The sequence below is a fragment of the Urocitellus parryii genome, chromosome X (genome assembly GCF_045843805.1).
Source record: "Urocitellus parryii isolate mUroPar1 chromosome X, mUroPar1.hap1, whole genome shotgun sequence".
Taxonomy (NCBI): Eukaryota; Metazoa; Chordata; class Mammalia; order Rodentia; family Sciuridae; genus Urocitellus; species Urocitellus parryii.
Genome location: NC_135547.1, coordinates 22,150,940 through 22,289,258, shown reverse-complemented (window position 1 = coordinate 22,289,258; position 138,319 = coordinate 22,150,940). Strand labels below are relative to the sequence as shown.

Below are 138,319 nucleotides of genomic sequence, written 5' to 3'. Positions count from 1 at the left end.
TTATTTGGGATCCCTGAAACAAATCTCAGTCTACTGTACAACATGTCCATTTTAGCAGATTGTGAACATTGTAGAGGTTGTCCAATAATTATTTTCACATAGCCAAATTTGTTTAGTTGCTACCGGAATGAGTTTCAACTGGTGGCATTAAATAGTCTTGAACATTAAAAAGTTCTTTAAGGGCAAGGTCCAAGACTTGGTGTTCCTTGTCTTATCGTATATCTGAAACTTGTCATTGAAACCACAATATGACTTAAAACCACATTGTTATCCCAGTTGATCAATGTTCTTTCGAAACTGGTACTTAAGACTCTGGTTGCAGTATCTTGCTTACAACTATAAAACCATTCTACTCATATAAGTAAGCTGTTTCACCACTTTTCTGAGAGGCATTTATAATAGTAGCATTTTGAAAATGATTTTTTCTTGGTGCTCTCTATGTTAAGTAAAAAGTAATGGTAATAACTGGTATATTCTATCATTTCTGAAGCACCTACCATGTTAACAGGTACTGATATGACATCGCTAATCCTCCAAATAATTCCATGAAATAAATATTAATTTCCTATTTTACAGATGAGAAAATGGAAACAAGCTAAATAACTCATTTGAGATTCCATAGCTAGGAAATTACAGAAGCCAGATTCAAATCCCAGAACTTGCTAAAAACCTCATCTTTCCACTACATTTTTATTGAGTTCCTTGTTCTTCACAAGGCCTCCTCCTTGACAGTAGAAATCATATCAAAAATGACTGAGAAATATTTCTGCCATCTGTCTTCATGGTGTTCCATCTAATGTAAGTTCTCAGCCAGGCATCGTGGTGCATGCCTGTTCTCCCAGCTACTTGGAAGGCTGAGGCAGCAGGATAGCAAGTTTGAGACCATCCCTGGCAATTTAGCAAGACCCTATCTCAAATTGTTAAAAAAAAAAAAAAAAAAAAAAAAAAAAGGTTAGGGATGTAGTTCTATAGTAGAACACCCCTGGTTTCATTCCCAACTACTGAGCAAAAAAAAAAAAAGTACATTCTCAGAAAAGTAATGGTTCTTAGGATAGCTAGTGCAAAGAGAGGAGACCATATGGAAAACACTTAGATGTCCAAGAAGAAGGGATTGGCAACACATTTTATAATACATTTATAAATGGAATATTATACAAGCACCAAGAATGATTATTTTAAATAGACCTCTGTTGACATGGAAATATGCTCCTAAAATATTGTCGAATGAAAAAGGGCAGGGAAAATAAATAAATAAAATGATTCTATTTTTTGCCAAAGGAAAAAGCCTTATTACATAAATACATTCCCACAAAGGAATAAGCCTTAGAAGGTCTACTCAAAATGTTATCAGTAGTTACAATATGGTAGAATCATGGATGAGTTCTTATTTTCCCTATCACTTCCTGTTTTCTCAGTGGATGTGTTTCTTTACATAATTAACAAACAAATAACCTTTTTTTAATTTTTAAAAATATTTATTTTTAGTTGTAGTTGGACACAATACCTTTATTTATTTTTATGTGATACTGAGGATCAAACCCAGGGCCTCACACATGCTAGATGAGCATTCTACCACTGAGCCACAACCCCAGCCCAAACAGATAACATTTTTAAAAGGTGAATGGCAAAACATTGTTCAAAGTTTGACAAGTTGAAGTAATCCCTAACAGATGAATGAGCTAGAAGATAGGGTGAATCTAAAAAAGGAAAAGAACTATTTTAGACTGAGGGGATCATATAGTAGTAATATGTAATATGTAATATAATGGAAATAATATGATGTATTTTACTGTTTACAATAAGGTTATATAGTAGAGGAATTGCTTTTTTTATTTATTTTTTTTCCGTTTTAGATGGATACAATACCTTCCTACCTTCCTTCCTTCCTTCCTTCCTTCCTTCCTTCCTTCTTCCTTCCTTCCTTCCTTCCTTCCTTCCTTTCTTTCTTTCTTTCTTTCTTTCTTTCTTTCTTTCTTGATTTATTTATTTTTATGTGGTGCTGAGGATTGAACCCAGGGCCTCACACATGCTAGGCAAGTGCTCTACCACTGAGCCACAACCCCGGCCCCTTGAGGAATTGCTTTTAACCATTGTCATTTTATGTTGTATATATGAGGATTATTTTTACTTTTAAAAACTACCAGAGCTGGGTGCAGTAGCACATGCCTGTAATCCCAGTGGCTCAGGAGGCTGAGGCAAAAATGGCAAATTCAAAGCCTGCCTCACCAACTTAGAGAGTATCTATTTCAAAAGGAAAACAAGGCTGGGGATGTGAGTCAGTGGTTAAGCACCGCCGGGTTCAATTCCTGGTACCAAAAACATAATTAATTACAAACCAAAAACATAATTAATTAAAAACCATCACACAAAACCTAGCTCAGGAAAAAGATGTAGCAGATTTTTAAAAGTGGTCCTATCCTCAAAATTCTATGTGTCTGTGATACTCTAGAACATGAAACACATGTGGACTGGGGTTGCGGCTCAGTAGTAGAGCACTTGCCTAGCACATGTGAGGCACTGGGTTCAATCCCCAACACCACATAAAAATAAATAAATAAAATAAAGCTATTGTGTCCAACTACAACTAAAATATTTTTAAAAAACATGAAACACATGCTAAATAATCTGAACTGGATTTGCTAAAGGCACAATATCATCCATGATAAAAATCATTAGAAGACAAATAGTGGGTATTACCAACTTTGGCTCTGTAGCCAAAAAGACTTGGAGTTCAAATTCTACCAACTTATTCTACCTCTCTTACCTCAGATTTGCATCTCCAAAGTGGGTACAAAAATACCTAATTCAAAGTGGTTTTATGAAGATTTAACGTAAAATATGTGTAAAAATTTTAGCATGGTCTAGGAATGTAATGTAAACTCAGTGGATGTTAGTTAACAAATAGGAGAGGGGAAAGGGTGATGCATTGAGCTTTAGACTGAGCCAAGGAAAAAGTCAAGATATGAGAAAGTTCCCAGTGACTCAGGAGGCTGAGGCAGGAGGAACATAAGTCTGAGGTGAGCCTCAACAACTTAGGGAGACCCTGTCTCAAAATAACAATAAAATAAAATAAAAAGAACTGGAGATGTAACTCAGTGGTAAAGTACCCCTGAATATAATCCTCAGTACCATAAAAAAGTTAGAAGAACATAATTACTGAAAGTCAGTCCTTCTAAAATAGGAAGAAGGCAAAACTGTGTTTGCCAAATTAATTTACCCTGTTCATTGTTGCTTGTTAGAATCAGCAGTTGGGTGTAATCACACTTTCCCAAAGGTAGGTTCTGAAGTAAATGAATGAGAAGAGGGTTAGGAAACTTACCTGCTTAGACTGTGACCTCTTTTAGGATAGGGACCATATCTGATTCATCTTTGTTATATGTTGTCCTCTTGTGGTTTCTCCCATTTTTCCTCCTTCAGGAAAAAAAAAAAAAACGTTTTTGCCAGATTTCACATGCATACCAGTTTTTAAAAACACTTTGGGTCTCATTTCTAAATATTTTCCATTATTTATAGTCAGTTTTGAAATACAGTTTTAGCTCAAATAAAATGTTTTTCCTCACTGAACCCTCTTCTCAGATAATGTCGGGTTATCATGATCACAAGTTGCCAGGAATGTCAGTCTTGATTTTCCTGGTTCTTCTCTTTCATTTTCTAGACATCTGGGATGCTCTGGTTTGATGGGGATAGTCTTCATCCATCCATGGGTCTGCTCTTGGCTCCAATTTGAAGATCACTTCAGGTTTGGTAATTTTGTAACCAAATGATTCCAGGCTGCTGGAGGTCGCTAGCATCATGTCCCTGTGGAAAGTACTCCTTCCACTCTTCCTAGGTGAATCCACAGCCACATCCTCAAACACCAACCCCATACATGTGTTCATTCCCTTTGCCCTTGGAAACACAGAGGAATCTGGAATTTTAGCTTCAGGAACACAGACTCTAAACCTAGAGCCTAGTAGCAGCAAAGCGAGAGCCAAAGGATCTGTCATTTCCACACTTACATAATATTTTTCAGGACTCCTTTGCAGTTAACCCATTGGAACAAGATTCCAAAGACTATGATGACTTGCCAAAAAATGGATACTTGTATATCAGTATCACCTGGAGGTCTTGTTAAAACACAGATGGCTGGCCCCACTCCCAGAGTATCTGAATTGGTAAGTTTGGAGTGGGACCAAGAATTTGCCTTTCTAACAAGTTCTGAGGTTATGTTGATGCTGCTGGTCCAGGGACCACAGTTTAAGAACCAGTAACCTAGAAGAGGGACCAGCAGGTTTTTCTATAAAGGACCAGAGAGTGAATATTTGAGGCTGTTTACAGAGTATAATGACTTTGTCTCAGTGACAAGGCTCTGCTGTTGTAGCATGAAGGGTGTCATAGACCATAGGTAAACACATGAGCATGCCTGTGTTCCAATAAAACTGAATCTTACCTAGCATGTATGAGTTCCTGGGTTTGATCCCCAGCACTTAAAAAGCAAAAAAAAAAAAAAAAACCCACATATAGTGAAATATTATTCTTTTGACTTTTCCAACAATTTAAAAAAGTAAAAACCAATATTAGGTCAATGACCACACAAAAATGTGCTCTGAACTGAGTTTGCAGGCCCCTGCCTAAAAGATATTGATCTAAGGAAGACAAAACAGCTAGCTGTGGTGGCACATCCATGTAATCCTTATGGCTTGGGAGGCTGAGGCAGGAGGATTATGAGTTCAAAGCCAGCCTCAGCAATTTAGCGAGGTCCTGAGCAACTCAGTGAAACCCTGTCTCTAAGTAAAATATTAAAAAGGACTACGGATGTGGCCCAGTGGTTAAGTGCCCCTAGATTCACTCCCCAGTACCAAAAACAAAAAAAGAAGACAAAGCAAACAAAAGTTGACAATGAAGAAATAACAAAGCAATATGAAAAGGTGTTTAACCTTAGCAGTCATCTGGAAAATGCAAATTAAAACTATAATGAGATTTGAATTGAATACTTTCAAAAAATGGAATAGTATACATCAATGAAATTTAATAGCATCTATGTGCAACCACATGCATGACACATAATATTGAGTGAAATAATGTGGGGACAAGTGCATGGAGTACTGTATGCATGGCATACGTTAACGGTGTCTGAATAGCAGGCCACTCCCCTTGTGCTATGTTGGGGAATGGCAGGCCGCTTACCCCATTGGCACAGCCCTGGGTGTGAGGCCTTGTGTTACAGTTCCTGCACTGGCTTTACAGCCCCACTCCGATTGGTCTCTGCAAGTACAGTTGGCAGAAATTGCATTGGTGGCTGCCTGTAATCTGCTTAGCTACTGCCTGAGTATATATACATGGTAACTGCGCAGTAAAATCAGACGTGTTTCCTGCTTGGTCCCGGAGGTCTTTTTTTTTTTTTCCTACCATGAACATTTATTTTGTTAGAGCAGATTATAAATTCTCATCAGTACAAATATATATACTTACATTTATTTGTAAGGTCAAAATTCAAAAGTAAAAATGACATGGGATCTCAGTTGTTACCCGAGGTCAAGTGGCTGCAACTGGCAATGGGGTGATCTGCTCACCATAAAGGAGGTGAGGAGGAGTGAGCGCATACACAAAGCTAATAAAACCAGAATTCCCATCCCCGCAAAACTCATGGGAACAAAATTTAAAGGGCAAAACCCACCATGACCCACATCACAAACCAACACAGTAACCTGTGCTCCCTTTGTAGATGAATATGTCATTGTCACCTTAGTGTTAAAACAGTAAAGAATTAACATAAGGAAACTGCAACAATATATAAAATAAATATTTTCTAGAACATATTTAGATTGATTCTATTCAAATAATGACATTAGAATTTCAACAGAGGTTTAAAACCAGGACAATACTACTTTCATTTTCTTTTAACTACAGTCTAGTGAATGTATTGATCATAAGCATAATTGTTGTTGCAATGTGCTACTTACAATGAATGATAGCGAACAAGCTAGGGATCCTGTCTGCAACTTCCATCCCTTTCTTTTTTTACTTCAATAGGCATCAATGATAATTCAATCTTATGTGCAATTTCTTACAACTAATCCTTTTTACTTTTGGCAAGATTACTTAAAACTCATACAATTTTTTTAATATTGAGAACTCTTTAAAAATATTTTAAATGCATAAAAATAAAGATTTTGGCTTTTTTGATATATATTTATAATATTTATTCTGTTACTCAAACTGGAAGCTCAACTTTACCCCCAAAATATAGCTCTTCTGGGCAGTTGCTGATGATGTGCCATCCCAGGAATTCTGGCAGCACCCTCTGCCTTTCTTCCCAGCCTGAGCACAGACCACTCTTCTTGATCTTTAAGACAGGTCAGTACTGACTGGGAGGAGGCAGAGGAATGGCCTGAAAAGTAAAGGGAGATTATTTTGCTTTTATTCCAGTAAATGTGCTTTGAATACAGATTCCTGTTCAGATACTCTGCCTTTCTATTGTCAGAGATTTGGAAGGGGACAAAGGAAGGGGGTTTAGAGAGCACAACATTTTCTTGATTTCTTTAGCTTAGCTGCAAGACAGTCTTTGCTAGGAATGGCTTTCTTCACTTCTTTCAAAATCACCCCTCCCTGCCTGGACTTGTTCTTTGGGACCTTTAGGATTAGTGAAAAGTATACTGATCAGGAATACAAAGTCTCTTTGCTCCTTTGACCTCCACCCCCTGCTTTTACCTAAGTACAGACAAGACACATAAGCCAGAGAGATTGCTTAAAGTTCAATTTCAGGGCTGGGGATGTGGCTCAAGCGGTAGCGCGCTCGCCTGGCATGCGTGCGGCCCGGGTTCGATCCTCAGCACCACATACAAACAAAGATGTTGTGTCCGCCGAGAACTAAAAAATAAATATTAAAAAATTCTCTCTCTCTCTCTCTCTCCTCTCTCACTCTCTCTCTAAAAAAAAAAAAAAAAAAAAAAAAAAAAAAAAAAAAAAAAAAAAAAAAAAAAAAAGTTCAATTTCAAATGTCTTCTGTAAATCACTGGAAAATGCATTGGTAGGGGAGGGATTAGTATACTGCTTGGATTTGCTTTCTAATGCAGCCCACTGTGCTTCAAAAGGATCCACTGGGCAGGTGCCTGCAGGAACCTCTGTGTGCTTGTCTCCTGAGACCAACGATGGCAGGTTGGCCTCCAGAGGTCTTGATTAGGGACTCCGCGGCCACACTCTCCTCTACCCTGTTCTGTGGACCTCCTTGCTGGACGAGAGAGAGACCAAGCAAAATAAACTAGATATAAAAGAATATGTACTATATAATGTCAAATAGGCAAACATTTAGGCTATATTCATAAGTGATAAAACTAAAAAGAAAAAAATAAAGGAAATTATTATCACAAAGGCCAAGATAGTGGTTATATCTTGAGGTGATTTTTTAAAATTGTTTTTTCAGTGCTGGGGATGGAATTCAGTGTCTTGCACATGTTAAGCAAGTGCTCTCCCACTAAGCTACACTCCCAACCCAATCTTCAAAAATTTAATGAGCAGTATAGCACAAACCTTGACTAAACCAACAGACAAAAGCTTTTATACTTCTCCAGAGAATGGTGGCTCAATAGTAGTTCTAGTTTAATTCTGGGTAGGAAGAAGGAGTGATTAGAGAGAGGTGCCTGGTTTGGGGGTATATTTCCAAAGTGTTAACAATGTTCAATTGTTTAACTCAGGTAGAGGTTACATGTACATTCATCTTATAATTGTTTGTTAAACTATGCATGTATATTTTATGCACATTAAAAGTAAAGTAAGTAAAATAGACATGCCATATGAAAATATAAACAAATGTTTTATAAACATTCACTTTAAAATATGTAACTATAGGGCTTGGGATATAACTCAGTGGTAGAGCACTTGACTAGCATGCCTGGGTTCAATAGCCCACGCTGCCAAAAAAAAAAAAAAAGTGATGAGATGGTAGGGCAAGTGGAGATAAGAATAAACAGAGTGCATCATGTGCTTTTTCATTCTGTAACAATATGAAACAAAACAGACCTTGAGAAGTTTCAGAAAATTCTATAAGAGGTACAAACAGACACTATTGTTCAGAAGTTAGAGCATTCCTTTCCAGCTGAGAGGTGACAGGAGAAAAACTTCAAAGAAGAAGAACCAACTGAGGTGAGCATTGAAGAAAAGACTATTCCACAAGTACAGTCACAGAGGAGATTGGGGGAAAGGTATAGCATTATAGCATTAGCACCATAATGAAACTGAGAATAAGTAGCATGTGGTCAAACAATTAAATAGTCAAATTGATTAGAGCAGCATTTCCCAATTTGGTTTGATGCTTAAAATCTTCAGGAAGATTCAAATCATAATTCTGCAAAATCAGTGTTTTCTGCAAGAAAATATATCTTTATGTTCCACAGATACCTATCAAAATGTTACTTGCTAGGTGCTAAGCAATTGCTTGTTATCCAGTCATAACCAAGCAGACAAGTTTCTGGACTTTACGCTGGCTAGAAATGGGCTTCATTTTTTTCTTTTGGCAAGGTTGTTCCTGAGAGAAACAATCCAGTCTCATGTATGTAAAATTCAGGCAATTCAATGTTTGGGGTTCTTTTAATAATTTCATATTTAAACTTAACCAGATTTAGGATTCATCTCCTCCCTCCTTCATGATCCTTATGTTGATTTTGAACTCCAGAGTTTATGTAAGACTGAAATAACGGTGGTGGGTAGAAGGGGCCCACTTCTTGGGCTCTTGATGTAGTCTGCACTGGCTCTTCAGTAATCCATCTATGTGGCCATCCATGTAATGTGGCTAACTCCCTAACAGACCTCTAATGGCATGGTCCTTATAGCTCCCCAGCACAGCTCCATTTTGTCATGACCACAACATTTCAGCTTTTAAATTCCCTTTTTCTACTTGCCTCTTACCACTTCTGAGGCTCTTGTGTGTTGGAGGCGGAGGGATGATGTAAAGAACATAATGTCTTTATCAGCAGAGACTCTTCCCAAATCTTTCTGTCTTACACCCTGGACTGAGATTAAACCAATAACCTAAACACAAAAACTATGTCCTCCTTCTCCCTTTATGAAACCTGCATTGGAGATGAGACCAGCATCACTCACTGCCTACACTGAGAAGGGTCACAAGGGTGAGGGTAGAGAGGCATTCAGATATTTCATAGATCATCCCCTTATATCCATCACCATGTAGACCTCATAGAACTCACAAATAGACAAAAACTGCTCTCAAGGCCTGATGTTTGGAATTCTTGAATTTAGTGCTTTAAAAAATATCAAATTGCTTACTTTAATAATTCTTGTGCTTTGTTTCTAAGTGATGAGATTGAAGACATCATCCATTTTACTTTATAGATGTGGGATTTTTTTCCAATAAGTGAGAAAGCAAAATGAATTTAACCATAACCCTATTTTCTCCTTCAGGATTTCCAAAATACTTGAGAAATGTAATGTGCTATATGAGAATTATAAGATAAATGCAGCTTATGGGACTGATGAGTGTCATCTTGAAAATTTGTAGAAATTTTACCACTTTTTAAATGTTTTTTTATTTCATCATCATCTCTCTAATTATTTGTGGATATATATTGAACAGCTTATGACCTTTTTTAATATTTATTTTTTAGTTACAGATGGACACAGTATCTTTAATTTATTTTTATATGGTGCTGAGGATCGAACCCAGTGCCTCACACATGGTAGGCAAACGCTCTACCACTGAGCTACAGCCCCAGCCCATGACCTTTTTTTGTAATATAACACTATATAAAGGTCAGGACCAAGATGGCAAGCTAGCAGTGTTCTGCTGGATGATCAAGTGAGTACTTGAGTCATAAGTACACATATCTGATTGCCACTAAATGCTGCACATGTGCAGTTCCAAAAGGTATTGACAAGGGTCACAAGGGTGAGGGTGAGTATAACATAAAGTTTGTATAGAGTAGTCTTAGGTGATAACTCTGGAAAGACATATTCAGGAAAGATCCTTGGAGTATTAAAGGTCAGACTGACTCCATATTCTTTCAGTTTGGCATCTTCAGTTTCTGAGAGGAGGAAGCAAGCAGGCCTGGGCAATGCCAGACATGGTTATGGGATTCATTAAGTAGAAAGGAGAGCCTAGCAAAAGAGAATGACCTAGGAGTAAAGGATGAAGGAAATTAAGAAACTAGCCAGAGTATTAAAAAAGTAGCAAAGGGAAGGTGAGACTCACAGGGTCTGGAAGGCATCACATATACAAGGAGGCCAGTTTCTCCTGCCTGCTGGGCCTGTGATAGACTGTGGCCCCAGGAAATGAGCCTTTCTCACCCCAAATTCTACAAGGAATTAAATAAAAACACATTGATGAAATTTAAAATAGAAATATGTGAATAAAGTATGCTTTTCTGGATGGAAAACAATATCGATGTTGGATTTGTGTTCATGTAAAGCATGACTTTTCAACTGGTGGTGATTTAAAAATCAATAAATCATTTATGCCTCTGTTAAGCCTGCCTTCCAGTCTCTGGCTGCTGACTCACCTACTTGAAATCTTCCCTCCCAGCCTCATCTGTGTCAGGCAGGCCTGTTTTTGCCTTCACAAGCCCTAAACAATTTGACTTGTGGAGGCTTCAGCCAGTGTCATATTAAACATATTAAAAGGCATCTGCATTCTGCATTAAACATTCATATTTTTGCCATAAATTTTTGAAAGGGCTTTTGTAAGCTTGCCTTTGAAATTATTTGTCTGCATGTTAACTAATTTGATTTATAATGGCTGTGATTTATCCATAATAATTATGCAGATTTGAGAAGTGAGAAGTTCCAACCTAACCTAAAATATGTTTTCAAATATAATGAGTTTTAGGACTAGGGATGTAGCTCAGTGGTAGAGTCTTGCTTAGCATGTATGAGGTCCTGGGTTTAATGCCCAGCACCACAACAATCAATCAAACAAATATAGTGGGTTTTGAAATAAATTTAACGATTAATGAATATGGTGCACTATCTTATTTTGTGGCCATTTAAACAGTAATTACTTTTAAGTTTGTTAATTTCTTTTAGTTTATAGCCTTGTTATCTTAAAGATACCAATTTTTTCTTGTGATACTGGGGATTGAATCCAGGACCTTGAACATGCTAAGGAAAGCATTCTACACATTCTACTACTGAGCCACATCCACAAACCCAAGGTCTTAATTTTTATTTTGTCTCTGAAATCTTAGTTTCTAGACACTTAGTGATTATGGCCTAATGGATAAGAGACAGGCATTGAACACTCACTTAATCCCATGTGGGGGTGACAAAGATAATGAGATTTCTGTTTTCTTGAAGCTAAAGTTTCATTTATTTGCATTGTGTTTAGTGATCATTTAACTCTTTGCATTGGATTTTTGTTTGGGGGGATACCAGAAATTGAACCCAAGACACTTAACCACTTAAACCAGCTCACCAGCCCTTTTTATTTTATTATTATTTTTTTTATTTTGAGACAGGGTCTCACTAAGTTGGGTTGGCTTTGAACTTGCAATCCTCTTGTCACAGCCTCCCGAGGGACTACAGGTGTGTGCCACCATGCCTGGCTAGATGTCTCTTATATACAATCATCATTTCCTCTGGTAAAGACCTCAATTTTTAGCATCCTTACCTCAATATATTTCAGTTTCTACATAATCTCTTACTCTTCATTCAAGAAATATTTATTGAGTATCCACTGTATGCCAGGAATTATTTTAAGTTCTGACACTTGGAGGAAGACATATCTTGCCTTTTCTCTAAGCCAATTCCTCCATCCTCAGTTTGCATCCTTGCTTTTCTCAATTACTGGGAATGGGATTTTGCTTGAAACCTCTCACTTCTAGCATCTTAAAAGACCCTCTCTTTGCTGGCTCTTTTGCATTTGCTTTAAAGTGGCTTCAGGCTTTGTCAAGAACCTTTGTTTGACCCTTCTCACTAATTTACTTAAAACTGTATTTTGCAAACAAATAACTCAATCAATAAATGGGCCTAGGAACTGAACACACTTTTCAGATGATGATATGCAATTAATCAAGAAATATATGAAAAATGTTCAACATCTCTAGCAATTAGAGATATGCAAATCAAAATTACTCCAAGATTTCATCTCACTCTAGTCAGAATGGCAGCTATTATGAAAACAAACATCAATAAGTGATGGCAAGGATGTGGGGGAAAAGGGCACACTCATACATTGCTGGTGGGACTGCAAATTGTTGCAGCCCATATGGAAATCAGTATAGAGATTCCTTGGAAAACTGGGAATGGAATCACCATTTGATCCAGCTATTCCACTTCTCAGTTTATACCAGAGAACTTAAAAACAGCAGACTACAGGGACACAGCCACATCGATGTTTATAGCAGCACAATTCACAATAGCTAAACTCTAGAGCCAACCCAGATATGTTTCAGTAGATGAATAGATAAAGAAAATGTGGTATATATACACAATGGAATATTACTCAGCATTAAAAAAGAATAAAATCATGGCATTTGCAAGTAAATGGATGGAGTTAGAGAATATAATGCTAAGTAAGCCAATCCCAAAAAAACAAATACTGAGTGTTTTCTGTGGTGTAAGGTGGCTGATTCATAATGGGGATGGGGGCCGTGGGAGGAATAGACTAACTTTAGATAGGGCAGAAGGGAAGGGAGCAGGAATGGGGGTAGGAAAGGCAGTGGAGTGAGACATCATTACCCTAACTACGTATATGAAAACATGAATGGTATGACTCTACTTTGTATTCAATCAGAGACATGGAAAATTGTGCTCTATTTGTGTAATATGAGTTGAATTGCATTCTGTGGCCATATAAAACAAATTAGAATACATTAAAAAACAAAAAAGTATATTTTGCTTCTTTTTTAATTTCTAAACTTCTTCAATATGTGGTCTCCTATTTCCATTTTCTCATGACACAGCCCCTCCCCACCCACTTCCCTTTATTCTTGCTTCTATCCTCATGGCTTATTATTATTATTTTTTAAAATTTTTAGTTGTAGTTATACACCTACAACTAAAATATCTTTATTAAACTGAAATATCTTTATTTCATTTTTATGTGGTGCTGAGGATCAAACCCAGTGCCTCACATGTGCTAGGTGAGCACTCTACCACTGAGCCACAACCCCAGCCTGTGGCTTATTATTTAAAAAAAAAAATTAGTTGTAGATGAACACTATACCTTTATTTTATTTATTTATTTATCTGTGGTGCTGAGGATCGAACCCAGTGCTTCACACGTGCTAGACAAGTGCTCTATCACTGAGCCACAACCCCAAGCCCCTCATGGCATATTGATAATACACATTGAACAGTCTCCAGTAAACTCCCTGACTCATCCAAAAAAGTTTCTTGAGCCCCATTTTCCTTGGCCTATTGTCAGCATTTGACACTACTAACCCTCTCCCATAGATATATTCTTTATTTTTTTTATTTCATCAATTACAAACAATTCTAATTCAGGAAAGCACACAGAATAACATAACCTATAAACATACCTACCACCAAGTTTTAGCAAATCTTGCAACATCAACTTTCAGATTGTTGCAAGAAATAAATATTACAGATGTAGTTCATATTCCCTGTATAATCTTCAATCTCAGTCTTCTAACCCTTCCTTAAATTTGGTCGTTGTGCCCTTCATGTTTTAAATTTGGTCATTATATATCTATGTAGCCACTGGCAACCGATGATATTTTCAAACTTATAAATATTATATAGTATATGTTTTGCAATTTGCTTTCTGCTCATTGTTATATTTTTGAGATTTAACTGTTACTACATTACCTCAAACTCATTCATTTTAATTTCAAAATAATATTTAACTTCATCAATACCATGGTTTATTTATCCATTCATATGCCAATAAGTATTTAATTTGCTTCCTTTTTTGAGATTACAAATAATATAGCAATGAACATTATTTTGTCATTTTGTGCACAGAGATTAGAGTTTTCCCAGGGTCTATACCTAGAAATGGAATTTGTGAGTTGAAGGGTATTAAATTCTCAACTTTATTAGACATTTTTATATTGCTGTTCACAGCAATTCTACCAACTTATACTCCTTCTAGCATCATATTAGAGATCTATCTGTTCAACATCCTCAGAAACACTTGATGTTATCTAACTTTAAACGTTTTTGCCAAATCAATGGTTGTGGAATGATCTCATGATTTAATTTTTAAATTTCCCTGAATAGTAATATAGTTAATTATCCTATCATGTCTTTATTAACCATTTGGGTTTCATTGACTATGAATTGCTTATTCATACATTTAGTCAATGTTCCTACTAGTTTTCTTTCCTTTTCTAACTTATTTATCAGAGTTCTTATATAACCTGAATACTAATTCATTCTTTTTTTTTTTAAAGAAAGAGTGAGAGAGAGGGACAGAGAGAGAGAGAGAATTTTAACATTTATTTATTTTTTCCTAGTTCTCTGCGGACACAACATCTTTGTTTGTATGTGGTGCTGAGGATCGAACCCGGGCAGCACGCATGCCAGGCGAGCGCGCTACCGCTTGAGCCACATCCCCAGCCCACTAATTCATTCTTTTTATCAATATTTTTCTAGCATCTACTTTACTCTAGGAATGGTTCTAGGCACTGATAACAAAACAGACAAAACTATTTACCCTCATGGAACTAATGTCCTAGTGGAGGAAGTTAAATGACCAACAAGACTGATAAAAGAATTAGAATAGTGGATAGTGATAAATCCTTTGAATAAAAATAAACAGGGAAGAAGGATAGGGAATGTGTTTATGGAACTAGAAAGAGGGGATTGTTGATTTGTTATTTTAAGTAAAGTGGTCTAGGAAGACCTCACTGACAAAAGTGACATGTCAGCAAAGAGCTGAAGGAGATGAGAGTGCAGCCAGAGTAAACAGAAAGTTCAAAGGCCCTGAGGCAAGAGTGTGCCTGACAAGTCCTAGGAAAAGCAAGGAGCCAGTATGATTAAGCACAGCAAGTTGGAAGGAGTGGAGGGAGAGCAAGTCAGAAGGTGATGACAGATATATAGGACCTCATAGATTACCCTTTGTTGAAAAATATCTTCTCCCACTCTGTGGCTTGTCTCTTGTTTATATTGTCACGAAACACATCCATTTTGAAATTTAATATAACTGAAGGTATCATTCTCACTCTCTATTTCAAGATCATAAAAATATTCTATTTTCTTTTTCTTTGTTGGGCAGTGGGATTACAGGGCCTTGTGTATGCTGTCACCAAGCCCCCTACCATTTTCTTCTGAAAGTGGTAAAGTTTTGCTTTTAACATTTAGATCTTTTAAACTACCTGGAATTAATTTTCCCTCTATGATTTGAGTTAGGGATCTAATTTCATTACTTTCCATATGAAAAATCTGTAGTCTCTTGCTGGGTGCAGTGGTGCATCCCTGAAATCCCGGTGACTCAAGAGGCTGAGACAGGAGGATCGGATCATGAGTTCAAAGCTAGCTTCAGCAAAAAGCAAAGCACTAAGCAACTCAGTGATACCCTGTCTCTAATAAAATACAAAATAGGGCTGGGGATATGACTCGGTGGTTGAGGGCCCCTGAGTTCAATCTCCAGTATGCCTTCCCCCCAAAAAATCAATAGTCTCACTACCATTTAGTGAATAATCCATCCTCTCCCCACTGATCTGAAATGCTACATATTTTGAATATCAATTTTCCATATATGTGCAGATCTGTCTTGAGGCTCTGGATTCAGTTCTATTGGTCTATTTCCATATTACATTTTTAATTATATAGGTTTAAAGTCAGTTTTGATATCTAGTTAAGTATAGATTCTGGAGCAAGTGTATAAAACAATTGAAGCATTGTTTTGGGAAGAATATTTTTGTGGCTGTCAACAAAGTAAAAAAGTCAAAGGGGAGATTAAAGCCAATAGAATTTATTCAGGAAAAATGCAGCAACCCAGATAGGACATCAAGGGCTTACAATTAAGTGATAGCAGTGTGAAAGGAGAGAAAAAGGATCAAAAAGACATTCCAAAGAAAATATTAACAAGGCTTCTTTATGGTTTGGATACAGAGATTAGGAGAGGGAAGAAAGCATGTGGTTTTGAGGTTTCAGGGCTGGGTGGCTGTCTGAAATGATGAACTTGTTTTGTCACACAGTGTTCTTTTGACAAAGTGATATATTAGGTAAGAGGTCTAGGTCAGGGATATATACTGGAACTTTGCTTGCTTAGAGATGACCCAGAGGGAATGCAAAGAAGGAGCAAAGGTCTGAGGTTTGAGAAATATTTCAATTTAGGAGTTGGAAAAAAGAAGAGGAAGGGTAGAACACCTGATAAGTGAGAAAACCAACACAGTACATCATAACTTTTAATAAGAGTGTTTTTTCTTTTGTTTTTGGCTGTATGATGCGGATTATATTGGTCCAACATGTTTGAGTTCCCTCATAGGTATGGCCGTGTTCTCTTTCTATAGAATTTTCAAAGTCCTCTGGTGCATTTGAAATATATTCCTTGCTGGATGTGGTCAAGAAGCCCCCAATCCCTTGGGTCACTGGCTGTAGTTCCCCATGTTGGCCGCAGGGGGCGGAATCTGCGGCGGCCTGGAAAACTGGCTGGGGCGATAGGCGCCGCTCTCTCTCTGGTCAAGCTCTCGCCTCCCGGCTCCCAGCTCCGACGCGGAGCTGTTTCTCAAACAACGCGCAGCAGAGGCGGGTTGGTGTCAGGACGCTGGAGGCAGTGTCGTTGGAGCCACCCGCAGTCCGCAGCCCCACTAACTCTGCAGGCCTCCGGGATGGAGCCGCCGCTCCCAGTCGGAGCCCAGCCCCTTGCTGTATCCGCCTAAGAGAAAGGGGGAGGGGAGGCCGCAATGGGCCGGGGGTGGGGGTCTGGGGGACTGCGGAACACCGCAGGGCGGGGGCGCTACGAGGCCCTGAGGCTGAACCTAGAAGGGGAGAGGGCCAGCACCGGAGGCGACGTTTGCGGGGGATGGGGAAGGACGGTCAGGGGGGCGGGAGACTCCCACCGCCCCACAACACGTTTCCCCTGCACAGCTGCCCTTCTGAAAAGAAGACCCTTGACTAGCGCCTGCATACTATCGAGGGTTTGGAGATGAAGGGTCCTCTCCGGGAGCCCTGCGCCCTGACCCTAGCCCAGAGGAACGGGCAATATGAGTAAGTAACCACCTGATTCCCACAGAATGGAGCCTTCCATTACCTCCCAAGCTTTACCCGCGACGGGCCACCCACCGCCCTCCCACTGAGGCCACGCGGGCAACAGGTTCATGCCCCAGGTGTGAAGTGTGAGTGCTCTCTAACCGCGAGGCTTTGTCCCCAAGTTGCAAGCCAGTAGATTGCTCCCGGCAGTATGGTTCAGTGGAAAGACTCAGTGGGCGGGGTAGCAGGAAGCCTGGGTTCTTAGTTCCTGCCCCTGCAACTGATGTATGTTGTGTAACCTTGGGCAAGTCGATAGGCTTTTTTTCTGCGCCCCAGTTTTCTCATCAGTTGAATAAAAAAAATCAGCTGCCTTGCTTTATAGCCTTTGGAGGTATATCTGGGGAATAATAAATGCAAACGTTTACAAAAGTAAAGGTCTATGGAAATGCTGCATTGTAAATGTTACAGACTTGTCTTAATCCCATTCAACTGGTTCCTCCAGTCCCCCCACCCTTTTATTCCACTTGTTTGAAGGCATATTCATTAATTCAGAAGTGGGTTAGTGTAGTCCAGTAACTGCCTTACTTGACTGTTGGGAAGAAAAGGTAATGAAACATGTAGAAATATAAATTATATTTGGCATTCTGTCAGTGAGTGCTACTTCCCATTTGCCCTGAACATAGGAGTTCAGTATATACTGTTGACTTATTGAGCAAATGATCATTTTGATGAACTATCACCATAGTTATTCATCTTACTCCCTTGCCGCTAACTCTTCATCTTTAAACTATCCATGATGACCATTACATTGTCATAGGGCCCTATCCCTGTATGCTCCCAGTCCACTTCCCTTGGTTGTTCACTGGTTTCTTAAAATCACATATTTTCATGGTTTAAAAATGGATAATCAGTTAAATCTTCATGTCTCCTAATATTGAATTCTTCATAAAAACTATTTTCTCAATCCCTACTTTTTAATCCTCTATTTATGCAAATTTATGTAGAAGAAATTCCCTCTAGCCTAGCCTGCACTTAGCTAAAACTATTGGTGCCACTATAATTGGACTTCAACTGGTTCTATGAAGTAGCTATTTCCTAGGTTTTGCTTGGTCAATTCTGTTGATGTGAGAAATTCATGCTGTTTTTCCCAGATTTTGTCAAATCCTTGAAGACCGACCAGTGTAATAAAACTAAATTCAACAGGAAAGTGAATTGAAGAGTGAAATACCACTTCCACCTCTAGAGTTTAGAATGGAGTGGAAAGATGTGACCTGTGGGCAAACCAGTAAATTTTTTTGTGTCTTCTGTAAAAACAAAATTGCAAGTGATGAATAGAATAGCTACATTGTTGAAATGATCATAACCAAATATGTAGTCTCTTGGTGTAGTAGGTTTGGAACTCCATTCAGCCAATAAAGAGTGAGCAGCTGGCCTGGACATAAGTGCCTTATCCTATCTGGGCTCTTGTACTAAAAGAATATCTCAACTTGGAGGGGTAGTTCTCCTGACTATTTGTGTCCTCCCCACAGAGTAATTGAATTCTTGAGTTCTAATTTTGTTAACTTATGAGAATGTAGCAACAATTGACAGTTGCTTTCTTCATATGGGCAAGATACTGTTTAAGGCACTTTGTATTAGTTAATTTAACTCATAATTTTATCATCATCACTCCCCCCTTTTTTACAGATACAGGAATTGAGGCACAGAGAGGTTATCACTTGTTCACAAGAAGTATCATAGCTGAGATCTGAACCTGTGCAACATATTTCAGAATTACATTGAGAAATAATTTACTGGTGACACCTAATGCCATAATACCATCTATAATCCTCAAATTATTTCATCTTAAGTGCCTTCTCTAGCTTGGGTGTCCAAAACTTTTGCTTTTTTTCCATTTTATTCTGGGACTTGAAACCTGTCTTAATCTTTAGATCTGTGGTTCCTACTATCAATGATAGAATAAATTTACTTAGAGACCAATTACGAATAATTTTTTTAACTAATCACACACCAAGATTCATTTTTTCAAGGCTAATAGATTATGAGAGAACCTGTTATTTGACCTTTATTGAACAAATCTTAGGGATAATGCTGGGTTGGCATTCATAATTTGCCACTTTTTTCTGTTTGAGAACTCCTAAGTTTCTATTTCTATTGTTTTGCCATATGCCTATGTATGTATTTTTTGTGGTACTGGGAATTGAACCCAGGGATGCTCTACCACTGAGCTAAATGACCAGAACTTTTTATTTTTAATTTTGAGATAGGATCTCACTAAGTTTCCCAAACTGGCCTTGAACTCTTGATCCTCCTGCCTCAGCTTCCTGTCACTGGGATTATAGGCATGTAACCCTCATCCACCTATGTCTATTATTTTGAATCACTCTGTTTGTAAATTAATAATTATGTTTCAATAGATTTGTATGCTTCTCCCTTGCCTTATTCTTTTGCTACAATTTATTTAGTGGTTAACATACAGTGTATATTCAATAAATGTTTGTGGAATTCACTTAAATTCTCAGCTTATCTTTGTTTGTGGTGTTTTTAAATAATAATAAAGCTTAACTGTGGAGAGTTAACCTTTACTACTGATGATCACCACCTTTTCTAATTTTCATATTTTGAGATTCTAGTGGTTTGTATTCATCTTCCTCAAAATAAGCTCTTCTTCCTTGACCCATGTTTCTTCTCAGCCTTTTATCTAGTTTTGGGTTTCTCTCTGGGTTTATAGGACTCTGTTCAAACCACAGACTTTCTAAGTTGAAAGAAGCCAGCCCCAAATTCCTGCAATCACTTTAAAATATAAACTCTTATAAATTAGGTAGACAGTATCAAAGCAGAAAAACATCATTAATACTTGTATTTCCCTTAGTTCTATTTAAGCAATTTCCCTGTGTTATCCCCTTCAGAGTTGACACATCTGAAAAAAATCCCCAAACAAGAATAAATCCCTCATAAAGTCAAATAAATAGAAAATAAGGCCTTCAAAACAATGACATTTTTAATGTTGGAAGTTGAAGAGTTATATTTAGAAATTCGCCTCTGTTTATATCTTAATTAAACTAGTTCACTTACTCAGCCAGTATTTATTGAGCATCTGTTAGGCTGCAAACAAAATAAAATATGATAGGTTCCTTGCTTTCGAGGAGCTCAAATCTTTGAGTAAGTGCTCAATTAGAAGGGCAAGTAAGTTGGGCATGGTGGCACATACAGATAATCCCAGCCGCTAGGGAGGTTAAGGCAGGAGGATCACAAGTTCAAGACCAGCCTCAGCAACTTTAGCAAGGCTAAGCAACTTATTGAGACCATGTCTCAAAATAAAACATAAAAAGGGCTGAGGATGTAGCTCAGTGGTTAAGTGCCCCTGGGTTCAATCCCTAGCACAAAAAAGGGCAAGAAAAGTGGATAAGGCCACTTATTCTACTTGTGCTTGTCAAATCTTCACAGAGGAGGTGATATTTGAGCTGGGTCTCAGGAAAAAAAAAAAGAGTGTTCCAGGTAAAAAGAATGCCTGAAGAGTGCTTGACTTTGGAGAAGCTAGTTAATATTCAGAATGGCTATTTACTCAGTAGTTTATACCTTTATTCTTGGCCACTAATGATAAGTAATAAGTGAAAATTAGTATTTTAGGAATACAGGTGGACTTAGAAGTCTTTCATTTCACCTGGGGAGCCAAGTTCAATCATGTTTACATAGAAATACCAGCATGAAACTGGAAACCAGAGTAGAAACACTGGGGATGTGAAGGCAATCTGGTTTTGACATCTGGTATGTTGGTCACTGGAGTTATTTTGACTGATCCAGCTGCTTGGGTACCCCTTCATATTCCTCTGTGAACCTGCATGTTTGTTTGAAGAGAGAACCATTCTTTGGTATAAAAAAAAAAACATAGGGATGAAATTTGAAAGCTAATGTACCACTTTTGAAATTTATTAATTTAACACATGTAAGTGTCTTTAATGTGCCAGACTCTGTGTTAGATGCTAGAAATACTGTGATGAAAAGACAGCTGTAGCCACCACCATTGTGTAGTTTACATCTAGCTATCCATTCTTCACTGGTATGCACACTCTGAAGGTATATACTTTGTACTTCATGCTCTTAAGACTGTGCACCATTTTTAGGACATAGAATATTATATGTTCTTTATGGCATATAGGACTCTATGGGTGTTTAGATATTGATCACCATAACATCCTTTAACCCCAGAGAAGTATCTAGCTGTTATGTTGCTCAGATCCAGGGAACTAGATGCGGAAAATCTAATAAATGCAGATTAGATTTGTATACCAAGTCCAAACAATATTTTGTTGTTAAACATTTGGATTTTTCAGTAGCTATTCATTGATGCATTTTTCTGTTTCCTAGGTTAATAATCCAGTTGCATGAGAAGGAACAGCATGTCCAAGATATCATTCCTATAAATAGCCACTTCAGATGTGTTCAAGGTACTAGCTTTAATTGCTTAGCTAGTTTTATGTTTTTCCTTCATTATTATTACATTGTATATGCCATACAAATTTAAATTTGTCACTGCAAGTAAAATGAAATATATTACTCATTGCATAACAAGTTTACCTTACTAATTTACCACTGAGAAGATAAGTGATTTGTTTAAGAGTGCTGAAGGGTTAATATTGAAACATGTATAGATACCTACACCTGTTTCCCTAGCTGGGATTAGAAATGTATGTTGTCTATTACCTGTGTAGGTAGTCTTTTGTGTTTACTGACCTATATGTAGATTTAAAATGAAATACTTGGCTTAATGAACACTCAGCTCATTATAAAGTATCAAGGTCATTTGGAGTCACAAATATTCAGTACTTTGTTCCCAATTTGAAATTAAGACATTTGGCAATATGCCTTGCCAAACTGTAATACCTTACACTCCTATGCTGATTCCCAAAACTTAACGTTGGTAAATCAGAAGAAAATCAACTCTGGAGAAGAAGTATTTGGCTTTCCGCCCTCAAATATGGGGACTGAGCACAGAAAATCTGTTGTTTCATCTATTATAATGAAACTCCAAAATTGGGAGATTTGTGTAGGATGTGTTGCTTCTGTCATCTCACGTTGCTTTAGAAAGGGAATTGATTACTTGAGAAGAAATGCATTATGTTTCCATCATGTCCAGTGGTTTTATCAGGCAGAAGTATTCTGTATCAATTGTAGCTTCTTGGAAAGCTTTAATCCTACCTTGCATAGATTCTTTATATTGACTTTTTAAAAATCAAAACAGTAATATATGGGTATATACATAGATATATACACATATACTGTTTAAATATAATATATATGGTACACACACAAACACACACTCTCTGAAGTTTGGAAAGAACAGAACAACATAAAGAAAATGAGTCACATAAATTTCCATCCTTGAGACAAATGCCTAGTATTTTCCTTTTTTTACACATATAACCTTCAGGGTAAGTGGGACTTATCTTTTAAATATTTTTGTCTGTTCATGTGCAATTATTATTATGAGTGCTTTCCATGCTATTAATGGCTATATACTATTGTTTTTAAAAATGTAATTAATCTCCTGTGATTGACATTTGGATTATTTTTCACTAATATATATGGTAATGTGATGAAAATCTTTTTATATAAATTTTCATGCACACCTTATTTTCTCAAGATTTATTCTTCTGGGCTGGGGATATGGCTCAAGCGGTAGCATGCTCACCTGGCATGTGTGCGGCCCGGGTTCGATCCTCAGCACCACATACAAACAAAGATGTTGTATCCACCGAAATCTAAAAAATAATTATTAAAAAAAACTCTCTCACTCTCTCTTTTTTTAAAGAAAAGATTTATTCTTCTAACAGAAAATAGCAGGTGTGACTTTTAAAATTATTATTTTTTTAATTTGGTCTAATTAGTCATACATGACAGAATGCATGTTTACACATCATACATAAGTGGAGTATAACTTCTCATTCTTCTGGTTGTACATGATGTAGAATTATACTGGTTGTGTAATCATATATGCACATAGGGTAATAATGTCCTATTCATTCTACTATCCTTCCTACCCACATACCCCTTCCCTTCACTCCCCTCTGTCTACTCTCAAGTATCTCTATTCTTACCTAGCCCTCCCCTTATTGTGAATTAGCATCTGCATATTAGAAAACATTCTAACTTTGACTATTTGGATTGGCTTATTTCCTGTAGCATGATATCCTCCAGCTCCATCCATTCACCAGCAAATGCCATAGTTTCATTCTTCTTTAAGGCTGATTAATATTCCATTGTGTATACATACCACATTTTCTTTATCCATTCATCTACTGAAGGGTATCTAGGTTGGTTCCACAATTTAGCTATTGCGAATTGTGCTGCTATAAACATTGATGTGGCTGTGTCCCTATAGTATGCTGTTTTTTTAAGTCCTTTGGGTATAAACCGAGGAGTGGGATAACTGGGTCAAATGGTGGTTCCATTCCCAATTTTCCAAGGAATCTCCATACTGCTTTCCAGATTGGTTGCACCAATTTGCAGTCCCACCAGCAATGTAAGAGCATGCCCTTTTCCCCACATCCTTGCCAACACTTATTGATGTTTGTATTCTTAATAGCTGCCATTCTGGCTGGAGAGAGATGAAATCTCAGTGTAGTTTTGATTGCCATTCCTCTAATTGCAAGAGATGTTAAACATTTTTTCATATATTTCTTGATCGATTGTATATCATCTTCTGTGAAGTGCGTTCAGTTCCTTAGCACATTTATTTGTTTTATGGTGTTACGATTTTTGAGTTCTTTATGTATCCTGGAGATTAATATCTATCTGAGATGCATTTGGTAAAGATTTTCTCCCATTCTGTAGGCTTTCTCTTCACGTTATTAATTATTTTCTTTGCTGTGAAGAAGATTTTTAGTTTAATTCCATCCCGTTTATTGAGTCTTGATTTTACTTCTTGCACTTTAGGAGTCTTGTTAAGGGAGTCAGTTCCTAAGCTGACATCTTGGAGATTTGGACCTACTTTTTCCTTCTGTTAGGTGCAGGGTCTCTGTTCTAGTGCCTAAGTCTTTGATCCACTTTGAGTTGAGATTTGTGTAGTGTGAAAGATAGGGGTTTAATTTCATTTTGTTACGTATGGATTTCCAGTTTTCCCAGCAGTGCCTTTGTCTAGTATGAGATAACTGTTATTCATGTGAGTTTGTCTCTGTGCTTCTATTCTGCACCATTAGTCTACATGTCTGTTTTGATGTCAGTACAATGCTGTTTTGTTACTATAGCTCTGTAGTGTAATTTAAGGTCTGGTATTGTGATGCCTTGTGCTTTACTTTTTTTTTTTTGCTAAGGATTGCTGTGGTTATTCTGGGTCTCTTATTTTTCCAAATGAATTTCATGATTACTTTTTCTGTTTCTATGAAGAATGTCATTGGGGTTTTTTTTTAATAGGAATTGTATTAAATCTGTATAACACTTTTGGTAGTATGGCCATTTTGATAATGTTAATTCTGCCTATCTGAGAGCATGAGAAATCTTTTCATCTTCTAAGGTCTTCAATTTTTTTCTTTAGGGTTCTGTAGTTTTCATTGTAGAGGTCTTTCACCTCTTTTCTTAGGTTGATTCCCAAATATTTTTTTTTGAGGCTATTGTGAATGGGGTCATTTTCCTAGTTTCTCTTTCAGTGGAACACATTTGATTTATGGCTTGTTAATTTTATATCCTGCTACTTTGCTGAATTAATTTTTAAAATATTTTTATTTGTAGTTGGACACAATATTTTAATTTTATTTATTCATTTTTATGTGGTGCTGAGGATCAAACCCAGCACCTTGCACATCCTAGGCAAGTGCTCTACCACTGAGCCACAACCCCAGCCTCTGAATTCACTTATTCTACAAGTTTTCTAGTGGAATTTTTTGAGTCTTCTAAATATAGAATCATGTTGTCAGCAAATAGTGATAATAGCAGGTGTGACTTTTAAGATGGTATTTTGAAAAGAAAAGACAGTATTAAGAATTAAAAATTCCTTTAATAGTTTCTACATTGTCTAGAAGAGTGAAGTCATAGCTATTGAGCCTGCCCTGTGTGAGTGAGACATATTAAGCAAGGTACCTGCATACCATAGTAAGTTGCTGTGGTTGCCTCACTTTTCAAGTTGTATCTCTGCACAGAAAAGTAAAAGAACTTGACTTCACAATGTATCCTATTTGTTTTTTACCTTTTTTACTGCTTCTAGGAACTCGTTTAGCCTGTTTCTCTTAGTATTGTTTTTAATAAGAAGCAGACGGCCAGATTGTAGTGATGCTTCTTGGGATCTGGAAAATATGAGCAAGCATACACCATAGTTCCCCATGGAAAAAATGTTTTGTTCTTAAGTTTTTACTTCCTATTTATTTGGAAAGCTGTAAATGCTCAGGTTTTACAGAACTAAAAGTTACCAAAGAATAGCCATGAACATGTAATACCTATGTCCTGATGTCCAATTTGCTTCATCATTGTAGTAATAGTGTTGAAACTTCATTGTAATACTAAACAACTTGGCTCTTTCACAGTTACTTCTATTGTACCTGAACAATGAAGCTAAATATAAATTGAGTCTTGTGAAGAAGCTAGAAAAGTCTGAGGCTACTCCATCTTATCAGCAGAGAACCAGGCTAATCCCAAGGAGCTAGTACCCAAGGTTCAATTAGCTAGGAGATTCTGGTAGGGACTGTTGGTCAAATCCAGAGAAGTCAAAGAGGAAGTAATAAGTTGTATGTAGACACTAGAGGCAAGGAAAGCATTTGAGAGCAAAGAGAACTCTGAAATTTCAAACTGCTTTGTGCTAGTTTTTTTCTTCATTGACACATAATAATTGTATATATTTATGGGATACTGTGTGACAATTTGACACACGTATACAATGAGTAATAATCAAATCAGTAATTAGTATTTCCTTGTGTTAGAAACCTTCCAACTCCTCTCTTCTAGTTATAATAAATTGTTACATTATGTAGTCATAGAGCACTAGAACTTACTCTTCCTTTCTTACTGTACTTTAGGACCTGTTATCCAGCCTCTCTATCCCTCCTCTCCCTATCCTTTCTAGCTTCTCATGACCACTATTCTACTCCACATTTATAGGAGATCAACTTTTTTGGCTTCCACATATAAATGAGAACATTCAGTATTTGTACTTCTGTGCCTGTTTTATTTAACAAAATGCCTTCTGATTTCATTCATATTGCCATGAATGAGAGAATTTCATATATTTTATGGCTGAAAAATATTACATTGTGTATATATACTACATTTCCTTTATCCATTCTTCACTCCATGGATACCTCAGTTGATTCCATACCTTGGCTATTGTGAATAGTACTCAATAAACATAGGAATGCAAGTGTTTTATACTTCTTGTTAGGCGTGGTAGGCATTGGAGCCACAAGTGTGAACTTTAGATATTCTCTGCTACTCTACTTTTATATAGGGTGGGAGCAGAAGTAATGAAATCACTGGGAAATTTTCAAAGACTGTATCTGAGTTGAGAAAATAATTCAGCTTGAGGCCTGCAGGGTCGGTCACTCCTTGGCTTTTTATAATAAGTATCTAAAGGACACACATTATATTAAATCAGTATGTTATAGTTGAGGGGAATTAAACTTGTCTTCATTTGAATTAACATTGTGTTATATTCCCTATTATTAATTTGTCACTCTTAATTTGCTTTGAGGAGCTTCATTTAGTACTTATTCATTTCATTTTTCTCTTAGTTAAATTGCTCAAGTCGTTAGAACCTAGTGCTACTAATATTCTTTTTGAAAAAAAATGCTCAACAAAAAAGGAATTTTTAATGTGTTCTAAAACTGAGGAGTAGTGACTGAGAGAAGCAGTTATTTAGTTAGGCATATACTTCCTTTGATTGTGATGAATGATTTTATCTTCCCTTATCCTGTTCTTTTTTCCCCCCTCTCAGAAGCAGAAGAAACTCTTTTGATTGACATCGCTTCAAACAGTGAGTATCTTTCTGAATGAAGTTGACTTTCATTCAATAAATATTTATTTGAATGCTCACTGTATTTAAGATATCTTTTTTGGGTACATTTTTTATTTTACCATCTTATCCTGTAGTTTACATTTTCTTAAGACAACCATAACAATTAGCAATTGTCTTCCACAAACATTTAGGCTGAGTCTGAAGAAAAGCATGTGACTGATAAGAATCTTTACAGAAATTGAAAGTATGGTTTGCTTTTCTAATGCTGAACTTCTTTGAGCTACCAGTATTATTGCTGTTAGTTTAATCATTGCTGTGGAAACTGATAATTGTAGGAAGGGCTAGTAAAATATTTTTTAAAGCACTTAAGGTTTATGGATGTTTTTTGGTTACTTAAACTGCTTTATGTTTTAAGGTTTTCTCCTGCTCTCGTTATTTTTTACGTTAAATGATAGTGTTTTCATTTATCTGTTATATTATTTTGGGAGGCTACAGAATCCCTTCAATTGCTTCTCTAGGCATTCTTTTTATTTCTTAAAATAATTTTGGTCTTTTATTTAAGCCTCAGCCCCTCAAGGCATCCCTTTATCAGAGGGAACATGGTCTTCCTTTCCACTGTTTCTGTTCTCTCCTTTTTATCTGTTTGAAGCAAGTCATCATCGACTTTCTGTGCAAGCTGTTCTTTGTTTATCATCTAATTGTACTGTGTTATGGAGAGGAGAAAATGAGCACTTGACTGCTACTGTGACTGCTGTGTGGTTGCTATGGAAAAAGAATATCTGACCACATGAATCTAAATCAAATGGTTGTCTTATCTCTTGGTTGAGTCCTTGGATGAGTGGGACTTGGCACTTAGCTTAGGGCTACAGGTTATACATAATTTTGTTTAGATGCAGTTACTCCCCTGGGCACTATTAATTTGTACTGAATGATTTAGGTAGGCTTTTTCTAGTTTGGGTTTTATTATTCTTTCCTTTAATCATGGATTTTGGAAATCTTAAAGACTGATCCTGAAATTCTAAGTAAACCCAGCTGCTGGCTTTTGTCACAGGATTTAAAAAGAAAACTCAATATCTGTGTTTTATTGTTCTTAGGCAGGAGAAGACAAAACTAAGAATAAAAAATCGAAAATTCAGAGGAAAGGCATTTATACAGGGACTGATATTGCTGTTGAAATAAGATATTAAAATATCCTGTTCTTGATGTAGAAAGGTATTTGATCCCAAACTGAGACATTAAAATGAGCTGTACCTTTTCTCTTATAAATACTGAATTTATGGCATTGGTTTTGTTGTAACTTCTTCTACATAGAAATTGGTCATTCATTTCTGTGTAGAGTTCAAGTTACTGGATCATAGCAGTAATATAATTAAGTGACTAATTATAAAGTCTTTTGGTATCTCTTCCTATTTAGTAATGGGCTTCATACATAAACGCTTAGAGCATTCAGTGTATTATAGAAGGAGGACCCTGAGTTTATCAGATAGGTTTGATTTTAGTGTAAATATGAATTTCCCCATTGTCTGGTTATTGGAATTAAACACCTTTTTCCATATTTTTATTGGTGCATTATAATTACACGTAATGGTAGGATTTGTTATGTATTCATACTTGCACACATTAGAAACTTTACAAGTTTTTTCTGATTATAGAGTTAATGTATCTTCATTATGTATAATTTATAAAATCAGAAAAGTTTAAAGTATCAAATTAAAATTATTGCCTGCAATCTAGAGATAATCATTGTAGTTAACGTTTTTTATATATTTTATTCTGGTATTTTATTTATATTTTTGCATAATTGGAATCCTTGAATATAGTTTTTTTTGTTGTTTTGTGAGGGTTTTTTCACGATGGGAACTGAACCCAGGGCTTTTTGCATACTAAGTATATGCTCTACTACTAAGCTATACCCCCAGCATTTTACATACAATTTTTATCTTGCATTTTAATTGAATATTATATTGTGACACTTCCCATGTCATTTAAGCTTATTTTAAGACATCATTTTAATGACCAGAATTTCACCATATATATGTCAAATATATGTATTTATAAAGATGTTATTAAATTAACATATTTATAAAATAAAGTTACTGTCAGGAAACATGGTACATCTCTCTATTTGGTCCTGTTTTATATTTTTCAGTAGAATTTTGTAGTTTCTTCAATATCACATTTTTAGGTTAAATTTTTATGGTAGATTTTGTTTGCTGCTTTTATGAATCAATTTTTTTCTGTTTTCTTCCAGTTGTGTGTTATTAGTGTACAGAACAAGTAATGAGTTGTAGATACTTAGCTTTTATCTGTCCATTTCACTGTTGATTTAGTCAGTTTTTTCACATCTGTAACCAAAAGATCTGACAAGAACAATTATAGAGGAGGAAAAGTTTATTTGTGCTCACTGTTTCAGAGATCTCAGTCTATAGATGGACAACTCCATTCTCTAGGCCAGAGGTGAGGCAGAACATCATGGCAGAAGGCATGGCAAAACAAAGAAGTTCAGGACATTATCAGGAAGCAGAGAGAGAGAGAGAAAAAGGCATCCACTCATCACATATAAAAGGCACACCCCAGTGACCCACCTTCATCTGCAACCTACATGCCTACAGTTGCCACCCAGTTGATCCCTATCAAGGGATTAATGCACCGATTAGGTTAAGTCCATAAGGCATCATTTTACCTCTAAGCTTTCTTGCATAGGCCCACATGTGAGCTTTTGGGGGACAACTCATATCTAAACCAAAACAACTGTATTTTTACTACACTTGGTGGTTTTTTTTTTTTTTCATTTTGGTAAATAGCCTTAATCATCTGTAAATTATAATTAAGTCTCCTTTCTATTAGCTATAACTGAGTTTTGGTTCATGTCTCAATACATCAGTGGCATTTTAGGGGACCAGTATTAAATCCTTATAAATACACCCCAAATTCCATGAGAATTGCTTCGGTGGTGCTTCACAGTTAGGGACATTTTTGCCTGTTGATTTGGCAGTTGTTTTTTTTTTTTTTTAAACAAAGCCTATATTAAGAAATTCCATTTATTTCAAGTTTGTGTGTTCTTTATTTTTTGTTAGAGAAAATAACTTTTATTATTGAATAAGCATTAAAACAGAATGTGATGCACATTACAGAGGATTAGCTAAGAAACTACAAACACAGAAATAAATCTTACTCATTTTTATATCCAAACAGATACAACCCATGATGCACATATTTGCAAGATAAACAATAACTAATTTTCAAGAAAGAGAACTTGATGGTATCACATATGACACACAGTTCATGCTAATTTTACCTGGTAGTTTGAGTGACTATCTGCATTATTTGACTGACTTTATCCAGAGGAAAAATAAATTTCCCATATTTTTATTGGAGGGGCTAGCTTTGCAATTTGGAGCAAAGTTCCCACAAAAGTTAGACTCAAAGACATGGCTCCTTCTTGGTCATATTGTGTGTTCTTTAAAAATCATGTAAGTATACTGAATTTTATTAAATTTGTTTTCATTATTTTATGGAGATGGTTATATTTTCCTTGTTTTTCTTACCTATTAATGGACTGTATTGTACTAACAATGTTTTTTGTTTGTGTGTTTGTTTGCCATCCTGGGGATTGAACCTAGGGGACTCTACCACTGTGCTATACCCACAGTTCTTTTTATTTTATTTTGAGAGATTGTCTCATTAAATTGCTCTGGCTGGCCTTAAACTTGTGATCCTCCTGTCTCAACCTCCTGAGTAGCTGGGATTACAAGTGTCCAACACTTTGCCTGGCTACTCTACTAATTATTAGTATTACCCTTCCTAATTTATTATTTAACAAATATTGTTGAGTACCTTCTATTTGCCAGGCATGGTTGTAAGAGCTTCAGAATCATCAGAGCACAATATAGATAAGGTTAGTTCTTCTGCTTTGGTGGTTCTTGTGTGATATTTGGTATGACAGCCACATAGATGCCTATAATTCATTAATCCCTTCCATAAAAGTATGAATACATTTTATGGCCAGGCACTGTACTAGCTCTAGTGATTTAGCAGAAAACAAGAAAATCTTGATAAATTGTGGATTTAATACAGGAAACAGACTTTAAACTGATAAGGTACAGACATTAACAAGATTGCAGTTTTGATAAATACTGTTAAAAAAAGGTATAAAGAGTATGTAAGAGGGATAACTAGATTAGGAAGGGTAGCTAGGGAAGGACTCTTTGAAGAAGACATTTAAAGTGAGAGCAGGGGGGCCAATAACAGACAAATGCATACAGGAGAGAAAAAAGTATTCCAGGTAAACCAAGGTGGGAAGTAGATTCACAGTTTATTTGAAGTAAAAGATGACCAGTATGCCTAGGCTTCAGCACCAAGGCAAAACAGGCTAGAGCCAGATGCAGCTGAATCTTATAAGCCATACTGTTGAATCAGCATTTTTAGGTTTTAAGAAATGAGAAGACAGCAACTTGGGAGGTCAAGACAGGAGGATTGCAAGTTTGAGACCAACCTCAGTAACTTAGCAAGACTCCTTCTCAAAATTTTTTTTTGTGTGTGAACACTTGTTTTCATTTAGTTAGGTAAATACTTACATGGAGATAACTTTATAAGAAACTCTTGAACTGTTTTTCCAAAGAAGTTGCACCATATTGAATCCCACATTGATTTCTAAGAATTCTATTTACTCTGAATTTTTAAAATTTTTTTAATATTTATTTTTTAATTGTAGTTGGACACAATATCTTTATTTTATTTTTATGTGGTGCTGAGGATGGAACCCAGGGCCTCACATGTGCTAGGCGAGCACGCTACTGCTGAGCCACAACCCCAGCCCCTTTACTCTGAATATTTACCAGCATTAATAATAGTTGGATTTTTTGACATTTAGCTCTCTCTTCTAATTTTGCAGTAGTATTTAATTGTTGTTTTAATTTTCATTTTCCTAATGATAAATGATGATGAGTATATAACATGCTAATCTGCTCTCCCTATATCTTCTTTTTAAAAAATTTGTTCTAATCAGTTATACATGACAGCAGAATGCTCTTCAATTCATTGTACCCAAATGGAGCACAATATTTCACTTCTCTGGTTCTTTTTTTTAATATTTTATTTTTTAGTTGTAGATGGACACAGTATCTTTATTTTATTTTTATGTGGTGCTGAGGATCAAACCCAGGGCCTTGCATGTGCTAGGCGAGCACGCTACCGCTGAGCCACAACCCCAGCCCCACTTCTCTGGTTCTAAGACCCCTTTTTTTAATTAAAAAAATCCCAGCAGCTTGAGAGGCTGAGGCAGAGGATCATGAGTTCAAAGCCAGCCTCAGCAACTTAGTGAGGCCCTCAGCAACTTAGCATGACCCTGTTTCTAAATAAAATACAAAAAGGAATGGGGATGTGGCTCAGTGGTTAAGTGCCCATGGGATCAATCCTCAGTACCCCCCCCCAAAAAAAAAGAAAGAAAGAAATGATAAGAAAGTGACGGATTTTATGCTGAGGTGTCATAATTTTCATAGAAACAGAAAGACAAGCTAGTTGGGAGACTTTTTCAGTAGTATAAAGTGGAAGTATAGTGGCAATAGATATGGAGAGAAATAGAGCTGATAGATGTATATGGAGGTAAAATCAATAGAAATTGGTTTGGGCATAGGAGTGACAGGAAGAGAAATGTCAAAGATGAATTCCAGGTTTCTGGCATGAATGTGGATGATGGTACCCATCATTTGCATAAACAGGTTCCAGAAAGAATGAGTTTTCCTTTGAGAGAGTGTCATGAATTCAGATTTAGCTGGGTTTAGTTGAGACAGTTGACTGTAGATGATAAACTGGCAGCTAAATGTATGCATCTGAAGCTCAGAAGAAAGATTTGAGCCACTAGCACATAGATAATATTCAAAATCATGCGATGGCTGGGTACCATGGTGCATGCCTGTAATCCCAGTGGCTCAGGAGGCTGAGGCAGGAGGATCTCGAGTTCAAAGCCAGCCTCAGCAACTTGGTGAGGTCCTAAACAACTCTGTGGGATCCTGTCTCTAAACTGAATACAGGAAAGGACTGGGAATGTGACTCGATGGTTAAGTGACCCTGGATTTAATCCCCGGTACCAACAAAAAGAAATGAGAGGGCTGAGGATGTAACTTAGTGGTACACTGTTTGCTTAGTACTGGTTCTATCCCCATACTGGAATTCCAAACAAAGGTGGTCTTGGTAGGAAGAAGTTTCTTTCTTGTCAGAAAGGAAAGGAGTACAATATATAGTTTTCCAGGTGATGGCTTCTTTTTTCTGAAAAATGAGGTGAAACAATCTGCTTAGAATGAGAGGGCATGAGAAGAGAAGATAAATGAGAAGGTGAAATAATTATTCCAGGTAGTAGTGGAAGACTAGTGACTGTGGAAACAGATTGCCTCCTAGGATAGAGGGCCTCGTTAAGGTTGGCAATTAAGAATTTATAATGATAGCGTGTGAGTTTATACACATTTGTGTTTACTATCTGTGGTTGCTCAGTTATAAGAATAGAGAAGGCAATTAGTTGGGTTTCTGAGAGTTGGAATTTGGTCAGGTGGTGCCTTGGGTGACCATGGGTAAGGCAATTGTGGGTTTTTGGACAGTGAGAAAGTGGAAGAATCAATGGGCTGGAGGTTCCCATGAGGGTAAAGAACAATTACAGTGGGGATGGGGATAATGAGCAAGTAAACCAGAAGGATTAAGAGGTTGGCTTAGGATATTTGTCATTGTGGGTTGTTTTTTTTTTGGGGGGGGGCGGGGGGTGGTGGTACTGGGGAATAAATCCAGATGAACCCAGGGATGCTTTGCCACTGAGCTGCATCCCCAGCTCATTATTATTGTTGTTGTTGTTGTTATTATTTTGAGACAAGCTCTCACTGAGTTGCTTAAATCCTCACTAGGTTGCTGAGGCTGGCCTCAAACTTGCAATCCTCCTGTCTTAGCCTCCCAAATCTCTGGGATTATAGGCATGCACCACCAAGTCCAGCTGGCATGGGATATTTGAATTAGAGATTTATGAAATGGTGATGTTTCTATGATTAAAAAAAATCCAGGGTATAACTGATGGAGTCCCAGTAGGGACTGAGGGAGTGGTGGCTGAGGTAGAGAGGGAAGGCCATTGGATGAAGAAGTTGAAAGTGTCCACAGGGTTTTTGTGGTAATTTTAAAGAGACCCAAAATAATGGCAGGAGTCTGAGAAAGGAAAAGATCTTACATATTGAGTATTAAATTCTAGATTCCGAGGTTTTTAAGAGGTGGTGGATAGTCTTATAGAGGAGGAAAGGCAAGAAGATGATTCAATCCAATGGGTAAGCACCAAAGGAGAAAGGGTTTTTCCTGAGGAAGGAGAAGATGAAATGGTTTGGAGGTGGTATTGCAACAAATAAGGACACCAACTTTAAATTCCAGCCAGTGTAAGCCCAACAAGGTGATACGTGCCTATAATCTGTGTGTGTTTGTGTTCGTTCCATCAGGTGTGAAAGAATATAAACAGCCTCCCCTAAGAGAACCACAGTTTGCAGTTGACTCTGATTTTCAATCTGGATACACAGTAGAATCACCTGGGGAGTGTTTTTAAAAACTGCCAGTGCCTGGGATTTATGACCAGAGATTGTTTTAATTGTGTGGGGTGAGGTCCAGGTGTCAATATTTTCTAAAATGCCTCTGATTATTGTAATACATCCATGATTGACAGGTACAGGGAATGTTTAGATGAAATTGAAGATATAATAGGGTTGTTTGCTGTTCACAGAGGGCCTGAAGAGCTTTGGAAAGGGAAGAGAGTAAAGGCCAGGTTATGGGATAATTTGTGCTCTTTTCCAAGAAACATGGTGAGAGAGTATCCAGTGATATTTTATAAGCAATTTCTGGCTATTAAGTAGGTCAGTTTTATATTTTCTAAAATACATCTTTCAAGATTTGTGGGAGAAAGAAAATGTGTTTTCTTGTTCTAAATTTCTATCTGGTAGAAGCTGCTCCTTTTAAACTATTTTGAGCTGACGTTGTGGCTCAGCGGTAGAGCACTCGCCTAGCACATGCGAGGTCCTGGGTTCGATCCCCAGCATCACATAAAAATTAATTTATTTTTGGGGCTGGGGATGTGGCTCAAGCGGTAGCGCGCTCGCCTAGTGTGCGTGCGGCCCGGGTTTGATCCTCAGCACCACATACAAACGAAGATGTTGTGTCCGCCGAGAACTAAGAAAAAATAAATATTAAAATTCTCTCTCTGTCTCCCTCTCTCTCTCACTCTCTCTTTAAAAAAAATAAAAATAAAATAAAAAATAAAAAATAAACTATTTTGAATAAAAAATTATCTGAGAAAGGGAGGACTTAGTATGCCCTAAAGGAGTTTTCCTCTGTATCTTCAAGGCTGCTCCTAATTGACACTCTATTCATTCTCCTTCCTTTGTTTTCCTCCTTACAGGCACCCTCATTAATTTTCTTGTCTCTGTCTGGTCCATTTGGATGCCTTCTTTCACATTTTTCTTTATTTTTTCCTTTTTTTTTTCTTCTTCTGATCAGTAATTTAATTTTCCTTTTAAAAACACATTATATGAAAATAGAAACAACAACAAAAAAAATTAGAGGACAAAAGAGAACCAAAGGTTCAGAAGTGAATTTCCAAAACACACACACACACACACAAAAAAAAAAAAAAACAAAAAACTAGGATTTTCTTTTCATTTCATTTCCTTTGCAATTTACAAGTGTGGAAGAGTCCAGTTCAATACTTATTTATTTATTAAATGCCTTTTGTCTATGAAATCTGACATCACTGTCACCAGCAGAATAGTTTGCCTGGGGTTTTCTCAGTTTTAACCTTGAAATGTTGAATTGTAGGATGTTGCTTAGTCCCAGACAATCCTGAGACAGTTGGTCACAGTAGACCATGGAAAGTATTGGGTAACCTGTATATGCAGCCTGCCCTTTGTCCTTAAGGAGCTCATAGTTTGGGGGGGGGGAAGGAGGGGCAGGAATCAGCATACCTAGTCAATTTGTTAGAATAAGAATGTAGCAGGGCGTGGTAGCTCACTCCAGTAATCCTAGTGGCTCCAGAGTCTGAGGCAGGAAGATGGAGAGATCAAAGCCAGCCTCAGCAATTTACTGAGGCCCTAAGCACTTCAGTGAGACCCTTTTCTCTAAATAAAGTACAAAAAAGGGCTGGGGATGTGACTCAGTGGTTGAATGCCCCTGAGTTCAATACCCAGTACCAAAAAAAAAAAAAAAAAAAAGAATGTAAACCAGTAAGTATATAGTTTTCCTGACTCATTATATCCAAATAGTTAACTTAAATAATAACCATGGGTCATCAGAAAAAGGAAGATGTTATACCCATAAAACATTAAAACCCAAAGTAAATTTGTGTCTAGTTGGCTATATTTGGACCAAACCTTTCCTGGACATAGATCATTATATTGCTTTTGTAAGTTCATGCAAAGCGTACATTTTTCAGTTGAGAATGAGATGTAGATGCTTCTTTTCCACATACTTCAGGCCAATTCCACTATTTTTAATAAGTTCATAAATTTAATTTACCCTGAACCTATAAACATCCATTCTATTTCCTTTATCCTCTTCATGCTTCAGATACTCTTACTCTATTATCTGCATTTGAAATGGTAGGAATTTTCTCTTGTGAATAAGAGGAGAGTGATTGAGGAATTTATCTTTTCCTAGAATTTGGACATTTCTGCATTGTCATCTGAGAGAGAGATCAGGTTTTAGTGCTTCTATCTCTAGATCTGGCTGATCTTTTTTTTTTTTTTTTTTTTTCCTGGCTGATCTTTAACACAGTTGTCATCCCTGAGAGTACTGTCTTCTTCCCTTAGGCTTCCCTTCTTGATTCATCCCCCACCACCACACCAAATCCCTTGTATATGTGCTTCCTATGTTAGAGGTCTGGAATCTTTTGATCTGGACTTTCTGATAACCTGGTAAGTTGAGAATATGATCTCAACACAGTATTGTATCCTATGACTGTATGTGTTTGGATTTCAATTCTTTTTAGGTGGCTGCAAAATTCGGGTTCAGGGGGACTGGACCAGAGAGCGCCGCTTTGAAATCCCTGATGAGGAACATTGTTTAAAGTTTCTCTCAGAGGTCCTTGCTGCTCAGGAAGGTAACACAAGACTCAGTAATTTTCTTTCTATTATTTTAATGGGAGTGAAATACTGACATGTTGGTTCAGAGGCAAGTGGCCTTTAGCAAAGTGCCTCACCCTTGAGCCTTTATAGTTAATTGTTTTCTTCAGGAATGAACCCAGGAATAAGTTAGGGAACTTGTCTATTTAGCTATAAGGGCACTGAGCCAATTTCTAGAACCTTCAGTGTATGTCATGCAGTTTACCACACAATGCAATCTTCCTTCTGCCCCCAGATGACCTTAGAGCTGCCCTTGTTTCCTTAGTCTCTTCTATTACTTTAAGAAATTGTGCTGGCCCTTGCATTTGAGGAGTGTTGAGTGAATTGCTTTTGCTTATGATAAATTTCATTCAGAGCCTGGCTCTCCAGTTTCTGACAATGACCCTTATCTTTCCAGCTCAGTCACAGCTTCTTGCTCCAGAGCAAAAAGACTCATCTAGCTGGTACCAGAAATTAGACACTAAGGACAAACCTTCTGTTTTTTCAGGTACTGAAAGGATTCTTTTCTCCCTGGTTGATGTGATCATTTCAGATCATTTAGATTTTATTAGGCCAGATGAGATGATATGGATTAAAGCCAATGTCAGACACAGATTCCTGTGGAGTGGTTTTATTGAGTTTGTGGCCACTGACTAATGTTCACTCCTAATCCTTTATGTGGTTTAGTAGTTCTTCAGGAGCCAGCATAGTGGTAACAAGTACAGACTCCAGAGCCAGACAGCCTGGGTTTGAATCTCAAGTCTGACACTTATTAGTTATATGATCTTGGTCAAATTACTCAACAACTCTGAGCTTCTGTTTCCTTTTCTATAACATGGGGAAATTCTTAACAGTGCCTACCTTGTGAGGTTTTGTGATGATTAAGTGAGATACTGATATAATCACTGTCAAACAGTGCTAACTCTTTAATAAATGTTAGCTGTTATTATGCAGGTTCCAAATTAATGTAAACATCTGTTGTTCTAGTTAATGTGTCAGTGCTTCAGGGTTGATGTCCTTCTTCCCCCAACCTAAATAGTTATGAACCTTCTGGTATCTTTCTGTTTAGTAGTACTGCTGCAAATCAAAGCTGTGTCTAGGGGCTGGGGATGTGGCTCAAGCGGTAGCGTGCCTCTCTGGCATGCGTGCGGCCTGGGTTCGATCCTCAGCACCACATACAAACAAAGATGTTGTGTCTGCCGAAAACTAAGAAATAAAATATTAAAATTCTCCCCTCCCCTCCCCTCCCCTCCCCTCCCCTCCCCTCCCCTCCCCTCCCCTCCCTCTCTCTCTCTCTCTCTCTCTCTCTCTCTCTCTCTCTCTCTCTCTCTCTCTCGCCTCACTCTCTCTTTAAAAAAAAAAAAAAAAAAAAAAAAAAAAAAAAAGCTGTGTCTACCCTGGCTATATGTTAGCTTTTTTTCCCCATTTGACTTTGGGTTCTGTGTCCTCAGGGCTTCTTGGATTTGAGGATAATTTTTCATCTATGAACTTGGACAAGAAAATAAATTCACAAAATCAGCCTATGGGGATTCATCGGGAACCCCCACCTCCACCTCCTTCATTGAATAGAATGTAAGTTTTACATTGAAGCATTTCCCCAGTAGGAGACTTATATTTTAGGAAATTTTACTTTGAATTCCTCATTTATTTTCTAGGCTTCCACGTGAAAAAGAAGCTTCTAACAAAGAGCAGCCCAAAGTGACCAACACCATGCGGAAGCTCTTTGTACCAAATACCCAGTCTGGCCAGCGGGAGGGTCTCATCAAACATATCCTGGCAAAACGAGAAAAAGAATATGTCAACATTCATACTTTCAAGTTAGTCTCTTTTCTACTTATTGAGTCTAAAATGTTAGGTATAACATGGTCATTTAATTCAAGCCCCTGCCTCGATGCTGGTCAATAGCATGATATCCAAAATAATGTAGAGGCTACAGTTTCCCTTGGTTTTTCTACCTGTTAATAATGTCACATCTACTAATGTTTCTATCCACTCTTAGGGAACAAAATCAAGCTCTCATATACTAGTGAATTGTTCCCTAGAACATTTCATAAGCAAGTATGTATATTTATCTGGCTTGCTGAATTTTTTTCCAGTCAATATTGGAAAATTAAAGTTCACCATTACTTCTTAACTTACTTTGTTAAATTAAAGAAAGTTACTCCCAGTCTTCTTGGTTAAAAGGTCTATCAATGGGATTCTTTCCTCTGTATTATTTTTCATTTCACCTTTACTTGTTAATATCCTCTTCTCTGGACCTGATATAGGTGGTGTATGGCATCTATCCCTAGTATGTGAAGCAACAACACCTCTCTTTGTTATTCATGAAGAGAATGTCCATGTAGTCAAAGACTCCAGTTCCATCTGCTGTCCTATTATGCCTTATTTATTCTAATTCAATCATAACTATATCCCTATGAAAACTTTCAGTTCCTCATATTCCACACGGTGCTTTATGTTTGTATGTAAACACTTAAGACAGCCCTTCTGCTTTCCTCCCTTAATACTATATCTGCCTCATCAGAATTTCCTACGCAGATGTCCTTGTAATCCTTTGGGAAGTGAGTTTTTGGATGCAACTACAGCTCCTTACAGAACAGTTATCCATATTAGAATAGCTTGCAACATGAAGATATCCCTTTGCCATCCATAAGCCCTCCATTCAAGTAAGACTTTGGATGGGTTTAACTGAAAGAAAATGTGGTAGAGCAATTAACTTTGTGTTTTTAAATTAGAGACTTGGCTCCTGTTGTAGATTCTTTCAATGTAAAATTTAGGGAAAATAAACCTACTGCCTTTGTACTCTACATGCAAGAGCTTTTTCTCGTGTGTGTGTGGCAAAACACTTTGAGGAATTATGTTGGCTTATTGTGAATATACCCTTGTGTAGAAATGCCAAGAGAAGATATCTGTTTGTTCATACTTGACCCTTGTTTTCAAATTATTTTTGGTATTATGTATTAGATTTTTTGTTGGAACTTGGAATGTGAATGGCCAGTCTCCAGATAGCGCGTTAGAACCCTGGCTGAACTGTGATCCGAATCCTCCTGATATCTACTGCATTGGGTAAAGAACACTTCTAGAACTCCCTTTTGGCTATGTTTGATGTTAGTTTACATAATGTTTACCTTCTTTTAAAACATATTTTGTAAAAACCTACTGTGACCATATAGATGAGAGTTACTGTGGATATTTGTGAAATCAGAATGAAACAGATACCTAACATGGTGTAAAGAAGAACCTGGTTCTCTTGAAATCCATAGAAAACTATATTCTAGATAGAAAACAAAACTTGAAGTCAATTCTAATAATGACTTTTCCTTTGTTATAAGAGCAAAGCTCTGCCATTATCCCTTGAGGGAGGTTTGATTTGTTTTCTGTATACCCTATAAATAACAATAGTGGAGATTCATTCTTTAGGGAAAAAAGCAACTTACTTACTTACTGATAATCTTACTTGTTTAAATTACTGATAATCTAGGTCAACAGAGCAGTTCTATAAAATTTCTCTTCCTCATTCTTTATTGGTACAGTGTCTCTCAGCAAAGAAACAGAACAGGTAGCCAGAGATAATTCGGAAAAGGTATAGATCTCATTTCTTCTTTCTCTCAGATTCCAGGAGCTGGATTTGAGCACAGAGGCCTTTTTCTACTTTGAATCTGTGAAGGAACAAGAGTGGTCCATGGCTGTGGAAAGGGGTTTGCATTCCAAAGCCAAGTATAAGAAAGTAAGCTGCATTTAATAATCTTTTTTAGTATATGACTAAATAGAACTCACTGAGAGTTATTCCATTATCTGTAACTTCTTCTAAAGAATGGTTTAATTGAATTCTTTCCTGTGTGATACTAAGATAGGGCAGACTAATTATTCACACTTATTTCCTAAGAAAAAAGATTTAATTTTCTGACCCAATATTTTCATTGCTTAGATAGGCTTAAGGAGAAAACAGTTTTATTTTTCTCATATTGATAATTAAAAACAAATACACATTAACACAGTGTTGTCATTCCTGAGCTCTTTAAAAGGAGTAATCTGAGTAATTACCTATCTTTTAACAGTTTATATAGGAAACATAACTCCTAAAGATATTATTCTCATATAGGTTTTTGATTAGTACATCTCAAGGGCTAGGAATGTGACTTAGTGGTAGAGCATTTGTCTAGCATGTGCAAGGCCCTGTATTCCATCCCCAGCACCACCAAAAACTAACAAATAAACATCTTACACATATTTCCAACTCTTGTTCACAGGTTAAAAATAATCAAAGGAGGGCTGGGGTTATAGCTCAGTGGTAGAGCACTTGCTGAGCATGTGTGAGGCACTGGGTTCTATTCTCAGCACCACATATAAATAAATAAAATAAATGTCCATCAACAACTAAATTTTTTTTAAAAAATCAAAGGAAAAAGAATTATTGTTTATAGATTTAAATTTAATAGAAAATTAGAAATCAGAAACAAAGAAGGAAAAGTGAAAGGAAGAAACTGGGATAGCAGCCTTGTCTTTGTTATTTCATTTTTTTAATACTTATTTTTTAGTTGTAGGTGTACACAATGCCTTTATTTTATTTTTATGTGGTGCTGACAATCGAACCCAGTGCCTCATGCATGTTAGTCAAGCACTTCACCACTGAGCCACAACCCCAGTCCCTGTTATTTCAATTTTTAATGGACTCTTGGTAGGCTAAACAGTGATTAATAGATCTAGAGTTGAATGTACTTGTTGTCACTCAAGGTTTTGGGTGTGTGTGGGGAGGAGATACTGGGGATTGAACTCTACCACTGAGCTATATCCCCATCCCTTTTTATTTTATTATTTTGAGCCGGTCTTGCTTAGTTGTCAAGGTGGACTTTGAACTTGCCATCTTCTTGCTTCTGCCACCAAGTCTCTGGGATCACAGGTGTACACCACTACACCTGTTAAGGCTTTTAACTCTTATTAGCCAGCCATATTAGAGCTTCCCCAGAGAATTTTGTTTTCTAATTTATGGGATCTGGTGAGAAATTAGAGGATTTGGATTCAGATTTAGGGATTAGTATATCATTTTGGTGAAAATATTTATTTTGGAAAGTTAAATATGCAGTAAAAAGTGGTATTACAAACCCTTTTAACTTCCGGGCATTCATAGGTTCAATTAGTTCGCCTTGTTGGGATGATGCTCCTTATATTTGCCAGAAAGGATCAATATCGGTACATCCGTGATGTTGCTACAGAAACAGTTGGAACTGGAATCATGGGGAAAATGGTGAGTAACTTTGGAAATGAAATTGACTATTGTTTATGTCCACAATAAATTCAATTTCTAGTTGTTGTGCTAACTGAATAATTACTTTTGCTAACAGGGAAACAAAGGTGGGGTAGCTGTGAGATTTGTGTTTCACAACACTACTTTCTGCATTGTTAATTCCCACCTGGCTGCCCATGTGGAAGACTTTGAGAGAAGGAATCAAGATTATAAGGACATCTGTGCAAGAATGAGTTTTGTGGTCCCCAATCAGACCCTTCCACAACTGAACATTATGAAACATGAGTGAGTGGCAAATCTCCCATGGCCTTTGAATATAGGCATAAGAAGAGATTAAATGTGGGGAGAAATTATAGAGCTATGAAGAATGAGGAATTTCCATTTAGGAATTGGGGTCACAAAGAATAGAGGATCTTTTTTAGGAATAGCAGACTCATTGAGGTAGAGAAATTAGAATTGCCATCAAAAGAAAGGGTAGGGGAATTAGTGGAGCATCTAGAATAATGCTGAAGGGATCTGTTGATTCAGTCAATTTTTGTTTTTGTTATAAAATAGAAGTGTTCATTGTGAATGTAATAAAAGTTTAACAGTAACAACCCCTCATTTCTCATCCTTTACTCTCCCCAGCAATCCCAATCTCCAAAGGAAACATTCTTAACCGTTGGGTGTATATCCATGTACATCTACATTGTCCAATATGATAGCCAATAGCCATATGTGGCTGTTGCACACTTGAAAATGGCTCTCCGAGTTTGAGATATGCTGGAAGCATGAACTGTACACTGGATTTTGAAAACTTAGTAGGGAAAAATGTATCCCATCTCAACAATTTAAATATTAATCACATGTCAAAATAAAAAATTGGATATGTTGGGTTAAGGGAATTTTTTTTTCATTTGTTTATTTTACTTTTTAAATGCAGCTACTAGAAAATTTAAAATTTTATTGTGACATGCATTATAATTAATTCCATTCAACAGTGCTATCCTAGACTTTGTACATATACAAACACACACATGCTTATTGTATGTGACCATATCATCCTGTTTATTATGGATTTCTCTCCAAGTCAGTGCATACAAATCCACATTACTATTTTTAGTGGCTGTGATTATTAATAGGGATGGCAGAAAGAGGTTAGTGAAGAATGGGACTTAATAGGGATAGAAGCATAAATTCTTTGAGGAATTTATGGGGTGATAGTGGAAAATGATTAGTTAATACTGGTCATTAAATTTCTGAGAGTGTGATTTGGGATAAGTTTGAGATGGAAATTAGGAAAACAAAGGATGATTTACGGGTATTAGAATCAGTAGAGAGTAGAATAATTGAGGAAAGATTAGGGAAGGGTAGTGGTATTAGAATATTTCCATATTGTTTCAACTGTTAGGATCATATGTAATTCTGTTTCAAAGTGGTAAAGTCAAGGCCTTGAAATTTATGCTCATGAAGTTGCCCCACAATTACATAAATTTATTTCCTCATTATCTCAAAATTTTCACATTGAATTTGGAATTGGTAGCATTACTCATTGGGAACTTGATAGCTCACAAGAGAATCCGTTTTGATTTGATAATTTTAGGGTCTCCCTTTCAGCACATCTCAAAGGCTTAACACTGTGATTGGGAGCTAAGTATCCCATGGGATTCCAGTCTCCTTCTTAACTGCAATTTGGCCCTCAAATCTTGGGCAGGTGTAGATAGGTTGGCTATACTGGAGAGCCCTGGACCTAATTTTCCTACTGGGTCATCTCAGAGAGCTGTCCTGATCATGCAGACCTTAGCAGAGTCTGAAGAATCTCAGAGCTCTGAGAGTCAAAAAAAAAAAAAAAAAAGTTCAGTTCTCTTCCCCTAAATACCTGGCAAGCAACCAGGCAAAACTTTGAAGCTAGTCCAGCAAATAAACCGTATTCTTCTCAGTCCATTAACTCCTTGGCTGCTGAATCCTGTATGTATACTATATTTCCCAGTTTTGTTCTTCATTTACAGAGTATCTGTTTTCCCACCCCCTATTTTATAATCCTTTCTCTCTCAGGTGTTGATAGTACTTACCCCCAAAGGGTTAATGATAGTTTTAAACCTTTATAATGATGAATGAATCCTTGTAAATAATCTACTCATTTTCTTTTCTTCATTCTACTCTGATTTTTATGCTGATTCTACTTCTGTTCAAATATTTCTTGGTCCTCAGTGTTGTAATTTGGTTGGGAGATTTGAACTACAGACTTTGCATGCCTGATGCCAGTGAAGTGAAAAGTCTTATTAGTAAGAATGATCTTCAGAGACTCTTAAAATTCGATCAGGTAAGTAAAGTTTCAATGGTAGAGATTACTAGGAGTATGAAATAAACACATGACAGGCTTGTGTTACTCTAAGAAGAGATGGAAAAGTCATACTGTCTTGCAAAAAGTGTGACTAGTGATGAATTGAGTACATACTGTATTTATAGTGCTTTGATTAAGTGTTTGGATGGGAAGAGGGGAAATAACATTGGTGATAAAAAGTAAATATAACATTAGCAAGCAGAGATTTGTATAAATGAGTTGGAGAATGGGTGGGGTTAATTGGAGAACACTTCCTGGAGGAAGTGGGCCTTCAGTTCTGTTGCTGTGGTTTGGCAGATGGAACAGGGAAAACTGTTCTATGATTACTTGGCAGACTGAGCAACAGCTTGGAGGTTGTTTTAAAAAAAAATAGGATGTCCCATGAGGGAGATTGGGAAGCACCAAAAAGAGATTTGTTTGCTGGGGCTGGGGTTGTGGCTCAGAGGTAGAGTGCTTGCCTAATGTTTGTGAGGCCCTGGGTTTGATTCTCAGCAACTCATGTAAATACAAAAAGTAAAGGTCCATTGACAACTAAAAAATGTTTTAAAAAGAAAGATTTGTTTGGGAAGAATAGCATAAGCTATAATCTAATTTGAACTGATTGACAAGTTGGGCCTTAGCTGGTATATAGCTGTTTGTGTTAAAACCTGTGGAAAAGGCACTAATTCTGTAACATTCAGGTAAAACCTGATATTCAGGAATCCTGTTCCCATATATGTGAGACAGTAAGTATATTTTCTGCTAGACCCAGCATGTGACTTAAATTTTAACTTCAGTATATAGATACTGGCTATTACAAGTTAGTGATTTTTTTTATGGTGGAGTCCAGTTTATTCCATAAAACACATTTAGATTCTGGTAAAATAATTCTAGTTAGAATCAGTGTCAAGTAGAAAGAATGAACACATTTTCCTTTGTCTTGAAATTTTCCTTTTTGAAAAATCTAATTCACCCAAGGAAAGGATGATTGGTTACCTAAACATCATTGAAGAATGAAATCCTTTCCAAGATTGTTTTTATTGGTTTATCCAAATGAATTATACAGAATGGTGGGTTTCATTGTGGGATATTTGCACATACATAAAAACACAATTTGATGAAGCTTTTTAATTTTTTGATTAACATGCATTTATTATATATTAATAATGTTCAATGTGATATATCAACACATACATGCAGCATGTACTAATCAAATCTACCCTCCCCTCCACCCTCCCCAGCCTTTAGTATCATATTTTATATTGAGGTTGCCTTTTTTTTAACTTCCACATATGAGAGACAACATTTAGTATTGTCTGTGTCTGGCTTACTTCCCTTAACCACATAACGACCTCTAGTTCCATCCAGTTTGTTGCAAATGACATGATTTATTTCATTCTTCGTTATGGCTAAATAATACTCCATTGTGCATATATATCACATTGTCTTTATTCATTCATCCATGTTGGACACCTAGATTGATTTTGTATCTGGTATTGAGAACAGAGCTGCAATAAACATGGGTATGCAAGTATCACTTTGATATATTGATTTTATTTCCCTTGAATAAATACACAGAATATCACGATACTAGCATAAGAATGAATGCTTCTTATTGAGGAAAGAAAATGTTTTCACTTAATTCACATGTCTTTAAATCTTTATGGAGAACCATTTTGGCCTTTAGACATGGTCAAAGTTCAGATGTTTTACTGTAGTATGGTTTTTGTAGGGAACCTTTCTTGACTGTTTACCTTTGTATTGAGTTTGGCTAATTTCTTTGCATTTCTTCCTCTTTCCTGCCTCCAAAAGGAGTACAGTTGGAGTAAATTCTGAATCTTATGTAACTCTGGTAAAATAATTGAGTGAGGATAACTTTCAAAACAATTTGTAACTATTCCTGAATTCAATTTTTTGAATTATCCATTTAACAATTGTTTGTTTATATTTAATTATAATTTTGCTGGATTGTTCTTGCCCAGCTCCAAGGAACTTATGATTATTCAAATTTCGTGTTTCCATTTTACCTCTAGCCACTATTAGTAATAAAAAAATTAGTGATGTGCAAATAATGTGTATCCTATATGAGGGTGAATTTAGATGCTGTGGGAATGCCAATATTTAAATCATAAGATACAGAAATTTTATTTATGTAGTCCCCCACAGTTGTAAAAGCTGTGGAATTGGATACTTAGGAAGGGAAGCAGTAGCCAGGCATGGTGATATATGCCTGTAATCCCAGCTGCTGGGGAGTGAGTCTGAGGCAGGAAGATCTTTGAGGCCAGCCTCAGCAGCTTAGCAAGACCCTGTCTCAAATTAGGAGAGAGGAGGGATGGGAAAGGAGAGGAAATACAGAATGAATTTGACAAATCTATAAAGCGCCCATTAAAAACAAATAAATAAATGGAAGGTAGACAGTAGAGAAAGAGGGAATAGGAGATAGGAGGAGGGGAAAAGTTGGGGAACCCAGGCAGACTGTAATGGAATAAATTAAATTCCATGCATGTATGATTATGTAAAAATTAACACAATTATTATGTACATCTTTAATACACTAATAAAAGGGGTGGAAAATATTGGGGATATAGCTGAGTGGTAGAACCACCCTGGGTTCAATCCCTACTTCCAAGAATAAAAAAGAAAAAAGAAATGGGAGTAGTGACTAATCAACCTGATTATCACTTACATTAAGAGAGTATTATGCTTATGTGAAATTATTCCTATCTTTAGCTAAATATCCAGCGCACACAGAAAAAAGCTTTTGTCGACTTCAATGAAGGGGAAATCAAATTTATCCCCACTTACAAGTATGACTCGAAAACAGACCGATGGGATTCCAGGTAAAGTAATGAGAACCTCCTCACCGAATAAATTAAGTCTTAATCTTATATTTGTCTCTCCTATGTAAGTAAGAGACTAGGGATTTTTTAGTCCATACCGTGAGAAGAGATAAAAACCTAATGGCTCAGTGCTGTTACCAGGGTGTTTTTAATTTCTGTGTACTCAAAAGTGATCTTATCTTAGGAAAGTATTACTTTATGTCAGGGCTGAAGTTTTATGGGTTGCCTGTAGTATGTATTTTTATCACCTCAACATACTTACTTAGATTTTTTAAATATTTTTTAGCTGTAGATGGACACAGTACCTTTATTTTATTTGTGTATTTTTTTATGTGGTGCTGGGATCAAACCCACTGCTTCACACATGTTAGGCAAAGTACTCTACCACTGAACCCCAACACCGGCCCTTGCTTAGATTTCTGACTTCTGATCTTGCCCCTGTTTCTCGCCTTTTGCCCTCTTCTGGCCCTTTGTTCCCAAAGTGCTTCTCAGCTGTTTAATGCAAGATACCAAAAGGTAAAAACATAGAGCCATGAAAGGTTGTTCTAGCACAGTAGTTCTTAACCCTGAGAACATGTTAGAATCTCTTAGAGAGCTGTTTAAAATACTGATGCCTGGACTCCATATCTGCCACTATTGGAGAAAATTAAGAATGATCTAGGAGACCCTTTGATTGCCTAATCACCCCAGTGAAGTGCTCCTGTCAGTAAGTTCTTGGTAATTATTTTTCTTCTCCCTACAATCTTTGTTTCTTATAGTTTACTAGCTGGTTGAACACAGAAGTTTGAAAGAGAAAGCATCCCTGGGCATACTCAGCTGTTTCCTTCTCTGAGAACTCTGGGGCAGCATGGGGTGGGAGGAGTCTGTATTCCTATGTTCCAATGGAGCTGGTCACCAAAAGAAAAGTGACACTAATGGATGATGTATATTTTACCTTGTTTCTTCCACTCACCTCACTTGAGATCTAGCTGTAGAGCTACTGATAAGAAATATTCATGTCATCTTCTAGATCAGGTGTACAAGGTGTTGCTTATTTTACTAGAATGATGAATAGGTTTCTTACTACTCTTAGTTGTCTATGGATTGTTACATGCTCAGTCTTAAATGCTTTGAAGTTAGTTCATCTCTTTCAGAAGAAGCTACATTTGTCCATAAAAGTTCAGGTTTAAGGAGAAATCTCTTATTAATCCTCTCTAGAGATTAAACCTAGTTTAGGAATAGAGGCTTGGATTTTTAAACTTTATTAGCTATCTGTATGTTGCAACATAGAGCAAAGAAAGAGGAAGTGTTCAGAATAGAATCCTGACCATTTGAGGCTATTTTAAGAAAATTGTTGAAGATGTAATCCTAATCTTAGAAGAACCATTTATTCATTCATTAGATAACTATTCATTGAGCAGCCACTTTTACACCAGATACTATGCTTACATGCCAGGAGTTCCATGGCAGACAAGCAGACACAGTCTCTTAACAGAGCTTGCAATGTAGTCAGGTAGATGATAGAGGTCCTTTGGAAAGGAATACATGGCTATTTGGGAACATATAACAAAAGGGCCTAATGCAGGTCTTAAACCAGTGTGGTAGGTAGTATGTTCTTCTGTGATATGTTCTCACTCTATCTCATTTTTTTTTTTTTTATTTACAGTGGAAAATGTCGGGTTCCAGCTTGGTGTGACAGAATTCTTTGGAGAGGAACAAATGTTAATCAGCTTAATTACCGGAGTCACATGGAACTGAAAACCAGTGACCACAAGCCTGTTAGCGCCCTCTTCCATATTGGGGTGAACACTTGTTTGTTCATTCATTTCTGTGTTAAGTATTTCTAGAGCATTATTTAGACTCAGAACAGATTAGTATTTTAGTGAGCATTAATGTTCCATAACCAAATAATAATTTGCAGGTGTTGAAAAGTTAATACCCTCAGTCCTCCCAATTGCTGTCCTTATAGTCTTCATGTGCCAGACCTTTGTGTGACACAGAATTTTCTCATGGTACCTAATGATTGGGTGGTGACCTGAACCTCCTAAAGTCAGTACCATAAAGAAAAGTTGGAAGCTACGTATTAAAGTATGACTGGCTTTTCATCAGATAGTAAGGAAGGGAAGTACCAGGAGAGAGATTTGGGGTGGTGGGGGTTGACAGCAGGAGAAAAGGCAGAGATGATCAGAATGTGACCAAATCTGCATATTAGCTTAAGAGGTATATGTGGTGCCATCCCTGCTACAGTAAAGTCTTCCTGTCTAGGAGCATAGGTTTTAAGTTATTCTTTAATGTTGTTGCATCTTGGGCTGAGTTAATGGCCATTTGTTTAATTTTTTTAGAATCTTTTTGTGAGTAAAGTTTTCTTTTCCCATTGTATGTTTTAGCTGTATGTTATTAATATACAGATTACATCTTGTAATCTTGCTGATTTAATTTATTATAGCCAGTATGTTTACAGTATTTCTTGTGGATTTTCCACACTTGTGGACATGTAATCTGTTGATTTATTTAGTACAGGACTCGGTAGGATGAACTTTATAGTAGCCTACTTGAATTTGCATTTCAGCTCAGCCATTTTCTAATTGTGTGGTCATAGAATGTAATGTCCCAGTGTCTCAGTCTCCTCCTCTATAAAATGTGGATAACAATGGTACCTGCTTATGCAGGTTAATTAATTCAAACTTGTAAAGAGTATAATAGGGTAGATTTCATTCCTCTATGTTTATATCAATTTTTTTTTTTTTTGCTTCTGAGATAGCTATCACTAGCATTGCTTATCCCACTCCTTTTTTTAAAAGAATGACCTTAGGACTTTCCCTGGAGGAACAAAATTAATTAATTTTTAATAAAATGTTTGTTTAGCTGTAGATGGACACAATATCTTTATTTTTATTTTTATTTGTTTATTTTTATGTGGTGCTGAGGATCGAACCCACTGTTTCATATGTGCAAGGCAAGCACTCTACCACTGAGTTACAACCACAGCCCAGTTCCTTTTTATACAAAATTTATTTATTTATTTTAATTAGGTATATATGTCAGCAGAATGCATTTTGATTAATTGTACACAATTGTAGCACAACTTTTCATTTCTCTGGTCTAACACAATGTAGTGTCACACCATAGGTGCAGTCATACATGTACCTAGGGTAATAATGTCCATCTTGTTCACTGTCTTTCATGCCCAGCCCAATTCTTGTTCCTTGAATATATTTTAAATTTTATCAGGACAGTTATCGTTTTGGTTTTTGTCTATTAGAAAATTGTATTGTGGGATTGTTTTTGTTTGTTTTGTTTTTGTTAGTTATATTAAAAAAATGAACCCACTATTCTATAGTTATATAGAATAGTGGGTTCATTTTTTTTAAGTTTTTGATATTTTATTACTTTAAGTAGCAGTCGGTCCAGACATCACACAAATAAAAAGGAAAGTTATAGCATTTCTTTGCAGCAGAAGCAACTATTTCACATGATTTTTTTCACCTCTATACTAATTTATTAGTAGTATGTTTCTCCCAATAGCTTTTCCTTGATTTTTAATGAGTTTTGGTAGTTGGGTTCATTTTGACAAACTCATACATATGTGGAATTTAATTTACTCCATGTCAGTCCCTGGTGCCTCCTTGCTTTCCTTCCCCTTTCTCTGCTCTACTGGTCTTCCTTTCACTTATTTATTTGTCTATTTTTTTAAAATATTTTTTTAGTTGTTGATGGCCCTTTATTTTATTTGCTTATTTATATGCGGTGTTGGGAATCGAATGCAGTGCCTCACATGTACAAGGCAAGCGCTCTACCACTGAGCTACAACTCCAGCCCCTATTTGTCCATTTTTAATTGGCACTTTATAGATATACATAAAGGTGGAATTCACTGTGGAATATTTGTACGTGCATATAGCCTGATTTTTGTCAAATTCATTCTGTATTTCCTCCCCATTCCTGTTCCTCCCAATCATCTTCTTCTACTACAGTGATCTTCTTTGTATCTTTATTATACCTGATCCCCCACTCCTTTTGCTCTAGCTTCCGCATATGAGAGAAAACACTGGACACTTGATTTTCTGAGTTTGGCTTGTTTTACTTCCATCTATTTGCCATAAATGCCATAATTTCATTCTTTTTTATTTATTTATTTATTGGTACCAGGGAATGACTCCAGAGTCTCTTTAATACTGAGCCACATCCTCAGCCCTTTTTAATTTTTATTTTGAGACAAAGTCTCACTAATTGCTTAGAGCCTTGCTAAATTGCTGAGGCTGGCCTCAAACTTGTTATCTTCCTACCTCTGTCTCCCAAGCTGCTGGGATTACAGGCATGCACCACCTGTCTATATTTTGTTCTTTATGGCTGAGTAAAACTCTATTAGGTGTATATACCACATTTTCTTAAACCATTGATCTATTGATGGGAAGTTCTGCTGGTTCTATAATTTGGCTATTGTGAATTGTGCTGCTGTAAACACCTATGACTGTATCACTATGGTATGCTGATTTTTTTTTCCTTTGGGATAAATACCAAGGAGTGGAATGGTTGGGTTACATGCATGGTTCAATTCCTAGGGGGTTTTTTGTGGGATATCCATATACTTTTCAGAGTGGTTGTGCTAATTTGCAGTCCTACCAACAATGTATAAGTGTTCTTTCCCTCCAACGTCCTCACCAGCATTTATTATTATTTGTTTCTTTGATAACTGTCATTTCGACTGGATTGGGTGAAATCTTAGTGTAGTTTTAATTTGTGTTTCCCTGGTTGCTAGGGGTGTCTGTGTGTGTGTGTGTGTGTGTGTGTGTGTGTGTGTATGTGTGTGGTGCTGGGCTTTGTGCATGCTAAGCACATACTATACAACTGAGTTATACTCCCAATCCCCATTTGGAAATCATTAAAAAAATAATGATCAATAATAGTAAGTTAGTAGCTATGTGCCAGGAACTGTGCTAGGCAATTTTTACATATCTCACTTACTTCCCACAACAATGCTTTGAATTAAATATTTTCCACTTAGCAGATGAGCAAATGGAAAACTTGCAAATTAAGATAAATTCTTTGAGAGTATTCAGCTAGAAGGAGAACTGAGATTCAAATCTTAAGTCTGTTTAACTCCCTAACCTATGGTCTTTCCACTACCCCACAATTCCCATATTCTGAAGTACTTTTTAACTAAATCTGCCTTCAGATCTTACTTTTAGCCTATCAAATTCCATATTGTAATTGGAGGCATACCTCTTTTCTTCGTTTGAATTCTCTTAATCCATTTTATGAAGATATTGTTCCTCAAACACTAACCTCCTTGGTTTAATCAGTTATGCTTGGCTTTTTGTGGGTGTTCACTTTCAGAACCTTGAAATATTGTTTTCCAGTTGTTGAGAATTGAACCCAGGATGCTCTAATACTGAATTCCATCCCTAGCTCGCTCTTTTCTTTCCTTTTTGAGACAGGATCTTACTAAGCTGCCAAGAGTGGCCTCAAATTTGCAATCCTCCTGTCTCAGCCTCCCAAGTCACTGGGATTACAGGTGTGCACCACCATGTCCAGCAGAACCTTGAAATATTTTTAATGCTTTATTACACATTAATCCAGAGCTTTCAGTAGGATATTTTTTTAAATTTACAGGCTTTTTGAGTATTTTTGTGTGTCTTTAACAAAAGACTACCTTTCTACTTGGTAATGATTTTAAAAATTATATACCATTTTAAAATAAATTTTAAAAAATAAAAAAGAATGACTTTAAAAAAAATAAAAGTGCTTTTCCTTTAAAATAATAATCTAAGCAGAACTTACAAATATGGCTGAAGTTCTTCAATCCCTGTCCTCATCTCCTACTCCCAACTTTACATAAACCCCCTTTCCAGCCAGTCCAATACCCCTTATAAGTTTATATCTTCCTAGGCCAGAATTGTCCACTAGAGCTTTCTGTGATGATGGAAATATCCTATGTCTGTGCTGTCCAGTCCAGTTGCTTCTAGGCATAGGTGACTATTGAGTACTTGAAGTGTGGCCATTGTGACTGAGAACTGAATTTTTAACTGGGCTCAATTTGTAGCAATTTAAATTTATATGTCCCCCACATGTCTAGTGGCTATTTATTGGACAATGCAATTCTAGACCTTTGCATGTGCTTTTTTGTTTACCCATAGACAAAATACTGTTTTGTGTATAACTTTGCGTATATTGTAAGTAGTCTCATGCCATATGTGATGGTCTGTGACTTGTTTTTTTTTTTTTACATTTAATAGCATGTCTTCAAAAGCTCTCTATAATATATTACATAAAGATCTAGCTCATTGTACTTTTTTCTAATTCCTAATTTTGTTGGTAATTTGTTTTTCTGAAATGAATATATCAGATGGTGAATTCTTTGGTTTTCCCAACCTCATTATCCTTAATGTGCCATTAATTCATGTTAACCCACTGAGGAAGGGTTTTCTTTTATTGAGTAACCACTCCATATTTTGGACTCTTGGGCATGCTATGATTAGAGGCTTTAAAAACCACATTATATTTTCACCACCATTGGCACCAATGACTTGTTAGCAAAGAAGCCAAATGCTCTTTGGCCATTTAATTTCAAAACACTTGCTGTGGGCTGACTGAGATTAAGGTGAGATAGGGTTCCACCCCTGGGCTTGGTACTGTGATCTGTTGATTGATTCTCAGACTTCCAGGGACAGAATTGTCTATAGAGAGCTTTAAAATGTATGGATGCATGGGTACCCCTGGAGATTGTGATTGGTAGGCCCAGGCACCTGTGATATTTAAGACTTAACCGAGTTAATTCTTTCCAATATTTAGTAATTTAGAAAGAGTCCAGCTAGAAGTCCAGCCATCACCTCTGGTATACTCTGGCAGTGAGCAAGTTTTGTATCTTGATGTTCTTAACTATCAGAATATTCCTTGCTTTGAAAACCTTGCAGGTTATTGTCATAAAAAGACATGTAAAATACTTTCTTGAAATAAAAAGTTCACAAAATTTCATGAAAGTATAAAATTCATCTTAACACTGTGTATAATATGGAACCTGGTGACATTAAAGTGATTGATCCTCAGTTCCCTAAGAGTTCTGGTTCAAATATGTAAAAAAAACTTCTCCAGTCTGAGATCTTTGGCTCAGCTTTGATGTTCAGTTTTCCACATCTGTTTTAGAACTTTTTCTGTATACATGAATCTTTTTTAAAAACATGGAATATTGTGCAATTTTTTCTTCTAAGAAAGAATCTGATGTCTCAGTAAGTTAAAATGCTGTTATTTATATTAACTTTTACCATTGGTTTGTATGAAGTTGTAACATTTTTTTAAAAAAGAAATACGGCTACATCAGGAAGTTAAAGTGCTGTATCAGGTGGGAAATATTTTGATTAGTCCAGATGGTTTGTTTGTTGCCATGGTTTTACTCCAGGACATTATGTGTTGGCCATTTTCTAAAATGGCCACAGTTTCCATTTACTAACATACCTTTGCTATTATATAATCTGAGCAGTGTTATTATGATTCTTGGCATTGTGCATAAACAGCTAATGGAGTTAAATGCTTTAATCATGTTTTCTGCTGTTTCACTACTTTATGATGATTGTGAAAAACAGTAATGGGTATATTTTGGCACTGTCATTATGTACAATGTAGAAAATCGTTTTTTACCACAATCATCACATTTTCTCAAGTACAAAATAAATTAACAATGGAGCAAGAAAATTTTCTTCCCAAATATTTATTATTACCAAGCTTTTTAACTTAGAAATTTAACTTTTCTAGAAAGTTAGACAATTAACCTTACCTTTACTTTAAAGTGTATGCTTCTGTAATACTTACTAGATTAATTTATGTTTACTTTAGTAACATTTTTTAACTTTTTTTAGCTGTAGATAGAGACAATACCTTTATATTATTTATTTATTTATTTATTTTAGAGAACCTTTGGAGATACAGAAGTTGAGAATACATAAGACTAAAATAAAGATCTGTTTTCTTTCAGAGGAAAGTCGTGGATGAAGCAAGATGTCAAATTTTTAGGATGTTATTCATATCACAGTTTATTTTAAATGATCGCTTTAATAACCGATTGAATTGTTAAATAATCTCAAAGGAAGATGAACTGGGAGCATGTAAGACTGAAAAGAGGGTTTGTTTTCTTTTAGGTGAAGGTAGTGGATGAACGGAGGTATCGGAAAGTCTTTGAAGATATTGTACGCATCATGGACAGAATGGAAAATGACTTCCTTCCTTCCTTAGAACTCAGCAGGAGGGAGGTGAGCAAAATACACAGACTCCCTGTCTACTGCCCATTGTGATTAGCACAAAGGAGACTATAATACTTAGAAAAGGCATCAAGGAGCCAGGCAAAGGTAAAGGCCTATAGTCCCAGCTATTCCAGAGGCTGAGGCACGAAGGTTGAAAGTTCAAAGCCAGGGCTGGGGCTGTAGCTCAGTGGCAGAGCACTTGCCTAGCATGTGTGAGGCACTGGGTTCAATCCTCAGCACCACATAAAAACAAATAAATAAAATAAAGGCATTCTATCCATCTACAACTACCAAAAAAAATTTTTTAAAAAGGAAGTTCAAAGCCAGCCTGGGAAATTTAGCAAGACCCTGTCTCAAAATAAAACAGAAAGGACTGAGGCTAGAGTTCAGTGATTGAGTGCTTGCCTAGCATGCAGGAATACCTGAGTTCCATCCCCATACTAAAAGAAAAGAAAAGAAGGGAAAAGAAAAGGCAACAAGGCAAAGTGGTTAAGAGCATGTGTGCTGGAGTTAGAGTGCTTCCATTCAAGTCCCAGTACTGCTGTTTATTAGGTGTATGATTACAAGCAAGTGTCTTTCACTCAGTTTCCTTCACTAGATTAAGGGTTAATTGTAAGATGAGTTTTTAATACATGGAATAGCACCTGGCACCTAATAAGGCTTTATATTAGCCACTCTTATTTAATATTTCAGTTTATGGTTCATATCTTAGAAACTAAGCTTTGGTCATAGAATAAATGCACTGGACCAAGATGGGTTACCCTCTTAGGATCCCAGAACCAATCAGAGTAGCCTAGAGAAGCAGTAAAAGCCACTTAACTCCTTCCCTGCTGTTGTGAGTTTAATAATGTATGATAGTGTATGATGTGAAGTCGGCTCAGTTGGTGAATGCATATGGAAATTACCTGGTTAATAATTGCCTTATTCTTTATTCATATTCTCTATGGAATAATCCAACTGACTTACTTCCCCTACTAGTGATGCATGTTTGTGTCTGTCTGTTATTCCCCAGTTTGTGTTTGAGAATGTGAAGTTTCGGCAGCTACAAAAGGAGAAGTTCCAGATCAGCAACAATGGACAGGTTCCCTGCCATTTTTCTTTCATCCCTAAACTTAATGACAGCCAGTACTGCAAGCCATGGCTTCGGGCTGAACCTTTTGAGGGCTACTTGGAGCCAAGTGAGTGTTCCCTTTACCATTGTCTCTGCTTGTCATGAACAGTCTCCTCAATGCTTCAATACCCTTGGTTTAACTTCTTGTTTTCTAACCACATGTCTCTTACCGTCCCTGTCATTATATTGGTTATGCCTCCTTTGTGCGTCCAATTTCTTCGTTTTTGTTGCTTGGTGATTTTTTTTTTAGAGGACATTTATTCTGTTGGCGTCATACCCTTTTACTTTTCCTTTTGAAGTTTCTATGTTATCATGTATCATCTGTTATATTTCAGATGAGACAGTGGACATTTCTCTTGATGTGTATGTCAGCAAAGACTCTGTGACCATCCTGAACTCAGGGGAAGATAAGATTGAAGATATTCTTGTCCTTCACCTGGATCGAGGCAAAGATTACTTTTTGACCATCAGTGGAAATTACCTCCCAAGTTGTTTTGGTACATCCTTAGAAGCTTTGTGCCGAATGAAAAGACCAATCCGAGAAGTTCCAGTTACCAAACTCATAGACTTGGTAAGAAACACCCAAAGACAAGCCTTCTGTACATACACTCTTCGTGATACTTAAGTGATGTCCTTATCTCTGTGCTTTTTGTTTTTAGTCAGGGGACTGTCAAGTGCTACAGAAGAGTGTCACTTTAGCACTTCTTAAGCCTAAGAAAGGAGAGACTTAATCTTTAGTTAGCTCTTAATGGGAATATAATAGATAATATTAAGCTCACCAAATAAAATTAAAGGCTCCCTTTTCAAAGATACAATGCATATTTGTTAAGGTTTTCATGTGCTCAAGTCACTTTTGTCTCAGTCGGCATGTATGCGAGGCATAATAAGTGAAGCAAGTGGTTATTGTCCTTATGAAGCATATGAGAAAACTGAGGCACAGACATCAACTTGCCCAAAGTCAGATAAGTTAGTGACAAATTTTTCACCTGGGTTTTTCTCACTCCTGCTCCAGTATTCTTCCCTATTCTACATTATTTTCAAACACAGTAAAACTTCACTGCTAATAGAAGCCTATAGTAGAACCTTGGAAAACCTGCATCAGAATCCCTGGCAGTTCTTATTATAATAGAAGTTCCTCCCACTGCTCACTTCTGGCAGCAGAATCAGAATTTCAGGTTGTGGGGCCTCGAATTATATATTTTATCATCATCCCATTGAGGTTTGATACTTAATGTGACTCAAGAATAAGAAAGGAGGATAGTTCTTGCCCCTAGTCAAGTTATAATATCAGTGTCCTTATGAGGGAAATGCCCATTGTTTTAGTAACATAAATCACCTTAATAACAAGTTCATCCTATTGAGAACTTTTCTTCTAAATGAAAAAAAAATTATTGGATTTGTGGGCAGACTTCTTTGGGCTACAAAAGTATATTCTTGATCTTTACCCAAGAAAGTAAAGTCACTTGACAGCCAAACCATTAGTATTCAAATTGATTCTTTTGGCATAGCCAGACCAAGTGATCACATCATTTAGTGGGGAGGGCCAGACCAGTGAACCAGGCTGCTGGCTTGTCAGAGTGTGATCTGTTCTGTTGCCATGGAGTTGTTTTAGCTGTGACTCTGATAGCAGATTAAAGCACTTGAATCCAGTCACAGCATTCTTTCTTGGAATTATACTTGTTTCCCTAGAGTCCTCATGACTGTTTTATCTCTGAGAGAGAACCATTTTCTCCAGAAATTCATATCCTGTCATTCTGCTGTTTCTCATGATAATTGTTTTTTTCCTCTACACCATATTCCTGCCTTTTAAATTCAGTGTTTCATCTTTTAGAATACATTTGGATTGATTTTTTTTCCTGCCCTCTTCCCTTCATATCCGATACCCTTTACCAGTTTTCTTTGTCCCAGCTTTTTATTGTGAAGATTGTCAAGCATGCTGAAAATTTGAAAGAACAATGCAACAAACCCCCACATGCCTTATACATATATGTGCACATACTTTTTTGCTGTACTATTTGATTTTAAGTAATAATATCATGACAGTTTACCACTAAAGACTTCAGCCCATATCTCTTAAGAAAAACGAAAAACTTCTATTTATATGTAATATCATTATTACACCTTAGAAAACAAATGGTAATCCACAAAATCATTAAGCATCTAGTCCATAATCAGATTTTTCCAGTTGTGCCAAGAATTTATTTTATAGCTTTTTGTAGCCCAAATGCAATCTGAGTTCATTAGTACATCTGGTAAAGTATTTGTAGTCTCTTTAAGAGTAGAACAGTTCTCCACTCCTTCCTTTAATAATACTGACTTTTTTTTTCAGCTCTGGGATTGAACCCCTGGGCACTTTACAACTGAACTATACCCCCAGCCCTTTTATTTTTTTAAATTTTGAGACAGGTTCTCAATAAGTTGCCAAGGCTAACCTTGAACTTGCAATCTTCCTGCCTCAGCCCCCCAAGTTGCTGGAATTACAGGTGTACATCACCAAGCCCAATCTGTTGACTTCTTTTTAATATTTATTTTTTAGTTGTAGTTGGACACAATACCTTTATTTTATTTACTTAGTTTTATGTAGTGCTGAGGATTGAACCCAGGGCCTCACACATGCGAGGTGAGTGCTCTGCCGCTGAGCCACAGCCTCAGCCCAACCTTTTGACTTTTTAAGAATCCAGTACAGTTGCCCAGTCAAAGTTCTGCCATTTTCTAAATGTGTCTGATTATTTCTTCTTGGCATTTGTTAAATTATCCTTGTATGCTCTCTTTTCCCCTTTTATTTCCTATAAACTGAAACCTAGCTTATTTTTGGTCAGAATTTGTAGAGGCATTATTATGGCCTTTGTAATAATTTTTCCTTATTAATTCTGGAAATGGCTGGAAGGATGCTCAACCAGCATTAAAAAAAAGTTTATGTAGAATTATTATCAGGTAATTCTGCCACATTTGCTCATAAACAGCCAAAATCATTAGAGAATTAATGATTCTGTAGGAAGCCCTCTTTTTGTGTATCAGTTATTCAGTGTTGAAAATAGAAATCTAATCACTTTTAATTACAGAACTTCTCAGTTTTTATTAAATTGGTGTGGTCACCATTTATTCTTTTAACACTTTTATTTTGTAGATTTGGTGTTCTTATCCTTTTAAAGTCTGTTGCATTTCAGTGTTATTAAATTTCTGTGTCTCATTGGTGAGGAAATTACCCATATTAGCATGGGGCAATAAGCAAGTAATCTAAAATAATCAGTACTCCATTCTTAATTCCTTTGTACTCTGTTTTGTCTTAATTAATGATCTAAAATGCTTCTTTAGGTTTAATGTTTGTATTTTTTCCAAGACCCAAGATGATATTTCAAATCCCATGAGATCATGCCGTTTAGAGTGGTACCCATCCTTTATTTTGTTATGTACTTTTAAAATTATAATTATAAAACTAAAGAAACACATCAGTCCAGTGCATGTGTTTTCTCTGCATGTACTGTTACAGAAAGATTCTTGTGCCATATCTTTCTCCTAAGAATGAAATAACTGGCATAAATACTTTTCATTTTTCTTTCCCTTCTCAATAACAGTCACTCTGCCACTCCTAGAGTAGTTTGGATTAGCATAAATAGGAAAAAGATGACAATCATCTGTTTGTAATTTTCTTTATTCTTTTCCAGAATTGATAGATTTTTCTGCTTATTAACTAGCATATAAGTAGCAAATAGTAATCAAAATTTATTTGGTACACACTGGATATAAAGTAGGATGAATTTTATGTGGGTTCCATAATTTAGTGGTTATGAAAGTATACTTGGATATACAGTATGGCTAACTTGTGAATCATGGTTAGTAGTTTGGTTAGAAATAACCTGAACATTAACTGTTTTTACTGTCCAATGTCCACTGTATTTAGTAAATCAATGTTTTGGAAAATCATTTGAAGTGAATGTTATAGAGTTTTTGGTTTGTATTAACAATAGACTCCTTTCCTGTGCTGCTTACTCAAGCCCTTATATACTATAAGGGCATATTGATTGACTAGTTAATCTCTGTAAAATCAATCTCAGAAACAGCCTATTTGGGTCTTAATGGATATTTGATACATGTGACATTAACCTGACCTAGAAATAAGTTCAGTACATGTGAATAAAGTAAATTAGGAAAGTGATTTGGTGTTAGTCATAGAAGTATTTTCAATCCAATTCAAGTACTTAAGAAGCATATATTCATATATTGGATGAACAAGCTCTTCCAGGAGCAAGGGACATCTTGAATAAAGGATAAAAGGTGAAAGTGAAAAGACCACATATGAAAAATTATAAAATTTTCTAGGAGCCAGGTGTAGTGACCCATTCCTGTAATCCCAGTGACTCAGGAGGCTGAGGCAGGAAAATCACAAGTTCAAAACCAGTCTTAGCAACTTAGCAAGGCCCTAAGCAACTTAGCAAACCCTGTCTTAAAATAAAAAAGGGCTGGGGATGCCAGATTACAGGCACACACCTGTAATCCCAGTGGCTTGGGAGGTGAGGCAGGAGGATTGTGAGTTCAAAGTAAATCTCAGCAAAAGCAAGGAACTAAGCAACTCAGTGAGACCCTGTCTCTAAGTAAAATACAAAATAGGGCTGGGATGTGGCTCAGTGGTTAATCGCCCCTGGGTTCAATTCCCTGTTTAAGAAAAAAACTTTCTAGGAAAGAATGATGGTTAAGGATAAAGAACTTGTAAAACTGGTTCTTTAGGATAGGGGCAAGTGATAAAAAGCCACAAAGTCAGCAGATGAGCTTCTGCTTGAGCCAGAGGGCATCCAGAACCTTCAGAAGGCTTTGAGGACTAGCATGTTATAAATCAACATGTTGGGAGAAATATTCTGGTATTGGTTATAGAATAATCTAATAGAAAAGAGTATAGCCTTGAACTGTCAAATCTGGTTAAAATGGAAAAAAAAACTGAGGAATGAGTGGGGAAATAACATTTATTTGGGAAATGTCTATTAGGAGAAGAATATAAAAAATTTCAAATAACAGGAATAACAACTTAGTGATTAATTTGTCTCTGGTGATCTCTTCACTAGATGTTTACTTTATCCTACTAATGTACCCACTCATTTTTATCTGTTAGGTGTCTATTTTGTTCTCTATATTTCATATGGACTAATCATTTTGAGAACTTCAATTTTCATTCAGTTTTCTGCTTTTTAAGTTTGTATCTTCTACCTCTATATAACTCTTTTTATATTATTTTAGCTGCATGTACTACTTTGGAACATTCTCCTAAGGGTAAATGTTGGGGTAAAGAATGATTTGTATTGCATTTGCTATTTGCCAATATTGCCCCACTGGGGAAATCCTGATCTAGGTTCCTTCTTTTATTTTTTTAATATTTATTTTTTAGTTGTAGTTGGACACAATACCTTTATTTTGTTTATTTATTTTTATGTGGTGCTAAGGATCAAACCCAGGGCCTCAAATGTACTAGGGGAGCACTCTACCACTGAGCCACAACCCCAACCCTTAGGTTCCTTCTTTTTAGATTTTTTTAAAGTTGTAGATGGACACAATATTTTTATTTTTATTTATTTATTTTTTATGTGGTGCTAAGGATCAAACCCAGGGCCTCATGCATGCGAGGCAAGTGCTTTATCACTGAGCTACAACCCTAGCCCTAGGTTCCCTTTTTAAATGTCATCAAAACAGACTGTTGCGAAGAGTGGGCATCTACCCTTTAAAGTTCATTGAATTAAGTATATTAGTAACCTTCAGACCACCTTTGAAGTAGGCTGTTTATCAGTAGAGGTTAAATGATGTTTCTGTTTTCAACATTGAAACTAATGTTGGTTTAAGTGTTTTCTTTTATGCTTCATCTATTTTCTTTAATCTTATACCCAGAGAAGTAAACACTCAATGTAAATTTCCTGCCCCTCCATCAGTATATAATCGAAGTCCTTTTGAGTCTATTCTTTTAGAGTTTTGTCTTTCATCCATTTTTTTTCCTAGTGCTGGGGATGGAACACAGAACCTCACACATGGTAGTCAGGTGCTCTATGATTGAGCTACATCCATTGCCTGTCCATTGATCATTTTTTAAAATTATTTTCCCATTATTAATTTTAAGATTTGACTCTCTCCTGCTTGCCTTTAGTGTTCTCTTTACCTCTTTCTCTGCCCTTCATTTTTTCCTTTTCAGAGCTATCAGATTGATCTTTATAATACTTGCTTTGTGGTCTATCACTTCCTTGCTTAAATGTAGTTCCCACATGCCTGCTGAATACAATCCAAATTCCTTAACCTCTTATTCAAGGTCAGATTTATTTCCCACTATTTTTCTCAATGTTCTCTAGTCACCTCAGCTTATGGTTCCCATAAGCTAGATGACTAACTTCTTCCAAATCTCACCTTGTGATTTATCTTTCTGTGCCTTTCTTTTTTTTAACAGAGAATAATCATAACTCATTTTATTACTACTAATAAGTTTACTGTGGACAAACAGAAATAGTAAAAATTGCATAAATATAAAGACATAATTTTTCAAGATAATTCTGTGCCTTTCTTTATTTCTGCTTTTCCACATATTTTTAAGTCTGGATAAGTTACCCTGGCAGGCCCTGAACTCCTGGGTTGAAGTGATCCTCCCACCTCAGCCTTTGGAATAGTTGGACTACAGTTATTGCCACCAGTACCTCACTTTCCTCTTCTACTTGTGATATTCCCTCCCCATGTCTACTCCTTAAAATCCTGTGAATCAGGGCTGGAGTGTAGCTCAGTGGTAGAACATTTGCCTAACATGTGCAAGGCCTCAAGTTTCATCCCCAACACCATACACACAAAAAAATCCTGTGACTTTTAAAGATTAGTGGCCATCAAACTTTTACATGTGAATTAGAATGGCATCAGGCCATAAATTCTGAGACTCCTTACCCCAACTCAATGGCAAACCAGGATTAGGAACCAACCACATCTTTCTACTTTATGTATCCTCATTTCTCATTGCCCTCCCTGCAAAGGTATTGAGCACAGTACCTTGTACTAGTAGATGGTCACCACTCAAAGATCTTTTAAGACCTGGTTTGACAGGTTAGTGCACCAAATTTCTGCAAAAATCTATTAGGAATATTCTCTCTTTGTTAATAGGTACACCTAAATTTTATAAAATGTTGTCTAGAATTATATTAAATTAGATGTTTGACACTCAGAATTTTACATTAAAAACTATTACAATACTATAAATAATGTGTACTTTATAAAGCACAGTTGCTCTGATTATTTCATGTGGTATTTAAGAGTCTGTATAAACCCACAAAAGCATGTTTAATTTGTAATGTGTCTAACAATACTAAAAAACCTAATGGCCATATACAACAACAGTTTAGGGGAAATGCATTCAACATTACCACTTACAATGTCAGGGAATACATACTTGCCACCACTCCCAGCCCTTATGCATCTCAGTAAGATTGGATTTCTCCTTTTACCTACCAGATGTTGTTCATGTGATTTATACTTGAATTCTTAGAGACCCACTGCAAGATCATGAGGAAATCAGTAGGGAGGTGCTGGGAGTATGCCCCATCACCCCTTGAATTTAGGCTGCTTTCACTGTACTCTGCGATGAATGCTGTTATCCCTGCTTAGACATGAAGAAACTGAGGCAATATGAAGTTTGATAACTTGCTAAGGTCTCTACAAAACTAAGGAGCAGAAGGAAGATTTGTACCCAGGATCATCTAACATCAACACCTATACTCTTTCTATTAATAATGTGGCCTTGCAAGTAAGGGTATCTCACTATCCTTAGCCTGTAAACTGAGAACTGCATTCTCACTTTGCTCCTTCCTCTCCATCCAGGAAGCAGTTACCTTGCCGTCTTTGAGTTGTCTGAGGGAGCATGGTGATAATGACCATGGAGTTACTCGGGCCTTGAGTTCTAATCCCAGTTCTGCCACTTACTATATAAGTGTGACCTTGGGCAAATAATTTAAACTCTCAGAGTCTCAGTTTATTCATCTGTAAAATGGGAATAATACCTGCTTTACATTCGTGTGCAGATTAAATGACATCACTTAAAAATCACTTTGCATTGCTCCTGGTACATTGCAGATGTTCCTTAAGTGGTGGTGGTGGTGATGGTGGTGGTGGTGGTTATTGCTGCTCTTACTATAATTGAATTGTAATAATTCAATTGTAATAATCATAATAATTGGATTGTAATAATAGCATAAAATACAGGAATGATATAAAAGCTACTTTTTTCCCTCTCTTCTGCTTCTCTTTTTGTTCTTATATCCTCTAAGAAAACAAAAAGAGGATAATGATCCACAAAGGTCTGAAATGAAATTCATTTACATTTCAGAGGAACCTTCAAATCTGAGGCCTCTAGGGGCCTTTGAGAAGAAGAGGTATGAGGAGATTGAAAGGAATTTGGGACACTGTTCAGGAGGCTAGCTAGAGTGAGTTGTATGGCAGTGGAAAAGAATGTACTTTATCATTTGCTTCTGAATGGTCACTGTTGGGCCCACACCAAACTCAACTCTTCCATTGCAGTTGCATTATGGTGAGGTAAGAAGCTGCATAGGGTAGCAGTTGAACAGGAAGAGACATCAGTGGGTATTTGGTTGGGCCAGACTTTGGCACAAAAGTCTAGTCCTGCACAAATATGTTTCTCCAGGGATATTCTCAGTAAATGCACAAAAATTTAATATGCATAATAGAGAAGTTTGCATATGGAGAATGTGTTCCATTTTCAACAGTCATAATTTATTTGAAGAATTCAAAGGTTTTAAAAGAAGATGAATTTAGTTAAGCTAGTGAGTTCTAATACTGATCTGTTTCCAATTCTGTAATAAAATTCTAATCATTTTCTATCTGTCAATGACTTTTTTCCTGCTCTGCTCTCAGGAAGAAGACAGCTTCCTAGAAAAGGTAATTCAATCCATTGGTGGTTATGAGAGTTTCCCTGTGCTTGATTAACACTTAACTGTGGTCCCTGGAATTTGTCCCTAGGTGTTCCCATATCAGAGACCTCTGACTCGGTGAGAATCCCCTAAAGTCCTGTTAGCTGTATGTAAATGTATTTGAAGTATAGGAAAGATGTTACTGTATCAACCACATTATTAAGACATAATATATAAAAGCAATACAACTCAAGATTCCAGATTTGGAGTGGGGGTGTTTGTGAGTTTTGTGATGCTGGGGCTCAAATCCAGAGTCTTGCACGTATGAGGCAAACACTATCACTGAACTAGGTCCATCCTAGAGCTGTCTTGATGTATCTGCTCATGAGTTGAAGGAGGAAGGTACCACTTAGCTGTCCTATTTCCAAAGATAGTAAAGCCAAACAAATACATTTCTGTTGCATTGAGTGGTTTTGGGTTAATGGTAATAGTGATTAATTACTAAAAGAATACACAGTTATGGATAAGAAATAAAGCAGGGACTAGAATTGTGGAGCTGAACAAGGTCATAAGAGATCTCTGATGTGGGGCAGTAGGCACTAGAACCCAGGTTTCCTGCAGTCCCAGTAAAGTGCTCCTTCTTCAGTGCCTCACAGCCTCTCCATCTTCAATGGACAGTGGCCAGCTCTACAGAGGGCTGTCAAGTAGAGGAGCATGGGCTTGGTGAACAGTCTCCAGCACTTTCATATAGTATCTAATGGGACACCTCCCTATTTGGTGGCATCAAATGAGTTTTGACAGTGGGGATGCTGTATTGTTTTGTCCTTTAATTGTTAGCACTAAGGTTATAAAAAATGGACTTAATAGACACCAAATGTGTCTGTTGAAAGAAGGCAAAGTCCCTTCGTTTCCCTTCAAAACTCAGAATAAAAGATAATTTGTAGAATTTTTTTAAATTATTGTTTCTTTCTCCATTTTCTTACTGTGTCTTTCTCTAGACTTCAGAGATGCAAGTATGACATTTTGTATTATCTCACATGAATTTGAGAATGGATAGTGGATGGGACATATAACCTACTGACATTCTTTAAAAATATTTTTATTTTTTGTTGTAGTTGAACACAATATCTATTATTTATTAATTTATTTTTATGGGGTGCTGAGGATCAAACCCAGGGCCTCACATGTGCTAGGCAAGCACTCTACTGCTGAGCCACAACCCCAGCTTCTAACCTACTGACATTATTATTAACCTTTTTAAACCATTAAGATTTGAGACAGCTCTGCTTCCCAATCCTTCCCTGTTAAGAGTAGTCTAAACTCTGTCTGTTCCTCTTGGTCAGTGTCCTGTGTTTGCCTCAGGATCTTAGTACATTTTCATAATAAGGCATTGGATGCTAGGTGTTTTAATATTAAAATACATGAATCAGTGTTGAATAATTCATATATTATGAGTTCAGAGGCATCTGCTAAACAATATGTACATGTGTTGCATTTGGTCCAGAAAGAAGAGTACATTATGGACAGTGCTTTGGCTCAGACACCATGTGGATACCTGCACTTAATACTTGCAACCAGAAAGAAGTCAATGGTTGAGCCACTGATGGAAGTTCTGGCAACTATAGGGAACATTAATATCAAGTGATAGAATCCCAAGGGAAAGAAAGAAAGGAAACAAAATATATATATATATATACTTTAAATGGTAACCAACTGTCATGCTTCCTTCTCTTTCTTATTACCTTACAAAGGCACAGTGGCCTTAGAAGATCATCAGTGCTTATTAAAGAACACGGTGTTAAGAAGAGACCTCAGTGCTGCTATAATATACATGGTCTCTGTGAGAATAGTAAAATGTTTATTTTTTTTTCCCTTAAAGATACATGGATAGGGGTTGTGGATGGAATTTACAGGTTACACAATGTTGGGCAAGGGTTTCCTAAAGTTGAATATATATAATGAGCTAAACATATGGGAGAAAGGAGGATGCCAAAGATTCATCAGGATTTCTTCACCAGGATTTTTCTGAAGGCTGCCTTCAGAAGCCTTTTAACCTATTTCAGACATCTTTTTCATATAATTTCTATTTTGCTACATACATAGAAGGTTTTTCCTTTTGGGGGGTTTTTGTGTTTTGAGTGCTAGGGGATAACTAAGTTTATTTCCTGGCCATTTTCAAGCTCAAATTTATTGATCTAATTGAAATAACACTTCTGGATTTTTTTTCTCTTACATTCTTTCAAAAGAATCAAAAAGATAGTAGAAAGGTAGGTGAAAGGAGTAAAATCTCCTAGAAATCTTTAATGAGTTATGAGTATGAACAACAACTTCTGTACTTAGACCCTAGACTTTTCGTGATATTTCTGATTATTCACTTGCTGTATTTAATTTACTATTTTTCGTTCTTAAGGTTTATGAGTTTATTGCCTTAAGATTAAAACTTGTATTAAACCTGAAGTATTTATGCCTGTGGGTCTAATGTGGACAATCGTCTTTAATTCCTGAGAACCAAAGAACCTCCTTTAAAGCATCAATGTTAAAATTTGTGGTAAAACTGAAGGAAGAATAAGTTAAAAGTAAACAGAAACCTACCTGTAGTCATGGTTTCTTAAAAGTACTTACTGATGATTGTAACAATGTTCACAAGTCAAGGGTGGACCCTATCATGACTGTTTTGCTAAAGTATTGATTCTCAGTGTCACCCTTGAAAGGATTTATAACACAGAATGCATCCATGTATTAAAATCTAAACCCAAGTGAAACACTTGATGACTGAATGAAGCATTTAGGAAAGGAGATCCTTTAACTGTGGGAATCTGTGTCAAGGGGTGTCCCCAGTGAGGAAAAAAGTGAAACATCCTAAGATATACAGATCACATTGTACCCAGCATGAATAAAATTCAAAAGAGATTAAGTCTTTATTCTGAGACCCTTTTAATTCTCATCCTTTTGCATCTATTAGGAGAAATCTCTTCTGCAGATGGTTCCCTTGGATGAAGGTACCAGTGAAAGACCCCTTCAGGTACCCAAGGAGATCTGGCTTCTAGTAGATCACTTATTCAAATATGCCTGTCACCAGGTAAGTAAGAGTAGGCCTTCCTTTCAATTTCAGGTTTATGTGCAAGTCTCATAGGAAGTTCTAAGACCTCACATCACCATAGTGGTTTTTTTAATATTTCAAAATACTTTTATTTATTTATTTTTATGTGGTGCTGAGGATTGAACCCAGCACCTTACACATGCTAGGCAAGCATTCTACTGCTGAGCCACAACCCCAGCCCTATCATAGTGTTTTTAAACTTCCCCAGGCCACCTCCACACAGCAGCACTGTCAGATTGCCTGCATGGGTGGAAGCATCCCTATTAACAGATGTGACAGCTAAAGTATCTGAGCTAAGTGGTTTACCTAAGACCATGGTCTAAGTACAGTGGCAGAGCCAGGACTAGAACTGAGAATGCCTGTCTCCTGGCTCTGCACATTTTTCTGAGTACCTTAGTTTGTAATGCCCACTTTAGCTGTCAAATAGCCTTATCGACTTTAAACTCCAAAGCAAACTTTAAGCCCATTTCTTTAACTCGGTCCTGATATTTCTTTTAAATCTTTTACATCAGATCTAAAACACTAGCCACCCTGACACATTACTCCCAAAAGGAGAATTCTTTTGGACTGAATTGGAGGGTAATGTTCTCTTATCTACTGAAGAGTAATATAACATGAAATCAAGGTTAACACAGATATGGCATTTACTCCTTCCCAGCATTTAGTAGTGTCAGTATTTGAACATGGTTATGCTGCATGCACTCTGCCTTGTCCAGAGGCTGTCAGTGGGACACCTAGTTTCCTGATCTGGCCACTATTCTTTTGCCCTGTCAGGAATAGACTAAAACCACTGAAGATCTTTTTCTTGTTTGAAATAAAATTTTACATGGATTGTAGAGATGATTTAGAGGAAAAGTGCTATTTTTAAACTTCCATTCCTAATTATTAATATACATACCACCCTCCCTTTTGCTTTCTGCTGTGATCTTCAGAACCTAGGGGATGATTATCTTGCCTTGTTCCCTTCATTCTGACTTCTTTGGTAGGAGGACCTGTTCCAAACTCCTGGAATGCAGGAAGAGTTACAGCAGATAATTGATTGTCTGGATACCAGCATTCCTGAGAAAATTCGTATCCTTTCTACCCAAGCAAGGCTTAAGAAGCTGGATACCCATCCAGCTTAGCCAAACTCTTCTTCCCACCTACATTTGATTTTCGTATTTCTATATTTATTTTCCTTGTAGTTGTCTTTTATTATAAGATAATCACTAACTATCCAGTTGTTTCTCAATTTCTTTCAGTAAATTTTGACCTCTCTATGTGTCATGATATTAATAAGGGGAATCAAGGGTAGGTAACAATGAATTTTAATAAGCATACAACATAAGAACCACAGCCCCATGACTGTTTTCCTTAAGCCTATCTTTCACTCCTGCCTCCACATGTACTGTCATTAGGAGAGGAAGAAGAATGGGAAACACTGGCAGTTAGTTTATAGGATTGTTCCAGTGGGAACTCCCATTCTGTTGTCTCTAAATTCCCCTGAGTCTGAAATTGGGCCAAGTCTCCCAGAGTCTTTGACCAATTCTGTAACAGCTCAGTTGGAGGGTACCTGGACCAATAACATATCAAACCCAAGTTAGGTTTGGTGTGACCTGAATTCAAGGAGGAAAATGTCCCTTCAAGAGCTTGCTGAAGGGAGCCAGCTGGGACTCTGAATGGCCTTTTTCCTGGAGCCCCTTTCCCTTGACTTAAGGTGATTCAGCGGGCAGTAATCACTCTGTGGCTGAAGCACTGCTCATTTTCCTGGAAGCCCTGCCAGAGCCAGTTATCTGTTATGAGCTATATCAGCGATGTCTTGACTCTGCTCATGATCCTCGAATCTGCCGACAGGTGAGTTTTATTGATCTGAGGATATGTTTGGGACAGGTTCCCCCACAGAGAAATCATCAATTTTACAAAGCCTGAGAGTCATCCAGCTGCATGGTAGGATGGGTCTGGGTCTGTTATTCAAGACAGGACACCAGCATTCAGAGTTGATAAATTTTAGGTTATTTCTGATTATATTTGCCACTTTTTTTCCCAGTTGGCCTATTTCTATTCACAGAAAACATAGTGAAGTGGAAGCCTCTACTCTGAGTTAAGATTGGTGAAGTTGATTTTACATGGCATTCTGATGGTTATTACCAAAAAGGGTGGGTGATATTTGGAAGGAAGTCTTGAGTCTTCTTGGTGTGTTTTTAATCTTAAAATGACCTTGATGCACAGTAGCTGATACTATCTATACATCAAACTAGTGAGTGTTGGGGGGGAAGTCCTCAGTGATGCTATTGTAGAGAATAGCATTCAGTTTGACTACCTGTCTGGAGAATGGGAAAAGAACGGATTAACACCTACCTTCTTTTGCGGGGAGGGTTTTATTTAATTTTTTAATTATTATTTTTTTAATTTGCTCTTTTTAGATACACACAACTATCAAATGTACTCTGACATATTATACATACATGGAGTATAACTTATTCTAATTAGGATTCCATTTGTGATTGTACATGATGTGGAGTTTCATTGGTCATGTACTCATATATGAACACAGGAAAGTTCTGTCCAGTTCATTATACTGTCTTTTCAGTTGTCATCCCCCCCTCTCTTCCTTCCTTCCTCTTTGGCTACTCCAATGAACTTCTACCTTCTTTTTTTAATTCAAATTCTTTTTTTCTAAAAAATTGTACATATTTATAGGGTATAGTATGTTAATTCCATATAGATAGAGAATGCATAGTGATTAAATCAGTATAATTAACATTGTCATTTCCTTAAGCATTTATCATGTCTTTGTATCGAAAATATTTGAGTTCCTCTCCTCTGGTCCTTTAGAAAATGTGTAATAAGTTGTAAACTCCAGCCACCTTACCATGGTATAGAAAGCTAGTACCTACTCTTCCTATTTAACTGTATCTGGTCAGATGACCTCCCTCTGTGGCCCCACCCCCACCTCCTTCCTGGCCCCTGCTGACCACTATTCTGCTCTTCCCTTCTACGAAATTAACTTTTTAAGTTTCCACATATGATCTTTTTTTTCCTTTTTTTATTTTATAGGTACTTTTTAGTTATACATGATAATAGAATCAATTTGATATAATTATACAAGCATAGAATATATCTTATTCCAATTAGGACCCCAGTCTTATTGATGTACATGATGGTAAGATTCACTGTAATACCTACCTCCTTATGTAGAACTGCGTGCATATAAATCTGTGATGACTGTATAGCCTGGTCATTGAGTGAGGGACCAAACAATATGACCATTCTTACTTAGAAGATACAGTTTGGAAGGTATTATGTTGGTCATGAGTAATTAACGGAAGGCAGTGACAAACAAGGTCTACAAGGATTGGATTATAAACTACTTTTATTGAACCTATAAATTCTTTTTACTCCCTTCTTCCACCTGTTTTCCTCACTGCCCACCCCCTTTTTAAAAACAGGTAATTTCTCAACTGCCAAGATGCCATAGAAATGTTTTCCGTTACTTGATGGCATTCCTTCGAGAACTCTTGAAATTCTCTGAGTACAACAATGTCAGCGCCAACATGATCGGTAAGGGTACTTCATAAGAATGGTTACATGAGGGTGTTTGTGGACAATAATCTGTGTATCATTTATATTTTATACCTTATGGATGTTCAAGCACATGACAGTCATTTCATTCCTACTGTCTTTGTCCCCTGGCCTGCCATCCCTGAGGTTTTGCTAACATCATATCTGACAAAGCTTTTCCCCTTTTCTTTCTCTTGCCCTCTAGCCACTCTCTTCACTAGTCTTCTCCTAAGGCCTCCACCCAACCTTTTGGCAAGACAGACTCCAAGTGACCGCCAGCGTGCCATCCAGTTCCTTCTGGGCTTTCTGCTTGGGAGTGATGAAGACTAAGTCTTTTCTTCTCCAAAATTCTAGAGAAGAAAGATCTTGGGTTCCAAGTATTTCAGAATGATTTGAGAAGGCGTGCCACAGGAAGGGTCTATTGCAGGATCTCAGGTTCTGTTAATAGTGCAAAAGAAAGAGAGTTTCTTAATCCCTTCTTTACCATATTCTACACAGCAAAATACTTTTAGACTTATATTGCCAAGCCAAAGTTACCATATTTTGGTGTTTTTGTGTTTTCTCTTTATAAGGCAAAGAAGTCTGTATTTACACTCCTTTACCTAGGGATATATTTGTTGCCCTTCAACCCAATTGTCATGATTGTCCTTAGTCATAGGCCTAGACTCTGAGGTGTTTCCGTTCTAGGCCTATAAGCACTACTTCCTATATCTCAGACTTGTCTGTAGTCCTTCATATAATGCACTTTTGACCCACTCCTCCCCATGTCACTCCTTTGCACTCCCCTTCACTCATTCTATGGCTTCAAAGGAAGCCTGGGTGAGGCTAATGACTCCTTGGATGTCCTTAACAGTGAGTTCAATGTTTGTAAGTGGTCACTACATGCATTTGTGCATTTCTACTACAATGGCATCTGTATGTCACTGTTATTGGCCTTTTTGTGGATCCGCACTGGGTGGAACCATTTTTCTTGTCTCAGATCACATTTAGTAACATAACTTTAGGAGTTATAGAGGTGGCATCACATTGATATAAGAGAATCACAGTCAGAGTGGAAACACTTTGAATATTTCAGGAGTGAGAGTATTCACATTTGATAAGTCCTGTTTCCTACTCTCCCTTTCCTAGTATTATTTACATTTTATATGAGGATCAATCCTGGGTACTAGGCGACCCATCTCCCACTTAGAAATCCACCTCTAATGGTGGGCACAGTGGTACATGCCTGTAAATCCCAGCAACTTGGGAAACTGAGGCTGGAGGATCGCAAGTTTGAGGCCAATCTCAGCAACTTAGCGAGACCCTGTCTCAAAATTTAAAAAAATACTGGGAATGTAGCTCAGTGGTAAAGCACCACTAGGTTCAATCCCCAGTGCCAAAAGAAAAGAAAGAAAAAAATCACCTCCAGAGCAACACTTGCCATTTTCACTACATTGTAAGAGGGAGTCTGTGTGTCTCTAGCAGGCCCCTCTGGAGCTATTGCTCCACCCACAGCAAGGATATTGAGGATAACCCTTAGAACCCTTCTTCTATCTTCTGAAGTACCAAGGGACATGTGTTACCCCACCCCAGCGGGGCTGACTTTGAGCTCCATATCTGGCTCCTTCAAGTAAAGGATGTAGAAGACTCCCTTTGGCTCCTAGTCACTGTATCCAGTACTGTGTAAGAGAGATTGATCAGTGAGACCAACCATAAACCTTGCCTTGCTCACCCAAGATAACCCTCTGAATGTTTCATTCATTCAAGTTTTATGGGACAGCCTTTTAAAAAATGAATCTGTTGATTGACAAACAAGCCACCAGCCACTGACTGCAAAACTCCCTGATGCAATTGACTTCCTCCTGGTTTTCTTTCATTAAAACCACTCCAAGCTGATTTACTCTTCCCTGTTAACATTAGATTCCAGGAGCATAATATATAGACTGTGCAATCTTGGGCTTTGATTCCTTGACTCTTCTAGAGCATCCAATGAGAGGGCCAGGGGAAACTCTACCACTGAATGGTTCTTCGATTCTCCAATCTCTTGAAAGTTGAGTTCTTTGGGGGAAGAAAAGGTATGTATACTGTGATATACTGGTTAAACCCTTTCCTGATTGGGACTGAGAGAAATTAGAGTCAAACTACTGGTGCCAGATAGCTTAAGGTCTAATAGGTCAGGGCTGGGTGGTGAACTTAGTTAATGGAAGACTGAGAGCAGAACAGTTTTGTCATCTCCAGTAGTCCACAAAGTGATCACAGAAAGAGGCAGGTAATAGGAGCTAGATAATAGGAGCTGAGACAGAGTCCTAACACAGGGAAGTGGTTTTGGGGGGCCTGTTTTCTAATGTGTTTCCAACTTGAGGTCTTTGGGTGACCAAGTGTATGGTGAGTAGGAGCTCTGTGCAGCACATATATAGCTCTCTTTCTTAATCAGGTCAAAGCACTAAGTGGTTTACTGCCTCAACCTTTTTTCCAGCTCATCCTGGGATATATACAGGGTTGAGGGTTTTAGACAATCTCTAGGTAGAGGAGAGAAGACAGACCAGACATAAGAAATCTGTTTCCCTCCCATGCCTGTCCCAGCATCCCACCCTCTAATTCCTAAGTCCACCAAGGTACTATTTCGTAGTCTCTCCAAATTAAGGATTTCAGATTCAACTGGTAGGGAGGAACTCTGCACCTGTTGTTTTAAGATGAAATGGTTCAAACCCCTGAGGTGACATTGCATTAGCCTCCCTTTCACTGTTTTCTGATTCTTATTCTGTAATTGTTTGTTATATTTCCCCAAAAAACGTCTTAATCACTAAGCAAAGCTGCTAGTGGGATTCTGTATTTTGTGTCATCTTTTTTATTATAATTTATTGCAAATTCTTTTCTGAATAAATATATGTTGTGTGAAAAATCAAAATGTGATATTGGTGAAAAAGAACTGAGGAGGGAAGCTTATATCACTGGGTCTCACTTGATTTTGCTGTAGTCTGCATCAGATATGCCTTTGCTGTGATCATCTATCTTACAGGGAAGTATCGTTTATAGGAATTCTCAGGCTGAGACTGTAGCTCAGTGATGAAGCATTTGCCTAGCATATGCACAGCCTTGAATTTGATCCCTAGCACTGAAACAAACAAACAAAAATTCTTTTCAGTGTATTTGCTCACAGAGATGAGAAGCCATGTATTTTTAGAAGCCAATAAAGAAGTAACACTGGCCAGGGGTATAGCTCAATGGTAGAGCCCTTGCCTGGCATGCTCCAGGCCCTGGGTTTCATCCCCAGCATTGCAAAACACATTTTAAAAAGTCATATGCTTTCACTGGCCAACCAGATACCCTTATTTTAATCCTAAGCACTCAGGCAACAAAAGGAAAGGATGTAGATCATTTTGTTAGATTGGGGCTGGCTATGTTGCCCAGACTGGCCTTGAATTCCTGGGCTGAAAGGATCCTTCCTCAGCCTCCTTTGTAACTGGGACTACAGGTACATGCCACTGCACCCAGCTGTATGTTGAAGTTTAATGCACATAAATTTCACACTAGGTCAGATCCATGATCCTTCCAGCCTCAGAAGTTTGACAAACTCTTAGCATACATATTTGGAGAAAACCCAGTTGTCCTTGTTGACATAACTTCAGTAGGTTAACCATGACTCCAAAAGAGCTTGTTTTCACATAATTCATTTTGCAGCTTTTGAAAGCCAGCTTTGAATTTTTATTATCTTTTGGAATGATGAAGTACATAAATTTAGTACTTTGGGAGTCTCTAATCTAAGCTAACACTTAGAGAGGATACCCTGGATCTGAGCAGGGTGCCATTGTTTCCCAGCAAATCTCCATTATGAATTTGTAGTTCTGATTTCATTCCCTTTGAGACTGAAGAGGCCTCAGTTGGAGGCTTCTTCTCAACCAGGGCACTCTTCCAGTTCCCTCCAACTGTGAGCTTGACCCTGATGAATGTGCTGACTCAGTGTTATCAGGAATAGTTTTTCTAACCCCACCCAAATGCTTGGCAGAAGAAGGTATTTCATTTTGAGAGTGACCTCCCCCTCAGCAGCATTTTTCCCCAGTACTGGGGGGTTGAGCCCAGGGGTACTTTACCACTGAGGTACATCCCTAGTCCTTTTCTATTTTGAGACAGGTTCTCTCTAAATTGTCAATGCTGTTCTCAAACCTGCAACTCTCCTGCCTCAGCCTCCCAGGTCACCGGGATTACAAGGTGTGCACCACTGCACCTGGCAATGCCCAGCCGTTTTTACACAGTGACTGGCAATGTGGAATAGGAGGCATGATAAACATCCTTTCCTGAGGTTGCAGGAAACTACATCCTGAATATTGGGTTTCTGTTACAGGAGATCCATTAGGGCCTGTCTGATAGCAAGGCAAGTTGAAGAATTGGCTCTTAGTGTTCCCTAATAATCCAAAGCTGCACACTGTAACTGTGAAATCACAAAATGTCTGGGAGAGAAATTTAGTGCTGACCTAATTCAATCTCATTGTTTAAATGGGGAAAGTCTTGGGACAATGATTGACCTAAAGTCACTTAGGTTAGTGACACGGTACAGCAGAGTGGGAAAAAAAAAGCTTGAGCTTTGAAGTTAAATCTGGTTCAATGAACACTCTTAACCTAAACTCCCCACTTAACATTTTGTCATAATTGCTTTATCTCAAAGGGGTCTGGTTTATTGCATGTGACTTTGGACTAGCTAACCTCTTGTTTTCTTGCCTATAAAATGGAATAGGCATAATATTGATCTTATATGACTTAATTATGTGAGTCTCTTCATTTCCTTGTTAAAAACCTTTCAGGGGCTTCCCAGTGCATTTAGAATAATATCAAAACTTTCCCATGGCCTACAAGACCCTGCATTAAGTGAGAAATAATTAAAGTTCCCAGCATAGTACCTTGCACATAGAAGATGCTAAATAGATTCCCACTTCCCCAGCTTTCTCCTCTGTTATATTGACTGAACTTAATGCTTTACATCTCCCTTTTGATGATAACCTTGTCAGGTAGGTAAGATCAGGCCAATGGTCAGCCTGTTCAACTCCCCCCCACACACCAGACATGCCATCACACACTTTTTATAGTTCTGTATTTTAGAATTTTCCCATAAACCTTTTTGTTAATGAGGGTGAGGTATAAGTCAAAGAATGAATAACAGTTTACTATTGCCAACATGTGACACCTGGTTACTGTCCAGCTTCAGGAGCCACACCAGCTGCTCTGCCCGTTCTTCCCTGCTGGCCTTTTGTTCTTTCCTGTGGAGCTTTGCCTTTTCCTGGGTGCCTAGCTTCTGACTTGCCTTGTGTGTAAATCCCTCTTTCATTATGACCTTTGCTATTTGGGCCTTGTCTAACTTCTCACCTGAATTGACTTTTTACCTAGCAGTGCTACCTTCTCTCTCATCTCCTGGTGATGAGATCAACCCCTCCAGATCCCAGAGCAAAGAAGAGGGGCTTGCTTGTTCCTTGATGCTTTGAAACTGTGGTTTTGTGTTGTTCACTTCCCCTATCTTCAATTTAAGTGAGTGGTTCTTGATCCTGGCCACTCATTACAGTCATATGGGGCTGTGATTGTCTCTGATCCCCAAACTGGCAGCATCAGCATTACCTGGAAACTGTCTAAGTCAGTGGTTCTTATCATTGGCTGCACAACAGAATTTCCTGGGATACTTAAAAAATAAGGAATAAAGTTTTATTTTGATTCAGTTCTGGAGGCTGAGAAGCTCAGGAGCATGACACTGGCATCCTCTTGGCTTCTAGTGAGGGCCTCCTGCTCCTTCAACTCATGGCAGAAAGTGGAAGGACAAGAGAGCATGTGCACAAGTGAGAAAAGGGGGCTGAACTCCAATGATAGCTAATCCATTTCCAAGAGAAGGGCATTAATGTATTCACAAGGGCTTCATTACCATGACTCAAACACCTTCCACAAGACCCCATCTCCAAACAGAGCTATACTGTGGATCAAGCCTCATCTTGAGTTTTGCTGAGGACAAACCATATGGGGAGTGGCAAGAGTTCGCATTTCTAACAAGTTCCAAGGTAATGTTGAGGCTACAGGTATAGGGACTATAGATTTTGCCAATTCGGTTACTGACTTCCACAACACAGTTGTCATTACCTAGTTCCCAGTTGTCCTCTCTATCTCAATACCCCTGCCATCATCCTTGGTGACTTCAGTGTCTACATTAATACCATTTGTTTCAGAGGCCCTGAGACCTTCACTTCCACTCTTTTAGCTATCAACCTAGTACATAGCTTTTCTGCAAGCCTAGCCACATATTACCCTAAAAGGGCCAGAGCTCTTAAATCAGCCACTTCTACTTTTTCATGCTCTTTAAGCGTCTTCTTCGTCCTAACTAGGAAGTCCATTTTTTCAAACAATTTCACTCTGCTTGTCCATTAATTATTTTCATGGCATCTTATCACTTACAATGGCTTTAAATGCCAGCTCTAATGTCCCTGAGTCCTAATATGTATTTCCAACTGAAAGCTCTCTTCTGAGTTTCTGTCCAGTATGTCCAATTAGCTAGGTGACATCTCCCCTTAGATAAGTCATAGGTATCTCAAGCTTTAAATATACATAATAGATTTCTTTTATTTTGAATTCTTCTAACTTCACTGAACTCAGATCCTCTATCAGTCATCCCTCATCTCAGAGAATGTCAGTGTCATCTACCCAGTTGCTTATTCTAAGCATCTAGGAGTTAGCCTTGGTTTCTCCTTGTCCCATCAACTCCACCTTGATGACAATGCCTGACATTCATCACCTCCACTGCTAATACACTGATCCAGGTCACCATCATTCCTCACGTGGACAGTTGTAATAGCCTTCTACCTTGTTGTCTACCTTTGCTGTCCTTCAATTCATTCTACAGCAGGCAGCATGACTTGAGAGCATCAATATCACCATTCCTCTCTTGATAACCCTTCAGTAACTTCTCAGTCACTGAATTCCTAATGAACATAAATGTCATAGTAGGTCAGATTTACAATTAAACCTAAATTTTCCCATGGTCCTCTAGGCCCTGCACTGGTGGGTGCCAAATCTCTGAATTAGAACAAGATATATTTCATGCTTGCATAATTATGTCAAAATGGATTCCACTGCCATATATAACTAAAAAGAACCAATATTTTTTTTTTTTAAAAAAGAATCACCTGGAGACATTGTTAAGTGGGTCCCATGCCCCATGTTTCAGTCAGCTTTGTTCTGATGTGACCAAAAGATCTGACAAGAATATTCTAGAGAAAGAAAAGTTTATTTTGGCTCATGGTTCAGACATTCAGTCCATGGTTGGTGGACTCTATAGCTCTGGGCCAAAGGTGAGACAGGACATTATGGCATAAGGGTGTGGCAGAGGAAAGCAACTCAAGACATACTAACCAAGAAGAGAGAGCTCTGCTCACCAGAAACAAAATATAAACCCCAAAGGCACACCCCCAGTGACCTACTTCCTCTAGTCACACCCTACTTGCCTACACTTACCACCCACCCAATTGGATTAGCAGTGAATTAATCCACTGATTAGATTACATTTCTCTATTCATTTCACCTCTTGAAATTCTTGCATTGTCACACATGAGCTTTTAGGGGATACCACATATCTAAATCATAATACACCACTCTCTGAAATTCTGATTAAGTAGGTTTGAAATGAGGCACAGGAGTCCACATTCTGAATAAATACCTAAGAGCTTCTTGATGCAGGATTGCTTGGACCACACTTTGAGGAATATTACCCTGAAGGATCCTGTCCCTGTGTACTAGTAACCTTTCCCCAGCCCTGTCAATATGACACTCTTGTACCCCTTCCAGTGAGCTGAGAGCTCTTTCCCAGTTCGGAGCCTTTGTACATACTGTTTTCTCTACCAAAAAATTAATTCCCTACCCACTCACCTTTCAGGATGCCTCAGCCCCCATCTTTGCTATACATAATCGTATCACCCACCCTGTGCCATTCACTTTTTTCTGCTCCCATTCCTGAGCCTTTTTTCATGGCTATCTGGCTAAGTGCCCCTGGGCCTACCATATGTGGTTGCACAATTCTCCTTTTCATCTCTTGCTGAATGTTCACCTACTTGCTCCACTGGGACTAGGGAGGCAGGAAACTGTAGTGGTTCTTCACACAGGCTCCAGGACCTAGAATGAAATCAAATTCCAGCTCTGCCACTTCCCAGATGTATGATATTGAGCAAAAATTAATTGACCTCTCTATGCCTTGATTTACACATCTTTTTTCTCTAGCTTTATTGAGGTATAATCGACAGATGAAAAATGTGTATATTTATCCATGTCTTAGTCTCTTTCGCATTGCTATTAACAAAATACTGGTGGCCAAGTACTTTATATTAGAAAAGAGGTCCATTAGCACAGTTTTGGACATCTAGTGCCAGCATGTGGGCAACTCTGGTGAGCGCCTTTTGGTTACATCACAACAGGGTGAATGGCATCATGGCAGGAGCACTCCAAAAGAAAGAGATCACATAGCAATGCAGGAAACGAGAGATTCAGGGGCCACTTTTTATAAAAAACAACCCACTGTTATAATCCAAGTTCCTCAAGAACCACATCAATCTCCAAATCGCTTAAATCACCTTCTACTTTGTTCCACCTCTTTGAGGTCGCTACCACCTCAACACTGCCACACTGAGAATCAGGCTTCCAGTTCATGAACCTTTAGGGTACACACTCAAACCATAACAATCCACACCTTAGAATAAAAGTAATAGTATCTTTCTTCAGGATTGTCATATGATGAAATCAGTTAATATGTTTAAAGAGCTTGGAATAGTGCCTGGTGAATAAATAGTAAATGGCAGCTAGTATATGTAGCCCAAAACCCTCTATTGGCCTCCTGGCTCAGACCCCTCTCCTACTGCCCTTCAAATCTCTATGGGTGACTACATTCTTTAATTTGTGAAAATATCAAAGCAGTCCAACAGAAGTAGCCCTCTCCAAGCACTGCCCTGCACATCAGAATGTCTCTAGCTTCACCTTTTTTGCCAAGGCCAGCACTTTCATATTTGAACCCTTTTCCCACCCTTGCCAAACTTTCCCTTTTCAACCATCACCCCCTCCTCATGAATCTTATTAACTATTTATGGAGTACCTCCTATATATGCCCAAGCTGTTCAAAGTGTGGGGATACAGAAGTAAACAGGACAGAATCACTGCTCTCATGGTGCTTTCATTAGGGTGGGACAGGAGTGGAGGTAGAGATGCGCAAAAAGCAGTACAGGAGAAAACCACAAGTCAAAACACAAGTATTATGAAGTGAACAAAGCAAGGTGAGTATGAGACGGTACAGCGGATGGACTTGGTCAGGCAAGATTGCGATGAGGAGGTAATATTTAAGCTAAGACCTAAATCTCAGGAAGCCAAAACATATGATATCTTGATTTGAATGGTGGTTACACATTATATACCAAAACTCAAAAAAGCCAGTAAAGATCCAGCAAAGAACATTCCAATCAAAGGAAAGATCAAATGCAAAGGCCCTAAGGGAGCAAAACAGTTTGTCATGTTCCAGGGACAGCCAGGCAGAACACAGTGAGGGGGAGGATGTGCTGGACAAAAGGTGAGTGGGAACAGGATCACAGAGGGCCTGAGGGGACAAGGGCAGCATTTTGCTTGACATGCAACAGGTAGCCATGAGTGCCTTTTCTCAGAGGAACGATGTGAACTGATAGGTTTTTTTCCCCTATATCCTCTTCCTAACTTTAACAAAATAACTAATAATTTTAGCTATCATTTATTTCAGGTTCTGTAATAATACATTTACTATCATTTTTAGCCTTCAAAACAACCCTAAAAAGTACTGCTCTGGGGCAGGGGTTGTGGCTCAGTGGTAGAGCACTTGTGTATCGTGTGTGAGGCACTGGGTTTGATTCTCAGCACCACATATAAATAAATAAAATAAAGGTCTATTGACAACTAAAAATATTTTTTAAAAAAAGTACTGCTCTATCCTCAATTTTATAGGTGAGGATATTGAGGCTCAAAGAGTCTATGTAACTTGCTACTCAGCTAGTACTATAATATGATCCCAGAGCCCAAACTGTGCTCTTAAACACAACCATTACATCCCCAGCTGTACTGAGGGAGAAGGTGGGTATGTTTCTTTATGTTACTATAATTAAGTGTTTAAAATAGTTAACTTAGAAAGGGTTGGTTTAGCTCATGGTTATAGAGATTCAGTTTGTGATTGCGTTTCCCCATTGTTTGGGGTTTTGGGTGGGGATACCGGATGGCTGTGGTAGGGAGTGTGTGGTGCAGCAAAACTGCTGAGCCAGAACCCAAAAAGGAAGAAGAGATCAGGGTCCCTTCAAGAGCATACCCTCATGAACTAACTTACTCCCACTAGGCCCCACCTCCTAAAGATTCCACCACCTCCCATAGCACCACCCTGAGGAGCAAGCACTTAACACATGAGCCTTTGGGGAACATTTAACATCCAAACCAAAGCAGTGAGGATGCTCTTTAAAATCCCTATCCCTTCTAGCTGTACCCAAAGTTGTCATGTCTACTAGATAACCTGTTCACAGCTCAAATTCAACCTGTCTTAGACCCTGACAAGCTTCTCCTGGCATCTTCCTCTCTCCTTTCACACAGACCTGAATCTTTGCCTATTTTTGGCCCTGCTCCACTTCTAATCATTTACCAGTTGCAATTCAACAAATATTTATGAAGCACCCGCTAACTGTGGGCCACTGTGCAAGGTTCTGAAGGAAAGAAAAATGGGTAAGATTGGAAATAAGTATATGGTATTTTTTTAAGAAGAAAAAAAGATTGCTGGAAGAAAAGGGTTTGAGGGAGGAAGGGTAGGGAAAAGAAAAGAGGACAGACAGAGGGAGAGAAGGAAGAATTAATGGGAGGGTGGAGAGGAGAGGGGGAAAGATATGATAAGATGTCCAAGGAAAAGGGAAAGGATCAGGACCTTTCACTCCATCTGGCCCCTCCCTATCCCTACTCACTTTCCATGCCTCACAGAATTCAAACCCTCATTACATCAGGCCTGGGGTAATAAACCTAAGGTAATTTAACCCTTTTCTAATGAATTCCCCAGCTGCCAGTTTCTCTGCATTTTAGTCTATCCTACACATTACTGCACTCTTTCATGTCACTCCCCTACTCAGAATCCCTCTGTGCCCCCATTCCCCACTTACCACAGAAGTTCCAGTTTTTCAGTCTGGCATTCAAAGCTCTCATTAGTCTCTACCAGCCATTTCTCTGGCTGAGTCTCTCCCTCTCTACTTTCTCATGCCCACTCCTTCCCTAAACTCGGGCACACTCTTCTCTGGCTCAGTCTGCAGCACCACTTAGAACCCTCTAGTCCTTCCCTCTCTACCTATACAAACCCTATCAAACCCAAATGTGACATCTAAGAAGCCTTTCCTCATGACTCCTGCCTCCTGTGAACCCCTAAAACTATTCCTTTGTACGACTATTTTAACATACCACACACTAAATAGTATTGTTGCTTCTTTGGGACTGGAAGCTTCAAGATAGTAGAAAAACTAAGCATATTTGGGGTTTCCCTATGATGCTTTGCAGACAGCAAGTGCTCAATGATGTTTGGTTGGCAAATAAAGATTGTCCCTCAAAGCACTTAAAGATATAAGTGTATGCAATAGTTATTCCTAAAATGTGTATGCGATTAATTATTCATTCTGAGCTCTTTTAACTTGAGAAGAGTTTGTGTATGTGTGTGTGTGTGAGAGAGAGAGAGAGAAAACTTCGTGAATTATATTAATGTAGTCCAAGAAGATAATTTTTAGTAGCCATACAGTACTGCTATTTGCTGTTTTTTTTAAGCAACAAAACCAGCCTTGCTGAATTTGTCTTTTTAAAGTAATTCTCAAGATTCCTCAAAACACTAAAGATAGAACTACTATATGATCTAGCAGTCATATCTCAGGATATACATCCAAAAGAATTGAAAACAAAGTCCTGAAGATATGTTTACACTCTCCTGCTCATAGCATGATTATTCACAATAGCCAAAAAGGGGCAATGAAATAAGCCAGTCACAAAGAGACAAATACTCTGGGGCTGGGGTTGTGGCTCAGTGGTAGAGCACTTGCCTAGCATGTTTTAGGCACTGGGTTCAATCCTCAGCACCACGTATAAATAAATGAATAAAATAAAGGTGCATCAATGTCTTAAATTTTTTTAAATGTTTTAAAAAAAAAGAAATACTCTATGATTCCACTAATGAGAGGTAGTCAAATTGATAGAAAGTAGAATGGGGTTCTTAGGAGGTGAGAACAGGAAATAGGCAGTTATTTAGTGGATATCTAGTTTCAGTGTTGCAAGATGAAAAAGTTTTGGGATCTCTTGAACAACAATGTGAATATACTTAACACTATTGAACTCTATGCTTTAAAATGACTGAGATGGTACCTTTTATGTTATGTGGTTTTTACCACAATTAAACTTTTTTAAAAATGTGTAGTAATTCTCAGAAAGCAAATCCAACCATATCACCCCTGTTTTAAACCATCCAGTGGTTTCCTAAAATTATCATGGGGATCCACAGGTCCAGTTAGCCTGATTGTCATGAACTAAGACTCCTTTCACACGGTACCACCTGCCATGCTTTTGGCTTCAGCCAACTTGTCCTGAACTGGTCTCTGCGCCCTCTCACCACAGAGCCAACTCCTCCCAAGACCTCAATCTCAGCAGAAACATCACTTTCTCTGAGGATCCTTCTGTTGCCACTGCCCAGCCCCAACTAGATCCCAACCTTGTCACATACTCTCCTCACACCCTTTCCTCTCCTTCAGCTTGTAATTACATATTTATTATTTTATCAAAGTCACTCTCTCCCACCAAGTTAGAAACTCTGGAGGCAGAGACATATTTTCTGAATTTTTCCTTAATATCATATCCCTATTACCTAACTTAATACCTGGTGTCCAATAATCTTTGTCATCCATTATTTCAGTGTTGGCAAAGGCCGGGGAAATGTGGCAATGTGTTAAGAACCTAAAAACATTGACTAGGGTTATGGCTCAGTGGTAGAGCTTTTGCCTAGCAGGTACAAGGCCCTGGGTTTGATCCTCAGCACCACATAAAAATCAATACATAAATAAAAAAGTATTGTGTCCAACTACAACTAAAAAATATTTTTTAAAAAACATTGACACTAGTCATTCTGCATCTAGGAGATGATCCTAGAGGAGCACAAGGCATAAGTCTGTGGATGCTCATCCCAGCATTATTCATTAGAGCAAAAATCTGAAAAAAATATTTACATAGTCTTCATAACCAAAAGATTAATGAACACATAATGGATTTTTATAGATAGAATATTATGGGGCCTTTACAAATAGTATATTTGTAAAGGCCCCATAATATTGTTTGTGATGATGAGGATCAAACCCAGGGCCTCATGCGTGCTAGGCAAGTACTCTACCACTGAGCTATGTCCCCAACCCCAAATAATGTTCTTTTTTTTTTTTAATTAGAGCAGTATAGTTATACATAGTAGTTGTGTTCATTTCAACAAAGTCATACATGCATGATATTTGTTTTGCTCCCTTTCAGTCCCTGTTCCCCCACTCCCTGCCTTCCCCCACTTTTCCTCCCCTCCTCTCTCCCCTTATTCTTCTTTCTCTACTGATCTATGTTTTGCTCACTTATTTATTTATTTTTGATTGATACCTTTTACATATAAATAAAGGAGGGATTCCCTGTGGTATATTTACATATGTGCATAACATAGATTTGTTAAATTCATTCTGATTTCCTTCTATTTCCTATCCCTCCTCCTGCCTGATCTTCTATCCCACTGATCTTCCATATGTCTTTTTAAAATATTTACTAGTTGTAGATGGACACAATACCTTTATTTCATTTATTTTTTCATGTGGTGCTAGGGATCAAACCCAATGCCTCATACATGTGAGGCAAGCACTCTGCCACTAAGCCACAATCCCAGCCCTCTTCCATATATCTTTTTTTTTGAGAGAGAGAGAGAGAGAGAAAATTTTAATGTTTATTTTTTAGTTTTTGGCAGACACAACATCTTTGTTTGTATGTGGTGCTGAGGATCAAACCCGGGCCGCACGCATGCCAGGCAAGCGCGCTACCACTTGAGCCACATCCCCAGCCCTCTTCCATATACCTTTATGATATCCAATCAACCCCACCCTGCACTTTTTTCCCCTTATTTTTCTCTAACTTCCACTTATGAGAGAAAATGTTCAATCCTTTATTTAATCTATCTGGCTTAATTTACTTAGCATGATGTTTTCTATTTCTCTATTTTTTGTACTTTTTAGATATATATGACAGTAGAGTATATTCTGACATATTAAACATACATGGAGTGTATCTTATTCTAATTAGGACCCCATTCTTGTGCTTGTACATGATGTAGAGATTTACTCCAAATGTTTTTGAGAAATTATGACATGAAAACAATGTTAGGATATTACATTCAGTAGAAAAGGTAGGATATAAGTAGGTAGGTACTAAATATTCCTAAAGTCAAATGATCAAATGTAAAGATAATACAGAGGCAGAAAGATAGTGGAAGTTCATGCTCCAAGTCATTGATAGCAGTCACCCTTAGATGGTGGCATTATGAGCCATGGTGGCTCTGGAATGCCATATAAGAATGCTTAGAAGCCATTAAAAGGTAAGCTGAGGGGCTGGGGATGTAGCTCAGTGGTAGAGTGCTTACCTAGCATTCTTGAGGCCCTGAGTTCAGTCCCCAGTAGTGCAAAAACAAAAACAAACAAAAAGGTAGGCTAGGTAATTTTGTCTTCAGGCTGCAAGCTGCCTTTGCATAGCAAACAGTTCTACCTTAAACTGCATGTGTATTCAGAATGAGTTTGGGGTGCTCATGGAGGTTATGGCAAAGCATCTTCAAGCCACTCTTTGGTGCCAACTGCAATGATTTTTTTCACTTGTATATTTTTCTCATTTTGTAAATATTTTACAATGAACATGTATTACTTTTCATAATCAGAAAAAGATCAAGGAAAACATTATTTCATGAAAGAAAGAAATATTTGTGTGTTGGAATGAATGAACACAGTATCCTGGTCAGCATGGAGGTGGTTGGAGAGGGCCTTGCCAGCCCAGAGCTGGCCACTCACCACTGCTCCCTCACATTGCAGCCTTGTCCTTTATCTCACATCCATGGGCAGTTTCCCTCCCGCTCTTACAGAGCAACTCAGCAAAAGTTCTTTTTCTTTTCTTCTTTTTTTTTTTTTTTTTTTTTTTAGTTGTAGGTGGACACAATACCTTTACTTTATTTGTTTTATTTCTATGTGGTGCCAGGGATCAAACCCAGTGCCTCATGCATGGTAGGCAAGCGCTCCGCCACTGAGTCACAACCTCAGCCCCCAAAGTTCTATCTTTTATGTAGTTGTTTAGTTTTGGTTTTGTTTCTTCTGCACTGGGGTGAACCTAGGGGTGCTTTTCCAATGAGCTACATCCCTAGCCCTTTTCATTTTTTATTTGGAGACAGTCTTGCTAAATTGTCCAGACTGGCCTTAGATTTGCGATCCTACTGCCTCAGCCTCCTGAGTAGCTGGGATTACAGGTGTGTGCCATTGCACATATCAAGGTCCTTTCTTGACTGTGCCCTTCAGAGGGAGCTCCAAGGCACATTACCCCCCCCCCACACACACACACACCATGCGCACCTCCCACCAAGGGCCTTTTTGCAACCATGGGCCACTCCTCTACCTGTAAGAGTGGCCCTGGCTTCAATAAGCAAGGATCAGTTACTGATTGTAGCTATGACCAGTAGATGGCAGAGGAGAATGACTATTCTCAGTTGTAAAACTGGCATTTAAAATGCACTTTTCTTATTTCATGATCATTTCTTTCTATTTGGGGGAGTACGATAGACTATTTTCCTTACAGTCTCCTACCTATGACCCTAAAAGTCAACAAAAGCAAAACATTTTCTCAGGACTAGATATAACCTGTCTAAAGCCTATGGAGTTTTCAGTCTTATCTTTCACTGAACACCAAACTGAATTAAATAATGTTTTTCCCTGCCATTCTCCCTCAATATTTCAAGTTATTTATAAAGTGTCAACAAAGCTTGAGAAGTAATATTGCTGCTGAAAGCTAATGGCTTAGATCTTCTCTGGAGAGGGGTCAGCTGGGCAGGAAGGATAGAAGTGACTGGGACAGAAAGAACAGAATACCCCTGGCCAGATGATAGGAGGAGGAAGTGAAAAGAAAGGAAAAGAAAAAAGGGCATGAGGACTCGGGGCTGAGGCTGTGGCTCAGTGGTAGAGTGCTTGCCTTGCAAGCATGAGACACTGGGTTCGATCCTCAGCACCCATAAAAGTAAGTAAAGTTATTTTTTAAAAGGAAATGAAGATTGTTATGGGTTGGACTATATCCTCCCAAGTTCATATGTTCAAGTCCTAACCCCCAGTACCTGAGAATGTAGCAAGGTAAATGAGATGATATTGGACAAGGGTGGGCCCTATTCCATAATTATCACAGATATCCTTGTAAAGGAGGGCACTTTGGGACACACACACACATGGGGAGTGCCATATGAAAAGGAAAGCAGAGATCAAGATGATGTATCTGTAAGACAAGGAACACCAAGCAAACCACCAGAAGCCAGGAGAGAGAAGTGGAACAGATTCTCCTCACAGCTCTCAGAAGGAACCAATCCTGCTGATTTCAGACTTCAAGCCTGCAGAACTGTGAGACAGTAATCTAGTATTTAAGCCTCTCATTTTGTACAGTAGATCTAGGCTCTTTGGGTTTATGTAATAATAGCAGAAAGGGAATGAAATTCTTTCACTCACACCCAGGACTGTTTGATCTGAATGAAAGGAATAATGGTTGAAGGACCTACTCCACAATCATACTTCTTAGAAGAGTTGTCTCCACTTTCTCTTTTTTTTTAAAGAGAGAGAGAGAAAGAGAGAGAGAGTTTTTTAATATTCATTTATTTATTTTAGTTTTCGGCGGACACAACATCTTTGTTTGTATGTGGTGCTGAGGATCAAACCCGGGCCACACGCATGCCAGGCGAGCGCGCTACCGCTTGAGCCACATCCCCAGCCCCTCTCCATTTTCTTTTAATTATTTTTTTTAGTTGTAGATGGACACAATATATTTATTTATTTTTATGTGGTGCTGAGGATAGAACCCAGTGCCTCACATGTGCAAAGCAAGCACTCTACCACTGAGCCACAACCCCAGCCCCATGTTGTCTCCACTTTCTATTCCCATTTGTTCACCTTTCACTCACCCTCAACCTCCTCTAGCCCAGCCCTCTGACATGACTCTCACCAAGATCACCAGCAGCCTCCATTCTGCCAAAGGCCATTTGTCAGTCTTCATCTTATCCGACCTCTTAGCAGCATGTCATCCTTCTGGAACACTCCCTTTACTGGGTTGTCAGGATTCCATACTCCTGGTTTTCCTCCTACCTCACTGACTGCTCCATCTCAGTCTCTTTTGCATGCTCCCTTTCCTTGTTGGCCCTACCACTAACTGATGCCCTGTGCTGAGGTTGGAGCTTAGGTCACTTCTTATTTGACATTCTCTTCCCATCAACCCTACTCACTCATCTGTCTGTAGTCACCAACTGTGTGCTAATGAATCCTCAAACTCTGTCTGAAGCAGTGTTCATCCTTGCTACCTCCACTTCAGACTCATTTGCTGTGGTGTCATATCTTACTCATGTTTATGTTCTGAAGTCAATTAGTTAAGGCAGAAATTGAATATGCCCAGAAAAAAATCCCTTAAATACCCCCTAAGTGAAATAATGCCTCCAGGAGGCCTCTCTCTTGCTCTGCTCCCCCCCACACTGTCATCTTTAGAATGTCTTCAGTCCAGAGAGATGATCATACCTCAAAAGTTATATTCAAACTGAGAGCCACTGAAGGAAGAGCAGAGCTACTTTCTTCCATCTCATACTCATTCTAGAGCACATGCTCACTTGGCCAAAAGGCAGTTGGAACTGTAAGAATATTTTTCACTGTGATTTTTCTCTTTCCTTGAAAGCATGAGCAGAGTTGAATATAGATAAATTGAATGCTGTGTGCCACTATCTGCTGGACATCTCCACTTAGATGTCCCATAGACATCTTAAACTCAACCTATCCCAAACTGAATTCATTGAACCTCCTGGATTTTCATTGAAGGGCAGCACCACCCAACCCTGGCAGTCCTCATACCCCTTCTCTCTTTTGATGGGCACCAGGATTTGCTGGTGATATGCTTGGAATTGACCAGTGAACTAACACAAAGAGTTTGGTGAAGGCAGAGGGAGACATCTCTCTGGAATGATCCTAATTGAGGTTTAAACTTAATTTAGGGACACCCCTAGGAGATCCGGAATAACATCAAGGCCTGCTCTATGAGAGTAGACACAGGACATACTATTGAGGGAACACCTGCCAGAAGCCCTGACCATCTACCTAGACAAAAAGGCCCACTTAAGATGTCCAGAAGGACTCTCAATGACCCTATATTTTATGACATTTTCCTGACTAATATATAATTAACCTCTGGACAAGTCCTCTAGAATTATATCTCAGTTGCTCTTAGGGATTGGCAAACACAGGTCCATTGACCAAATCTAACCCTTTGTCTTTGCAAATAGGGTTTTTTTTTTTTTTTTTTTTTGCAACACAGCTATGATCGTTTGTTTTCATGTAATCTATGGCTGCTTTTATACTAAAATAGAATTGATTGGTTGCCTCAGAGACTATATGACAAGTCTAAAATATTTACTATCATCAGATCCTTTCCAAAAGATTGCCAATTATTGATCCTGTCTGTGGTTCTCTGAGCCCCTATCAGGTCAGGACCCCTTTATATAGCACCTATAAGCCTAGAAATTGATCTTCATAGTAAGTGCATATCTTTATTTTAATATGTCTTTTAGTTGTAGATGGACACAATATCTTTATTTTTTATGTGGTGCTGAAAATTGAACCTAGTATCTCATGCATGCTAGGCAAATGCTCAACCACTGAGCTACAACCCCAGCCCAGTAAGTGCGTATCTTATAGCATTAAACTCACAAAATTCACAATAAGTACCCAGAACAAAAAATAAAGGAGATGAAAACAGTTTACCCCCCACACCACTTATTCAGTGAGCTCATACCTAGAGTGATCATGAGATCAATGGGAATTGTGAATGTACTCATCCTTTAATCTACATGCTTCTTACTGTACAAGCATCTCACCATGCTTAATTAATTCTAATGTTTACTATTTATAGGTGGCATTGGGACAATTGGGTAACCATCTAGAAGAATGTAAAGTAGGATCCATACCATATACCTAAACCCAGATGAATTCCCACAGTTGAAGACTGAGAAACTTCCACTGCCTGAGATCATTGGCAGGATAGTCAGGTTAAGAACATGGAAGATGGCTTGTGGGACTCGGTGACTGCGGGAAGGTAGGATTGATGGAGCTGGTCTACAGCAGGCAGACCTTTTGGTTAGGCACTTCACCTTGATCTTCCCACTGTGTACCTCTGAAAGCTACCCAGGAAGTAGGGCTAAAGCAAACAGTCTAGAAGGGAAAAGGAGAGGCCAGTGGCTCATATTAGGAGTGTATTTTGATGACACAGGCAGACCAAAATTCCTCAGCCAAGAGGTTGGCAAGCTGTTCGGATGTTGCACAACCCAGTGAACATGATTATGGTGCTCCTTGATCCACAGAACCCTTAGAGAGTTTTGCATTCTGGAAGACTCACAGCTGAGGAAGTTGGTCCAGGAGCTGAGGTAATCCTGGAAAAAAACAGACTGATCCCTGTTTTATTTTTCAAGTAGACAACTGAAGACCTTGTGGGAAAGGGAGAAAGATACAGGAACTTCAGACCCAAGCCAGTATATAGACCTTTGCAGAGAGTAAATCTCAGACTCTTAGAGGTATTAGAAATAATTAAACTAATAACAAAATAAGCATTTGACATGTTTTAACTCATTTTGCTTGTATGACCACCTTGTGAGGTATTATTCTCATTTTATAGATAAGGCACATGGTAAATTTTCTCTCTAGTGTTTAGGCTCAAAAAATAGAGGTCAGGGCCCCAAGGGTACATTGTAAAGACAAATGGCCAAAACCTGATAGACAGGAGAGTGCATGTCATTCCTCTCAGCCAGACACAGAAGGAAGACACTAGCAGAGGGTCAGTGATAACCTCAGCCTCTGCACCACAGCCTGGGTGTCCCCTGCCCCCTGGAGTCTGAGGGAAAGGGAAGAGCTCCGTTTTCTGAGCCAGGGACCTTTAGAATTCTTATTTAGTTGCTCCAGAGAAGCCTTGAGTACCAGCCCACAAAGTCATCTGAGACTTGATTGTCTTAGCTTCTGCTCCTTGGGGCATAGTCCCTTGCCTCTTGCCATATGCTTTCAGGCTCCAGTGTGGAGGGGATATAGGGTGGGAAAATTTGATGTTTATTTTTTCTGACTGGCTATGACCCCAGAGAGAGAGAGAGGTGGTATGTTATAGAGTTTGGCAGCCACCATCCTGGCTCTCTGGCGTAGTGACATGCCCACCATGGGGAACCTAATTATGAGATTTCCCTCCCAACACCACCCCAGTTTTCTGGGTGGAGGTATTCACAACTAGGTGTGGGTGGGTCCTCAAAAACATCTAGATTTCTTTGTAGGCTGGTATCTATGAAATCCAGAAGGTGGAAATTTGAAAGACTGAACAGTTCAGCCTGGAGCATCTTCCTGGGTCCTGCCAAGAATGAAGACCTCACAGCCTGATTGATTCTTTGTATGTCATCTTAGGCCACTTCTTTACCAGCAGGTCCACTGAACAAATGTGTGACTCATATCCTTAAAAGCCAAGGAGTGCCAAGGGCACTATTGATGTGTGGCCAACTGCAGGGGCAAGACCCCTGATTCTTCAATGTGAAGCTTTCTTAGTGGTCAACAAACGGGTCTCCTGTCTCACCTTGAGCTGCAGTGTGCTGTATGACCACTGGGAGGCACTGTTGGGACACAAGAAGCCTGAAGAGTCCAGACTGCCTTTTCAGTCCCAGCTTTCTGGAGGTAAGAAAGCCCCTAGGGAAACTTATAGGGATCTGGGACTCTCGGATTTCCCTCCTTGGCAGGAAGAATCTGTCTTAGTCAGCAGTGGGGCCTGAGCTGCATGCCTCATGTGCACTATTGTTAAGAGTGGTGCAAAGAGGCAAGGAACAGAGACCTAGAGGAGCCCCAGCTTCATTGTGGTCCCCAGACCCTGACAGATGACCTGGGCCAAGCAAGGGACGACCATAGTGTAGAACCAAGCACAAGATGGAGCTGGGCAGAGGAGGCTGAGCTTGAGTGTGTCTTGGCTCCTGCCTTCAGTATTTTTCTTGGATATTTTAGGAAGGACCTGGTTAGTGTAAGGGTAGAGTTGGAGGACCTAACCCAGAGCAAACAGCCCAAACTGGAGATTGGATGTCATATTTGACACTTCCCTCTCTTTCATGGTGCCACATCTATGTCATCCCAAGTCCTTTTTATCTCTATAATATCCCTTGACTTTTTCTACTTCTATCAAAACTCTAATACCTTCACCTTAAGCTGTTGTCATCTCTCCTTGATGACTGTAAGATAGGGATGCCAGATAAAATAAATGATATCCTGTTAAATTTGAATTTCAGATGAACAGAATAATTTTTAGGATAAGATCTTGTGAAACATTTGGGATATTCTTATACCAAAAAAAATTTCTCTATCTGAAGTTCAAATTTAACAATATGGGCTTCACATTGTTTCTTTAATTTTGTTTCTCAACATAGCAACAGAACCAATCTCTCCAGCCCTGTGCCTTTACAAAGCAGCCAGAATGAACTTACAGGAGTTCAGATCTAACCATGTCACTGTCCTGCTCAAAGGCCATTGATGATTCCCAGTCACTCAGGGATCATATCCAATCCCTTTGCATGGCACACAAGACCCACCACTCCCTGACCTCCCAGCTCTCACCTTCTTTTCCTACTGTTACCTGAAACTTGCACTATGCTCCCATCATACCAAACACTCTACACTCCCATAAATGTGCCTTTACAGTACCCCCTTCTGTACATCCACCCAAATAATTCAAATTTAGTCATCAAACAACCACCACCTCTTCTTTCCAAGCTCTTCCTGACATGTCCTCTGCTTCCCCCAACTTTAGCACACCCTCTTTGCCCTGCCTCATGGCCCTTTACAGAACATTTCTTTGTATCAAACCAATCTGCTTATGTGTGTCTTCTCCACTGGACTGTGATCTCCTTCAGTGAAGGGTCCCAGTGCTGTTCATCTTTGTAAACTCCGTGTAAAGTACAGCACCTGGCCCAGAGTTGGGCAGTAAATACAAGTTTGAGGCATGTTGGGTGCTTGGCACATACCTGTAATCCTAGCAGCCTGGGAGGCTGAGGCAGGAGAATCAAGACTTTAAAGCCAGCCTCAGCAACGGTAAGGCTTGCTAAGCAACTCAATGAGACCCTGTCTCTAAATAAAATATAAAAAAGGACTGGGGATGTGGCTCAGTAGTTAAATGTGCCTGGGTTCAATCCTCTGTACCAAAAAAAGTTTAGGCCATGAATGAATGGGTGAATGGATGAAGCCAAGTTATTGATTTTTAAATATGAAAACTAGATGAGCCACAGGAAGTAACTGCAGTGACAGTAGGGAACACCAGGGGGCAGAATAGCCTTAGTTTTCTTTTCGTGGGCAGGATTGGGGTAGGGGTAAGATGGGGAATGGTACATTCTAAACTCCCTTTATTTTGAAGCAGAGGCATTTTTGATGATTTGTTTTGTTTTGTTTTAAAATCAAGGAAACAGGAAACAGGAAAAAGACCTTAAGAAAACCTTTGGACCAAGTGTCTGCTTTCATATAGTTTGAAAAAGTATTTCCATTTCTATTTAACTACCAGCTTTCAGGTAGTTTAAAACATTCTTTGGAGGTGGGCACCATGGAACATGCCCAAGAGGCTGAGGGAGGAAGATTGTAAGTTTGAGGCTAGCTTCAGCCACTTAGTAAGGCCCTGTCTCAAAAAATGGGGGGGGGGAGGCTGGAGATGAAGCTCATTGGTACAGTGATTACCTAGCATGTGCAAGGCCCTGGGTTCAATTTCCAGTACTGCAAAAAATAATCATGTTATAGATAAATCACAGAGATTAGGGAACTTACGTCATGTTACACAGAGAGTGAGCCTAGACCTTTGCAGACATGACCCCATATCCTTCCTGCCAAAGTCCTATGAAGATGGTGCTATCATTATCTTGCAGATAGAGGACAGGCAGAGAGAGGTTGTTACCTGGCTGGATCACATAGCAGTAGAGCACAGGAGTCTTGGGTTCAAGTCTCCACTCTTCCATTTTCATGTCCTTAACTCCCTCACACAGAACTTCTTGGATTTGGGATGGAGAGATGAGGGGTACTGCTTCCAGGTGGTTTTGCTGCAGGAATCCCCTTGACATCCTTTGTGGGAAGCCTGTGTATTCTGGGTCTGCCCATCTGAGTCAAAGGTGGCTGCTGGGCCAGCCCCAGATCCCTAGATCCTCAGCACCCAGAATATCCTTATGGACCTGAAAAGTTCCATGAATCCCAGGGGAACCAGAACCAGTGAGCTATGGCCCAGGACCTGTGGTAGGTATATTAGGGTCTGGACAAGGGTGAGGGAAATGAGGCCCCTGGGGTGCACAATTAAGGGAGGTGCTCACTCACAGGGCTGTGCAAGTGGAGGGTGGGCGTGGGGCCTCTCTTGCCTCTCTCTAGTCCTGGCCTGAGACCCTGTTCTCCCTTCCTCCAATTGCTAGACCAGCCTACACTTGAAAGGCCACCAGGAGGCAGGGTGCTGCTTGAGCTCCTTGAAGGAAGGTAGGAAGGATCACGGGTAATCAAGGACTGGGTTTCAACTGTGTAATTGGTTCATCGTAGAGTCTCAACACACACTGTGAGTTGCTTCTACAGTAATTACCCCCATCTTTGAAGGGTCAGGAAGCCTTTCCATTTCAGAGTTTTCTGATGTGGAAGATGTTATTCCCCTACTTCCTCCAATCATTTTTATATATACCTGCCCCTCACTAGTATCCCCAGAGGCCTTTGCTACTGGGATCCCTTGTGCCTAGCAGCCAGTCCTCTTGGATAGAATAAGGTAAGATAATTCAAACATACTGCCTCCCTTCTAAGGTGTCCTCTTGACCACAGGAAAACATACACTGCTAGCCACAGAGCTGCTGCCTCTACTCAGCCCTCTCTCCATTTCCTCTACACTTTGCTGTCATACATAGGCTCACGGGGCAGAGCCATGGTTCTGCCACCTAGCTAGGAATGAGATGCCATCCTTTCCTCTTCACAGTCTAAACCCAACTGATCTCCTTCCCTGCCCTTCTTGATTACATTCTCTTGCCCCTCACCTGGCTGGGGGCATGGGGGAGGGAGAAACCACAGTACTAGACCAGAGTCTCTTGATCCCATAAGGCCCTGCCACCACCTTCTGCTTATATAACTGGGAGGAGAGAGGGTGGAAGCAGTAGAGCCCAATTGGGAGGCCTTGGGCCCCAATTATTTCCTTAGCAGTTGTCTCTTGGGACTTGTCCTCAGTTTGAGCCCTAGTTACCTGTTCTAGGGGCTACAGAAGGCCCACTTACATCCTGTTGAATGTCAACTGCATAACTTTGGATACCTCTGCTCCAACTCCCAAGGACTGGAAATAAAATGGACTGCCCTTATTGATCTCAGCTATTTTAAATTGAGTGGAAATGAGGCTTAGCATACCAAGTTGCCAAGAGAGGAGGAAGTGATTAGCAAGGACCCATTTCTAAGAAAGAGACATCTTGGGGCAGAAAAAGACCAATTCATTGTCACACATTGTATGCCTCTTACAAGTCATGGAATTCTCTGAACATTAGTTACCTTGTCTGTAAACTGTGGCTAACACAAATGTCTCAGGAATGTAGTACAGATTCAATGAGATTATGCAGACATACTATATTAACTGTAAAGTTCTGCTCAAAGGAAAAGGGCTAAGTATTAATCGGAAGAAGCCATTCCTGCCCTCCAGAGCTCTCAGGCTGAGCTGTAGGAGGCAGCAGAAAGCAGTGGTTAAGATCATGGTCCCTGCTGTGCCATATATGCTAGCTGTGCAACTTTGGCTAAGTCCCTTTCCATCTCTGATACTCAGTTTCCTCAGATGTAAAGCAGGGATGATAACCACACCACCCTTAGAATCTTGGAGGGTCAAATGAGACAGCATAAAAGATAAATGAGCTAACTCGGGGCTCTTTTTACAACCAATAAATGTTGGTTGTAGCTAGTATTATTAGTAGATCATCAGGCATTATGAAGGGAAGAAGTCAGGGAAGATTTCCTAATGGAGATTAGACTTGAGCTTGATCTTAAATGAGGAAAAGAGTTTGGAATGTCACATGGAAGAAGACACTTGTAGGTAAGTCTTGCCAACCATTAAAAACAAACAAACAAAAAAAGCCAGACTTCAAAATTTCACTTCCTTCCTTTCTCATGGATGGTCTAAAGAGATGCTCATTGAGCTGGGGTTGTGGCTCAGTGGTAGAGCACTTGCCTAGCATGTGTGAGGCACTGGGTTCGATCCTCAGTACCACATATAAATAAAATAAAATAAAGGTCCATCAATAACTAATAAAACATTAAAAAAAAAAGAGATGCTCATGGAGTGGCATGGCCCAAAAAGGACACATCAGTGAGAAACAACAAAGAAAGTGACATGGGCCTCCTACTCTGGATGACATTCAAACCTCCAGGGGCAGTAGAAAAATAACTCTGGGCCAAGATGTGCAGTCTATCTCCTACTTTGTGGCCCAGGGTGGTCCTGAGGCCCTGGACCTTTCCCTCCATCCCTCCCCTGAAAATCAGCCCTTATGAATGTGCCTCTTTGTCATCAATGGATAAATGTATGACCCCTTCCAGGGAAGTGGTGTACATCTCAATGGGGGCTTTCTGAAAGCAATGACTTACCTTCCAGTGTTTCCTAACTTTTTAGCAGCTGGAGTTCTGGTTTTCTTACTTGAAACTTCACTGGATTTCTTGAGCACTTTAAATAATCACTGTTTGTTTGCTGAATGCCAGGACACAGGAAACACAGTTTGTATCTATCTTAATACCTAAGATTCACTGGGTCTACACTTAGTTTTGGGGGCAAGCTGACCCAACAAGGAGAATATGCATCTGTTTTTTGGTCTGTTCCCTGCCAAATGTGCATTGGTCAAGATAGACTGGGTTATGCTGCAATAACATAGAAACCCTGAAAAGTCTAAAACATGAAAATCTTCTTTCTCGTTCACACATAGTCTAGTTCATGTTGGATAAGAGATGATAAGCTATCTGAAACAAGTGACCCCCAAGAGCTCCAGGGCAAGGAAAGAGAGACATGGAGAAGCACATAGTCTTAGTTGGCTCAGGCTGTCATAACAAACTACCAAAGACTGGATAGCTTAGACAATAGGAATTTATTTCTCACATTTCTGGAGACTGAGGGGGGTCCACAACCAAGACACTGGCAGAGTCAGTGCCTGTTGAGGGTCCTCTTCTCTGTTTGCAGGTAGCTGGTTTCCCCTTGTGTCCTTAGTGGCAGAGAGAGAGAGAGAGAGAGAGCGCGCATGAGCATGCGTACACACGCACTAACCAGCTCTCTTATGAGGAGGCTAATCTCACTAGATTAGGGCCCCATCTTTGTGGCCTCATTTAACTATAAGCACTTCCTTACTCTAAATACAGTTACACTGGGGATTATGGCTTCAGCATATGATTTGGGGGGGCACAATTCAATCCATAATTAGCACATCAACTCTTAATTGTTGCAGCCCTAAAATGATGCACATTATTCCCATTGACTCTCTTGGTTGAAATTTGTCACAGGCCTAAATTTAGCTGCAAGAGAATCTGGGAAATTTAGGGTAACAAAAGAATATTTATTTGAGTGCAATCTTTGCCATACACTATCTCTTGGTCTGCGCCTTGCTGAAGAAGAACGTCCTGAAGGTCAGACTGACAGTTCTGCGATGTTAGAAAGGAAACACCCCAAAGTGTCTGCCAGGTAGGTTTGAGGACTCAAGACCTGGAACCTGATTCTGAACAGGATTCTTGTTGGAAGTGGGGTGAGTAGGAAACTTGTCCTTGTGTTTGGTGTATTTTGAGGTTTATTACACCTTCTGCCCAGGGCGTGAACATAAATGTTTCATGACAGATATATCAATAGACACTCAGGAAATTCAGATGCATTGAGCAGAGACCAGGCTTTTGAGACACTTCTTAAAATTGATATATTAACTGTTTCTCATTAAAACTATGTTTCTTATTTTCTAACAATTTTTTTTCACAACATATCAATGGGAAGAAGGCTAATAAAATAGTGCCAAGTAGGAGCGTTCAGGAGCCTGCTTTTATGAAGAGATAAACCTGACATGCAAGCCATGTGGCCTTGGCTAGAGAGCCTATTCATTTTAACAGATGAACCTGGCTGTTGGGAGGCAGGATAGCAAACTCATTGTCTTCTAGCCCAAGCTCTGCATGAATGCAGAGTTTGAATTGGCCCAGTCCAAAACAAAGAAACCTTACTATTCTGAAATAACCTTAACTGTGTCTGGAAAGTGGGGGATAGGGTGTCATATCTTTATTCTAAAATATAGATATGATAGGACAATGAATCCTGGTAGGTTTATAGAGACTGAGGTCTCTATAACTTTTGTGTTCCCCACAGTACAGAAGAGGCAGTGCTAACTCATAGTTGAGACTACTTGAGTCCTAAAGTAACAATAGAGTTACCAAAGTCCTAGGTGAAAATCACTCATGAGCACCTACTGTGTATAAGTTTAGCACCCATGATGTTCCAGGGCTCTAGGCTGTCATGGTCCCTGCCTGCCTTCCTGGAACTTGCATTTTCTATGGAAAAAACATAACTCAAGTAATCACACTAGAACTTTCAGATATCATTTTGATAGGAGTAGTAATAGCTTACACTTCTATGGTGCTTATATGTTTTCTGCAGGACATATAGATGAGGGATATGGATCCTCTCTGGAGACATTTATTGTCTAGAAAAAAATACAAATAATAAGTGACATTTGGATAATGCTTATTGTGTACTGTGTATTATTCCAAACACCATCCATGTATTAACTCATTTAAGACTCACAGTGGATCTATGAGTTAGGTACTGTTGAAATTCCTATTTTTATAGATGGGAACACTGAAGCTCAGAGAGGTCAACAAAGTTGATTGAGGTAACACAGCTGGTGAGTGAAATGAGCTATTATTAGTTACCAGCCTGGGGAATTCCCCTGTTTTTGTTGTGGTTGTTGTTGACCCAGGTTGCTTAGGAAGTGCTACATCAACTCCTATTGCAGTTTAGATCCTGTCTGCCAACAGTTGAAGTAAACAAACAATGACCTAAACACTGCTGAGAGTTCTCATTGATCTTGTATGTGATTGAATTATTTCAAATAAGGTCCATGAGGCCTTTCTTCAAGAGTGAAGATTGCAGTAACTGATTTTGGCAAGGAAGTCACGTATACAAGAGTTGTTCTTTGTTCTAAGTTAGATTTCATACTAGCCAGTTTAATGGATTCTGTATAGGCTAGGTTCCCAAACACCATGCCTCCCCCTAAAAATGGCTGAAAATAAGTTACAGTATAAATATGATCTTGTTTTGCATAGTGTTCACAAGTAATTGAAATCAGTGAATTCATTCATCCAGCAACTACTTCTTGAGCACCAACTATGTACAAAGTAGTACACTTGGTCCTAGGGCTACACCAGTGAACAAAACAACCTAAAACCCCTACTCTCATGGTTCATAAAATGTAATAGACTCAGAAAAAGAAAAGAAATACATAATCAAATAAGTCATTTTATGGTAAATGCTACTGAAGAAAAATAAATCATATAAGAGGAACAGGGAGATCAGTAGATATGTGCAGCTTTAAATAAAGTGGCCAGAGTGATAAGAATTCAGTGATAAGACTCAGCTGGGGGCACTGGGTTTGTGGCTCAGAGGTAAAGTGCTTGCCTAGCATGCATGAGGCACTGGGTTCAATCCTCAGCACCACATAAAAATAAAGATTAGAAAAAAGACTCAGCTGGGAATGGATGGGGGCACTCAGTGACATAACTGTCAGGGAAGGCCTCTCTGAGAAAGGGGACTTAGTAGCTCAGACCAGAGAACTATATCAGAGGCTACTAGGAAAAGCTATGGGGAGGGGAGAGGGAGACATTTAGGATGAACAAATGGTCCTGAGGCATATAGAAGTTCAGCTCCTAGGAGAAACAAAGAAGGTCAATGTGGCTGCAGTGTAGGGAGGGAAGGGAGAAGGGAAGAGATGTGGCCTAAGAGGCAGTGGGCCAGGACCTGCAGGGCCTGAACATGGGCAGAACATCTGTTTTCACTGTGGCTAAACTAAGGAGACTTCAGAGAGTCCCAGACTCTGGCCTCTGAGTGAAAATCAGCAACCAGATGACCCCTGGGGAGGCTGTTGGAGAATTCCAGGGAGAGACAGTGGTGGTTTCACCAGGGTGGCAACAGGGTAGGAATTGATCAGATCTGAGGTGAGACAGTTTCTGAATGTACAGCTGAGGGGTACATTGGTAAAGTGGCTGGGGAGGGTGAGTGAGGCAACAGCTTATTTTAGTTAAAAAAAAAAAATCTGTCTACACTGCAGGTTCTGTTCTGAGAACAGTGCTCACTCACCTGACCCTCTTGCCTCTCTGCCAATCAGGCCTACCCTACACCTCACTGCCTGATGAAGAATCCATATGAAGAAGGACCTTAGTAGCCCAAGCTATACTTGGGGAGTCCAGGTGAAAACACAACAGTGTGGTCCAGAAACCAGGTTCTAACTTTGATACCCACTACCTTGTGAGAACTGTCCTCAAGATTTTGGCTGAGCATTAGGTGAAAGGTAGCACAGTTACTGAGAGAAAGAAGAGACCAGGGCAAAGTGGTCACAGTTGATTCAAATACTGGACAATGATGCTTCCTCTAAAGGGCTTCTGTTAGCAGGGTGCAGTGGCACATGCCTGTAATTCTAGCAGCTTGGGAGGCTGAGGTAGGAGGATTGCAAGTTCAAAACCAGCCTCAGCAACTTAGGGAGGCCCAAAGCAACTTAGCTAGACCCTGTCACAACATAAAAAAATAAAAAGGGCCAGGGATGTTGCTCAGTGGTTAAGCACTCCTACATTCAACCCTAAAAAAAAAAAAAAAGATTTATGTTAAATATATGTGTGTATGAGAAATAGACCTGTCTTTAGCAAATGAGTGTGGATCTTAATAAAAAGACCAGAATAACCTTCCACCCATTGTCCCAATAAGAGAAGGCTAGGGATAGACACACCATGGGGCTTCAATTTCTACCCTAAATAACAAAAGAAAGGGGGAGTTCAGAGCAGTGGAACTTAGGCTAGGACTTGGGTTCAGGGGCAGCAGATTGGGGAAAAATTAATTAGCCAGAGTAGGATTTACTGAGGAAGCGATCATGAGCAAAGATATGAAGGGGCCTAGGATGCCTCCAGGAGCCTAACCTGAAGCCTTTGTGTGCACAAGGTTTTAGGCATTGGCCTGGCTTGTCCTAGGTGGATCTCTTCTTTCTGACATTTATTCATGTCTGTCAGTGGTTGGGTGAGGCTTGGCATAGGAGCTAGGCCCAAGCTGCTATGCTGAGTAATCCCCCATACCCTTCATGTGGCTGAAAGGAATAGGCAGACAGCCACAAGTCTCCTAAAAGTTTTTTTTTTTTTTTTTAATTTGTTCTTTTTAGGTATACATGACAGTAGAATGTATTCTGACATGTTATACATACATGGAATATAACTTATTCTAATGAGGATCCCATTCTTGTGGTTGTACATGATGCAGAGTTAACACTAGTCATGTATTCATAATCCTAAAAGTTTTATAGTAGCTTTCTCAGTGACTTCTCAGTTTCCAAAGAACCTTGGCTATTGCCTCTCCTTGTGGGCTTGTGTTTTAGTGTAAAGACCTTTGCCTCTAACCCTCAATGACTTATGTTCTGCAGTCACTTCCCTGCTGAGGGTTGCAATGTTTGCTCTAAAGAGATGTTTTCCAAGCCCAGGGGGTGTGTGTGTGTGCGTGTGTGCGTGCGTGCGTGCGTGCGTGCGTGCGTGTTCGAGGGGGAGTGTATCTCAGATTCTCACATTTCATAGCTTGATGACTTTTGCTTGGACCATAGGGCTAATGAGGTCATTGTCATGGATTCCAGTTCTTTTATTCATTGACACTGTAGCATGGGGTTACCAGCCTGATTCAAGCATCAGATCAACTTGAACTTGAATGCTAGCCCAACCATATACTTGCTGTATGACCTTAGAAAAAGTCCCTTAATCTTTCTGAGAATTAAAATCTATAAAATGGTGCTAAAATACAGTACTTACCTGGTAGGATTGTCAATATTTTTGTGGGATACCTAGGTACGTAGGCTAGTACTGTGTCTGCCACATAGTAGATGTTCCATAAATGATAGCTGCTACTGCTCTTCATTAGCAAAGGCTTGCTAAGTTCACTCTGTGTACTAGAGACTTGAGGGTGGGGGATTCAAAGATGACGCAGACAAGGTCCACCTCACCCAAGAGACCTTGAAAATGGGTATGTAAGTACCTGATGTGAAGTTCACGGGGAGCAGGTCAGAGAATGTTTTGCTGGCTGGCTTGGTGCAACATCCATAGTCCAGTCCCCAACTGAGTTGCTGAATGTGAGGTTCACCCCATGGGACATGGTGTTCATTTCCAGATGTGCCTGGGGATAGAGGGCCTAGTACTAGTGCAAGGAGCTGCTCTGCAAGCTGGACACTACATAGTGGAGGAGATCTGAACTGGATCAGCATTTGTCTCTATTCTCCCCAGCTTCCAGACTCTTCCTATAATCTTTTTTTTTTTTTTAAAGAGAGTGAGAGAGGAGAGAGAGAGAGAGAGAGAGAATTTTTTTTTAATATTTATTTTTTAGTTCTCGGCGGACACAACATCTTTGTTGGTATGTGGTGCTGAGGATTGAACCCGGGCCGCAAGCATGCCAGGCGAGCGCGCTACCGCTGAGCCACATCTCCAGCCCCACTCTTCCTATAATCTTTTGTGTCCCTTTCTTTTGCCATCTGCCCATTCTCCAATCTCTTTCCTCAGTCACTACTAGTTTCAGTGGTCAGTTGATCTCCATGTTGATGGAGAAGCCCACTGGATTATATCACTATGTCTTATTTACACAGGGCATGACCAATTGAAAGGAAGAAGAGGAGAAGAAGAGAGAGGAGGGGATGGGAGGGGAGGATTTGGCCTCTTCCCTGCCTGATGGATTGCATTAGCTCATGCAGGAGGGTGTGGGGAAACCCATGGGCCATACAGTGAACAGCCCAATGCCAAACAATGCATCCAAGACTTTCTGTTGTCCCAGAAGAGGGGAAGGGCAGTGAGGGCCACAGCAGAGGAAGTGGGAGTCAGGTTGGACTTGGAAGGAGAGGAAGGATTGGGATGAGGTGAGTAGACTTCATTCCTGGCTTGCTGGGATGTGATCAGCTATCTGTTGACTGGTAACAGGGACCATGAGGCAATGAGAAGTGCAGGAGATATCTGTCAGGCTCAAACAAAAGGTCAAACATGTAAGGTGGGGGCCAGGGAGGGAAAAAAGAAAGGCAAAAAGTGACTTTGGGGCAGATTATTGCAGAGGCTATGGGCATAGCCCTGGCTCTTCATCTTTCATTCTGTTCTCTTTTTGCCTTTATTTTTTACATCACTTCCCTAATCTCTTTCCCTTCTTTAGTTCTCTTCATCCTCCTCCTCCTTTTTTTCCTGAATCTCTGCTATTTCATTTGTAAAATAAGGGTGCTCATATTGAAAGCAAGAGATGTTGGCTCTCCTGCCTTCCTTTCTAGTTCGAGGATCTGAGTCAATAAGAACTACTGCCCCAGGACTGCCCTCCCATATCTGGCTGTGTCAGCTCCCATGAATGTATGCCCCCTGAAGAGAGAGACCTGGGGATCCAAGCCCTGGATTCCTTGCCCCTACTTGCTGGGGTTGTGGACAGGCCTGTTTCACTTCTCTCCCGTGCTAGAGACAGGTGAGGGTGCCAAATCTAGACATTGCTTTGCTTTCAGAATCAAATGGCTTCCTCTCAGCACCACAGTCCCTTTAAGATGAGAGAGAAGCTGGAAAAGAAGATCTTTGATGTCGTTCAATTGAGAATCCATCATGAGGAAGCAAGCCCGGAAATGCCGGAGTGAAGGGCTCCATAGTCAGCTGCATTGGTGGGCCCTGCCTGGACTTTGTTTTCTGACAGCAAATGTTCCCCGACATAAACACAGGCGGGGGGGGGGGGGGGATAACAACACACAGTCTCCAAACAAACAAAACAGGAATGGGAGCTGCTTTGTGCGGGGGCTGGCTCTTGCTGCAATGGTGCAGCTCAAGGGGCCTTCACTGTGGAATTTCCTGCCTTGAGCATGATAGATTTTCCATTCTTGTCCTTGAATGAGCACTGGCCTTAGAGTTTAGTGGATGGTCAGTGAGGCTCAGGGAGGCCCTCTGGGAAATAGACAGCATGGTCTCTGCTGGGCCAAGCCAGAGGGGCATGTCTCCTTCCTTGAATCAGGCCTAGGTTGAGTGCTACTGCTATACTCCTCAAAGCTCCATGAGACCCTTTGTCCTCAGGTACCTGAAGACTTAGCTTGAAACTACTTCTTTCCTTCCCACTCTTGGACTACTCCCCTTCACACATCACACACTCTAACCATACCATATATATCTCTGCTTTCCCTGAGGGGCCGTGTGTTCTTCTATCCCTGACTCTGCTTATTTTATTCCTAGCTTGGACTAACCTGCCCTTACCCCATATCTTCCCATCTGAAAAGCAGTATGGCATAGTGTTTATGAACATGGAATCTGTCTAAGTTTAATTCTGGCTTCCATCACTTATCATCTGTATGGTCTTTGACAAGTAATTGAACTCTGTGCCTCCATTTATATATCTGTGAGAATTACATCTATGGTCACTCTGATCATATTGTTCTTAACTTTTATAATTTTGATTATACAAGTGGAACTCTGAGTTACCAGGGTTCCACTTAATATTTAAATGACATTGTTTTGAGCCCTATTACAGGCAAGGGTAACCTTCATCCATCCCCATGATGTTAGCTGTAAAGTTTACCAAAAACTCATGGTCACTTCAAACCCACAGAACAGTCATTTTTTGTGAGGTGTTGCACAAAAAAAAGAACAGTAATTATATAGCAAAGTAGTTAAAAGTACATGGGGGCCAGGCGCAATGGCAGACACCTGTACTCCCAGTGGCTCAGGAGGCTGAGGCAGGAGGATCATGAGTTCAAAGCCCGTCTCAGCAACAGGAGGCATTAAGCAACTCAGTGAGACCCTGTCTCTAAATAAAACACAAAATAGGGCTGGGGATGTGGCTCAGTGATCAAGTGCCCCAAGTTTAATCCTGGATACCCCCCCAAAATGGACTTTGGGGATGCTTGAGACCCCTGAGAATCTAACTCAGTGTCTTAATGGAGCCTGATTATGGCCTCAATGAATGGTGAACCTAATTTGAGGAACTGCTGGATGTTTCTAAAGTCCTTGACCAGGAGGGAAAGCATCTGGAGGTCCAAGTTCAACAAGGACTGAGTAATGACATGCATTTTCATGACAAGAAATGTGTAGTGTTTCTCTGCATTCAGAATTGACCTGGATCTACTGTAGAGCCAAAACCCTGGGAAGAGAGTGGGCATACAGCATACAGCATACAGGGTGCTTCACGTTTACTATGAGGGGACAACATGGTAGAGGCTGCTTGGTGTATCCCTTCACTATTTTCTCTTTCTTAATTTTTTTGGGGGGTACCTGGATTGAACCCAGGGTTGCTTAACACTGAACCACATCCATTATCTATCTATCTATCTATCTATCTATCTATATATATATATATATATATATAATCTCTCTCTATATATATATACATACATATATATATATATACATATATATATATATATATATATATATATATATATATATATATATATATATATATATATTTTAAGAGACATGATCTCACTGGGTTGCTTGGGGCCTCCTGTTGCCGAGGCTGGCTTTGAATTCATAATCCTCCTGCCTCAGCCTCCCAAGTCTCTGGAATTACAGGCATGTACTACTGCGCCTGGCCCCCATATACTTTTAACTACTCTGCTATATGATTTCTGTTCTTTCCCTTTGCCACACCTAGCAAAAATGACTCTTCTGTGGGGTTTGAAGTGACTTTTTGGTAAACTTTATAGCATTTAAGATTGTGGGGATGAATGGAGGTTAGCCTTGCCTGTAATAGGGCTCAAAGCAATGCCATTTAAATATTAAGGGGCATGGGGGAGCCTGGTAACTCAGGGTTCCACTTGTATAATCATAATTGTAAAAGTTAAGAATAATATGATCAGAGTGAACATACGTTTAATTCCCATCTTCCATCTCTTGATTGAACAATTGAACCAAAAAGATTAAGGAAGCTTCCAAAAGATTCCTCCTGCTCCTTTGTAATTGTATATATTTAATAACATATTTAATTTGACTCAATATATCTAAAATATTATTTTTACATATAATCAATATAAAAATATTAATGAGGTTATTTACATTCTGTTGTGATACAAAGTCTTCCAATTTTGGTGTATACTTTATCCTTGGGGAACATCTTTTGCACTGGACACATTTTAAGTGCTCCATAAACATGTAGCTGGTGGTAATGGTTTTGGTCTAAATGATTTCTAAGCACCTTTTTCTTTGCTATGGTTTGAACCTGTTCCCCAAAAGTTCATCTGTTGAAACGTTAATTCCCAATGTGGCCATGTTGGGAGGTGGGTCCTAATGGGAGGTGTTTAACAAGGACTCCACCCTCATGAACAGATTAAGGCCTTCCCATGGGAGTGGATTAGTTCTGGTGAAAGTGGGCTAGTTCTCATTAGAGTGCCCTTGTTTTGTGAGTGGGCTCTTTTGTACATGCTCACTTGCTCTCCCACCATGTGATATCCTCCAACATGAGTAAATTCCTCAACCTCTTTCCAGACATCGTGTCCATGTCTTTGGGTTTTCCAGCTTCCAGAATCATGAACCAAGTAAACACCTTATTTTCTTTATAAATTACCAGTCTTTGGTATTATGTTATAGCAACAAAAAACAGACTAAGATACCATCTTTCCCATTGAAAGGCTACATGTGTCTGTACCTCCTGAAGCACATCTTCCTGTTTGTCTTCAGGAGCTGCAACCCTTTTGTCTCTGGATCTCTCTAGCTAGTCCTCTTTGGATCAGCATCATCTTTTTGGTATGTACCTAGAAGGTGGTGAGCAGGCTGATTCCTAGTGTTCAAGAGAACTTGAGCCAAACCTGAGTGTTGCTGCTGTTACTATTGCTACATGCACAGCCCAGGTGCTGGTCTCTACTGCAGTCTGCCATCCAGACCCATCATCACCACTAACCCACGTTGGCTGAGGCATCTGTGGAGGACCTCTTGCTATAGTGTGGACCTTAAGTGTCCTCCAAAGGCCCATGTGTTAAAAGCTTGGTCCCAAGCTTGACACAATTGGAAGGTGGTAGAACCTTTAAGAGGTGGGGCCTAGTGGGAGATCTTTAGGACATTGAAGCATGCCTTCAATGATGATTGTGGGAATCCCTGTCTCCTCTTTTTGTTCTCTTTTACTTCCCAGCCACGAGGTAAGTGGTTTTGCTGTAGCATGCACTTTTACTTATGATGTGGTATCAAGGTCCAAAGCAAATTCTTCTTTTTATAAGTTGATTACCCCAGGGATTTGTTACAGTGACAGAAAACTGACTAACACACCTCTCCTTGAAACCTCTCTCATACAATGGAATTTCAGAGCAGGCTCTGGAAGGCCCATTTCTGTGAACAACTGAGTGAAGGCAGATTGGTTAGAAGGTGTGTTACTAATAAAGTATCAAAGTTTGCCAATAAAACAAAGTTGGATTCATGATTATCCTTATTATAAACAAGGATGAAGAATAAGGTTACTTTCCCTTAGACAGACCTTCTTAAATGAGAGAGAAAAGCAGTAGGGGACTATAGCTATATAGCTGAGACTTGCATATGTCCTTAGCTTAGCTTCCCTGTGCTGAAACATTGAGCTGAAACTGTTAAGAACCACTAAGAGGTGTGGCGATGCTTACTACAAATTGGGCAGAGGCAGCTAACACCCCCAGTATGCCACTAGAAGTATGCTTAAAGTGTGTTACAATGCAGGAGACATTGAAGAGTTCTGGAATGGGGTAGCAAGGTGAGAAAAAAAATAAGAGGGTCTTTAAAGTGAGAGGCTTCCATGTGCCTGGGGCCCAGTGCTATTTACAGAAGTATCCAAAGAAGATTTGGAGGTTGAGCAATGCCCAGTATAATTTGGGATGGATGAGTCTCAGTGAGAGACCAAGAAGGCAAGCACCTTTCCAGACCCAAGTGCCCTCAGGTCCTCTCTTGGCAAAGGCTGGGATAGAGCTATATGATAGAGCTCTATCACCCCACACCACCCGCCAACTGCTAACCTTTAGGCCTAATACATTGCTGTGGGCTGAGGAATTTGCCTGCTTTCCTCTGGGACTGAGAGGGTGACTGAGAGTGGAGGGAGCTGACTGGGGCCCTACAGCTCCCAACATCGAGAATGGCCATTTGGGGCCAGAGGGAAGCTGCTGCTTTTGCTTTTGCAGCTGCAGCGGCAGTGAAGAAAGCAGGAGGGCATCCTGAGGCGGGAAATGCCTATCAGTGTCATCCCCAGCTGCTTCCGGCTTCTTCCTTCAAGAATTCCACAACTTCTCTGTATCCTAGCCAACCCCTTTCCCCTGCCCCAAGTTCTGGCAGGCAGCTGTGCACCCCCCTTCAGAGCCCACGTCACAGGTTCTCTGAGGGGCTGTCAGCTCCCCATTGTTCTCAGGGCTTCTCCAGCATTCCTTTGGCTTTTGAAGGGAAATGCCTGAAGCTTCACCCCACCTCCTCAATGATGTTTGGTGTAATAGTCATCAGCACTCCTGGCCTCTCAAGGGACACTACTTCAGAGGATCCAGTTGACCACACTACTAGAATCCAAGATGGAATCTGAAGGGCTAACTAGGCCTCTGTGCCTTGGGCTCACCCTAACAAGCTAGGCATCTTTCCCTTCTTCTTCCTGAGTATGAACACACAATTACCCCCACAGCTACACACAGTAAGATTGCCCCATTCCCCACTCTCAGTGCTATCCATTTCCACACAGGTCCACATACTCTCTCATATGCATACTCCCACCCAATTCATTCTTCCAGAGAGGCCATCAGGTATGGCAGGACCAGACACTAATTTTGCTGAGTGTAGGAATGAGAATCTGCATGGAAGCCTTCCCTGACTGATAGGCAAAACTTTCTGGGTGGAAGCTGCCCCTGTCCCCATCTACTATGTGCCAAGCTCATAGGCCCTGGGAATATAGTAGAGAACATGGCAGACAAAAATCCCCACCCTTCTGGAGTTTACATTCTCATATGGGCAGAAAATAACAATAAACAAAGAAGTAAAATGTGTGCTATGACATGTGGCAATAAGTGGTGTGGATAAAAATAGAGGAAGATAGAGGAATAATGAGTGAGAGGTGTTTGCAAATCTACATATGATGGGTAGAAATGGTTTTATTCTGAAGGTGCCATTTAAAGCAAATACCAAAGGACATGAACAAGTAGACCTTGCTGATATCCAGAAGAACATTCTGGGCCAAGGGAGTAGCGAGTGCAAAGGACCTGAAGTAGGAATGTGCTGGCATGAACAAGGACTAAGAAGGAAGTCAGTGCTTTTGGAGTGGAGGGCTTAAGGGAAGAGTAGTAGGAGGTGAGGCTGGGAACTAGTGGGAGCCACATCCTGGAGATCCTCATTTGCCATTGTAATGAGGGAGATGGAGGCCACCAGATGGTTCTGAGCAGATACCTGGCCTTAGATTGTAAATGATTATTCCAGCTACAGTGCTGACAATAGACTGAAGCAGGAACAAGGGCAGGAAACAGAGAGACTGAAGAAGTTATCTTACAATAATCCAGATGGAAGTTGGTGGTGTCTTAAGCCATGGCCATATGGTGGGTATGGTGAGACATGGGCAGAATTTAGACCAAATCTAAAGGCAGAGTCAACAGAATGTGCCAATGGATTTGATAAAAGGCATGATATGAAATAGAAAAATTAAAGATGACCCAAAAGTTTTTCTCCTGAGACACTTTGGAGCTGCCCTTTACTGTCATTTACTGCAGAGGTGGGGGACAGGTTTGTGGGAGGTGAGGATCAGGCACTAGATGACTGTCATATTACTAGACATCCAACAGAAAATGTTGAATAGTCAGCTGGGGGGTGAAAGTCTGGAGCTCTGGAGAGAGACTTGTACCTTTTTCCTGCATGTTTTTATACTTTTACAATGCATTGTATCTATTAACAATTTATAGGATTGCTTTATGGATATTTGAAATTTATAAAAACAATATCTTACATCTTTTTGCAACTTGCTCTTTTTTGCTCAATATTAGGTTTTGGAGACATTATATTGAAACCTCCAGCTTTTTCAATATAACTGTAGTTTTCTATTGCATAAATATGCCCCAATTTTATCCTTCTTCCTATTAAGAGAATTTCATTTATTTGAATATCTGGATGCATTTTCTATTTCTCCAAACTGTGATGCAAGATTTTAAGATACAAGATATGCAGATAGTAAATGATTGTATATTTCTGTTCATCTCTATCTGCGTGCCTGGGATCATGAGTTCCAAGGAAATAGGGAATACACCTTATCTCTTGATTTCATTGTGCCCTATTCACTAAATTGGACCCAGTCTGATTTCTCTCTGGCAATATTTGGTTAATCATGTTGTCCAAAGTCCTAGAACCTTCAAACTTAACAACTTAAAAAATAATCATTTATTACTTTGGGTCTGGGTGTGGCTTAAATGGACTCTGCATCTTGGAGTCTCTTACAAACTATAGTCATGGTGTCAGCCAAGGCTGTAGTCACCTCAGGGCACAACTGGAAGAGAATCCACAAGCTCACTCATAAGGCTGTTGGCAGGAGCCTTCAGGTGCTCACTGGCTATTGGACTAAGAACCTCAATTCCTTGCTGGCTGATGGCAGACCTCAGTCCCTTGCCACATGGAACTCTCCAGAGAGCAGCTCACAATATGGCGGCTGGTTTCCTCAGAGCAAGTGAGAGTTAGTGAGGGAGTATGATAAAGATAAGTCATATTATCATACAATCTAACCTCAGAAATGACACCCCATCATCTTTGCCATATTCTATTTGTTAGATTCATAGGTCCAGTCCACACTGAAGGGGAGGAGATTAGACAAGGATGGGAAAAGCAGGAAGTAGGGGGGGTCACTGGGGACCATCAGGATCAAAAGGACCCAATGCCTGCAGTGACATCAGAGAAGATGATAGGTGAAGAGGGGCAGGAGTGAAAGAAAGGCAGAGAGCAGGAGGAGGATGGTCAATGAAGGTGTCTGGCTAGAGACCATTTGTTTCAGAACTTTGGTGGTGGAAGTCAGTGGAGAGACAGGGATGCTCTGAGCACATTCAAGGGCCAAGGGGAAGGAGCCAGTGGAGGGGAGAACACTGCAGATGGTGGAGGGGCAGGGGAAGGTGTGGAAGGCAGACTACTAGGAGAGAAGGAAGGGCATCTTGTCACTGCCTGCCAAGCATTTGTGCAAAACATTGAAAGATGAGGGCATTCTCACATACACATTCTTAACACAAGCCACATATTGCCCCAGTGAGGTTGGTAGAGCAGGTGATAGCATCATCCCCATTTCATAGATGAAGAAATAGGTGCAGAGAGGTGAAGAGGCTTTCCCTAAGTCATATAGGCAACAAATGGCTAAGCCAGGACTAATAAATTCAAGTATTCTATCTCCAAGTATTTTAAGTCCAGAGCTGGTTCTTCACTAGGTCCCAATACTTTCAGTATGCTGTTCTCAACCAATGTTGGATCACTCCCTCATGCCTGTGAGGTTGAGGAGGAGTTCTCCCACCCCACAAAGAAATAAATGAGGAACCAAGGTTTGGGTTCAAACAGGAAAGGCTACAGCTGGAAATGAGTAAGAATTCCTTGGGTGTCAAGATGCTGTAACTTAAATTGGGAGGCTCTGGGGTGTGAGGGTAATGGGTGGGGAAGCCCTTGCAGACTGAACTGGTGAGATGCAAGCCATATGGCCCATGGAACTCTGATAAGGCCTAATGAGAAGTGTATGGGAGGGTCACTGTGGGCCAAGCACAGCCCTAGGGGAAGGCAGGCAGGCTGGGAGCCTGGCTCTCACTTCAGTGGAGAGGTTCCTATTATTTCCCCTTGCAGTCGCTCAGCTCCACCGGCTCTCCAGGAAGCTGATGAGCCTAGTGAAAGAGTTTCTATCCAGGCCAAGAAGGCCCCAGCCAGATCTGGGCAGCTGCTTTCACCCAGCCTTGGCAAGGCCTGTCTTCCCCTTTCAGCTGGAGTCCAGCCTGCCTTGGGCAACATTTGGGAATTCACTGGAAAGATAGAGGTCTCCCTTCTGGGAATCCCTGCCTCAGGCCCCATGCCTGCCCCCACTGGGGGCCTTACCCCTTTCTGAGGATTCCTGGAGTACCTTGAGGCTGGAGACTCTCCCAGCAATCAAGGAACCCAGGAATCAAGCCTCCAAGCCCTGCCCATTGTGACTCCTAGGTCACACACAACTCATTCTTATATTGGGACAAAGAGCCAGTGACAACCAGTCACTACAGCCACCTGCACTAAAAAGGGCCTCAGAGACTATCCAGTCCCTCATTGTCTAGATAAGGAAATTGAGGTACAGAATCGGGAGGGGTGTGGTTCAAGATGTCAGAACCACTGAGTGGCAGAGAGGGGTGGGCCATAGTTCAAAGGAGATTCTGTGCTAAGGAAGAAAAAGGACTGTTGTGAAGCTAAGATAGCTCTTTGAAACAGAGTTTAAAGAGCTGGTCCAAGCAACACTTAGAAAGCATAGGAGTAGTATATAGCAGGTGCTCAACAAATGCGTCAGAAATAAATAAATGGTACTAATTGTTGCTGGAGGAGTTGGGGAAAAGACTGGGCCATGGGTAGAAAATTTTTCCCTGCTCTAGGTCCCAATCATCAAGAATGGAGTGGCTAGTCTGAACTTTCTTCCCATGGAAAAAAATAGGAGAAATCTGACAAGAAACTGGGACAGTGGTAGCAATGGGAGGGGAGTGATAAGAGGAAAGGATGCCCCACACTCACGTAAAGAGTTCCCTTCTTGACTCCCCCTTCAAGTTTTTGCAGTGCTGGGGATGGAACCCAGGACCCTGCCCATATTAGGAAAGTGCTATACTTCCAGCTGTTTCCCTCTTCAATTTTTATTGAGTGCTTACTTGGTGCCAAGCATTATCAGACATACCCAACACACACACACACACACACACACACACACACACACACCATTAACACAAGAGCCCAGTGAGACAGGAACTATCGTCACCTCCATTTTATAAATGAGGAAACTACCTCAGAGACTACAGTGCCTTGCCTAGTCTCACAGCTGATAAGTGGCAAAGCTGACATCAGAACTAGGGTCATCTGACTTTAATGTCTGGCTAGATTGTCTTTTCCCTGTGAAGGGAAACTTGTAAATATAGCTTCTGTTCCCACTGGTCAAAGACCCAATCACTCACAGCCACCCTGCTTGAAGATGGCAAAGTGAGGCATGAGTTTGGATTGACAGAGGCCCACACACCTCCATACCACCTCACCTGTCATGGGGCCTGAGGCCTCCCTCCTGGCCTCCTTTAGAAATGGAGGGGCTATCCAGGCATGGTGGCACATGCCTGTAGTCCCAGTGGCTTGGGAGGCTAAGGCAGGAGGATCACAAGTTCAAAGCCAGCCTCAGCAAATTAGCAAAGCCCTAAGCAATTTAGGGAGACCCCTGTCTCAAAATTAAAAAATAAAAAGGGGCGGGGGATGTTTGTCAGTGATTATGTGCCCCTGGGTTCAATCCCTGGTACAAAAAAAAATTAAGAAAGAAACAAAAGAAATGGAGGGGCCAACTAAATCATTAGCTCCAGTGAGGGCTTTGTCATGGATCTCTGACCTTTGTAGGGACACTAGGACCCTAAAAAGACTGAGCCAAGGTGAAGGAATGGAGGAGGGATGTATAGGAAGATGGGGTACATTGATAATCAGAAAGTCCTGTGTCTGCAGTCACAGAACTCACAGCCTAGAGGGGGACAACTAGCTCACAGACTACAGAGACAGAAACTGAGGCCCAGTGAAGTCAAATGACTTGACCAGGAACATAGTCAGTGAATCACAGAGCTGAGACCCAGAGTCGATGCTCAGACTCCAATCCAGTGTCATCCTCACAATGGAAACAATGCAAACAAATTTAAAAAGGGTGCTGCTGTAGAATGAAGGAGTGGTGTTTGATAGGCAGGGTTAGGCAGAAACTAATTTTTTTTTGTACTGGGGATTGAATCCAGGGACACTTAGCCACTGAGCCACATTTCCGGCCTGTTTTGTTTTGTCTTGTTTTGAGTTAGGGTCTTGATAAATTGCTTAGGCCCCACTAAGTTGCTGAGGCTGGCTTTGAACTCATGATCCTCCTGCTTCGGCCTCCAGAGCTGCTGGGATTACAGGCTTGCACCACTGCATTTGGCAGGAAAGTGACCTTATGTGAAATAGAGTTCAAAGGAGAATGCTATGAAAGTGTTCCCCCTCCAAATTCATGTGTTGTAACTTAGTGGCAAATGTGACAGTATTGAGAGGAAAGGTTTTGTGCACTAAGTCATGAGGGTGGAGTTCTTATGCATGGGGTTAGTTCCCTTATTAAAGGGCTTGAGGGAGTGAGTTTGCTCACTTCTGCTGTCCCACCATGTGAAGATCCAGCACTCCTCCCCTCTGGAGGACACAGGAACAAGGCACCATCTTGGAAGAGAGAGTCCTCACCAGACATTGGACTACCTGCACCTTGATCTTGGATTTTCCAGTCTCCAGAACTGTAATAAGTAAGTTTCTATGGTTTACAAGCCACCCAGTCTCAGACATTTTGTTATAGGAGCACAAACAGACAAGAAGGAAAGAATGTTAAGGTGGAGGGGTGCAACCTGAGAAAACTCAATGTCCATTGAGTCCCAGTGAAGTCACACTTGAGCAGTTCCTGGGCAGCCAAAGGAGGAACCACATCCACCAGATCCACAAGTCTTAGACATTGCCCATCTAGGCCACATACTCAGGAATAAGGGAAGTTACTGTCTGTTGCTGCCCCTGTCTAAGTAAATACTTACAGACCTTTTATGTGACATGGTGTTTGTGACACCTTCCTAAGTTTCTATGGTAACCAGATATAACCACTACCACGCCCACCCCCCATCCCAACTCACAAAATGTTGTGCCTGTTGTAACTAACAGCTGTGTCATGTTGTGAATAAATAACATGCATCTCACCTTAGAGATGGGATTTTCCTTACAGTCACCCATGGCAGGGCATTAAAGGACATTAGCTGGGGGACAGGGGTTCTAATACTATCACTGCATCCATCTGCTTCAGCTCTGTGTCCCCAGACATAGGCCATGGGAATCCCCAGCTGGAGCTTGCAAGGAGGCATCCCTGCTGAAGAGATACTCAATGTTCAATACACCCAAGCTTTAGTTATCCCCTGCATTGGGCTTCCTTTTTCTTACCTATTTAATGGAAGATAATTATGCCTGTTTTGATACCTTGTTATAAAAAGAAACTAAGAGGACAAAAAGCATATCCTAACATAAGGCTTACACATAGTAGGTGCTAAAAATGTCAAATCTGGAAGATCCAGTCTAAACTTTTTAGCCTGTCCCCACAATGAAATCTCCTTTCTTACTCAGATCTTCATTATAAGATCCATGAATAGATAGAAAGGCAAAAGCCCCAGTGGTCCTTGGGAAGTCAAAGCTCACCCAGAAGTTCATAACATCCTGATTTATTGGGAATGACCCTACAAACGCAAGAGCCCTGGGTTTTGGTTCTGGCTATTCTAGTGACTGGATGTGGGGCCTTGGGCAAGACTCTTGCTGTCTCTAGTTCTTTTATTTAATAATGTTTGTATAACTTTATTTTATTTATTTATTTATTTTATGTAGTGCTGGGGATCAAACCCATTGCCTCACATGTGCTAGGCAAGCTCTCTACCACTGAGTCACAACCCCAGCCCTTTCTCTGGTTCTCAGCCCCTCCATCTGGACTATAGATAGACTGACCCAGAGATGACACTGTTCAAACTTTGTTCCTAAGTGCCTTGGAGGACACTGGAGGGGAGAGGGACAAGATTGAATAGGTGACACAGCACCTGATCCTGCTTTGATGGAATATACATGTGCCATAGCTTTAAAAATACTTTGAAAACTCTGACCCCATGCTCCTGGCTTTGCTAGGAGGAGATGGATCCTTGATTGTGTCCTCAGCCCCAGAATGCATGAACCCAAATGGCATGGGATCAGGCAAGAGAAGCACTTGATCCCAAAGTTCTCCTCAAACTTCATTTTCTCCCATGCCAACCAAACTGATCCCTGTTCCTGTCACAGACCTTCTTCCTGACAGTCCCAACTGCCCAAACCCAGTCTGCTTCAGTATGACACCCTGAGGAGCAATATGGTGAGGGGGTTTGGGCAGAGAGTAGGCCCAGGAGGGGAGCAAAGCCTGCACTTCTGTTCCCCTTGGGAGGGAATGGCAGGGGCCAAGCTCTTCGGACACTGAGCCTGTGGCCTTGCCTCCCAGGGTGTTCTTGCTGAGTGTGGAGGGTGGGGGCCTAATCTGCATTTGGGACAAAGCCTTGTGCTTGAGTATTGTTGTCATGGAGACTCAGAAAGGTGTTATTAGCATCTTTTCAACTCAGTAGCCCTGTGTGGTCCGGTCCCATGCAATCTTTGCAGTACGCACCATCACCCTGGCAACCCATTAGCCTAGTATTGTTACCATGGAAACCCCCGCAAGGTCGATCAGCCCAGGAACTTCCCAGAGGAGATATGGGCTCCCTGGGATCCGCCCATGACAGTGTCCACTCCACAGGTCTTCCAACTGACAGTGCCCTACTCGGAGGACACTAAAGGTAGTTTGGGGTCTTTTCTGGAGCAAGCTCAAAAGTCTCTGTGATAGAAAAGTATTTGGCTGGAAGAGGGGCAAGTCTATGTCTAGTTACCATGGAAATGCACTTTTAAGGATCTCAAAGCATGATGCAAAACCAACTCAGGAAATTGAGGCTAGTGGGAAAGGAGGCTGTGAGCCTGTATTTCATTCACTTATTCATTCATTTCTTCAGTTAGCATTTAGTGAGCACCTATTAATATCATGGGCACTATGTGTGCTTTGGGTTCTAACTGGAGGAAATAATATCAGCTTGCCCACTCTCCTCGACTGAAAGAAAATGAAGGTGGAGAGAACGATTTTACTTCCTGCTTCAAACTCCATTTAATGAAAACAATAGAATGCTAAAAAGAGTGGGATCAGTTTGGTACAAGGAGAATTTTTGCTTTTGATGACTTCCTGTTTTAAGCCTATTCCCTGTTTCAGTCTCCAGAAAACTTAGATCATTGTGTGGTCTGGATGTCTAAAAGCTTGACCAGACCATGCCAGAAAATTTGAGCAAGTACCGTTGTGTGGAGTCAGAACAAGCTTCCTTGAGAAGTAATGAGCTCCCTGTCATGTGGAGCTATTCAAGCAGAGACCAAACAACTGCTTAGTGAGGTTATATGGAGACCATTAAAACATAATGATTAAGAGCACAGATTCTGGAGTCAGGCAGCCAGGCTCTAAATCTTGGCCCAATTTACTAGCTGTGTGAATAGGCAATTTACTTTAGCTTACTGAGCCTTACTTTCTTCATGTGCAAAATGGGGGTGATAAGAGTCGTTGTAGAAATTAAATGGGTATTCCTTATGTAAAGCACTCAGAATAGTACCTAGCATATAAGTGCCCCCAAAATGTTAGCCTAAATTATCTAATGATGTCTCAACTAAAGTCCCTACCAAGACTGGAAGGCTATATGCCTATTGGTTGTAAGACTTCTTGTACACCTGAGGAATATAAAAGGGATTCTGGCAAGGGTGGGGCTCTGTGCTGACTGGGAGCTGCTGCAGGGAGCACTTCAGAGCTTTGAACTTCCCACTTGCCTACTTCTGGCATTGATTTTCCTGGGGTTTTTTTTTTTGGGGGGGGGTGGTACCGGGATTGAACTCAGGGGCACTCTACCACTGAGCCACATCCCCAGCCCTATTTTGTATTTTATTTAGAAACATGGTCTCACTGAGTTGCTAAGGGCCTTGCTAAGTTGCTGAGGCTGGCTTTGAACTCTTGATCCTCCTGTCTTAGCCTCCCAAGTTGCTGGGATTACAGGTGCCACCATTCTGGGCCCAGCATTGGTTTTCTTTTCAAAGTGCTTTTGGATCCAGTGTCTTCATTGAGCCTAAGGACAATTGCAAGACATACAATGATGATAGATAAGTGAAGCGAAGCTAAGTGGGGGTGAGTGACCCAGCTATCAAGTGGCAGAACTGAATGGAAGCTTCCCCTCTCAGTCCTCAAGGCTGCCCTATGCAGAGGACAGCTGTTTGGGAAGGGACATGGCCATGGGACAGACAACAGAGGAACTGTGCCCAGTAATGGTTACTTGGGGAAGGCAGCTCCCACTTCTCCTACTTCAGCACAGAGGAGTCAAGGCTGAAGCTAAAAAGCAGAAAAGGGTATTTCCTAGAAATGCTATGGGTGTGGCTAGTGTGTTCCACCCACTGGCAAAGGACAAGGCAAGGCCTGTGCGTGAGTACTTACTTGAAGTTAATTACTGGAAGCTGAACTTGGCTCCTCTAGAGCTCCCATCCCTCTGAGCTCACTCAGAAAGCTTTCCCTTTGGGCAGAGTCCAAGTGGGTAGACTCTGATCCTGCAACAAGGACTTAGACTCTTCATTTTTGCCTGCAACTGATGGGTAGCTAAAAGCAGGATTAAAGATTTGGCTTCTCTGCCTCCATTTTGCATCTTTTTTCTTTGCTCTGAGTCACCTTGGATTCCAGAAACAACAGGTCTGATCAATAAACATCTTGTGATGAGTGGAAGGCAGCCTCCCCCTGCCTGCAACAGCAACTTTCTTATGCCAACAAGTCCCTGCCTGACCAATCCGGAGATAACGATGGACCAGACCACACCTGACCAAGATCACCTGCCTTGGCAGCTGTGCAAACCCTCCAGCTATGCAAATCCCTGACCCTTGCCCCTGTTTCCCTTTCTATTAAAACCTCAAAGTCATTGTCAGTCCTTCAAAGACAGAGCTAAGGACATGGGTCCCCCTTGTCTTCTTAGTGTAGCTATGCTGATTAAAGTTCCTTTCATGCTTTTCACCATTTTCTTTTCTGTTTGATTTTTGATACAAGTGTCCAGATCTGGTTTGTGGGATCCCCAGAATTAGGCCTCTGGCCTAGAACTCCAGTAATATTCCAGAAATTCTGTTCAAAACCTAGTGACTTGAGTATTTAACTAATGGCTGCTGGCCTCACCAGTGGATTTTGCTTGATGAGACCAGCAATTTGGGCTAATATTTTCATGCCATTTGGAGAAACGATTAAAAAGGCTTGATAAAAGTGGGGGAAAGCTTTTTGGGGGCTTGAGAACAAGAGTAATGTCCTGACTCATGGCCTCTGGAAACTCTGGATTAAAATATACACATTACCTAGGAGGGTGGAAAGTAGACAGGATGACATCTTTGAAAATCTTTGATGAGCAGCATGGTATGGGCATTGACTAATTGGAATGTTTTCTGGCCAGAAACACCCTGCAAGGCTGCACCAGCACAGAGGAATTGTGCTGAGGTGGACCTTGGCAGGGGATGGAGATGCTTCTTAAGACCTCTCCTGTGAGGCATGCAGGAATGAGATCTGCTTACCTCCTGCAGCTATGAGATTGCCTGAAGGAGCTGCAGGGGTGCTGGGATACACCTGGCAGGAGGAAGGTTGGTGGGAACATGGAATTAGCTGAAGAAGGAACCCTTGGGGACAGGCAGAGAACCAGATCACCTAGGACAGTCCCATAAGGATGCAAACAAAGGACGCCCAGCTACTGCCCTTTGCCACCAAAATCTTCACCCCTTGTGAATCCTTGGGTGGCAACTTCTCTCCCTTTTCCACCTACATATCATGCACAAGCACAGTCAGCATACCTACAGACTGTAATAAGATACACATCAGAAACAAATGCGCAGCCTTTCGGTGCGCGCGCGCGCACCCATGTATTTCCGGGGCTGCAGTTCCAGTTCTCAGCCAGAAGGGGACAGCCTCTCACGGCACACTGGATTTCTCCCCAACACTAAGCACGCTGAGAGGAGAAAGTGAGGCTGAACTACTGCAAGGAAAGAGGAACGTACAAGAAGCTTTCAAAGTGTGATGCCAGCCTGTGAGTTGGCCCAGGACCACAGCAACCACCTAGTCCTGTGAGTGGGGAGCCTCCGCCCCTGCTGAGCAGCTGGTGAAATTGACAGAGCATTGGGCATGTTAGCAGGAGAGAATACTTTAACTACCATAGCGAACCCTGCCTGCCAGCCTAGAGTCCGAAAGGGAGTCAGCCAAGACTCAGTTCAGTGGGACCTCTCATAGGTCAAGTCACTGCCTCTCGGGGCCTGCTCCCTCACCTGGGAAATGGGTTTAAGAATAAAGCAGTCTGCTGGGCATGGTGGCACACATCTGCAATCCCAGCGTCTTGGAAAGCTGAGGCAGGAGGATCATGAATTCAAAGCCAGCCTCAGCAACTTACTGAGGCCCTAAGCAATTTCGCAAGACCCTGTTTCAAAATAAAAAATAAAAGGGGCTGGGGAGTGGTTCAATGTTTAAGTTCCCCAGGGTTCAATCCTGGGACCAAAGAGAGGGTGGGGAGAAAGAAGATAGAGCAAGGTAAGCTCCTTCCCTTATCTGTGTTTGGACATGCATCCTGGCCCCTCTCTTTAAAGACCTCCCTTCCTGAGGTCTCAGCTCCCACTTCTCCTGCAGGAAGTCTTCTCTGACTCCCTCAGCTCCAAAGTACCTGATACACTTGGTGGCAAACTGCCTAGAGTCCTGGGATTTTCCTCCAGAGGCCTTGCCACAGCTTCTGGTCAGACATTCATTGTGATATTTGAATAATAACTGTCTCCCTCTCCAGGTTTACGAAATGTGGTACATAGTAGGCACTCAATGAGCATTTGGTGAATGTTGACAAAGAACCCTATTTCTCTTTCTTTCTTTTCTTTCTTTTTTTTGGGGGGGGGGAAGTGCTGGGGATTGAATCTAGTGCCTCATGCATGCTAAGCACATGCTTTATGACAGAGCTACATGCCCAGTCTGAGAAAGGAATTTCTATAGCCCTTTAGAGATGCAGAGAGAGGCCATTTTTCTCCCTGTTTTATACATGTATGGTGCATGGCACTCTTGATTGTACCAACCTTTTTTTCTTCGGGAACTCCAGTTGCTATAAGCAAACAAAAGAGCTAGGGATTCTTATTGCCATTTTAGAAATGATAAAATTGAGGCCCCAAAAGGGGAGGTGACTCACCCATAATTGGTAGGTGGAGGGGCCAAGATTTTCAAGTTTCAGCATTTTGTGCTGGAAGGTGCACATATTGTCACATTCATCATGGTCATACTCATATTCAGTCTGGCCAGGATGTGTGTTGTTGGCAAATACAAGGGTTTGGGGGGGAGGGTAGAAGGAAAAAGCCTGGGTTCCAATCCTGGCCTCACTTGCTGGGTGGCCTTCAGGACTAGGGGAGCTTTGGGTTTCATGGGGGAGGCAGCCTTGGCTGACACTTGAAGGACTGGGAAAATAGGGAGAACCAGAGAAGAGCGATCTGGGGAAACTAGAGGACAATTGGGCCCTACTATAGTTTGGATGTGAGTTGTCCCCCAAAACCTCACATGTGAGATAATGCAGGATGGTTTAGAGGAGAAATGATTGGGTTATGAGAGCCTTAACCCAATCAGTGAATTAATCCCCTGATAGGGATTAACTGAGTGGTAACTGAAGTGGTAGAGTGTGGCTGGAGGAAGGTAAGAATTGTGTGTGGCTTGGGGTATATATTTGTATCTGGCAAATGGAGACCTCTTTCTCTGCTTTCTGACTGCCATATGAGCTGCTTTCCCCTCTGCCACATTCTTCTGCCGTGTTGTTCTGCCTCACGTGGAGACTTGAGGAATAAAGCCTGCTTTCTATGGATTGAGACCTCTGAGCTTTCTATGGATTGAGATTCATGAGCCCTCAAATAAACCTTTCCTCCTTTACAGTTGGCCTGGTTGGGTCCTTTTGTCAGATCTGCAAAAAAAGCTGACTAAAACAGGCCCATACACAGGGTTAGGACCAGAGTAGAGATCTGGATGGGGGTGGGAATACAGAGCGCACTGTGGTAGCAACAGACTGATAGGGTTGTCAGATACAACATACCTCTTTTCCCTGGAGCCTCCCAGAGGCAAGGTGAGGAGCAAGGCTCCTTTACTGTCCCCCACATGATGCATAGGATAGGCAAATCTCTTTCTGATTGTCCAGGATATCAATTATCATGGATGAGGGCAAGCACAAAGGACTTTTTAATGCTTGGGTTCTGAATGTTTGGACATAGGTTGAAGAAGGTGGAACTCCTTTGGAAACTTGCACAAGAACTGGGACACAACCAGCAATGATCCCAGCAATTTGGAGGCTAAGGCAAGAGGATCACAAGTTCAAAGCCAGCCCCAACAATTTTGTGAGCCCCTCATCAATTTAGCAAAGTTCTGTATCAAAATAAAAAATAAAAAAGGACTGGGGATGTAGCTCAGTCCCCAGTACAATAAATAAATAAATAAACACACAAGCAAGTAAAAAAGAACTGGGACTCAAACTCAACAGTCCATTTGGGAATGGAGATGGAGATGGGGAGGGCTGTGGAGCTGAGTTGGAAGGTAGCCTAGAATGGGGATGAGTATCAAATTTTAAGATCTCTGAGGTGCTGAAGATGGAGGCTGAATAGGGATACCTCTCTTCCACCCATTTCCATGCCTCACTCAGTGTGATTTCTTCCCTCCCTGCCTTATATGTCCTCATTTTCTTTCCACATCCCTCCCACCTGAGGCGTTGGGGGTTCCCAAGGGAGGGCAGAGGAACTTGTGTCTGTGAAAAAGTTTGGCAGCCTAGAAACAGGGAGGAGGACACCCCCTGCCACCCCATATCATATGCTAGGCTCATTAGCCCCTATAACCATACTTGTCTGAGAAGGAGCCGGCGACATCTCTGCTTAGCTGGAAAGATGGGAAACTTCTTCCCAGCAGGCCTCCCACCACCCTGAAGATAGAAGCCATTCTGCTGTGCTGGGAATGAAGGTGCCAAAACAAAGCTTCTCTCCTATAATCGACAGGTGACTGCAACCCTGGAGGGAGTGCTTGGCAATTCTGCAGTGCCTTTGCCTTCTTTAAAGCAATGCCACCTTGATTCTTTGTTTTTATTAGCAAACCCCATGGAAGATCTTAAAACTAACTAGTTAGCCTTTCAGTGCCTCAGTTTTGTCAACTGTAAAATGTAGTTGTGATGGGGTCTGAGTCAGAACAGGAAAAGTTCATTGAATAGTGTTTGGCACCTGAGAAGTGCAGTATACAAGTTCAGTGGTATTATCTAGCTACACCCCTCTAAGTGGATCACTTTTCCTTCCCAAGTCTGACTTCTTTCACCTGCAAAAATGAAAGTGTCTGAGGTACTGAATACCTTCCCAGGCTCCTATCAGCTCTAACCTTCTAGGACTTGAGAGGGCAAAGGTGGTTGGCCCATGAAAATAGGTGAGGAAAAACTGGGAGCCCCAAAAGATGAACTGACCTGACCTGGCTGGAATCACACAGCCAAGTGGGGTTTAGGATCTAGAGCTCTGAACTTGGAGTTTCATGTCACTGGGCTAGCTCAACTGTTGCCTGCCAATTCTTTAAACCTCAGCAAAGATCAGAAAGGCTTTGGTTTCTACAGTAGAAGAATATGAAATGGAGGTTCCAGAAGCCCCTGAGGTAAAGGGAAACTTATGCAGACCCATATAACCCAGCAGTGGCCTTCCTCACTGGCTAAAGTTCCCATTTTCCTGCCAAATGCCTATTTCTTCTCCTAGAATTACTCCCCACCGGCCCCTGTGGCAGGCCCTGAACTCCCTCCAGAGGTCAACCTGAGGGACCCCCACTGTTTCTGGGACCACAACAAGCCTTATTCATCATTAGGTGCTTCACACCCATCCACTTCCCCAAGGTGGCCTAGGAAGGTGAGGAGGCTGAAGTCCAGAGGACAAGGAAAGAATTTGCCAAGTTGCCAAGCAAACTATTGGTAGAAGCATATTCAGGACTATAACCCAGGTTTCTGGTACCCCTAGTCCCTTGTAGATCTTCTGGAGCAGACTCCTGGCTCCACAGTTCCAGACCAGGGTCCCCAGATCCAGTACTAATAATGAGCACTTAGCACATCCAGAGAGGCCTCTTGGGCTGCTGTCCAAGCAAAAGCTACCTCAAGGGAGAATGAGGTGGGCCTAATATGTCCCTGGAGAAGCCTTATGTGTTGTCTAGGAGACTACAAGTTCCCAGTGACCAAGACATATTCAGTATGGGGAAGCAGACTCCATGCCAGGGAAGGGTGGCTAACCCAAGGCAAGACTGGACCCAGGTCTGAAGCTTGAATCACCAGTTAGCCGCTCTGCTCATTTGAACAAGCAACTCCACCTCCCTGAGCCTGTTTGCCCTGTCCTGAGAATTTGCCCCATCTGCTTCTCAGGACTAGAGTGGGGTTTGGCAGAAATAACAATGGCTTCCACTTAGAGAGCTGGTACCATGGGCTGGGCTATACACCAAGCACTTTACTTGCACTATAGTGTTCAATCCTGACTATGGAAAAGCAAACTTGGTAGCAGCATCATGCCTAAAGAGAAAATGCAGAATTATCCAGGTCAAGACACTGGCTTCGAGGTCACACAAATGAGTAAATGTACCAGAATTTGAATCCTTGTCTGACTCCAGACTTCCCTCTCCACTGAAAGCCCTTTGTTAGTCTGAGTATGGTCAGATCCTGGCATAAAGGCCCAATCATAACCAGTTTATTAAATTCCCTTAACTCAAGACCTTGCTGTACAATGTAAGTCTTCCTCTCAGGTCCCGGGTAAGGGTTCAAGGGCTGAATTGAAGGACTTGTTGATGCCTCGTTTGAGAAAGAATTGGGCAAACAATGGTCTGCTGCCTGTCTTGATAAATAAAGATTTGTTGAACACAGCCATGCCTATTGGTTTATGTATTGTCTGTGTTGCTTTTACATGACAACAGACTTGAGTAGTTGGGACAGAACCTAAATGATTCATAAAATAGGAACTCCTATTTTTCCTATTTTATGGAAATAGGAAAAAGTTTGCTGACCCCTGATTTGAAAATTCAAGGCTCAATGGGGGAAGTTCCTTGCCAGGATCCCCTCCAAGAATGGATCACTACAAAGGGCAAACTGGATTTTCAAAGGCACACTGGACAGACTTTTTCCTTTGGGGGTTCCAGAGAAATGCTGGCTGAGTTGGCAGCCCTCTGGGGCCAGAAGGAGAAGGCACTAAGTCTTCACCATTTTCTTTGGCAGTTAGCTGGCACAGGCTCACTCTGGTCAGAAAATAACCTTGGATTGAGAAATTTCAGTGGAATAACCTTTAGGCCACAAAATGGAATTATATAAGCACCTCAGAATGGCCACTCAAGCCAGGTCCCATGGTTCCCTTGGTTTGGAAGAGGAGCCTTGCCCCAATTGGGGCTTACCAAGTCAACCAGACCAGGGCTTATGGGAGAGTCTGAAGTGTTGGGCTTCAAAGCATCTACGGCTCATTTGACACGGCACCTGGGTTCCTGAAAAGTCATGTGTCTCTCTAATCTCTGTCACTTCAGAAACTTCCCTAATTTCCGGATGGATTTGAAGCAGTGTTGTTTTTCAGGTTCTCTGCCCTCACTCTTTAACCTCAGTCCAAGACCTCCTGGCCAGAAACAATCAGTTAAGTGAACTTCGTTTTCTTTTTCTAAAGCTCAGCATTTTGAGCCAGGCGTGGTGGTGCACACCTGTAATCCCAGCAACTTGAGAGGATCACAATTTTGAGGCCAGCCTCAGCAATTTAGCGAGGCCTTAAGCAACTTAATGAGAACCTGCATCAAAATAAAAAGGGCTGGGATGTAGCTCAGTGGTAAAGTGCCCCTGGGTTAAATTCCCAGTACCAAAATAAAAATAATTAAAAAAATAATAATAAGGCTCCGCATTTTGACAAACAGCCCTGCTCAGATTCTATTGTATTTATTAGGTCAATCTAAGATATCTCCAAAGGGTGGCGACCTGTATGTCCTGCTTTCTTTTGGTTTGATATCTAATTATCTTAACAGAAGGCTGCCAGCTTTCCTTCCCCTCATCCCCTGTTTGTGTCCACCTACTAGGATCTAGTTGACTAAATATGCCCCATGGACCCTGGTGGCTAATCCAGCTTCCTTGTGCTAACCTCCACTGCCCACCATCCTCCCACCAAACTTAGCCAAATGTTACTGGATTTTCTGGGGCCTGTATTAACTGCTCAAACTCCACTTACTTTCCCCAATCTCATCAGGCCACACTGTCTTATCTTGTACCCCCAATTTTTTATTTGTTCTAATTAGTTATACATGACAGCAGAATGCATTTCAATTCACTGTACATAAATGAAGCACAACTTCTCATTTCTCTGGCTGTGCACAATGCAGAGTCACACCATTCATGCAATCATACATGTACATAGGGCATATCTCATTCCACCATCCTTCCCACCCCTACACCCACTACCCTCTCCCCATTCCCCTCTGCCCAATCCAAATTTCCTCCATTTTTCCCTATCCACCCCGCATTATGGATCAGCATCCTCATATCAGAGAAAACATTTGGCCTTTGTTTTTTGGGGATTGGTTAATTTTGCTTAGCATGATATTCTCCAACTCCATCCATTTACTTTCAAATGCCATGATTTTAATATCTTTTAATGCTGAGTAATATCCCATTGTGTATATATACCACATTTTCTTTATCCATTCATCTACTGAAGGGTATCTAGGTTGGTTCCACAGTTTAGTTATTGTGAATTGAGCTACTATAAACATTGATGTGGCTGTGTCACTGTAGTATGCTGTGTTTAAGACCTTTGGGTATAGACCAAGGAGTGGGATAGCAGGGTCAAATGGTGGTTCCATTCCAAGTTTTCTAAGGAATCTCCATATGACTTTATAGAATAACTGCACCAATGTGCAATCCCACCAGCAATGTATGAGTTGTACCCCAAATTTCTATTGCACTTATTGAAAAAACAAAACACATTTTGTACTTAGTTTTTTTTTTTCCTCTATGATTAGGGGACTTTCCTTTCTACTACTGTAGAAAGAGTTTGCATTTTAGAATTAGCTGACTAGATTTAAAATTCACTTGCAAGCTGTGAGACTTAGGACCAGCTGCTTCCCCTCGTAGTCTGTTTTCTCATCTGTAAAATGGGGATCCAAGGGTCTAGGATTGTAGTTCAGTGGTAGAGCACTGGCCTAGCACATGTGAGGCACTGGGTTCAATCCTCAGCATCCCATAAAATATAAATAAATAAAATAAAGGTTTGTGTCCATGTACAACTAAAAATTAAAAATATATATATTTTAAAAATTGGGATCTGATAGTGAGGTTTTTGGCTCAGTTGTTAGGAAGATGAGTTAAGATTTTTCAAGAGCTCTGTAAACTGTTAAAGGCCTGCATGCTTATGGGTCAGTATTAAGTTGTTCTGCCCTGCTCCCACCCCTTTTATTCTTGGTTTCATGTGAAATTAGAGCTTTGAGGGTGATTAGGGAAATAACAGGCCAATCAGAGTAAAACCAGCCCACCCAAAACCTCTGCCTAAACCCAGTTCCTCCAATGACTAGTTTGTCCAAAAGTCAAACTAGTAATTTTAAAATGAGACATTTTGCACCAATTTTCCTAAGAAACACTTCAAACATGTCATATTTTTAAATCACTATGTCATAATTTGCAGCATTTTGTCAATGGTGAGATAGTTTTATATGCTTATGGGTGGCTTCTATTTTATCTCCTATTGGTTTTATGACTTTTTAGCAATTTTGTCTGAAGGCACTTTCTTTAAAGTTATATATTTGTGGCACTAAATACTTGTCAAATCTATAGAATTCCCCCAGAAGATTTATCAAATGCATGCATTTTGATCACTCCCATCTTCATCTCATTGGGATTTACTCTGCATAGTGTACATCTGTGTGCACCTAATGCGTTTATTAACAAAATTAACATGTACCCAATGTTCCTTTCTGTTCTGGAAGATATTGACATTTTGACAACAAGCATGAAGAAGTGAGACAGATGGGGTGGAATTGTATTGAACTCCTTGCATTTTATTTTTCAGTCTATCTCATTCATCTTACAACTCCACTTTGTGAAACATAAAATGATACATGCAAAGTCATTACCAATTGTATTTATTGCTGAAAACATAACATTTTTTAAAGAAAGGCAAACTGGCTAAAAAGTCCCGAAAGTGTTCAAAAGTAGATAAAATAGAAGACACCCACCAATACAAAACTTTTAATAGAAATCCCACTTGTAATCAGCATGTTAAGTAAATTGCTTTTATTAAAAATCCTTTAAATGACACTGCTGCCAGACAAAAATTAGGACATCCAAACAGATGCCAAAGACTAAAAAGCAGGCTGAATTTCGTGTGAGCTGGCCATTATGCTTGGATTGCTTTTGTGAGCCTGTGGCAAGTCGGTTTCAGGACACTTGACCTAGAACTGATTTGGGATGCAAGCACTTACCTCCCTGAATGTGCAATCTGTGGGCACAGGGACAACCATGGCCCTGTGTGGGGGAAATGCCCCTTCTGAACATGACCTCCAAGACTAAGGGCAAACTTTCAGCTTTTAACTCTTTATTATAAAGACATATTTACACAGAACAATCTTTACAAACACAGCAAACACAATTACAGGAAGAGGACAATTTCTTAATGGAAAGGGTTTTAATATCTTTGTATAAATTAGTATAAGAATCATACACAACCACTTTAAATAAGAGAGCCCCCTTAGCCCACCCACTATCCTCCTCTGCCCTCTGTCTCCTATCTCTCTCAGCCATCCTCCCTCTCTTCTTCCCTTCCCCATGGGGCTGGGTTGGCTGTAGGTCATGGCAGGCTGATGAGGCAGGAGATGCAGGAAGGAAGAATAAGGCAAGGTCTCTACTGGGGAGACCAGTAGCAGAAGAGACTTTGTGGACACTGGCCAGACCCCACTCCATGTCTGGTGGGGTGGGGAGGCTGTGCCCAGCTTGGCTCCCCAGGGTGGGCCTTGAGGCAATGGCGGCAGCAGCAGTACAGCAGCAGCATTAGCAGCAGCAGAGGGGAAAGGACTTGAGGGGAGGTGGACAGGTGAACATTGGGGTTATTGTGGGACTTGGGGGGCCCTGACTCCCCCTGCCCCAGATATATGTAAGTGGGCATCAAGCTTCTGTCTTCCCTTTTCTCCCTCTTGGAAAGCATTTGGGAAGGAAATCTGCACAGGCAAACGCAAGAGGGCCCCAAGAGGGAAGGGCTGAGAGGCCCCTCAGGGAAGATAAGCCCTGGTGAATGGAGTGCAACCCTACCTGTACATCCTCCCATCTCTCCTTCTTTTCCTTCCCTTTCTTTGTCATTCTCTGCCCTCTGCTCCCCAAGGAAGTCCACTAGGAAAGAGGGTCCAATCAACACGAAGGGGAGGCCATTGGATTCAATGATTTAAGGCTACTTCCGGCATTTGACAACCAATGTTGGGTCTGAACAGTAATCCCAGTGCCTGAGCTCCCCTGTTAAAGGTCACCAGGCATGGGAGTGCTGTCAGAAGAGGGGCAACTGGCCAGTTATGGAACCATATGGCCCAGGTTGGGAATGGAGCAGCAGGGGAAGGCAAGAGAGGTGGGAGCAGCTCCATCCCCACAACGGGGCAGCTCACAGCCAGCTTGCCTCTCCCTTCCCTTCCCAGACACTCCCAGCCCTAACCCCAGCAAAAGGCACTACATTTGTTTTGAAGACATCATCAAGAGGGAAGAGGACATCATCAAGTGGGAATCTGGAGACCTGGTCCCCATTCTGACTCAGCAGTAACCCTGAGCAGGTCGCTCCTCACTCCAGGACTCTGTTTTCACAGGCTTTGGCATAAAGAAGTTGAGCTAAGTGATCTCCAAGGGTCCTTTCAGCTCTGATATTCTGGGATTCTTGGCAAAAACAACCTTCCTATTTGGCATTCACTCCTGGGAGGGTACAGAGCCACATTAGGCCCAGCACCCTCCCCATGTGACCTGGAGCTTGAACTAGTTGTAGGGGATAGAGAGAAAGAATGTGTTAGGAGACAGAGTAAGGTGACAGAAGTAACAAAGTACTTCAAAGAGCCTCTCCTTCTTTTCTTCCTTAATGAAGCCAAACACAGGGATGAGGAAGAGGCTATTCCTGTTTTGCAGTGCCTCGCCCCACTTCACCAGAAGACCATTCCTCCCCATTTCAGTTCCCCCAATGTACCCTCTCTGGATCCCAACACCCAGCCCCTCTAACTAGAATCTCTCATTGCACATCTTTGTATTCCTCTCTGGTGGCTGAGTGAGGGTCCGACTGACAAGAAAATACAGATCTGCAGGAGTCCACTGAAGAAGAGAGTGTTTCCATCCAGATTCCAGGGCAGACTTGAGGAGGGAAGAGCTAGCTGAAGGGTGGGGGCATTAAATAGGTAAAGTAGGGATGAGGGTGTACAGCAGGCCAGGGAGAAGCTGGGTCTCCAAAATCAGTCCAGGGAAGGGCCGGAAAGGTGGACTACATGGATCCTTATGAGAGAAATGGAATCATCTGAATGAGGAGCAGGACCACACCATTAGGGGAAGCTGGTGGGCTAGAAGAGCTGGAACTATCAGCAGCTAGAACAGGTGCAAGACGACAGCTGAATGGATGTGAGGGCTCCAGAGAAGCTGATCAAACTGTGGAGTAGAGAGAACTGCAGGGGGTGGGCACCTGGGGGCCCCTTCAGTCCTAAAGAAACAAAAAGTAACAAGAGAAATCATGGACATGTTCCAGGTCAAAGGACTCCCCCACCTCAGGAAAGGAAAGGACAGCCTTCAACCCCTTCAACCCCTGAACCTAAAGTCCAAGGCTCTGAGTTGATGTCCCTCTGTCCCAGCTACAGAGGGATGGTAACAGCCCAGGCCTCAGGGGTAGCCTTAGGCCCTGCTTTCTCTGCAGCTACCTTTGATACCTGAAGCTCTGGAACAGCACATCCACAGCTCTCTTCCTGCTCTCTGCCTCCTTCGTTCTCACTCCTAGACCTGGACACCTATAGGCACAATCTGTGCACCTCTTCCCAGTTAAGGGCTGCTGGGACTTCCAGTATTCTCCAGCTGTCAGCCTGCCCAACCCCAGGCAACAGGGTAGAGGGGATGTAACACTCAGCTGTTGGGAAGTCCAAACATCAGTCCCAAGTGTCAAGCCCTTCTCTGGGACTCAGTCTTCCCCTCTGTAAAATGGAAGGGCTAGATGATGTGTTTGGCCAGTGGTAAGAAGCAGGCTTATTAATTTCTAGGGCTGTCCCTCCCCTTCCCATTGAGCAATGCCCACTGAGCAGGGGATCCAGTAAATACCTGCTTCAGAAAGGCATGGGGCCCTTGTGGGAGAGGCGGGGCCGCTGGCGGCGAAATTTCCTCCGTCCTCCCTGCCAGGGTCCATTTCTCGAAGCCCTGGGCTGCACCAGGTAGCGAACATTGCCTTCCTCCAGCTCCTTCCCATCAGGAGGCTGCATCAGGGGCACTGCAGAAAGGAAAAGGGCTGTTAACTAGGAAGGCTGATGAAAACGGCAGACGGCCAAGAAAGGGTCCCACAGACCATAGGCCCACAGGAGAGGACAATTTCTCCATGAGGTGGCTGGCACTCCTCATAGCTTTTTGTTGTTGTTGTTGTTTTCTATCTCAATGAAAAATCTGCCATTTACATACTGTCCTGGGACAAACAGAATGCACTACTCACATCTTGCCATAGAAATAGCTGATTCTATATATTTTTGATGATTGTATCATGTTTTTGACAGGCACAAACAAGTTCTTTTCTTTGGAAAGTCATTGGGGGGTGCATTCTGGGGCATCAGGCCTGTACTTGGCTGGGGTACAGGAGGCAGTAACCATGGTGCCCCAGTAACTGGTGTACTTTAGACATTTCAGACAGACACCATTACTATGACTCCCCCTCCATGGATCCATCACCCAGATTCAATAGCTATCCAGATGGAGTCACATATGCTCCAGTTGTCCCTTTTCTTTTTTCTTGGCTATGGTATTTTAAAGCAAATCCTGAACATCACGTCATTGTACTCCTACATCCTTTGATGGGCAAGGTGACCCACTTATGAATACTAGAGCTCCATGCCTCACCCATAGGCATCTCATCAGTGGTTAGGCATTTCAGACTCATATTTGCTCCTGAGACTGCCCCATGGGTGTGGCTGGGCCATCTGTGACTCAGCCTAGTGAGCAGATTTAGAGGCTAATAAATATTGCATGCATGGTACATGGGTGGATGCATGGATGGATGGATGGATGAGTGAATGTCTATGCACCAACAGCATGTGTATGCACCAGGAGAGTAGGCTGTGGTAGATGGCACCTCCCTGCCAATATCCTATCTCTTGTCATTCCCAGCTCACATCTCCCATGAATTCCTTCCATTCTGACCCTAACTGGTTTCTGTTCTGCTCTCCCAGGCTCCATTTGACATCTGCCCACATGGGGCTCAGCATCACTTCCCTGATGCCAATCTGAGTCCCAACGATGGAATCCAAGTGGTGCTGGGTGTACTTGGGCACAATGAGGGAGAAGGCACTCTTGCCAGTTCTCTCGGAGCCTAAAGTCCAGCCAGGGAAGCCTAGCTGGCACCCAGAGACAAGCGTGGCCACCAGAGTCAGGCTGTGGGATGAAATAAGATGGTGCTGGGAAGAGGCAGATGGGCAGGGTGCTTGTGCAATGCCCAGTATGGGGCCAGTCTGCAGGCCACTGATGATAATGAATACCAGTCTTTCTCCCCATCACACCATCAGATTTGCCTTCAGCTATATCCTGTCTCTTGAGCCTCATTGCCATTCATTCAGGAATCCCCAATAGCTCACGGTTTCCATATAGCCTCCCATTGGCTGCTCCTCATCCCCCAACCCCACCTACAACACCCCCATGCTCTGGTTCCTTCCTTGGCTCCTGTGTCCTCCTCTGCTTGCACACAGTTTCCAGGCATTTAGTTTCCTCTTAGGCCAAAAGCAGGTGAGGTTTGTCCTTTGGGCCTTCTTTGCCCAGCCTATGGGGCCTGTTGTTCTTTCTTCCTGCTCACATCCAGACACATATGCCTACCCCACATATGCTCATCTCTAACCCTGCACCTTCCTTATCTCCAAGAAAAATCACCAGGCCCACTGTTAACTAGGGTCACTTGGTTAATGAGCCACACTTCCCTGCTAATGATCAAGGTGGGTTAATGTGTCAACTCAGCCCCTAAACTCATAACCTATGAGAATTAAAACAAAAATTAGCTGGGCACAGTGGCATATGCCTGTATTCCCAGTAGCTGGGGAGGCTGAGGCAGGAGGATCACAAGTACAAAGCCAGCCTCAACAACTTATGGAGGCTTTGAGCAATTTAGCAAGACCCCGTCTCAAAATAAAAACAAACAGAAAAGTCTGGAGATGTGGCTCAGTGTTAAAATGACCCTGGGTTCAATGTTCAGTACCAAAAAGAAAATTATATTTGCATTTTGGAATAGGAGATATAGCTGGAGTGGGGGTGCTGCTTCTACGCTACCTGATCTAGAGGTCTCCTCTTGCCATTTCCTAAGAGGCTGGCACTGGGGGTAGAGGGAGAAGAGGGAAGGACTTTCATTAAGTTCCCATCCCAGCAGTTCCAGCTTATGACCTGAGTTTTGGGGTTCCCGCAAGGCTCACTCTGCACACTGAGAATGGATCTGAATGATGCTGATGAGTAGTTATTATCAGAGACACACTCAGGGTTCAGGGCAGTGATAACTGTGCTAAGCACGTGTCCAGGCATAAAGGAAGGACCCTAAGGGCCTTAAAATGTAAGTGAAACCTTGGTTCTAAAATCCATGCCTTCAACTACTTGGGGGCAGGGGCAATAACACAGGTCACCGAACCCTAAGGGTGATCAGGCATGGGAAGAGAGGCACAGAGCCAGAAGGGGAAGAATATCATCCTCACATGTTCAGCATCCTAGACTGTGCCTGTGACATTCAGGAAGGGAGGGCTGGGAAGGGTCCCATGGGAAGAGAGGTCACAAGCCAGGATGGGAAGCAGAGATGGTGGCTCAGACGGTGGTCAGGAAGATGTCTAGACTCTAGGCATACAGAGAAGAGTTACCCTGAATTCACTGAGTATCAACCAGGCCCTGGAGAATAGCCATCTTGAAACCCCTGGCCTCTTGCATCCCATTGGATGGAGGCTTATTGTCCTCTGCATCGCTGGAAGTCTATAGGCTCCTCCTGCACCCTAAACCCATTCACCCACCTTTTTCCTACTTTTGATGCTGAGTCTGGCTCACCGTCAGATAAGCTGACACCTGAAACTCTACCTTTGTCCTGTCCAAAGGGACAAATTAGAGACTATTATTTCTCAACACTGCAGAGATCCTGTCTGTACAAAAGAACTCCCCTTTAGAAATAGGGGCCTCCCAAGTTCACCTCAATATTTTCTTCCAACTCATGTGCTACTTACAGGGAGATGGGCAATCCTTCAAAGAATCTCAAACCTAGAGGGATTAGAGCCATTGCTCTCTGAAGTGCCCTGAGTCATGAATCTGTAGCATCTCCACACTGAGAACCACAGTCAGGGGAGAATGGGATTTGATTTTCATGTGATCTGAACTCCAACCCTGCCAATGTACAAAGGGGTAAATGCAACTTTTCAAGAACTTGCCAGCCTCACCAAGAATGATGCACCTGTTTTCCCTCTTGTGGTTTGGCCTGTCTTGTGATTGCTTTAAAGCTTACACTCATGCTCTGGTAGGGACCCTGCTGGCAATGTACCCCCTGCCTCTGCCGTTCTGTAGCACTGTGTCTGTCTCTGAGATGAGGCAACTTTCCTTTGTCTGCCCACCCTCTCACCCCAGTCGTTTTCTCCAGGACCCTGTGCTATCTCCTTGTGCCAGCTCTGCAGTCCTGGACACACCAGGCTCTGGCAGCCTGGCCCTCCACTTGACCTGTATTAGTCCTCTGCTTCTGAGAGGCCTGGCTCAGGTTCCATGGGCACTTAGTGCTTAGGATTGGGAATGGAGTGGAGATGTTCCCCCACTGGGGGGAATTCAGTAGGCTGTCCTCACACTGCATATTTTGAGCAGGAGTTGGAAAGGGGAAGCCAGAGGGGAGAAAGGGAGGTACTCAAAGACCAAGGGACACTTGGCCTGGGCCCAGCAGCTCTCAGACTCAGAAGAGCAGTCGTATCCCAGGTCAGAAGGCAGTGGTGGAGTGTTGTTGAGGGGAAGAAGGGATTTAGGGGTGGGGGTGAACATCCCATGTCAGGAGAGAATCTGGAGTAAGAGGAGAAAGCATAGTTTTCAGGCCTGGAAGTTTTACTAGGGACTCTAGCTGAAGAGAGTGCATGTAAATCTGGGCCAAGGACAAGATAGTTCTGGGGTCCCTGTTTCTACGGCAGGACAGAAAGCAGGAGGAATGGGGCATGCATACTTAGACCCTTGGCTAGTAGCCACCTACCCTCCTTGGCTCCAGGGTAAGTCGAATGGTGGAAAAGCAGCGGGAGCTTTGGAAGTTTCCAGTGCTAGGCTTAAGCAAAATATGAGGGCAACAATGTCCCCAAATCAGGGTGGGCAGATGACATATGAAAAAGGGACAAATAAAACAAGAAGTGGCAGGGTCTGGGCCAGAAGCACACAGTGTTCTGGCAGCATGACCAACTTCTCTTCCTTTGAAACCAGCTCTTCCCATCACCAGTACTGCCACAATAGCCAGACTCCTCATAGGCTCAGTGGTTTCTGTTGGCCAAGGGTCTCCCTGTTGCTTCACAGGGAGCATTGAGTGTGCTGATCCCAAAACCTCAGCTTCCTCTAGGATACCCTTTCTGCACCTATTCTTTTTCTCCTCTGAAGGCAATACCATGGACCATTTGCCTGTGGTTTCTTGTCTTGCCAACTCTACTGGATGATAGCTCCTGGGAGGTGGGCCCCTGTGATGTGTCTTTATTTGTTCCCTTCCAACCATTGCCTGCCTGACAGGAGTTTCTGAGAAGAAAGATTACTCTCTTCTTCCCAAGGAGGTGGCTGACTCAGTGCTGCAGTCTTTTTAAAATATTTTTTATTAGTTATTGATGGACCTTTATTTATTTAATTGCTTATATGTGGTGCTGAGAATAGAACCCAGTGCCTCAAACATGCTAGGCAAGCATTCTACCACTGAGCCACAACCCCAGTCCAAGTGCTGGAGTCTTAAAGAGGGAGATCACTGGACATCCAGCTGGAGTCAGGAGGTGCCAGACCCGACCAATGCATCCTCCTAAGAAGCTCAGCAGTGCTCCTGGGACCAGGGCAGTGCCAAAGAACAAGAGCAGAGAAAGGAGGTTGCCTATATAAAGAGGTAGGCAGAGTTGGCTGGACCCCCAGAGGCTCCTGGGCTGTAAGCCATCCTTCTTGTTCTGGAGGGTTTGGAATTAAGTCCAGCCCTATGTTCTTCCTCTAGGAAACTTGCCGCCTTTGCCCTCTCCTTCCCTCCAACCTCACTTTCTTGTGACTCCAGCCCTGGCACTGGCATTAATCCACCTAGTCTTGGCCTTCTCCTTCTGGTGCCAGGCAGGCAGCAGTGACAGCCAGATCACAGGACTGTGGCAGTTGGAGGTGAGAGCTGGCAGCCCAGGGAGACACTGACGCACAAAGGACAGGCAACCTGGGCAGGAGCTGCAGAGGCATGGATGGGGACCAGGTCTGGGG

At 40.4% G+C, this 138,319-nt stretch overlaps 2 protein-coding genes across 2 annotated transcripts in view; one reads left to right on the top strand and one right to left on the bottom strand.

The window, feature by feature from the left end:
• Positions 1–16,654: 16,654 nt before the first annotated feature.
• On the top strand, positions 16,655–75,175 carry Ocrl (OCRL inositol polyphosphate-5-phosphatase). Its single transcript, XM_077793909.1, has 24 exons — positions 16,655–16,766; positions 17,036–17,106; positions 21,457–21,536; positions 27,008–27,046; positions 37,026–37,136; positions 37,556–37,645; positions 38,589–38,709; positions 38,793–38,954; positions 40,102–40,203; positions 40,750–40,864; positions 42,266–42,382; positions 42,480–42,667; positions 44,573–44,684; positions 47,415–47,524; positions 49,170–49,305; positions 55,635–55,745; positions 56,749–56,914; positions 57,183–57,418; positions 65,725–65,748; positions 68,683–68,799; positions 69,807–69,891; positions 70,526–70,653; positions 72,249–72,360; positions 72,566–75,175. Exons 1-24 carry the CDS (start codon positions 16,728–16,730, stop codon positions 72,688–72,690), a joined length of 2,697 nt encoding a protein of 898 aa, XP_077650035.1. The 5' UTR covers positions 16,655–16,727; the 3' UTR covers positions 72,691–75,175.
• A 54,609-nt stretch (positions 75,176–129,784) lies between these two features.
• Apln (apelin) overlaps positions 129,785–138,319 on the bottom strand; it is a 9,779-nt gene continuing 1,244 nt past the window's right edge. The window contains exons 2-3 of the mRNA XM_026413813.2: positions 132,977–133,142; positions 129,785–132,371 (exon numbers count right to left, since the gene is read on the bottom strand). Of these exons, the coding sequence (XP_026269598.1) occupies positions 132,982–133,142 (161 nt within the window). The 3' untranslated portion in view covers positions 129,785–132,371; positions 132,977–132,981. The remainder of the gene's footprint in view (positions 132,372–132,976; positions 133,143–138,319) is intronic.

Coding starts and splice junctions, on each gene's coding strand:
- Ocrl (XM_077793909.1), top strand. CDS start 16,728: ATGGAGCCGCCGCTCCCAGTCGGAGCCCAGCCCCTTGCT. Junction 40,204..40,749: donor CCTGATATCTACTGCATTGG/GTAAAGAACACT, acceptor TCTTTCTCTCAG/ATTCCAGGAGCTGGATTTGA. Junction 40,865..42,265: donor CCAAAGCCAAGTATAAGAAA/GTAAGCTGCATT, acceptor GGGCATTCATAG/GTTCAATTAGTTCGCCTTGT.